We start from the raw sequence: 139,583 nt of genomic DNA, 5'->3' as shown, positions 1-139,583 counted from the left end.
TAGCAATTGTGAGTGGCAGTTCGTTCTTGATGTGGCTCTTTAAGTCTGTTATTGGTGTATAGGAATGCTTGTGATTTTTGCACATTGATTTTGTATCCTGAGACTTTGCTGAAGTTGCTTATCAGTTTCAGGAGATTTTGGGCTGAGACGATGGGGTCTTCTAGATAGACAATCATGTCATCTGCAAATAGAATTTGACTTTTTCCTTTCCTATTTGAATACCCTTTATTTCTTTTTCTTGCCTGATTGCTCTGGCTAGAATTTCCAATACTATATTGAATAGGAGTGGTGAGAGGGGGCATCCTTGTCTAGTGCCAGATTTCAAAGGGAATACTTCCAGAGAGGGCATCCTTGTCTAGTGCCAGATTTCAAAATGAATACTTCCATTCAGTGTGATATTGGCTGTTGGTTTGTTGTAAATAGCTTTTATTATTTTGAGATACATTCCGTCAATACCTGGTTTCATGAGGGTTTTTAGCATAAAGGACTGTTGAATTTTGTCAAAGGCCTTCTCTGCATCAATTGAGATAATCATGTGGTTTTTGTCTTTAGTTCTATTAATGTGGTGAATTACGTTTATAGACTTGTGTATGTTGAACCAGCCTTGCTTCCCTGGGATGAAGCCTACTTGATCATGGCGGATAAGCTTTTTGATGTGCTATTGCAATCTGTTTGCCAGTATTTTGTTGAAGATTTTTGCATCTATGTTTATCATGGATATTGTCCTGAAGTTTTCTTTTCTTGTTGAGTCTCTGCCAGGTTTTGGTATCAGGATGATGTTGGTCTGATAAAATGATTATGGTCTCATAAAATGATTTGGGAAGGATTCCGTCTTTTTGGATTGTTTGGAATAGTTTCAGAAGGAGTGGTACCAGCTCTTCTTTGTATGTCTAGTAGAATTTGGCTGTGAACCCCTCTGGGCCTGGGCTTTTTTTGCGTGGTAGGCTCTTAATTGCTGCCTCAACTTCAGACCTTGTTATTGGTCTATTCAGGGTTTCGGCTTCTTCCTGGTTTAGGCTTGGGAGGATGCAAGTGTCCAGGAATTTATCCATTTCTTCCACGTTTACTAATTTATGTGTATAGAGATGTTAGTAATAATCACTGATGATGGTTTTTATTTCTGTGGAATCTGTGGTGATATCCCCTTTATTGTTATTTATTACATCTATTTGATTATTCTCTCTTTTCTTTTTTATTAATCTGGCTAGTGGTCTGTCTATTTTGTTGATCTTTTCAAAAAACCAGCTCCTGAATTTATTGATTTTTTTTGAAGGGTCTTTTGTGTCTCTGTCTCCTTCAGTTCTGCTCTGATCTTAGTTATTTCTTGTCTTCTGCTAGGTTTTGAGTTTTTTTGGTCTTGCTCATCTAGCTCTTTCAATTTTGATGATAGGGTGTCGATTTTAGACTTTCCTTGCTTCTCCTGTGGGCATTTATTGCTATATATTTTCCTCTAGACACTGCTTTAAATGCGTCCCAGAGATTCTGGTACGTTGTGTCTTTGTTCTCATTGGTTTTGAAGAACACCTTTATTTCTGCCTTCATTTCATTGTTTATCCAGTCAACATTCAAGAGCGAGTTGTTCAGTTTTCATGAAGATGTGCAGATTTGAGTTAGTTTCTGAATTACGAGTCCTAACTTGATTGCACTGTGGTCTGAGAGCCTGTTTGGCTATGATTTCCATTCTTTTGCATTTGCTGAGGAGTATTTTACTTCCAATTATGTGTTCAATTTTAGAGTAGGTGCGTTGTGGTGCTGAGAAGAATGTATATTCTGTGGATTTGGGGTGGAGAGTTCTGGAAATGTCTATTAGGTTTGCCTGGTCCAGGTCTGAGTTCAAGTCCTGGATGTACATGTTAATTTTCTGTCTCGTTGATCTGTCTAATATTGACAATGGGGTGCTAAAGTCTCCCACTATTATTGTGTGGGAGTCTAAGTCTCTTTGTAAGTCATTAAGAACTTGCCTTATGTATCTGGTGCTCCTGTATTGGGTGCATATATATTTAGGATTGTTAGCTCTTCTTGTTGCATTGATCCTTTTACCATTATGTAATGTCCTTCTTTGTCTCTTTTGATCTTTGTTGTTTTAAAGTCTATTTTATCAGAGATGAGAATTGCAACTCCTGCTTTTTTTTTTTGTTCTCCATTTGCTTGGTAAATCTTTCACCATCCCTTTGTTTTGAGCCTTTGTGTATCCTTGCATGTGAGATGGGTTTCCTGGATACAGCACACCAATGGGTTTTGGCTTTTCATCCAATTTGCCAGTCTGTGTCTTTTGATTGGGGCATTTAGCCCATTTACATTTAGGGTTAATATTATTATTATTTTTTTTTTGAGACGGAGTTTCGCTCTTGTTACCCATGCTGGAGGGCAATGGCACGATCTCAGCTCACCGCAACCTCCACCTCCTGGGTTCAGGCAATTCTCCTGCCTCAGCCTTCTGAGTAGCTGGGATTATAGGCACGCAAGGCCATTACCAGCTAATTTTTTGTATTTCTAGTAGAGACGGGGTTTCACCATGTTGACCAGGATGGTCTCGATCTCTTGACCTCATGATCCACCCGCCTCGGCCTCCCAAAGTGCTGGGATTACAGGCTTGAGCCACCGCGCCCGGCCGGGTTAATATTATTATGTGTGAATTTGATCCTGCCATTTTGATATTAGCTGGCTGTTTTGCCCATTAGTTGATGCAGTTTCTTCATTGTGTTGATGCTCTTTACCATTTGGTATGTTTTTGGAGTGGCTGGTACTGGTTGTTCCTTTCTATGTTTAGTGCCTCTTTCAGGAGCTCTTGTAAAGCAGGCCTGGTGGTGATGAAATGTCTGAGTACTTGCTTGTTTGTAAAGGATTTTATTTTTCCTTCACTGATGAAGCTTAGTTTGGCTGGATATGAAATTCTGGGTTGAAAGGCTTTTTCTTTCTTTCTTTTTTTTTTTTTTTTTTTTTGAGACGGAGTTTCGCTCTTGTTACCCAGGCTGGAGTGCAATGGCGCGATCTCGGCTCACCGCAACCTCCGCCTCCTGGGTTCAGGCAATTCTCCTGCCTCAGCCTCCCTAGTAGCTGGGACTACAGGCACGTGCCACCATGCCCAGCTAACTTTTCTATTTTTAGTAGAGACGGGGTTTCACCATGTTGACTAGGATGGTCCTGATCTCTTGACCTCGTGATCCACCCGCCTCGGCCTCCCAAAGTGCTGGGATTACAGGCGTGAGCCACCGCGCCCGGCTGAAAGGCTTTTTCTTTAAGGATGTTGAATATTGGCCCCCACTGTCTTCTGGCTTGTAGGTTTTCTGCTGAGAGATCTGCTGTGAGTCTGATGGGCTTCCCTTTGTGGGTAACCCGACCTTTCTCTCTGGCTGCCCTTAGCATTTTCTCCTTCATTTCAACCCTGGTGAATCTGATGATGATGTGCCTTGCGGTTGCTCTTTTTGAGGAATATCTTTGTGGTGTTGTCTGTATTTCCTGTGCTTCAATATTGGCCTGTCTGTATTTCCTGTGCTTCAATATTGGCCTGCTAGGTTGGGGAAGTTTTCCTGGATAATATCCTGAAGAGTATTTTCCAGGTTGGATTGATCTCTCCATCACATTCAGGTACACCTATCAAACGTAGATTGTCTTTTCACATAGTCCCATATTTCTTGGAGACTGCTCATTCCTTTTTACCCTTTTTCCTCTAATTTTGCCTTCTCATTTTATTTCATTGAGTTGATCTTTGACCTCTGATATCCTTTCTTCTGTTTGATCAATTCAGCTGTTGAAACTTGTGTATGCTTTGCGAAGTTTTTGTGTTTTTTTTTTTTCAGCTTCATCAATTCACTTATATTCCTCTCCAAGTTGTTTATTCTTGTTAGCATTTCCTCAAATCTTTCTTCAGGGTTCTTAGTTTCTTTGCATTGGGTTAGAACATGTCCTTTTAGCTCAGAGAAGTTTCTTACTACCCACCTTCTGAAGCCTGATTCTGTCAATTCATCCAGCCTTGTTCCCTTGCTGATGAGGAGTTGTGATCCCTTGGAGGAGGAGAGTTGCTCTAATTTTGGGTGTTTTCATCCTTTTTGCACTGGTTTCTTCCCATCTTTGTGGATTTATCCACCTGTTGTCTTTGTAGTTGTTGACTTTCAGATTGGGTCTCTGAGTGGACGTCCAGTTTGTTGATGATGAAGTTATTTCTGTTTCTTAGTTTTCCTTCTACCAGTCAGGCCCCTCTGCTGTAGGACTGCTGAGGTCCACTCCAGGCCCTGCTTGCCTGGGGATCACCTGCAGCAGCTGCAGAACAGTAAGCATTGCTGCCAGTTTCTTCTGTTTCTTTGTCCCTGAAGGTTACCTGCCTGATGTTAGTCTGAGCTCTCCTTTATGAGGTGACTTTTTGGACATATGGGGGTCAGGGAGCTGCTTGAGGAGACAGTCTGTCCTTTATAGGAGCTCAAGTGCTGAGCTGTGAGCTCCATTGTTCATTCAGAGTTGCTGGGCAGGTACACTTAAGTCTGCTGCAGCTGAACTCATAACCCCCTCCCACTTTTTTTCCCCCGGGTGCTCTGTCCCAGGGATTTAGGGCTTTATTTATGAGTTGGCTTTTTTCAGGGTTGCCCTGCCCAGCAAGGAGGCAGCCTAGTCACTGTCTGCCTGCTGAGGTTTTGCTGAGCTGCTGTGGGTTCCAACCAGCTGCTGTGTGAACTTCCCTACAGTCCTGTTTATATGGATGTAGTTAGAACTGCCTCTGCAATGGCGGCCCACGTCTGTAATGGCGGACTCTCTTTAATGGCGGGTTGTCTCGGCAACAGCGTACTACCTCCATAGTGCTGGAGTGCCTCAGTAATGGCAGACACTCCTCCCCCACAGAGCTGGACTGTCCAGGGTTCAGCTGTGCTTGCTGTGAAACTCTCAATCCAGAGTGTTTTATATTGCTGTTTTTTGTGTGTTGGTGAAACCAGCCAAGCCTGATCACCTGGCTCCCTGCCTCAGAGCTTTTTTTTTTCTTTTGTCTCCCAGGTGTTCTAGTCACCTGTTGAAAAGGCACCGGGATCTGTGCGATTTCCCATGTGGGGACCCACTGTGCCAGCTAAAACAGCTGCGCTGAGATTCGTGGTGCTTTTTTGCCTGGGAATCTCTTGGTCTGGCTCCCTGTTTCAGTGCCCTTTTCTATCAGTTGAATGGGCGACTGTGTCTTCCCCGAGCTCCATTTGCCAGATAAAACAGTGCCTGTACTTATGTATTTTGTACTGAGAACCGCCGTGCCTGGGCGCTGGCCAAAACAGCTGCTCCAATCAAAACAGCCCCACTGGCGACCCTTGGGGCTCCTCCGCCTGGGACTCTCCTGGCAGTAAAAATCCATCTGGAAATGCAGTGTCCACTCACCGTCTGCACTTTGATGGGAGCTGCAATCCTGAGCTGCTCCTAATCGGCCATCTTGGATCTGTCCTTATATTTTTATTTTTATTTTTTGAGATGGAGTCTTGCTCACTTGCCCAGTCTGGAGTGCAGTGGTGTGATCTCGGCTCACTGCAACCTCCACCTCCTGGGTTCAACGATTCTCCTGCCTCAGACTCCTGAGTAGCTGGGATTACAGGTGCATACCGCCACCATGCCCAGCTAATTTTTATACTTTTAGTGGAGACTGGGTTTTGCTATGTTGTCCAGGCTGGTCTCAAACTCCTGACCTCAGGTGATCCACCTGCCTTGGCCTCCCAAAGTGCTTGGATTACAGGCATGAACCACGACACCTGGCCCTCAAAGATTAGATTTGATTTATACTGAAGACTTGCCAGGTAGAGCTCCAGAGTAATTGGATGCTATTATCTCTCTGCTTATAGTTGGCCTGAACTTCATAGAAAGGTAATTACATTTTTTAACCCTGAAACTATTGTCAGTACCACTTCTTCCCTACCTGTTCAGGTAATTTAAGTGTCAGAGATGAATTGCTCATCTGCCTGAGTTCTGTGTACAGACTATAAATGTTCTCTCCTCTCCTATAGGTATGGTCTCTCTGGCAGTGATGTCCTGGATAACGTAGCATATGCTCGAGCGTTCAACACAGACCACCAGACCCAGCTCCTTTATCAAGCATCAGCCATGATGGTAGAATCTAGGTATGTGGTCCATATAAGACACCAAATATGTTCTTAGAGTCCTTACCTGGATCCTGTAATGGCTATTTGGCCAGATTGATAGTAGCTTTAATCAGAAATGAGGTGGTTTAAGTTTAATTCCTGTTTTTACATTCTTGCTTTGTAGTTTAGGTCAAGTCACTATTAAAAATGAAACCATAATCTACCTCAATTTTGTAGAAATCTTGTTAAATCGTGCCTCAGTTGTTAGTGCTGTGCAAATATTTTAATAAAACATCTAGCCGGGCGCGGTGGCTCAAGCCTGTAATCCTAGCACTTTGGGAGGCTGAGGCGGGTGGATCACGAGGTCAAGAATTCGAGACCATCCTGGTCAACATGGCGAAACCCCGTCTCTACTAAAGATACAAAAAAGTAGCTAGGCATGGTGGTGCGTGCCTGTAATCCCAGCTACTCAGGAGGCTGAGGCACGAGAATTGCCTGAACCCAGGAGGCAGAAGTTGCAGTGAGCCGAGATCGCGCCATTGCACCCCAGCCTGGGTAACAACAGCAAAACTCCATCTCAAAAAAATAAAAAATAAAAAAAAATAAAACATCTATATGCAAGAAAAACTATGAATATGAGATTTTAGGGTAGTAAGGAAGGGGAGAGAATCTGCCTGACAGAGGCTAGAAAGAGGCTTCAGAGAATCCTCGTTTCCTGTAGGTATGCACTGCTTATTGTAGACAGTGCCACCGCCCTTTACAGAACAGACTACTCGGGTCGAGGTGAGCTTTCAGCCAGGCAGATGCACTTGGCCAGGTTTCTGCGGATGCTTCTGCGACTTGCTGATGAGGTAAGTTTTGGGATAGGGACAGAGAATGCCTACTTTCAGTGGCTGTGAATTCCAGGAGCCTTGCTAGGAGGCCAAGACATCAGTGTCTGAGATGATCAAGCTCTATTAGAAAAGGAGGAAGAGGACGGGCGTGGTGGCTCACGCCTGTAATCCAAGCACTTTGGAGGCCAAGGCGGGCGGATCACCTGAGGTCGGGAGTTCAAGACCAGCCTGACCATCATGGTGAAACCCTGTCTTTAAAAAAAAAAGAAAGAAAGAAACAAAAGGAGGAAGAGAGATGTTAGTCATTTGTTGCCTTGAGGGGAAAGTGGTGGCAGCATTAAGGCTCTTGGAATGTCTGTGGCCACAAAATTGACATTTATCCTTTCTCCATCAGTTTGGTGTAGCAGTGGTAATCACTAATCAGGTGGTAGCCCAGGTGGATGGAGCAGCCATGTTTGCAGCCGATCCCAAAAAACCTATTGGAGGAAATATCATTGCCCATGCATCAACAACCAGGTAAGGTGAGGGATTGATTCTTTTCAGAATGTCATGTTAACTGTGAAGTAGACATTAAGATAAAACATTGTCATTTAAGCCCTGTTAAAGCTACTGTTAATATATACACTTGGGAACTCTTGCTAATCTAATGGACATGCTTTTGTTGGTATAGATGTTTGCTCATATAAGAATTAAAAACCAGCCGGGCGCGGTGGCTCAAGCCTGTAATCCCAGCACTTTGGGAGGCCGAGGCGGGTGGATCACAAGGTCGAGAGATCGAGACCATCCTGGTCAACATGGTGAAACCCTGTCTCTACTAAAAGTGCAAAAAATTAGCTGGGCATGGTGGCACGTGCCTGTAATCCCAGCTACTCAGGAGGCTGAGGCAGGAGAATTGCCTGAGCCCAGGAGGCGGAGGTTGCGGTGAGCCAAGATCGCGCCATTGCACTCCAGCCTGGGTAACAAAAGCGAAACTCCGTCTCAAAAAAAAAAAAAAAAAAAAAGAATTAAAAACCCACAAGTGTGGAAGAATTTGAATAATTGATATACCTCTCCCTGGTTATTAAAAAAATGGGCTGGGCACAGTGGCTCACAGTGGTAATCCCAACACTTTGGGAGGCCAAGGTGAGAGGATAGCTTGAGGCCAGGAATTCCAGACTATTGAGGGCAATTTAGGGAGGCCAATATCTCTACAAAATAAACTAGCAGGTATAGTGGTGTGTGCCTGTAGTCTTAGCTACCCAGGAGAGTGAAGCAGGAGGATCAGTTGAGCACAGGAATTCAAGGCTGCATTGAGCTATGATCACATACCACTGCACTCCAGCCTGGGCCAAGGAATGGGACACTGTCCTGAAAAATTTTTTTTCTTTTTTTAATGATTGTTTCAGTATGGACAATCCACTTAAGAGGAGCCAGGGCAAAAATGGATTCTGCCAGGTTGGAAATGCATTTAAGGAAAATAGTACAGAAACATCCCCAGTGTTCTTCTAGGATGAATATATGTCTAAACAATTTTCAACTCTTTTATAGGAATGGAATTCTTTAATTATAATAACTTGATGCTTTGGTCTGTGTCTTTGGGTCAGATTGTATCTGAGGAAAGGAAGAGGGGAAACCAGAATCTGCAAAATCTACGACTCTCCCTGTCTTCCTGAAGCTGAAGCTATATTTGCCATCAATGCAGATGGAGTGGGAGATGCCAAAGACTAAATCATTGGGGTGTTTTGTTTTTTTTTGTTTTTTTTTTTTCTGTTAAAAACCTTAAGTGCTGTAGCCTAATGGGAGTGCACTGCACTGCTCCCTGGTGTTCTTCACAGGCCTCTTCCTGTTTTGACTACCAGGAAAAGGCTTCCGGGAAAACAGCTATTGTATCAGTTTTTTCTGATGTTGTAAACAGGAGACAGCTAAGTAGTCACAAACTAATCTAAACTGTGTATTCTTCTGGAGTGTATTAATCTCTGTGTTTTCTTTGGCTTTGGAGAAGGGGTACGAAGTATCTTTGACATGGTGCTTTGGGTCTTTATAAGCTGTCTACGGGACAATCTTATATTTCTAAGATAACTAAAGCTGGAGAGACTCGACCCTTCTGTCACTTCTGAATTAATGGTAAAATAAAATGCCTGAGCTATGTAGCAAAGGGAATGGATCTCTGCACAGATTCTTTTTTTCTGTCAGTAAAACTTTCCCCTCAAGCAGGTTTTTAAGTTGTATATCTGAATGATCTTGTGTAAGGTTTTGGTTATGGAGTCTTGTGCCAAGCACAGTGGGCCGTTAGCCCTTCACCGTCTATCTGCTTGGTCTTTTATTGCTAAGACTAACTCAAGATGATTCTGGAGTTTTAAGCATTTCACGCCAGGTATGGTGTCTTACGCCTGTAGTCCTAGCTACTTGAGACCCTGCGGTGGGAGGATCACTTAAGCCTAGAAGGTAGAGGTTGCAGTGAGCTGAGATTGTACCACCGTACTCCAGCCTGGGGTGACAGAGTGAGACTGTCACACACACACACACACACACACACACACACACACACAAAAGCATTTCAGAAGGTAAGTAATCAGACTGTGAGGCTTCTAATAAAGTAGTTAATAGTAGTGAATGTGCTGTTTATAGCAGATTGGGTCTCCATAATCGTTTTGGTTCTGCGTAGGGGTGATTAGTTTCTATTACTTTAAGATTTGAAACCAGAAAGGGAAGTCCTGTTTGAAGTTTATTTTGCTTGTTCTCTAACCTAATGGAAAATAAAAGAAAGATATACCATGGCTTGCCTTGTGGCCTTTGTTTTGGTTTTGTTGAGGCAAAGTTTTGTTCTTGTTGCCCAGGTTGGAGTGCAATGGTGCGATCTTGGCTCATGCAACCTCCACCTCCCGGGTTGAAGTGATTGTCCTGTCTCAGCCTCCTGAGTAGCTGGGATTACAGGCAGCTGCCACTAGGCCCAACTAATTTTTGGTATTTTTTTTTTAAGTAGAGACAGGGTTTCATCATGTTGGCCAGGCTGGTCTTGAGCTCCTAACCTCAGGTGATCCCCCTGTCTTGACCTCCCAAAGTGGTGGGATTACAGGGGTGAACCACCACACCTGGCTGTGGCCTTTGTTTCTATCTCATAAGTCTTTGGTTGTGCAGATCTGGTACTTGCCTGGATTATTTTACTTCAGAGTTTTGGGTTACTTCTTTTCCTCTCCTTCAGACTTCTACGTGGAATTTTAACTAGCTCTTCTAATTTCAAAGGGACTCTCAGCTAGTATTGAGAGAAGAGGCAGTTGAAATCTCTGCTGCTGTCTGTTGGTACCACTGCCTGCAGGGGCATAGAAAGACTCGACTCAAATTAATGTTGCATTGTTTCTGGGTTTTTTGTTTGTTTGTTTGTTTTTTTGAGGTGGAGCTTCGCGCTTGTCACCCAGGTTGGAGTGCAATGGCGTGATCTTGGCTTACCGCAACCTCTACCTCCTGGATCATGGAATTCTCCTGCCTCATCGCCCGGAGTATCTGGGATTACAGGCACCCACCACCACGCCCTCCCAATTTTTCTATTTTTAGTAGAGACAGGGTTTCACCATGTTGGCCAGACTGGTTTCCAACTCCTGATCTCAAGTGATCTGCCTGCCTTAGCTTCCCAACGTGCTGGAATTACAGGCATGAGCCACCATGCCCAGCCCCACAATGCTTTAAAAGCAGTTCTAGCCGGGCACGGTGGTCCATGCCTATAATCCCAGCACTTTGGAAAGCCGAGGTGGGTGAATTATGAGGTCAGGAGATTGAGACCTTCCTGGCCAATATGGTGAAACCCTGTCTCTACTAAAATACAAAATATTCGCTGGGCATGGGGGTGCACGCCTGTAGTCCCAGCTACTCAGGAGACAGAGGCAGGGGAGTCGCTTGAACTCTGGAAGCAGAGAGTGCTGTGAGCTGAGATGACGCCACTGGACTCCATCCTGGCGACAGAGCAAGACTCCATGTCAAATACAAAATAAAACAAAGCAGTTCTAGGCTATTTTTTTCTTTTTGTCCTGAGATGGAGTTTCCCTCTGTTGCCCAATGTGAAATGCAGTGGCACAACTCACTGGAACCACCACCTCCTGGATTCAAGCAATTCTGCTTTAGCTTCCTGAATAGCTGGGATTACAGGTGTGTAACATCACGCCCAACTACTTTTTGTATTTTTAGTAGAGACATTTCTCACTTTTTTGACCAGGCTGATCTCGAACTCCTAAGGTAATTTGCCTACCTTGACCTCCCAAAGTTCTGGGATCACAGGTGTAAGCCACCACACCCAGCTTCTCTTTAAAAGCGTAAGAAGAATCAGGGACTGGGCCAGGCATGGTGGCTCACATCTGTAATCCCAACACCTTGGGAAGCCAAAGTGGGTAGATCACTTGAGGCCAGCCTCTGCAACATGGTGAAACCCTGTCTGTACAAAAAATTGAAAAATGAAAGTTATTTGGGCATGGTGGCACATGCCTGTAGTCCCCAGCTACTCCGGTGGCTAAGGTGGGAAGGTCATTTCAGCCTGGGAGGTAGTGGTTGTAGTGAGCCCTGATCACACCATTGCACTGCAGCATGGGTGACAAAGCAAGACCCTGTCTCAAAGTCAAAGACTGAAAACTAGCAATGTGAATGTCCCTGGAAGCCACAGGCCAAATGGAGGTTATGGGACTCTTTTTTTTTCCCTTTACCTCATTTCACTAGTTAGGACTTCCAACCCAGATCCTACCCAGTGTGCTCAGTGACCATCCAAAATGTTTTCCTGTTTTTAAAATAACCTTAGTGTATGTTTAACATATACAACATGATGTTATGAGATATTAATACATATAAGGAGGCCGTGCATTTGATGGTTCATGCTTGTAACCCCACCACTTTGGGAGGCCAAGTTGGGTAGATCACCTGAGGTCAGGATGAGTCCAGCCTAGCCAACATGGTGAAACCCTATCTCTACTAAAAATACAAAAATTAGCTGGTTGTTGTGGCAGGTGCCTGTAATCCCAACTCTTTGGGAGGCTGAGGCAGGAGAATTGCTTGAACACTGGAGACAGAGGTTACAGTGAACTGAGATTCATGCCACTGTACTCCAGTCTGGGTGACAGTGAGACTCCATCTCAAAACATTGTATTATATATGTATGTATATATATACACATATATACACATGTATATACATATATATGTATATATGTGTGTATATATATACAATTTAAGATAGATTATATATGTGTGTGTATATATATAATCTATCTTAAGGGTCCTATGACACCAATTTCCTTGCCAGGAAGAGTCAGGTCCTCAGCCTGCTCTGGCTCAAGTACCTTTTCCTCTGAATGTGCATTATTGGTGCCTGGGCCAAACCCTGTTTGTTTTCCGTACAGAATAGTGTGTTCCTAAAAATAAAAAACATTTAAAACCTCGTATTCACACCTTAATATTTTGGTGGCAGGTCTCACCTGAGCTGACTAGAAATAAAAGCTACAGCCTTGCTGGAAAGCCCTCAGTGCCACCGTGCAAGATGTCATCCAGAGCTTCCTAAAGGTACTGAGGTGGACAGGGGGGTGTGGGTGACAGAAATAACAGGGTAACTTTGCTTTTCCCTATGAACATTATTGAGACCCTAATTAGGAAGGGTTTCTGGTAGGGGGCAATTTTGTGTTTGCTTGTTCCTTGGGAAAATCACTGGAGAAAGATGGATTCCCAGACCCACCGAATCTAGGTTTTAGACCAGAAAATATTACTAGAATTGAGTATATCTCAGGTCCTCTTTCATTACTATACCACAAAATAAATCTGAGGTGGTATAATAAAGACAGTGATATTCTGGAGTAGGAGTTTGGTTCTTAAATAAAAGCATCTTTTTTTTTTTTGAGACATAGCTTCGCTCTTGTTGCCCAGATTAGAGTGCAATGGTGCAATCTCGGTTCTCTGCAACCTCTGCCTCCCAGGTTCAAGCAATTCTGCCTCAGCCTCCTGAGTAGCTGGGATTACAGGCCTGCACCACCATACCCGGCCTTTTTTTTTTTTAAAGTAGAGATGGGGTTTCACTATGTTGGCCAGGCTGGTCTCAAACTCTTGGCCTCAAGTGATCCAACTACCTTGGCCTCCCAGAATTCTGGGATTACAAGCATGGGCTACCATACCCAGCCCAAGCATTTCAATCTTAAATACCTTATAAGTGAATTTGACCTAGAAAGTTGTCTTACTTTTTCTTCTAGGTCGAATTAGGGGTTTGTGCTGGTGGCTCTAAGAATGAACATGAGACTCGCAAGGGAGTGCCTGCTTAGTTGCAGTAGACCTTGTTTAGGCTAAAAATAAGCTCAATACCAGCTGGACAGTGGCTCATGCCTGTAATCCCAGCACTTTGGGAGGCCAAGGTGGGCAGATCACTTGAGGTCAGGAGTTTGAGAGTAGCCTGAGCAACATGGTGAAACTCTAACTCTACTAAAAATACAAAATTAGCTGGGTGTGGTGGTACATGCCTATAATCCCAGCTGCAGTCAGCTGAGATCATGTCATTGCACGCCAGCCTGGGCAAAAAGAGTGAAACTCCATCTCAAAAAAACAAAATAAGCTCAATACCTGTATTTTACATACTGGAAAGAGCATTAACTATAACCTGTCTGCAGTAGCCTCTGTAGTCAGAAACAATTATGGAGGTGTCAAGCAAGACTAAAGAGCTGATAACATCAAATTTGTTTTATTTCAAATTTGTAACAAAATATATTCTAGGCAACTTTTCTGACATTTGTAGCATCATCATAAACCCTGTACCACTGCTATCATTCCAAAAGCTGCTAGAACTCTGGAAGTCATCAAGTGGTCCAGCCCTTCAGCTCGGGAATACAGGTAGAATTCACATGATAGGTGATAAGAAAGCTATGTCTGTGGGCCATTCTGATCCCTCCTTTTTACCCTGGTAGGTAAGATACGATCTTAGATATATCTATCTATATCTAGATATAGATAGATATATCTGTATATCTATCTATATATACGTATATATATCTATATCTGTATATATAGATATATATACGTATATATAGATATGTATATATATATATTATACACACACACACACATATATATATATTTGTGTTGAATATTAGTCAGTGAAAAAGTTAAAGTGACAAGTTCTATGCTTTGTTCTTGTAGCTCTTTGAAGTTATCCACCTCACCAGCAATTGGAAGGTCTCAGGTCTAGCAGGCGCCACCCATGTGTAATCCTGGGGCAGGTGTGTATCTTGATTTTTTTCCCCCAAGAGATCACTCAAGGGAGAGAACAACAGAAACCCAGGCCACCAGTACTTCCCCAATTTTAGATTAGGTAAGAGGTTAGATTAAATTAACTGATGGGGAATGGTAGTGGGTGGCAGTCAGACCCAGGAGTCAGATTTGAGTAGTTGCCTGATCTCAGGAAGGTCTAAGGAAAAAAAGCTTTGACTTTTTTTTGCCCTCCTAAATAGTAGCATCCAGTCATGAAGGCCAGTGAAATGTGATTAGTCTCCTAAAATGACTTCTAATTCTTCCAGGTCCTTCTGGAGAGCCAAATCCTAGGGAAACAAAGAACAAATTTAGGACTCAAAATTTAAACCAGCATTTTCCCAAACCAGTGGAATCTGAGAACAGGGGCCCTCTGCTTCCTTCCTGAGCTCTGTTACATTCTTTTTCCTACTTCTCAGGATATCCTGGAGCCCATGAAATCTGTCTGATCCCCTAGAGGTAGAGTGTGTTTTGTTCCCTAGGGAACAAGATTTTTTTCTAAAAAATGTCACATGATGATTCAGTTAAGACAGGCAGTTTTTCCTTTTGAGATGGAGTTTTGCTCTTGTTGCCCTGGCTGGAGTGCAATCTTGGCTCACTGCAACCTCTGCCTCCCGGATTCAAGCGATTCTCTTGCCTCAGCCTCCCGACTAGCTGGGATTACAGGCATGTAACACTATTACCCATCTACTTTTGTATTTTTAATAGAGATGCTTTTCTCCATGTTGATCAGGCTGGTCTCAAACTCCCAACCTAAGGTGATCCACACAGACAGGGAGTATTTAAAAAGCCTTACCTCCAGCCGGGCGCAGTGGCTCAAGCCTGCAATCCCAGCACTTTGGGAGGCTGAGGTGGGCGGATCACAAGGTCAAGAGATCGAGACCATCCTGGTCAACATAGTGAAACCCCGCCTCTACTAAAAATACAAAAAATTAGCTGGGCATGGTGGCGTGTGCCTGTAATCCCAGCTACTCAGGAGGCTGAGGCAGGAGAATTGCCTGAACCCAGGGGGCGGAGGTCGCGGTGAGCCGAGATCGTGCCATTGCACTCCAGCCTGAGTAACAAGACTGAAACTCCGTCTCAAAAAAAAAAAAAAAAAAAAAAAAAAAAAGCCTTACCTCCTTAGTGACATCTGGGAGCTGCAGGGCCAACTTCATCCACCATCTAGCTTCAGAGTTTTTCCCAAGTTCTCTATAGCACTGAAAACAGACAACAGTGAAACCTGAGAGAAATAATATCAGGAGACTAGAAGGGGATGAGTATGTGTGCTTTCAGGAGTTTCCAGAACTATGTTGAAGTAGACAAGTGAGTTTACCTTGGAAATATATACCCTTCCTGCTTTGGAAAATCCTGGCTGTAGTTCTTCAGCCTGGGAAAAGGGACAAAGATATTTCAGTCAGAGGTTCCTATATTCTAATCAGGCTGAAGTTTATTAGAGATTTCTAGTCCCCAACCATGTGGCTGATTCAGTGGGTCTGAAGAAATCTGTATTTTTGATAAGGTGTGCAAGTGATTCTGATTTTCCCATAAAACAAGCAAACATAAAATTGCCCCCTACCAGGAAAACCCATCCCAGGAAAAAACAAGATCCCTGGTGTTTTTGCCTGCCACCCACCCCTCTCTGATACCTTTAGGAAGCTCTGGAGGGCATCTTCCACAGTGGCACTGAGAGGGCTTTCAAGCAAGGCTGTAGCAGTTTTTTTTTCTAGCCAGCTCAGGTGAGAGACCTGCCACCAAAAGATCAAGGTATGAATAAGAGGTTTTAAAGGTTTTTTTAATCTTTGAAAATGTACTTAAAACAGGGTCAAAAGGGGCTGGGTCCAACCACCAATAACACGAGCATTCAGAGGAAAGGGCATCTGAGCCAGAGTAGACCAAAAGATCTTGTTCTTTCTGGCAAAGAAATCAGTGCCAGAAGGCATTTAGGACCATTATGTTAAGCCCTGAAATGCAGCTTACCTGATAGCACCACCTGCCAAGAAGAAAATGAGCCATGGGATTTTCTGGCTGGAGAGCAATAGCTTTGTCCACATGCTCCTAAGGGGAAAATGTAAACTAACATCAGATACAAGAGTTGCTAAGAGCAGCAAGGGCCGGATGCAGTGGCTCATGCCTGTAATCCCTGTACTTTGGGAGGCTGATGCAGGTGATGCAGGTGGATCACCTAAGGTCAGGAGTTCGAAACCAGTCTTCGCAGTCCTAGCCAACCTGGTGAAACCCTGTCTCTACTAAAAATGCAAAAATTATCTGGGCATGGTGGTACATGCCTATAATCTCAGCCACTTGGGAGGGTGAGGCAAGAATTGCTTGAACCCAGGAGGAGGTTGCAGTGAGCCAAGATTACACCACTGCTCAAAAAAAAAAAAAAAAAAAAAAAGAGAGAGAGGCTGTAGAAAAGCCTTTGGCAGGGAGCCATAAAGGAGCAGGGAGTCTGGGATAGGCCAGTACAAGGAAGAAGCTTGTCCTCACCTTGAAGCTAAAGCCACTCTGGATGCGCCTCTGGATGTTCTCATGCTCAGCCAGCTGACCACAAAGCACTGCATACCTAGGGGGGAAGCAGCAAGCTCAGGGACAAGGACAAAGCATCACTGCAAGGAATGATGTCCCACCAAAAGCCTAGTGGCATTGTCCCCTGTCCCTCTACCCTCTTAGCTAGAGCTGAAAATGCCTAATTTTAATCTGTATGTAATAACCTCTCTTCACAGACCTCTGGCCCTAATTAGTAATCTTTAGTAGATATGGTAGGTTTAAAAGTCTCCAAGGTATTCTAGGTATAAAAAAGTTGGGACTACCACAGTATATCTCTTATACTTAAGAATATTTAGGCAAGTTCTCAGTCCAGATTTCCCCTCATAAAAAGTACTACCAAAGGCATTAATAAAAATTTAAAAAGCATCAAATAATAATCAGCATAAAAGTATAAGAGACCTGAGTATATTGCTTATCTTCTAAGCAGCCAAAAAAATGAGTCTCATTAGCCTTTAAGCATACAGATGTAGCACTGGGACTTAGGAAGCAATTTCTTAAGATAGTCACATTGGGAGGGTATGTTCTAGAAATTCCTAATATTAACCTGGGGACCAACAACCAGAGGAAGAAAGACTTATGTTTGCCCTCTCCCCCACATCCCCCCCTCCCAAGGAGAACCAACTAGCCAGCTTCCCATCTTCTATTCTCAGAAACAAACTCTTACTCCCCCATCCCCCAGCATTGTTCCCAGCAGCACAGCTGACATTACATGAGTAAACCAGCCAAAGTTGCTTTTTCACATATATGCTAAGTATCTGTGGGATATCGGACACTTCTAGAGGCTCATTTCCGTGTTTAATCCAAACAGCTGTTCATCAGGAATAGCTAAGAAAGCGTGGGGCCAATTTTCATCCTTGGAAGCCCAGGGAAGCAGTGACACCCAAGAAACAGTTACCTGGCCTCTGAGAAGAACCCCTGCAGAGACAAAAGTTTCAGCAACAGATGGAGAAAGACAGCCTCTCACTTAGCTCACAATCTGAGGGTGGAGATATAGAAAGCAAGGATGGCGGTGGGAAAGGAACATTTTCACTGAAACTCAGGTGCTGGAACCAGACCCCAGGACCTGAGTTTGCTCTGACACAAGTAAGATGACCAAACTTTCTATCACATGAGACCAGAAAAAGGGCTCATTTTTTTTAACCTAATAAATTGACCAATGAACTCCCAAGAGGTGAGCTCACATCTACTTTTCTTCATGCAAACCAAGCAAAGAAGCCAAAGTACCACCAGCCAGGGATCACACACAGGGGTAAGAAGAGCTTGTGCGGGAAAGGGCAGCTGCAGGTTGTCCCAGCCTCCCGAGAGCCAAGAACTTCAGGTTTGTAGCTAGGATGACTCTTACAAAGCTATTCATTTATCCAAGTTCCATCAGAAAAAAGCTTGCACTCCCCCACCTTGTCTCATTCCCAAGTCACCTCCCCGACCAGAAACTTCCCTTGTCTCTTACTAGGGGTAGACTGAGGTATGTGGAAATACAAGCCAGAGCTCCCTTTCCTGGATCTTTTGGAAAATGCCTCTGTGGCCCAGGCACAGAAAAGAGGGCTTTACTCTGCCATAGCCCTTGCTGGCTCTTCCCAAAACACTGCAGGATGTTATTACCACAGGTGGCAGTCAGCACTCTCCTCCCCCTTCTCTAGAGCAGCCTCTGCTTCTTCTTTTCCTGTAGGACAAAAGTAGACCCAGAGTTGACATGAGCTCTTACGCACATTTTCATGTGATGCCTTGTGGGAATAACTGCTTTAGCTCTCACCAGTCCCTACCCAACTTGGACTTGCTTGGAAATAGCTGTGAACTTAAGCAGAATGAAAGGCTGCATGGTGGCTGATGCGTGTAATCCGAGCACTTTGGGAGGCCAAGGTGGGTGGATCAACTGAGGTCAGGAGTTCAAGACCAGCCTGGTCAACATGATGAAACCCCCTTCTCTACTAAAAATACAAAAATGAGTTGGGCATGGTGTGGACGCCTGTAATCCCAGCTACTCTGGAGGTTGGGGCAGGAGAATCACTTGAACCCCAGAGGATGAGGCTGCAGTGAGCCAAGATCATGGTATTATGCTCCAGCCTGGGCAACAAGAGCAAAACTGACACACACACACACACACACACACACACACACACACAAATTGGGTGTGGTGGCACATGCCTGTAGTCCCAGCTACTCGGGAGGCTGAGGCAGGAGAATTGCCTGGACCCAGGAGGCAGAGGTTGCTGTGAGCAAAGATCGCGCCACTGCACTCCATGCTGGCAACAGAGTGAGACTCTGTCTCAAAAAAGAAAAGTATAAAAGGATCCAGACATGCATGGTGGTTTATGCCTGTAATCCTAGCACTTTGGGAGGCTGAGGCTGGTGGATCACCTGAGGTTAGGAGTTTTGAGACCAGACTGGGGAACATGGTGAAACCCTGTCTCCACTAAAAATACAAAAATTCGTTGAGCGCAGGGGCTCAAGCCTGTAATCCCAGCACTTTGGGAGGCCGAGGCGGGTTGATCACGAGGTCAAGAGATTGAGACCATCCTGGTCAACATGGTGAAACCCCGCCTCTACTAAAAATACAAAAAATTAGCTGGGCATGGAGGCACATGCCTGTAATCCCAGCTACTCAGGAGGCTGAGGCAGAATTGCCTGAACCCAGGGGGTGGAGGTTGCGGTGAGCCGAGATCGCGCCATTGCACTCCAGCCTGGGTAACAAGAGCAAAACTCCGTCTCATTAAAAAAAAAAAAAATTCCTGGTCCTGGTGGTGTGTGTCCACCATGATTCTGCTGCCTCAGCTACTCAGGAAGCTGAGGCAGGAGAATCAGTTGAACCTGGGAAGTAGCAGTTGACACGAGCCAAGATTGAACCACTGCACTCCAGCCTGGATGACAGAGTGAGACTCCGCCCCCTTCCCTCCAACCCCCACCCTCACCCCCGGCCAACTCAAAAAAGGGATCCAACACAATCAGAAACTGTCCCCAACAGACCTTACTCTGGAGGGGCAGTGTCTATGAATCTCAAGTTGTATAAAATTTTACTTAATTGAGGAGACGGTTCACAGCTTTGATAAAATTCTCTAAAGGGGACAGGTACATTGGCTCACAACTAGAGCTTTGAGAGGCCAAGGAGAGAGCATAGCTTGAGACCAACACCAATCTGGGAAACATAGCCAGACCCCTGTCTCTTAAAAAAATCCTCAAAAGGATCCATGATCCAAGAATATTAATTAGCTCTAGGCCAAACTCTCAAAAAGAGCTACGTGGACTGAGGTCTGACCAGAGATGACTTTCACTTAGTCTTACACACGTTTTCTAGGTTAGTGTTCTAACAAAGAAAGCCCAGACACATGAAGTTATGACAAGCATCATCAATATCGAGGCTTGAGCCTAGGACCTCCAGATAAGGACCATCATGCCTACGCACTGGAGAAGACGCTGCAAAATAGGATTTTTTTTTTTTTTTTTTTTTTTTTTTTAAAGAGTTAGGGTCTCACTTCATCACCCAGGCTGGAATGCAGTGCTGTGATCATGGCTCACTGCAGTTTTCAATTCCTAATTCAAGCAATCCTCTACCCTTAGCTTCCCAAGTAGTTAGGACTATAGATGTGCACCACCACACCCAGTTAATTTTTCTTACAAGGTGAGGTCTATCTTGCCCAGGCTGGCTTTGAACTCCTGGCTTGATGCCATCTTCCCAGCTCAGCCTCCCAAAGTGCTGGGGTTACAGGCATGAGCCACTGTACCTGGCCAAGACCTCTTTGAAGAAAACAGATGGCTTGGAAGGGAACATGGAGAAATAGAACAAATGTAAGTTGGCTAATCTGAAATGTTTTGTCTTTTTTTTGGGGGGTGGGGTGGGGGACAGTGTCTTGCTCTGTCACCCAAGTTGGAGTGCAGTGGGACAATCTAAGCTCACTGTAATCTCTGCTTCCTGGGCTGAAACAATCCTCCTGCTGGCATGTTCCACCATGCCTGGCAAATTTTTAAAGGTTTTTGTTTTGTTGTGTTGTGTTTGTAGAGACGAGGTCTCACTATGTTGCCCAGGTTGGTCTCCAACAACTGGGCTCAAGCAATCCTCTTGCCTTGGCTTCCCAAAGTGGTGAGATTACAAGGCATGAGCCACCACGCCTGGCCACAAATCCATTTTTAAAACAACTGGCTGGGCACGGTGGCTCACGCCTGTAATCCCAGCACTTTGGGAGGCCAAGGTGGGCAGATGATGAGGTCAGGAGTTCAAGACCAGTCTAGCTAACACGGTGAAACCCTGTCTCTACTAACAAAACAAAAATTAGCAGGGCATGGTGGCGCGTACCTGGCTACTAGCATTAATAAGAGATGATCAGTGATCAAGAGGGAAAGGAAAGGTGTTGACATGAAGAGTCCAAAAATCAGCCCAAAAGCTGATTGGGAATCCTCACCTGAAATTCAGGAGGGAAAACAGAAACTTGAGGAGAAACTAATTGTAATTAAGCATCTTTTGTTAAAACCTCCAAGAATTTTTCTGAGGAGCTTCAGAGACATCCTAATCAACTGGTCTGTTCTTTCTCCATCAACAGAATTCTACAAATGTTTAGAATGTTAACCTTGAGCTATTGTTAGAGTCTACACTATCAACAATTCGTATTTGTAAGTCCGTACTTCTAATAGAAAGGTGGACAAATCCGTTTTAGACAGTTAACTGAACCTGCCGGGCACAGTGGCTTATGCCTGTTATCCCAGCACTTTGGGAGGCCTAGGTGGGCGGATCACTTGAGGCCAGGAGTTTAAGACCAGCATGGCGAACATGGTGAAACTTTCTACTAAAAATACAAAAATTAGCTGGGCATGGTGGCACATGTTTGTAATCCCAGCTACTGGGTTGGCTGAGGCAAGAGAACTGCTTGAGCCTGGGAGGCGGAGGTTGCAGTGAGCTGAGATCACACGACTGAACTCCAGCCTGGGTGACAGAGTGAAACTGCTTTTTAAAAAAACAAGATATTAACTGAACCACACAGACCTAGAAACCCATTAATGGTGCCTCACTCAATTTGTGGAGTTCAGCAGGACACATCAGTCTCTTTCTAAAGTCCAAGGATTCTCTGAACTCATGATAGCCAAGGGTGAGCCATGAGCCTGGCACAGGTCAGATGCACCCTATTCTCCAAGGTGGAGCCTTTGCCAACAGACTTGCCAAGTGGATTCCAGAGTCTTCTAAGCTAGCTATATTCTTACAACACCTGCCCCACAGGCTCCATAACTGACACAAGATTCCTAGTAGCTGCAAAAAAACCTCATCAAGAAAGAAGATTTTGCCCTCTGTGGCTAGACAGTGAGAAAAACAAATAACACTGATAGGATACAACTACTCCTAAAAATATATGCACATGTGTTACTAATCAGCATGATGGATAAGCAAGGACTGCTCTCTTCCTCCAGAGGAGAAAGCAAGGGTCTTTGGGAGCCAGAGTTTGTCCCTAATGGGTAACCGAGCCACGACTGCTCTGACAGCATCTTGGTGCTTCCCTAGGGCCCCAGGCAGATGGGCCAGCCCCACCCCTGAATCAAGTCACCTTCCCACAGGAAGCTGTCAGCGCTTACCATCTAAGGCATATGACTTCTTCTCGCTGACCTCCTCAGTGAGCTCACACATGTCACTGTAGGCCCGGGCCAGGCGCCAGAGAAAGTCCTGCCGGCTTCCATACTGCAGACCAGACAGAAACAGGTAAGGCCCCTTTATCCTCAGCTGTGGAGAATGGAGGCCCTGGCCTTCCCCCACACCCTAGGTTTGAATTTGCAAGCTAATATGTTACAATCACCAGCATCACGCCAGCTCCTATGCACAGCCATCCCCCCAGTCATCCCTTCCCACGTGCAGTTAAAGTATGACACATTCTCTGTCTAGCCAGTGGGTTGCACAATCACAGGGTTAGGGCATTCTGGCCTCCTCAAACTGCCAGGAGGAAAGGTCAACTCTAAGAAGATGTCATAAGGGATGAGAGGTCTCTTGTTGACACATGAAGAAAGTGTGAAAGGAAAAGGGAGAGGCCGGGTGCGGTGGCTCAAGCCTGTAATCCCAGCACTTTGGGAGGCCGAGGCGGGTGGATCACGAGGTCAAGAGATCGAAACCATCCTGGTCAACATGGTGAAACCCGTCTCGACTAAAAATACAAAAAATTAGCTGGGCATGGTGGTGCGTGCCTGTAATCGCAGCTACTCAGGAGGCTAAGGCAGGAGAATTGCCTGAACCCAGGAGGCAGAGGTTGCGGTGAGCCGAGATCGGGCCATTGCACTCCAGCCTGGGCAACAAGAGAGAAACTCCGTCTCAAAAAAAAAAAAAAAAAAAAAAAAAAGAAAGGAAAAGGGAGACTTTTAACTTCCAGTGGGCGGAACGGGGGGATTGGTTATACCTGGGTGGGCCTAACTTTTGTCAGGGAACCTGAGAAGAGAATTGTGGTTGAGTGACCTACACAGTGGTCACTTGGGGCTGGCAGCTTGAACTCTGTATCAAGGGAAAAGAGGAGAAAAAAAATCCCATTTCTTTTCACATTTACCCCTAGAGGTAAGAGGTAGAGCTCTTTCTGCAGTAGCTCTACAGGAGGCAGAGGACTTTGCTCCCCCGACCTCAGCTGGGGAGTCCTCAGCTCTGGAGCAAACAGTACACTGGCCCTAGGGTCCACACTGGGCCTCATCGGAAGAGGATATGCTACCTGGGAACAGATGCAGAACCCGCTGTCTTACCCTTATTTCTTCCCCCATGTCACCTTGTTGGGGCAGTAACCACATGGGCGTTCATTTCCCAGGGTTCAGGAGCAGAGGGATGGAGGGAGGGAAGGAGTATCAGGCAGGCAGCTGGAGCCTCACCGCCAGCTTGTTGTTGAGCAGCAGCTGGAAGCCCTCCCGCTTGCCCTGCTCATCACCCTGGTGCATCTCATCCGCCTGCTGCAGGAGGGGCAGCACATCCTCCAAGCCTGAGGAAGCTCCAGGCTCCAGGGCACTGGGCACCAGACCCGAAGATGCCTCCACCTCCAGGTCCAGAGAATCCTTTCTCCCCATCTTCACAGTCTCACAGCTTGCTTCATCTTCCCCATCCTCACTCTCTTTGTCAGAGTCCCGCTCATTGTCAGACTCCGCATTGGCTGTTGTGTAACTGGAATAGAAATGTAAGGGACAATAAGGAAGATGGTTATTCAGCTCAGAGCCCTTAGGATCTATCCCTCACCTCCCTTACCCCCAAAGAAGTACTCTACATGGCATTGTCCAAAGCACCAAATCATAATCCAGACAGTCTTGCTCTGTTGCCAGTCGCCAGGCTGGAGTGCAGTGGCGCGATCTTGGCTCACTGCAACCTCCACCTCCTGGGTTCAGGCAATTCTCCTGCCTCAGCCACCTGAGTAGCTGGGACTACAGGCACGCACCACCATGCCCAGCTAATTTTTGTATTTTTGGTAGAAACGGAGTTTCACCATGTTGGCCACGATGGTCTCGATCTCTTGACCTCATGATCTGTCCACCTTGGCTTCCCAAAGTGCTGGGATTACAGGCATGAACCATTGCACCCGGACAATCATTCCTACCCCTTAAAGGCAGAATTTTTTTTAAAAATTTTGAGAGAGTCTCATTGTCACCCAGGTTGGAGTGCAGTGGCTCAATCTTGGCTCATTGCAACCTCCACCTCCTGGGCTCAAGCAATTCTCCCACGTAACTTTTTTTGTATTTTTAGTAGAGATGGGGTTTTGCCATGCTGCCCAGACTGGTCTCAAACCGTGGCTTCAAGTGATTCACCCACATCAGCCACTCAAAGTGCTGGAATTGCCAGGCGTGGTGGCTCAAGCCTGTAATCCCAGCACTTTGGGAGGCCGAGGCAGGTGGATCACGAGGTCAAGAGATTGAGACCATCCTGGTCAACATGGTGAAACCCCGTCTCTACTAAAAATACAAAAAATTAGCTGGGCATGGTGATGCGTGCCTGTAATCGCAGCTACTCAGGAGGCTGAGGCAGGAGAATCGCCTGAACCCAGGAGGCGGAGGTTGCAGTGAGCCGAGATCGCGCCATTGCACTCCAGCCTCGGTAACAAGAGCGAAACTCCATCTAAAAAAAAAAAAAAAAAGTGCTGGAATTACAGGTATGAGCCACCATGCTCAGCAGAAATCATTTGAGAGAAAGCTTCGTATGAGAACTAAGGGCTGGGAAAGTGAACTGGGTAGGAAAGAATAGCCAACCAACTGGGCCCTGTGACAGTCAAGGCAAATATCAAAAGCCCCTGCTCGTTTTGCCTTTTCAGTCAAAGACACTTGCCAGAACCAACGTGTGGGTGCAGCCTCAGGCCATGGGCAGCCACACACATCCACAGTCTCTTTCACAAATGCATAACCTCTGGCCCAAGTCAAAAACCAAACCTAAACTCCAACAGGAGTAGACCTTGGTAACCTTGGGAACTTAAGGTGTGGGGAGAAGTGAACAGGAACCACTTTGCAGCTGTAGGCAAGAAGGGGAAAACAGGCCAGGTGCGGTGACTCACGCCTATAATCCTAGCACTTTGGGAGGCCTAGGTGGGTAGATGATCTAAGGTCAGGAATTTGAGACCAGCCTGGCCAAAATGGTGAAACCCCATCTCTACTAAAAATATAAAAATTAGCCAGGTGTGGTGGCGAGCACCTGTAATCCTAGCTACTAGGGAGGCTGAGGCACAGGAATTGCTTGAACCTGAGAGGAGGAGGTTGTAGTAAGCCAAAATCATACCTCTGCACTCCAGCCTGGGCAGGAGTGAGACTCTGTTTCAAAAAAAAAAAAAAAAGGCAAAGGCTATGCAAGCCACCCCGTGAAAAGGTGTTTGGAGGGCTGCCAAATGCCAGGTGACTCCCAAGGAGCCCCAACCCTCATGCACCCACTAAAGAGGAAGCCAAGTTTCTCTTGGATCTCAGCCACCAGCAGCTGATTAGGGTGTTTTCCCTGAGTGCCTAAAATAAATCAGATAAGGACCGAGCAGGGAAAAAGGTAGGACTTCCAGAGGTCAGAAGCAGACAGAAAAAAAGCCCTCTAGACCAGGTGTCCCCAAACTTTTTACACAGGGGGCCAGTTCACTGTCCCTCAGACCGTTGGAGGGCCGCCACATACTGTGCTCCTCTCACTGACCACCAATGAAAGAGGTGCCCCTTCCTGAAGTGCGGTGGGGGGCCGCATGTGGCCCGTGGGCCGTAGTTTGGGGACGCCTGCTCTAGACTCAGGGAAAAATGCAAGGGCTGTTGGAGCTAGCAGCCCTGAAGCATAGGGGAGATTGTCACGTCATCTCAATGATAAGCCTTGCTCCATCTGGAAAAACGTTAAGAGTAGGCTCCCAGGCCTGGCGCGGTGGCTCAAGCCTGTAATCCCAGCACTTTGGGAGGCCGAGGCGGGTGGATCACGAGGTCGAGAGATCAAGACCATCCTGGTCAACATGGTGAAACCCCGTCTCTACTAAAAATACAAAAAATTAGCTGGGCATGGTAGCGTGTGCCTGTAATCCCAGCTACTCAGGAGGCTGAGGCAGGAGAATTGCTTGAACCCAGGAGGCGGAGGTTGCGGTGAGCCGAGATCGCGCCATTGCACTCCAGCCTGGGTAACAAGAGCAAAACTCCGTCTCAAAGAAAAAAAAAAAAAAGTAGGCTCCCTGAGGCTGGAGCAAAACAACTGAAGGAGAGATGAGACACACACCTACAAATAAAGTCAACACATGACAGCCTAACGCCAGGGCAGAAGTGCTGTCCTCCTTGTCCAGAAAACCAGAAACCATGGAGCAGCAGGCTGAAGACTCTAGAACTGAGCAGCCAGTCCTGGTGGCAATCTGTGCTGACTGCATCCTTACAGAGGAGCTTCTGCCTCAACTAAAAAAGAGGCCCCAGACACATCTACAAGGACTTGTAAGGTACTTAAAACCTTTCTTAGCTGCACCTTGTTTTTCAAAAGGTTATCCAAGTATCTTTCCCCGTTAGTTATTTGCAGGAAAAAAAAAAAAAACTTTAGAAATTAAAGGGACAAGGATAAGTGTCATCAAATTTCATAATCGACCTGGGTACTTATAAGCGAGACCACTCACAGGTAATCAAGAAAAACTGAAACTCCCAATGGCACCTGCCACAGACTGAAAAAAATCAAACCACAATTTCCTCTGCCCAGCCAGGCCCAAAGGCAAAATCGGTAAATGGTTTATCTGGAATGCAAAGCTGGAATCTCGTCATCTCCTTTTGCTAGAAAGAGGAGGAGACCCTATTTCCTGTTGGGTTGAGGGCTGCCTCAGCCAATCAGGAGCCCAAACAGGAGTCTCTCTGCCTCCAGTTCTCCCCCGGAGGGACCTAGTCCTGCTAGAGCCCAGGCATGAGTACAGAATCCCCTGGGACCAGAGCTGCAATACTGCCATCCCTCTGGATCCTAAAGGCCCAGCTCACAAAGCCAAGAAGAGAGGTCACAGGGCCTTGCTGCCACAAACAGAGTGAGAGCCAGCAGAGTCCCATGAGTCAGGGAGGCTCCAGGGAAGCTGACACACAGAGGGGACTTAAATTGCACCTCAGCCCCACTTTAAGGAGCTCTCCTCATCAATCTGAAACTCCACTGCCTGATATCAGCTTCTGGGGACTCAGAAAAGATGAATCACGTGCCAACAGCTACTACATTTATGCTATTATCTCTCACTTTTCACCTCAGACTAACCCAGCCAGCCTTTGGAGAAATCCACCAGAGGGGTGACCCTTTTTACATACCCTGAGGCTACTGAGATCTGCCAGGGATGAGCAGGGACCTTTGAAAAGACCCTTTAGTCCTGTCCACTCCAGAGGACAGGAGTTCCCACAGTGGGCCAGAGACCCAAGGCTCCCTCTAAGCAAGGAGACTGCCACTCTACTCTTAAGCAGAGGCCACAGTAAGTAATGATGGACTCAGTTACACACATCTCCCTTCCTGGCAATTAAGTTTCTCTTAACTTCACTTAAACCATATTAGAGGCTGAATATGAGACCTTCAAAAATGACCAAGCACATGGGCCTTGACCTTGAGATAGGACCCAACTTAATGAGGTCATAAATGCCAAGAAGGAGTCTTCAAAATGAGGCTGTAGGCCGGGCGCGGTGGCTCAGCCTGTAATCCCAGCACTTTGGGAGGCCGAGGCAGGTGGATCACGATGTCGAGAGATCGAGATCATCCTGGTCAACATAGTGAAACCCCGTCTCTACTAAAAATACAAAAAACTAGCTGGGCGTGGTGGCGCGTGCCTGTAATCCCAGCTACTTAGGAGGCTGAGGCAGGAGAATTGCCTGAGCCCAGGAGGCAGAGGTTGCGGTGAGCCGAGATCGCGCCATTGCACTCCAGCCTGGGTAATGAGAGCGAAACTCCGTCTCAAAAAAAAAAAAAAAAAAAAAATGAGGCTGTAGGCGGTCTCTCTTGGCTGAGATGCCTGGGAAGGCTGGAGGAGCTGGTGTTTTAAGGCAGTGGAGTTCTAACAGAGGTTGGAACTCAAGCTGTGTTTGGTACAATGCCTGGGGAACAAACTCACAGAGCTGCACAGTGATTCTGCCTCTGCCAGCCCTCAACATCCTGAGACCTCAAGGTTTTAATTTTATACAGAAGAAAGAAGGAATATAGCTTTCAGTGAAATCGAGCAGCCCATCAAATTTCTGCCCTTCATCCCTCAAAGCAGCTCTCCTTGCCCCAAGACCCACAAGTTCAAAGCCGTTTCAGAGTTCGTTGACTCCTAGAGCTCCCCCTTGACCTACATGACAGTGACGGTGGCATAAAGAATTAATCACCACAGCCACTACCCTAGATAGCAACTGGCTCAACCACAGAGTGTTGCACCATCACCTGCTCCCATGCCACGGGACTGGGCATGGGACAGAGCCTGATGGAACTATAATTAAGAAAGCTGACCTTTCCCTTGCCCCATCACAGATTGCTGGCAGCCCTGGCCTGCTCCTTGTGGCCTTGGGAGTCCCAGTGAGCACCCTAAGCAGTGAAGCACTCACAAGTGTCCCTGCTTAACTGCTCTGCCTCTCAATGACCCTAGAAGCTTGTACAACTTCCTTATTTTCTTGAGAGACAGTCTCTCTTTCGCCTAGACTGGAGTGCAGTGGTGCAATCTTGGCTCACTGCAACCTCTACCTCCCAGGTTCAAGTGATTCTCCTGCCTCAGCCTCCTGAACAGCTGGAATTACAAGAGCACACCACTATGTCCAGCTAATTTTTGTATTTTTAGTGGGACAGGGTTTCGCCATGTTGGCCAGGCTGGTCTCAAACTCCTGAACTCAAGTAATCCACCTGCCTTGGCCTCCCAAAGTGCTGGGATTATAGGCGTGAGCCACCATGCTTGGCCTCAAGTACAACTTTTTTTTTTTTTTTTTTTGAGACAGTCTGCTCTATTGCCCAGGCTGGCGCCCTCTCAGCTCACTGCAGCCTCCATCTCCTGGGTTTAAGTGATTCTTCTGCATCTGCCTCTTGAGTAGCAGGGATTACAGGTGTCTGCCACCATGCCTGGCTAATTTTCTTTTTTTTTTCTTTTTTCTTTTTTTTTTTTTTTTTGAGACAGAGTTTTGCTTTTGTTACCCAGACTGGAGTGCAATGGCGCGATCTCGGCTCACTGCAACCTCGGCCTCCTGGGTTCAGGCAATTCTCCTGCCTCAGCCTCCTGAGTAGCTGGGATTACAGGCATGCACCACCATGCCCAGCTAATTTTTTGTATTTTTAGTAGAGACGGGGTTTCACCATGTCATCCAGGATGGTCTTGATCTCTTGACCTCGTGATCCACCCGCCTCGGCCTCCCAAAGTGCTGGGATTACAGGCGTGAGCCACCGCGCCCGGCGCTAATTTTCATATTTTTAGTAGAGACGGGGTTTCACCATGTTGACCAGTTTGGTCTTGAACTCCTGACCTCAGGTAATCCATCCTCCTCGGCCTCCCAAAGTGCTGGAATTACAGGCACAAGCCACCACACCCAGCCTAGTACAACTTATTCAAATCATCACAAAGTGGATAAGCTGCAATGGGTCATGCCTGTAATCTCGGCATTTGGAGACCGATGTAGGAGAACTGCTTGAGGCCAGGAGTTCAAGACCAGCCTAGGCAACATAGGGAGACCCTATCTCGACAAAAAAATAAACAAAATTGGGAGGGCATGACGGTACATGCCTGAAGTCCCAGCTATTCAGCAAGAAGGCTGAGGCAGGAGGATCACTTGAGCCCAAGAGGTTGAGGCTGCTGTTCTGTGATCGCGCCACTCAACTCCAGCCTGGGCAACAGAGTGAGAGCCTGTCTTTTAAAAAGGCCGTGAAAAGCCTCAAGTTTTGTTTGATCTTGGGCAGAGCTGTGACCTCTCCTGTTCTTACCTCCTTACAGAGTTCAAACATCAATTCCCCACTCAAGAAGCCTGCTTCCTTAGGTTCTAGAGACATTCTTTACGTCTCAGTGGCCACTATCAATGACTTCCTCCGTCTCTCGCTTTGATTCAGATCTATCAAATATTAATTTCACTGTGCCCCCTCTTTAACACAACTTCTGGAAGCATCTCTTAGCCCAGAGCCATTTAGGTAAACGGAATTTTAAAAAGCCACTTCCGCTTGCCCTTGAGAATACAGGTAACAGGGATCTGACAACCCAAACAACAGCAGTCCCCCATGGAGGAGCAGTGCTCTTTACTACCACTCCACAGGTTTGGGGAGGCCCCTGAACAGTCATCAAATCCAGCGTTGGTGTTAACAATATTTCAGTCAACAATGGACTGTGCATACAACAGTGAGTGTATAAGGAATTTTTCAGCTCCATTATCATCTATCATCTAGTATTTACTTAACACCATTTTTCTCCTTTTTTTTTTTTGAGTCAGGTTCTCACTCTGTCACCCAGGCTGGAGTGCAGTGGCACAATTATGGTTCACGGCAGCCTCAAACTCCCAGCCTCCCAAGTAGGTGGGACTACAGGCATATGCTACCATGCCCGGCTAGCTTTTTTGTTATGTTTTTTAGTTGAAGTCTCACTCTGTCTCCCAGGCGGGAGTGCCATGGCTTGCTCTTGGCTCACTGCAACCTCTGCCTCCTGGGTTCAAGCAGTTCTCCTACCTCAACCTCTTGAGTAGCTTGGATGACATGTGCCACCATGCCTGGTGTAATTTTTTTTATTTTTAGTACAGACGGAGTTTAGACATGTTGGCCAGGCTGGTGTTGAACTCCTGACCTCAGGTGATCCGCCTGCCTCAGCCTCCCCCAGCTAGTTAATTTATGTAGAGACATGGTCTCCCTGCCTTGCCCGGGCTGGTCTCAGGCTCTTGGACTCAAGCAATCCTCCTGCCTTGGCCTCCCAAAGTGCTGGGATTACCCATGAGCCACCACTGCTCTTGGCCTGATTTTAACTTGTAGTTTCCATGTGCCCACTTATAGATAATTCCTCTGATCCACCATAAAACTTGGCTGTTCTTTGCACCAGTCTTTTCCTTGAAAAGAAGAAGGGCTGGATAAGGAGAAATCAGCCTTTAGGCTTCACACAGGCTACCCGAATGACTGGAGCTAGAAGCAGACAAGGGCAGTTGCTGCCACTGACAATATCAGACTCTGGCCTTGGGACCAAAGTTTCAAAGTGGTGCTAGTGGTTTAAACTCAAAAAGCCCTTAGCATGACCAGATTTGGAGGAAGCTGTCCACCAGAAACCTGCCAGCTGCCCTGCCTCACAGAAAGGTCTACTGTCATTCCTCCTGGGCCACTGAGAACTCAGAACAGCCACCTGCCACCTGTAAAGATTCAAGGGATCATAGGCAAGGCTCTTCTGTGGGAAGAAGGTGACTCCCAGGAAGAAGGAGCGTGCTTTGTGCTTAGAGATCTCTGTATACCAGCTCAGCCACCCAAGGAAAGGAACAAAGCCAAACCATGTTATAAAGTCTCTGTGATAACACAGAAAAATGCCCAAATAATGTATCATAATAACTGTAATAAACTGACTCAGAAAATAGCAGATGTAAGCAATAACTGCTATTAACATCTACAGTTGTCTGAATGACATAAACAGGATGGGTTTGTTTCAACTGTTCTGCACTTATCTGTTCCAAAAATTATTTACAGCAGCTTGGTTTGGATTTTACATTGATAATACTTTTACGAAACACAACCTGGCTGTAGCCACAACTGCCTCCAGGAAAGACAACTCACCCCCCTTCGCTCTCGGCATCTGTAAACGTAGCTCCCGAGGAGGCTGTGAAATAGACAGAGCTGGAGCCAGTGGAGTCACTCCTCTCCCGGACAAAAGGAAACCTTCGCCGCCGAGCCACTCTCTGGTTCTCTTCCATGTGGGATCTGAAAAGCAAGCCAGTCCCAGAGGGTACCATTAGGCCCCATCCAGCCTGTCTTTCCACTCACCATGGGGTGCCTCTTACTACCGCTTCTCATTAAAGGGCCAAGAACAGAGAAAACCCTAGGTCTCTACCCACAGGAGGGTAAGCAAGGGAGCTCCCTGGTCCCAGCCGACACAGACTAGGCTAGGCAGAACAGAGCGCTTCGGCTGCAGATGAACCATGAGAGTCCAGAAGCAGCAAGGAGCATGTGCAAGGCAAGGTACCAAATGTACAGCTTCTACCAGATTAGGCCAGAAGCTATAAAACTGGTTTCTTCCTTAGAGACAGAGAGCAAAGGCCAGAACACACCTCAGCTGAAAGCTACAGGGGAGGGATACAGCAGGAAAGGAAGCTGCATTACTCACCGGACCTCCCCAACAATCTCCCCTGCAAGCCCTCGCAGGCTGCTCCTCAACTCCTCCACCTCCTGCCGCAGCGCCACAAGGCTGGTCAGCACAAAGTCCAGGCGGTCCAGCACCTTCTCCTGACCTTCCCGTGGAAGAGTGGGCAGCACCGCGGCATCTCCAGCCCCACCAGGGACAGCCCGCAGCAGCATCACTGAAGAGCGAGAATGGGAAGCAGTAACACCCAGGAATATAGTGGGGGAAGAGATCTCACCCCTACCGTTCAAGAACACCTGCTTCTCATTGGAAGAGAAGGCCCAGTGAGGCTCAAATAGGACACACATTGACAGCCAAGACATGGTAACAAGTCCCAAGTAACTACCCAGGGATCTCTAAACAAGAGCCCTCTGCTCCAAGAACCTTCCATACCAGGGCCCTTCAGGAATGCTGCACACCATGACAGATAATGTAAAATGCTTGCCAGAGTGGAACCTGAACAAGGACAGTTGTCTTGCTAGAGTAAAAGAAAAACCTTCCCCTCACCATATAGTGCCCAATACCAGGGAGTCAATACTAACCACACAGCAAAACTAAAACTAAGCTCCCTCAAATTCTGATCTCTCACTTCACAAAGAATAGCAGGAAAAACCTGGAGCTTCTCCCAGAACTTAGTAACTGCCCCCCACTGAGAGAAGGGGGCCAGTTACTAAAAGAAAAGGTATACCAGAAAAAGCCCATCCAAACCATCTCAAAAAGACACCATTACTAAGCCCCACGGACCCAACCCTAAATCTCACTCTGAGTAAATTCCAGCAGTGAAATGCTAGCAAAGTGAGAGCCACCTATGGTAACTGGACTGGAAAATACAAAAACAAAAAAGAAACCAGAGAGGCAGGATCCACATACATCAAGCAAAATCCCTTATTAAAGGAAATCTGGTAAACCAGACCAGGCCACAACACACAGCCAATAATGTTCAAGAATGCAGAGCAAGAAAGAATCCTGGGAATGTGGCCACTTTCTTCTCATAGCAATTACAAACAAATGACAAGGAAATGGAAGGAAGCACAATTGCAATGCTAGATTATCACCAGGTTAGCAAATGCTGAGAGAGAGAGATCCAAGATGGCTGATCACTAGCAGCTCGGGATTGTAGCTCCCAGTGAAAGCACAAAGAACGAGAGAACGCCACACCTTCACATGAATTCTTGTTGCTCACGCACCAGGAGATTCCCAGTGGAGGAGCCTCACGGGTCGCCAGCACGACTCTTGTGACCGGCAAGGCGGTTTTGCTGGCGCCTCGGAGCGTCGGTTCTTGGTGCAGAGTCAGAAAAGCACCATCAATCTTAACGCCGCTGATTTAGTCAGCGCAGTGGGTTGCTCAGATTTTGGCGCTGAGAATCAATAAGTTGGACGTCCACTCGGAAACCCAATTACAAAGACGGTGATTATAAAGACCACAGATGGATAAATCTACAACGAAGGGAAGAAAACAGCCAAAAAAGGCTGAGAATACCCAAGATCAGAACGCCTCTCCCTCAGCAAGGGATCACAGTTCCTCATCAGCAACGGAACAAGGCTTGATGGAGAATGAGTGTGTTCCAATTACAGAAGCAGGCTTCAAAATGTGGCTAATAAGAAACTTCTGTGAATTAAAAGAACTTGTTCAAACCCAATCTAAAGAAACTAAGCACTTTGAAAAAAAGTTTGACAAATTTTAACAAGAATACACAATTTAGAGAGGAATATAAGTGAATTGATGGAGCTGAAAAACACAATACAAGAACTACGTGAAGTATGCACGAGTTTTAACAGCCGAATTGATCAAGCAGAAGAAAGGATATCAGAGGTCGAAGACCAACTCAATGAAATAAAACAAGACAAGATTAGAGAAAAAAGGATAAAAAACAACGAGCAAAGTCTCCAAGAAATATGGGACTATGTGAAAAGACCTAATCTACGCTTGATAGGTGTACCTGAATGTGACGAAAAGAATGAATCCAAGCTGGAAAATACGCGTCAGGATATTATTCAGGAAAATAATAGTAAGGCAGGATAATATACAACTCCAGGTAATACAGAGAACACCACAAAGATATTCCTGAAGAGCAACTCCAAGGCACATAATTGTCAGATTCACCAGGGTTGAAATGAAGGAGAGGCCGGGCACGGTGGCTCAAGCCTGTAATCCCAGCACTTTGGGAGGCCGAGGCGGGTGGATCAGGAGGTCAAGAGATCGAGACCATCCTGGTCAACATGTTGAAACCCCGTCTCTACTAAAAATACAAAAAATCAGCTGGGCATGGTGGCACGTGCCTGTAATCCCAGCTACTCAGGAGGCTGAGGCAGGAGAATTGTTTGAACCCAGGAGGAGGGAGATTGCAGTGAGCCGAGATCGCGCCATTGCACTCCAGCCTGGGTTACAAGGGCAAAACTCCGTCTTAAAAAAAAAAAAAAAAGAAATGAAGGAGAAAATACTAAGGGCAGCCAGAGAGAAAGGTCAGGTTACCCACAAAGGGAAGCTTATTAGACTTACAGCAGATCTCTCAGCAGAAACCCTACAAGCCAGAAGAGAGTGGGGACCAATATTCAACATCCTTAAAGAAAAGAACTTTCAACCAAGAATTTCACATCCAGCTAAACTAAGCTTCATAAGTGAAGGAAAAATAAAGTTTTTTGTGAACAAGCAAGCACTCACAGATTTCATCACCACCAGGCCTGCTTTACAAGAGCTTCTGAAAGAACTACTACACATAGAAAGGAACAAACAGTATCAGCCTTTCTAAAAAATACCAAAAAGAGCATCAATATAATGAAGAATTTACATCAACTAATGGGCAAAATAGCCAGCTAATATTAAATGGCAGTATTAAACTCACATATATCATTATTAATTCTAAATTTAAATTGATTAAATCCCCCAATCCAAAGACAGACAGGCAATTTGAATAAAAAACGAAAACCCATCAGTATGCTGCATCCAGACCCATCTCATATTCAGGGATACAGAAAGACTCAAAACAAGGGATGGAGAAAGATTTACCAACCAAACAGAGAGCTAAAATATATAAATAAAAAGTAGAAGTTACAATTTTTGCCTCTGATAAAATAGTCGTTAAAGCAACAAAGATCAAAAGAAGCAAAGAAGGACATTATATAATGATAAAAGGATCAATGCAACAACAAGAACAGCTAAAGATCCTAAATATATACGCACCCAATACAGGAATACGCAGACATACAAGACAATAAAGAGACTTAGACTCCCACACAATAATAGTGGGAGACTTCAACATTAATATTAGACAGATCAATGAGACAGAAAATTAACAACGATATCCAGGACTTGCTCAGATTTGGAACAAGTAAACGTAATTAACATTTATAGAACTCTCCACTTTAATACACAAAATATACACTCTTATCAGTACCACATCATATCAACTTAGAAGTTTAAACGAAATGTTGGTTGGCTCCTTGTTATTCTCTTCCCTCATTTTCTTTCATGACTCCATTATTAAGGACAATTATAGGCATACCCATATTTAGACTGCATTCTAGCCCGGGCAATAAAGCAATACCCCCATCCTCTCTCCCTCTTCCTCCTCTTTCTTCCTCTTCTTTATTCTTTAAAAAAAAAAAAAAAGAAAAAAAAAGAAAATGCTGACAATCAATTGCAATCTAAGGTGATAGCTCATTGAAGACTCTTCCAAACTATCTTTTCCAAACAAGCTAACATTGGTAATCAGAGAAAACACTCATTTCCAATTAGTATGGGGATGAGATAATCTAAACGCTCCCTCTGGCCAGGCCCAGTGGCTCACACCTGTCATCCCAGCACTTTGGGAGGCCGAGGCCAGTGCATCACTTGAGGTCAGGAGTTTGAGACAACCCTGGCCAATATGGTGAAATCCATCTTTACTAAAAATACAAAAATCAGCTGGGCATGGTGGTGCATGCCTGTGATCCCCGCTACTTGGGAGGCTGAGAAAGAAGAATCACTTGAACCTGGGAGATGGTGGCTGTAGTGAGCCAAGATCACGCCACTGCACTCCAGCCTGTGCAACAGAGCGAGACTCTGTCTCAAAAAAAAAGAAAAAGGCCGGGCATGGTGGCTCATGCCTGTAATCCCAGCACTTTGGGAGGCCAAGGCAGGTGGATCACAAGGTCAGGAGTTCGAAACCGGCCTGGCCAAAATGTTGAAACCCCGTCTCTATTAAAAATACAACAATTAGCTGGGCGCGGTGGCATGCGCGTCTGTAGTCCCAGCTACTCAGGAGGCTGAGGCAGGAGAATCACTTGAACCTGGGAGGTGGAGGCTGCAGTGAGCTGAGATCGTGCCATTGCACTCCAGCCTGGGTGACAGAGTGAGACTCTTGTCTCAAAAAAAAAAAAGAAAAGAAAAAGAAAACAGAAACACTCATCTCAAACAAAGATGGTAGTAGTTTGAACCAGCCCTAGATACTTTGCTCAAACAAGGAAAGTTCAGCAGATCTGAAAGAACTACTCATTTCAGCTGTGCAGGCTGCCAGCCACATTCAGCTTCAACTTCATGACGTGTGCTCCTAGCCTTATGCTGTACAAAGTCCACTGGACCAGGTGACCAAGCCCAACCTTTCCACTTAATCTGTGACCGCCTCAGGAAAGTTACACAATCTTTTTGAATCTCAGTTTCCTCATAGGACGAATTAAAAAAAAACTTGAATGAGATAGTTTCCAAGTTGCCTTCAAATTCTAATATATGATTTAATACATAAGCCTCAAGACTTTTAATCCCTACAAGACTCTTTTTGCCCTCTTTTGGACTCTTCCTCTACTTACTACACACCTCACACAACAGTAAGCAAGTGCCTTTAATATCCACATAGCATTATTGTGGCAAGAACTAAAAGTAAAAGCTAAGCAGACTTTTTGAAATATACTTTCTTGGTAACAGAGGGGAAAGAGTACAGAAAATGACGACTGCCTTTTCTTTTTTGAGATTGAGTCCGACTCTATCGCCCAGGCCGGAGTGCAGTGGTGCAATCTGGGCTCCCCGCAACCTCCGCCTACCGGGTTCAAGCAATTCTCGTGTCTAAGCCTCGCCAGTAGCTAGGACGACAGACCATGCCACCACGTCCGCTCATTTTTGTATTTTTAGTAAAGACGGGGTTTCACCACGTTGAAATCTGGTTGAATGTTAGCCAGGCTGATCTGGAACTCCTGACCTCAGGTGATCCGGCCGCCTCGACCTCCCAAAGTGATGGGATTACAGCCGTGAGCCATCGCACCCAGCCTGACGACTGATTTTTCAACAAGCTTCCAAAACAGTGAAACCGTAAGGCACTTCCCTCCGTTGCCCAGTCACACAGCCTCCACCAAAAGCAGCCCGGACCCCAGCCCATTAGTCTGCAGTGACTGCGGTCTCGGGACCGGCTCCTACCCTGGCGTCCAGGCTCTAAAGTCTGCGTGTAGTCCAGGGAGTTGGGCAGGCTCTGGTTGCGGCCATGGCGCGGGGTCCGTTTCCATCGCTTGCTGTAAAGGACGCACAGGAATCCAAGGCCGGCGGCGGTACCCAGCAACAGTCCCAGCCCGGCACGGACACCGCCCAGGGCCCCCAGTCTAGACATGCTGTACCTGCGGCCCGCAGAAGCCACCGGGAGCGAGCAGGCAGGCAGGCAGGCAGGCAGGCAGGCGCCGGTGGGCGGGCGGGGGTAGGAAGAGAGAGATTCGTGAGCCTGGTAAAGCTATCCCCAAGGCCGAACCCTAGCAGATATCCCCTTGCCCTAACCCTGAGCTCCCGACTCCCTGCACCCCAATGTGAACCCTAAAGCTTCCTCCAGCCCCCAAGGCCTCACTGCCGCTCCCCTCACCCAGCCTGGACGTAACAGCCCCTTCAGCACACCCCTCGACCCGGCTCAGAGTCCGGCTCCTGGGCCTTCAATCCCCACCTCAGCCTCACGACACTGCAGACCACAAACCCGCCGCCCTGGCTGCAAACTCCTGGTCTTCCCCCGCAGCCCCCGAAGGCGCTCTGGCCTGGCAAGAGAGCAATTCAGACCCTTACCCGGCAGCCAGCAACCATGGCAGCAGCCGCCGCGGGCTCACGCTATCAGTGACTGTGACGTCACGCAGACGACGCCAACGGCTCGGAGCGCCGCGGCGCGCCGCGGGAAGGCGCAGAGAGATGACAATGCCGACCCCGCCTCCTCTTCCCTCAGGGGCGGGGCGATGGGCGACGCCAGAGGGGCGGAGTCAGCACAGAGCGCGAAAGGGAAGAGGAAAGGGGCCGAAGGCTTGGGAAAGGCGGGAAAGCAGGGAGACATCTTGGGGAAGTCTCACGCAGTCACCCTCGCCGTCCGGCAGCCAGAGCTCCAGTTCCCTCCGGCCACACTGGTTTACTTGCTGCTCCCGGAATACGCTCAGCATATTCACACTTTCTACCTGCGCTTCTGCCTGGACCGCCCCTTCTGGAAAACGTCAGAAACCTAGAAAACGTCACCCTCTCCCCACATTTTATTTTTATTTTGTAGAGCCTGGGTCCCGCTCTCCTGGTCTCCAGCGATCCGCCCCGCCCGCCTTGGCCTCTCAAAGTGCTTGAGCCACCGCACCCGGCCGTAAATCTTAAACCTAGCGTGCCGTCTAATAATTCCATTTTACTCTTGTAATTGTATGCAACTTCTTAGCATGTTGGCAACTAAAAAGACCGATTTTATGAACAGTGATAATTTTATTGTGAACATTTCTTTCTTTTTTTTTTTTTTTTTTTTGAGACGGGGTTTCGCTCTTGTTACCCAGGCTGGAGTGCAATGGCACGATCTCGGCTCACCGCAACCTCCGCCTCCTGGGTTCAGACAATTCTCCTGCCTCAGCCTCCTGAGTAGCTGAGTAGATGGTCTTGATCTCTTGACCTCGTGATCCACCCGCCTCGGCCTCCCAAAGTGCTGGGATTACAGGCTTGAGCCACCGCGCCCGGCTTTTTTTTTTTTTTTTTGAGACGGAGTTTCGCTCTTGTTACCCAGGCTGGAGTGCAATGGCACGATCTCCGCTCACCGCAACCTCCGCCTCCTGGGTTCAAGCAATTCTCCTGCCTCAGCCTCCTGAGTAGGTGGGATTACAGGCATGCACCACCATGCCCAGCTAATGTTTTGTATTTTTAGTAGAGACGGGGTTTCACCATGTTGACCAGGATGGTCTTGATCTGTCAACCTCGTGATCCGCCCGCCTCGGCCTCCCAAAGTGCTGGGATTACAGGCTTGAGCCACCGCGCCCGGCGTGAACATTTGTTAAGAGTTAAAATTCAGTTTAGTGAAAGAAGAAATATCTAGGCTATGACCGGGCGTGGTGGCTCATGCCTGTAATCCAAGCACTTTGGAGGCCAAGGCAGGCGGATCACCTGAGGTGGGGAGTTCAAGACCAGCCTGACCAACAGGGTGAAATCCTGTCTTTTAAAAAAAAATTATATGTATACATATATATACGTATATATGTATATATATATATATGAAATATCTAGGCCAGGCCAGGCGCGGTGGCTCACTCCTGTAATCCCAGCACTTTGGGAGGCCGAGGTGGGTGGATCACGAGGTCAAGAGATCGAGACCATCCTGGTCAACATGGTGAAACCCCGTCTCTACTAAAAATACAAAAAATTAGCTGGGCATGGTGGTGCGTTCCTGTAATCCCAGCTACTCAAGAGGCTGAGGCAGGAGAATTGCTTGAACCCAGGAGGCAGAGGTTGCGGTGAGCCGAGATCGTGCCATTGCACTCCAGCCTGGGCAACAAGAGCGAAACTCCGTCTCGGAAAAAAAAAAGAAAAAGAAATATCTAGGCCAGTCCTCCCAATACCCTTGACTAGATCTTAAGTTTATTTACCCTTTAATTGTGAGATACTGTATGCATATAAGAATGCAGGAGGCCTGCAAGGGTGGCATGTGATTAGTCCCAGATAGTCTGGGGGCTGGGGTGGGAGGATCACTTGAGCCCAGCAGGTAGAGGCTGCAGTGAACCATGAACACCCTAGGCTCTGGGCAACAGAGTGAGACTCCTGTCTCTCTATCTTTCTTTTTTTTTTTTTTTAGACAGAGTCTTGCTTTGTCACCGGGGCTGGAATGCAGTGTGGCGCAATCTCAGCTCACTGCAACCTCTGCCCCCCGGGTTCAAACAATTCTCCTGCCTCAGCCTCCCAAGTCGCTGGGACTACAGGCGCCCGCCATTACACCCAGCTAATTTTATTTATTTTTATTTTTAGTAGAGACGAGGTTTCAACACGTTGGCCAAGCTGGTCTCTAACTCGACCTTGTGATTCGCCCATCTCGGTCTCCCAAAGTGTCAGGATTACAGGCATTAGCCACTGCACCTGGCTAGACCGTCTCTTAATTAATTTAAAAAATAATACATTTAATGTATACATACATTGTTAAGAAGCACTGTAAAACACTGAGATACCCACGTCATAGTTTAAGGAATAAAACTTCACCAAAAAAAAGAAAAACTTCACCAATACCTCCTACTCAACTTTTTTTTTTCTTTTTTTTTTTTTTTTCTTTTTCTTCCTACTCAACTTTTAAAATTCAGTTCAATTAGTGCCTTTTGAGATACATTAATGATTGCTTTGGTGGAGAGAAACATTTTATTATTATTATTATTATTATTGGTTATTTTTAATGACTCGGTTCCAATGAAACGAATGTTTTTAATATCCCTTTTCAGTATTCTCATTTTTCTGTAATTGCATGTATCACCTCCATAATAAAAAATATTTACTTGGCCACACGTGATGGCACACGTTGGTGATCCCAGCATTTTGGAATGAGGTGGGTGGATCACAATCTCAAGAGATCGAGACCATCCTGGCCAACATGGTGAAAACCCGTCTCTAGTAAAAATACAGAAATTAGCTGGGCGTGGTGGCCCATGCCTGTAGTCCTAACTACTCAGGAGACTGAGGCAGGAGAATCACTTGAACCTGGGAGGCACAGGGTGCAGTGAGCTGACATGGCCCCACTGTACTCTAGCCTGGGCAACAGAGCAAGATCCCCAAGACTCCCTCTCAAAATAAATAAATAAATAAATAACTTTAGAGGCCAGGCACAGTGGCTCATGCCTGTAATCCCAGAACTTTGGGAGACCGAAGTGGGTAGGTCAGTTGAAGTCAGCATTTCAAGGCCACCCTGGCCAACTTGGTGAAACCCATCTCTACTAAAAGTACAAAAATTAGCCAGGCATGGTGGTGTGCGCCTGTAATCCCAGCTACTTGGGAGGCTGAGGCAGGAGAACCCCTTGAACCTGGAAGGCAGAGGTTCCAGTGATCCGCGATCTCACCATTATACTCCAGCCTGGGCGACAGATATCAGATATATATTATAATTTATATATATATGTGTGTATATATATATGTATATATATAAAATATATATATAATTTATATATAATACACATGTAATTTATACACACACACACACACACACACACACACACACACACACTTTATTGTGGAGGAAATAAAAATTCATTTCCTCTGGAATTAAGCTTTTCACCCTGCTTTTCTCTTGTGGCTCCATTGTCTCCATTATACTCTTTTTTTTTTTTTTTTTTTCCAGAGACACTCTTGCTCTGTCACCCAGGCTGGAGTGCACTGACGCCATCTCAGTTCACTGCAACCTCCAACTCCCGGGTTCAAGCAACTCTTGTGTCTCAGTCTCCCAAATAGCTGGAATTCTGGAATTACAGGCATGCGCCATGACGGCTGGCTACTTTTTTTTTTTTTTTTGAGATGGAGTTTCACTCTTACTGCCCAGACTAGAGTTGCAATGGCTCCATCTTGGCTCACCACAATCTCCGCCTCCCGGATTCAAGCAATTCTCTGGCCTCACTCTCCAAGTAGCTGGGATCACAGGCATGCACCACCACGCCCAGCTAATTTTGTATTTTCAGTACAGATGGGGTTTCTCCATGTTGGTCAAGCTGGTGGTGAACTCGCGACCTCAGGTGATCCGCCTGCCTTGGCCTCCCAAAGTGCTGGAATTACAGGTGTGAGCCACCGTGCCCAGCCTACTTTTTGTATTTTTTGTAGAGATGGGAGGTCTCCATGTTGGCCACACTGTTTTTGAACTTCCAGCCTCAAGTAATCCGCCCACCTCAATCTCCCAAAGTGTTGGGATTACAGGCGTGAGCCACCACACCAGGCCCATTACACTGTGTTCTATGATTATTTGCTTTCTAGTCTGTCTACACCACTGGACTGCCCACTCTTTGAGAATGGGGTTCATTCCTGATTCATCCCAGGTTTTGTGGGCCCTGGCCCAGCTCTAATGCAAAAGCCATCCATAAAAGTGAATGGAGGAAGGATGAAAAGAAGGCATGACCAACATCACGCCCTGCCATTTTAGCAGTGTGTTCTTAACAGTGGCAGAAAAGAATAATTTCTCTTCTCTGCACCAGGGGAGGCAGCTATGCTAGATAAACTGATTGTGATGAGAGGCTAGGCCAAATGGGCGGACCAAGCGGGCGAATTCATTTCCCCCTGGATATTAAAGATGTTATCTGGCAGGCTGTGTCTGCCAGGGCAATCAGCAATGTGGCGGGTGGTTCTGGACAGAGCTCTTTATCATGTGCTGCATCTGCAGACCAGTTTTGCAAATGTAACAGAGGCCTGGCTGCCTAAGATATGCACTGCCCACCTTCCCACCCCCTCCACAACCCAGCGTGAAAAGGAAGCAGAGCAGACTCCAAACTCTTGTCCTGCCCTCCGCCCAGAACATCGGCCTCATCTACCCAGCTCTTTGAAAAGAGGTGACAAGTCAGATGCCTTGGGATGGTGGCCTCATTCTTGTGTATAATGTTTAAGGTTCTTGATGTCTTAAAAACATTTTTTAAATATTATTTTCATTACTTAGTGACCACAAAACAACATTAATACATGTGCAAAGATTAAGAATGCATTTATAAGCTCTTGCACCCAGCACCTAGTGTAAGAAAGAGAATATCACATGCCCTGCTTGTACCCCTCCTCATATCTCCTTCCCGCTTCTCTCAGAGGTAACTGATCCCTGAATATTACATTTATATTTATGATTCCCTTACTTTTCTTTATAATTTGACCACATTTTATTCACCCCCAAAATGTTTAATTTTGCATGTCTGTGAGCTCTATGTAAATAGTATTCTATACATTTTTTCAAGACTTGCTTTTTTGCTCAGCCTTTTCATTGTCATAGTTTCCATGTATGACTCTTCCAGAAACTTTTTTCTTCCTTTTTTTGTTTGAGACAGAGTCTGGCTCCTCTCCCAGGCTGGAGTGCAGTGACATGATCTCAGCTCACTGCAACCTCCACCTTCTAGGCTCAAACGATCCTCCCACCTCAATCTCCTGAGCAGCTGGGACTACAGGCACATTCTGCCATGCCTGGCTAATTTTTAAATTTTTTTGTAGAAAAGGTCTCACTGTATTGCCCAGGCTGGTCCTAAACTCCTGGGCTCAAGCAATCCTCCTGCCTCGGCCTCCCGAAACGCTGGGATTACAGGCATGAGCCACTGTGCCCTGCCCTTTTAGAAATAAATACTTTTTCTTTCCGATCGATGTGGTGATGTCAAAAAAAGAAAGGAAGGAAGGAAGACTTTTTCTTTTTTTTGAAACAGGGTCTTGCTCTGTCATCCAGGCTGGAGTGCTGTGGCACAGACACTATTCACCACTGCAGCTTCAAACTCCTGGCCTCAAACTATCTTCCTACCTCAGCCTCCCAAGGAGCTGAGACTACTGGTGTATGCCACCATGCACAGCTAATTTTTTAGTAGAGACAAAGTCTCACTATGTTGTCCAAACTGAGCTGAGACTACTGGTGTATGCCACCATGCACAGCTAATTTTTTAGTAGAGACAAAGTCTCACTATGTTGTCCAAACTGATCTCAAACTCCTGAGCTCAGATGATCCTTTTGCCTTGGCTTTCCAATACACTGGGATTATGGGCATAAGCCACCATGCTCAGCCAGAAACTTTTAATTTTTTTGTAGAAACGGGAATCTCACTGTGTTGCCCAGACTGGTCTCAAACTCCGGTGCCAAAGCAGTTTTCCTGCCTTGGTCTCCCAAATCATTGGGACTTACAGGTGTGAACCACCCAACCCTGCTAAAAAAGGTTTAGTCTAATTTTTATAGACATAAGGGCTGTTTCCAGGTTTTTACTGCTTACAGTGCTGCTGTGAACATTCTTATACCTGTATCCTGATGCCTGTGAGTTCTCCTAAGGTTTACTTAGGAGAGGTTTGGCTGTGGCACAGGGGTATGTATCATTCACACCAACTTGCAAGCCCAACAGTAGTGGGATTGTTGACATTTTCACCAACACTTGATATTTACAGATTTTAACATTTTTATTATATTTTTTTCTAATCTATGAAGCACCATCTCATTGCAGATTTAAAATATAGTCTGGGCATGGTGGCTTATGCCTGTAATCCCAGTACTTTGGGAGGCTAAGGCAGGAGGATTGAGGTTGAGAGTTGGAGACCAACCTGGGCAACATAGTAAGACTGTCTCTACAAAAAATTAAAAAAAAAAAAAATTGCCAGGCGCGGTGGCTCACGCCTGTAATCCCAGCACTTTGGGAGGCCGAGGTGGGCGGATCACGAGGTCAAGAGATCGAGACCATCCTGGTCAACATGGTGAAACCCTGTCTCTACTAAAAATACAAAAAATTAGCTGGGCATGGTGGCGCGTGCTTGTAATCCCAGCTACTCAGGAGGCTGAGGCAGGAGAATTGCCTGAACCCAGGAGGCGGAGGTTGCAGTGAGCCGAGATCGCACCATTGCACTCCAGCCTGGGTAACAAGAGCGACAATCCGTCTCAAAAAAAAAAAAAAAAAAAAAAAAAAAAAAAAAAATTGGGCATGGCAGCATGTGGGAGGCTGAGGTGGGGGATGCCTCAAGTCCAGGAGCTTATGGTTACAGTGGGCTTTGATTACACCACTGCACTCCAGCCTGGGTGACAGAGCAAGACACTGTCTCTATTAAAGAAAAAAGGCTGGTGACAGAGCAAGACACTGTCCCTATTAAAGAAAAAAAAAAAAGAAAGCCCTGGCGCAGTGGCTCACACCTGTAATCCCAGCACTTTGGGAGGCTGAGGCAGGTGGATCACCTGAGGTCAGGAGTTCGAGACCAGCCTGACGCCTGACCAACACGGTGAAACCCAGTCTCCACCAAAAATGAAAAATTAGCTGGGCATGGTGGTTCATGCCTGTAATCCCAGCTACTCGGGAGGCTGAGGCAGGAGAATTCCTTGAACCCAGGAGGCAGAGGTCGCAGTGAGCCAACATTGTGCCATTGTACTCCAGCCTGGGCAACAAGAGTGAAACTTTGTCTCAAAAAAAAAAAAAAAAAGGCTGGGCGCGATGGCTCAAGCCTGTAATCCCAGCACTTTGGGAGGCCGAGGCGGGTGGATCACGAGGTCGAGAGATCGAGACCATTCTGGTCAACATGGTGAAACTCCGTCTCTACTAAAAATACAAAAAACTAGCTGGGCATGGTGGTGCGTGCCTGTAATCCCAGCTACTTAGGAGGCTGAGGCAGGAGAATTGCCTGAGCTTAGGAGGCGGAGGTTGCGGTGAGCTGAGATCGCACCATTGCACTCCAGCCTGGGCAACAAGAGAGAAACTCCGTCTCAAAAAAAAAAAAAAAAGTAATTTAGTCTTCTGCCACTCCTGGTATTGCTTATTAGTTGTTTGATGTGGACCTAGTACTGTTACCGCAACATGACCTCAATTCTTTTTTATTTTCTTTTTTTTTTTTAAAGATGGGGTTTCACCATGATGGCCAGGCTGGTCTTGAACTCCTGACCTCAGGTGATCCACCCACCTCAACCTCCCAAAGTGCTAGGAATACAGGTGTGAGCCACCACGCCAAGCATTTTCTTTTTTTTTTTTTTCTTCTTGAGATGTAGTCTCGCTCTGTCACCCAGGCTGGAGTGCAGTGGTGTGATCTGTCACTGTAACCTCTGCCTCCTGGGTTCAACTGATTCTGTTAGTCTCCCAAGTAGCTAGGACTATAGACACGCATAACCATGCCTGGCTAATTTTTCTATTTTCATTTCATTTTATTTTTTTCAGATGGAGTCTTGCTCTGTCACCTCGGCTGGAGTGCAGTAGGGAGATATTGGCTCACTGCAATCTCCATCTCCCAGGTTCAAGTGATTCTCATGCCTTAGCCTCTCAAGTAGGTAAGATTACAGGTGTCTACCACCACGGGCAATTTTTTTTTTTTTTGAGAAGGAGTTTCACTCTTGCACTCCCAAGCTGGAGTGCAATGATGCAATCTTGGCTCACCACAACCTCTGCCTCCCAAGTTCAAGTGATTCTCCTGCCTTAGCCTCCCAAGTAGCTACAGGCATACACCACCACGCTCAGATGATTTTTGTATTTTTAGTAGAGAAAGAGTTTCTCCATGTTGGTCAGGCTGGTCTGGAACTTCTGACCTCAAGTGATCCACCTGCCTTGGCCTCCCAAAGTGCTGGGATTACAGGCGTGAGCCACTGTGCCCAGCCAAATTTTGTATTTTTAGTAGAGATGGGGCTTCACCATGTTTTCCAGGTGATCTCTTACCTCTCAGCCTCAGGTGATCTGCATGCCTTGGCTTCCCAAAGTGCTGGGATTACAGGTGTGGGCCACTGCTCTGGCCCTCAATTTTTTTTTTTTTTTTTTTTTTTTTTTTGAAACAGAGTCTCACTTTGTCACTCAGGCTGGAGTGCAGTGGTGTGATCTCGGCTCACTGCAATCTCCACCTTCCGGGTTCAAGTGATTCTTCTGCCTCAGCTTCCCAAGTAGCTGGGTTAACAGGCGCCCGTCACTACGCCTGGCTAATTTTTTGTATTTTTAGTAGAGACGGGGTTTTACCATTTTGGCCAGGCTAGTGTCAAACTCCTGGACCTCATGATTTACCCGCCTCAGCCTCCCAAAGTGCTGGGATTACAGGTGTGAGCCACTGTGCCCGGCAGCCGGCCCTCAATTTTTTCAGGAAGTCCCAAAACCTGCAAAATTAACCATCCTCCCAGCTGTGCTTGCTTACAGAAACAAAGGCCAGGTGCCAATAACCAGGAACCAACCACAAGTGAATTGAACTCAGCACTGCTGCCTTGCCCTGAATTCTTGCTTCACTGCTATACTAAAATCTCCACCCAGTGGGGAGAAACGTACCTTGCTCATCACAGAAAGTGCCATGTGCAAGAAGAATCTACACATTCCAGCTGCTCCTGAAAGAACCCACCTTTTTCCAGGAATCCCTATGCCAGTCTTCACCTACCTGCCCAAAAAGCCTTTAAGACCCTGCTTTATCTGATGTCCAGGGAGCAGATGCTTTGAGTAGAAGCTCCCCTTCTCCATTCCTTGACCAATGAACGTTTCTGCTCTGCTTTACTGAACCTGGTTTCATTCTATTGGCAAGAACTGCACTGGGCGGGTGGAGGGAGCCTCCCTTGAGGGCGGTAACAGTACCTCCTTTGGGGAGCAGCAGCTACAGAGACTCTGGTGCTTGCCATGACCAAGGAAGCTCAAGGAAGAAGTTAAGACTGAGAACAGGCCGGGCGCGGTGGCTCAAGCCTATAATCCCAGCACTTTGGGAGGCCGAGGTGGGCGAATCACAAAGTCAAGAGATCGAGACCATCCTGGTCAACATGGTGAAACCCTGTCTCTACTAAAAATACAAAAAAAAATTAGCTGGGCATGGTGGCACGTGCCTGTAATCCCAGCTACTCAGGAGGCTGAGGTAGGAGAATTGCCTGAACCCAGGAGGCGGAGGTTGCAGTGAGCCGAGATCGTGCCATTGCACTCCAGCCTGGGTAACAAGAGCGAAACTCTGTCTCAAAAAAAAAAAAAAAAAATACTGAGAACAACGATCATATTAATTTGAAGGTGGTGTAACAGGATAGTTATGTGGCACAGTTTAAAAGGCATATGTCACTTAGTAAACTGACGAGAGCCTATTGTAAATAATAGGGTTTGTCAATGGGGCAGATCAGATTTGGATTTGACAGGCAGCCAATCTATGAAACAGACATACCTGTACAGTTGGTAAGGGAGGATGAATACACACTTGACAGGTTCCTACAGGAGACCAGTGTCTACTAAAAAAGGAACCTGCTACCTTACTCCAGACCTCTGTTCTTGCAGACCAAGATTATATCCTCAATTAGAAAACTGCAATTTGGTTCCACAACATCCTGACCAATACAACATAGTTCTTTTTTTTCTTTTCTTTTCTTTTTTTTTTTTTTTTTTTGAGACGGAGTTTCGCTCTTGTTACCCAGGCTGGAGTGCAATGGCGCGATCTCAGCTCACCGCAACCTCCGCCTCCTGGGTTCAGGCAATTCTCCTGCCTCAGCCTCTCGAGTAGCTGGGATTACAGGCACGCACCACCATGCCCAGCTATTTTTTTTGTATTTTTAGTAGAGACGGGGTTTCACCATGTTGACCAGGATGGTCTCGATCTCTTGACCTTGTGATCCACCCACCTCGGCCTCCCAAAGTGCTGGGATTACAGGCTTGAGCCACCGCGCCCGGCCTCTTTTTTTTTTTTTTTTTTTTTTTTTTGAGATGGAGTTTCGCTCTTGTTACCCAGGCTGGAGTGCAATGGCGCAATCTCGGCTCACTGCAACCTCCACCTCCTGTGTTCAGGCAATTCTCCTGCCTCAGCCTCCTGAGTAGCTGGGACTACAGGCACGCGCCACCATGCCCAGCTAATTTTTGTATTTTTAGTAGAGACGGGGTTTCACCGTGTTGACCAGGATGGTCTCGACCTCTTGACCTCGTGATCCACCTGCCTCGGCCTCCCAAAGTGCTGGGATTATAGGCGTGAGCCACTGCGCCTGGCCAATGGCATGTTCTGATTGACATCAAGTGGAGATGGGATTGGGGAAAATACTAGTTCTGTGAAAATATCCGCTTTCTCCATTCGTGACATGCTCATTCAGCTCTTATCTATTTTTCATATATTTATTTGAGACGGAGTCTTGCTCTGTTGCCAGGCTGGAGTGCAGTGGTGCAATCTTGGCCCACTGCAGCCACCACCTGCCAGGTTCAAGTGGGACTGCAGCCATGTGCTACCACATCTGGTTATTTATTTATTTATTTATTTATTTATTTTTTGAGACAGAGTCTTGCTTGTTCACCCACACTGGAGTGCAGTGGCACAATCTTGGCTCACTGCAATCTCCACCTCCCAGGTTCAAGAGATTCTCCTGCCTCAGCCTCTGGAGTAGCTGGGACTACAGGTGCACACCACCATGCTGGCTAATTTTTGTATTTTTAGTAGAGACGGGGTTTCACTAGCTTGTTGGCCAGGCTGGTCTCGAACTCTGAACCTCAAGTGATCTGCCTGCCTTACTCTCCCAAAGTGCTGGGATTATAGCACTGAGCTGGGCGTGAGCCACCACGCTGTTATCTCTATATTCCAGTAATGCTTTAACTAAAAAATGACGACATAAAACTCCTTGCACACTTTGTTCAACTGAAGAATTTTAATGCTTTTCATTTATCATTGTAAAAATCAAGGACAGTTGCATAACTTTAAAAAAAAATCCTTCTACTCAATAGAGTATAACTTTTTCGTACATAGGTTTTACACGGAGGGTAATCTGTCTTTAAGCAAAGATGAATTACTCACAAAGAAACCTAGTGAATCACGGCTCATTGCAGCCTCAACCTTCTGGGCTCAAGCCATCCACCTGCCTTGGCCTCTTAAAGTGCTGAGATTACAGCGTGAGCCACTGTGTCTACAAAGTCTTGTGGTTTAAATAAATGTGGTTAAAATGAAAACAACTGCCTGGAGTGGTGGCTCATGCCTGTAATCCCAGCACTTTGGAGGCTGAGGTGGGCAGATCGCAAGGTCAGGAGATCGAGACCATCCTGGCCAACATGGTGAAACCCCGTCTCTACTAAAAACACAAAAATTAGCTGGGCATAGTGGTGTGCTTGTAATCCCAGATAATCAGGAGGCTGAGGCAGGAGAATTGCTTGAACCCGGGAGGCAGAGGTTGCAGTGAGCCAAGATCATGCCACTGCACTCCAGCCTGGTGACAGAGTAAGACTCCATCTAAAAAACAAAAAAAAAAAAGAAGAAAGAGAAAAGTGAAATTTAGTTTAATTTGCATTTTCTGGATTTCTAATGATATACTGGGCATCATGTTACATGTTTATTGGTCATTTCTTTTTCTTTTCTGTTTTTTTTTTTTTTTTTTTTTTTTTTTTTTTTTTTTTTTTTTTGAGACAGAGTCTGGCTCTGCTGCCAGGCGCCAGGCTGGAGTGCAGTGGTGCAATCACATCTCACTGCAACCTCCGCCTTCCAGGTTCAAGCAGTTCTCCTGCCTCAGCCTCCTGAGTAGCTGGGACTACAGGGCCATGCCACTACACCCAGCTAATTTTTGCATTTTTGAGTAGAGACAGGGTTTCACCATGTTGTCCAGGATGGTCTCGATCTCTTGACCTTGTGATGCACCTGCCTCAGCCTCCCAACTGCTCCCAGCCTGCTTTTTTTTTTTGACTCGGTTCCAATGAATTATTGGTCATTTCTATTTCCTCTTTTGTGAAGGGCCTATTCAAGTCAGTTACCCCTGCTTTTTCTGTTCATTTTTTTTTCCTCACTGAGTTGCAGGTGTTCCTGGACGTTAATCTTTTGTCACTTTTTTTTTTTTTTTTTTTTTTGTGGGACGGAGTTTCGCTCTTGTTACCCAGGCTGGAGTGCAATGGCACGATCTCGGCTCACCGCAACCTCCGCCTCCTGGGTTCAGGCAATTCTCCTGCCTCAGCCTCCTGAGTAGCTGGGATTACAGGCACGTGCCACCATGCCCAGCTAATTTTTTTGTATTTTTAGTAGAGACGGGGTTTCACCATGTTGACCAGGATGGTCTCGATCTCTCAACCTCGTGATCCACCCGCCTCAGCCTCCCAAAGTGCTGGGATTACAGGCTTGAGCCACCGCGCCCGGCTATTGTCACTTTTTTTTTTAACTGAGCACAAATTTCCCTGAATCTTTTGTCAGTTTTAACACATACTTTTGTTTTGTTTTGTTTTTTGTTTGTTTGTTTGTTTGTTTTTTTGAGATGGAGTCTTGTTCTTGTTGCTCAGGCTGGAGTGCAATGGCACGATCTCAGCTCACTGCAACCTCCACCTCCTGGGTTCAAGCAATTCTCCTGCCTCAGCCTCCCAAGTTGCTGGGATTACAGGTGCCCGCCACCACACCCAGCTAATTTTTGTAATTTTAGTAGACACGGGTTTTAGCCATGTTGGCCAGGCTGTTCTCAAACTCATGATCCACCCATCTCAGCCTCCCAAAGTGCTGGGATTACAGGTGTGAGCCACCCGGCCCAGCAACACCTCCTTTGTTAAGCATGAATGTGTTTTATCTCTCTGGCTAACCTGTTAGTCCAGTGGGTAACAGGGCAGGGGTAGGAACTACAGAATTAGACTAGTCAAGGGACCTTTAGGGTTACAACTTCCTACTTCCCTTATAGCTTTCTCCACGTCTTCAAAGTGTTCCAAGAGCAGTATCCCCTATAAATGCCCCCCTCCCTGTTAAAAAGTGAAGATTTTTATCATCCCACAGGAGGGAGGGCTACAGCTACATACAGGCTGTTTTTGTTTTGCTTTGTTTTCTAGAGAACCAATCACAACAAGGCAGATAAAGAATGAAGAGTTCACTTTGGGAGGCCGAGGAGGGTGGATCACGAGGTCAAGAGATCGAGACCATCCTGGTCAACATAGTGAAACCCTGTCTCTACTAAAAATAGAAAAAATTAGCTGGGCATGGTGGCGCGTGCCTGTAATCCCAGCTACTCAGGAGGCTGAGGCAGGAGAATTGCCTGAACCCAGGAGGCGGAGGTTGCTGAGCCGAGATCGCGCCATTGCACTCCAGCCTGGGTAACAAGAGCGAAACTCCGCCTCAAAAAAAAACTAAAAAACAAAAAACAACAAAAAAAGAATGATGAGTTGTCAGATTTTGATACCTGCGAATGAGGGCGTGGACACACGGTTGGAAACTCGCAGCCCGCTCACTGGTGGCTGGTACCAGGGAAGTTGTTTCATTTGCTTCAGGTGTTGCCCAGTGACCTCCTGCGCGTGCGCGGCGTCTGTCCAGCTGCGCGGGAAGCTCCGGGGAGGGAGGGCCAGGTTCCATCCATTCCGTCACTCCAGACCTGGCACCCAGCCAAGGGCGAAGTTCCTTGATAGATGTTCCTATCGGTCTACAGAAATGCAAGGATCTGCCGCTGTACTGGAATCAGAGTTTGGGAGGCGGGAATGCGCGGTGCGCCCGGTGGTATTTTAGTTGTAGCCTTCAGGGCAAGCCCCGAGCCTCCTGCCCCGGCCTCCTCAGCGCTTAAGGAATCTCTGCATTGCGCGTCTTGGCGAGGGGAAGTGGGGCCCCGCTGAAGGTGTTGAGGCGTCTCGGAGGGGTGGGCTGGGGCCTGGGGAGGCCTCCGCGAGGACGCCGTTTGCTCTGGGCTCTGCCTGGCAGGGACTTTGGAACCTGATCTGCAGTGTTGCAAGAAGGGGCGCAGGGGCAACACGCGCGCTGGGCGCAGCCAGTCGACTCTGCCGGGCCACCTCCGCCTCCAGGCCGTGGGACCGCCCCCTCCTCCCCACACCCTACCTTCCCGCGACTTGACCACTCGGCGGAAGCCTCAGGTGGGCCCCGGGGTCCAAGTCCGCCGCGGGGAGGGCGGGGGCGGGCCCCTAACCGGGGACTGCAGGGCGCGTCACGGCAGCCGCTCCTGATTGGCGGCCACGGCGGTCACGGGCCAGGCGCCCGGGGACTGACGCCGCCTGTGGCTAGAGCCAGAGTAACGGGACTCCCAGCGGCTCGTCGCAGTCCCGACGCGAGTAGGGCTGGAGTCGGTGCCCAGCCGAGAGCCACCTGGGGAGCCTGGCCGGGACGCGCGCACCATGCCTTACCTCCTCATCAGCACCCAGATCCGCATGGTGAGTACTGGCCACCCGGCAACTTGGAGCCGGGACCAGGCTCTAGGGGTCTGCCTCCCTCCTGGGCTGTGCCCACTGGGGGTGGACTGCGAACCCGCCCGGCCACGCCCCCTCGGCCCGGGAGAGGAAGTGGGGTAGCGGGCTCAGCCCGGCTCCCGGGACTCAGCGAGCTCTGGCCCGCCCGGAGCCTCTATGGCTGCGAAGGGGACCCGATACCTGCGCCCCGGCGAGAGGGTGACCTGCGGGCGCTTCTGGCTCCTGTCCTACCTGTCGGCGGGAGGGACCCAGGGAGCCCAGTGCCCTGCACGGAGCTGCTACATATGGGGAAAAAAGTGGAATAAACTGAGGGAAAGAGGTTTGGAAAAGATAAGGACGTGCCAAGGTGCTAAAACCCCTGTGCCAAGTCCTTGACCCATCCACAGCCACTAGCTGCACCCTTAGGCACGGCCAGGAAGGGCTGTCCCTGAAGCTTTAAGGAAGGCAGGTGAGAAGGGGTGGTGCAGTTAGAGGTGGGAACACCGTGAGTCAAAAGTCACATTCCTTTCTGTGGGTGCAGTTTCCTTACCTGTGAAAAGGTTCTGATTGCTCCCCAGGAGTCCCCTTTTAACTTCAAAAGACATTGGCTGGGCGCGGTGGCTCAAGCCTGTAATCCCAGCACTTTGGGAGGCCGAGATGGGTGGATCACAAGGTCAAGAGATCGAGACTATCCTGGTCAACATGGTGAAACCCTGTCTCTACTAAAAATACAAAAAATTAGCTGGGCATGGTGGCGCGTGCCTGTAATCCCAGCTACTCAGGAGGCTGAGGCAGGAGAATTGCCTGAACCCAGGAGGCGGAGGTTGCGGTGAGCCGAGATCGCGCCATTGCACTCCAGTCTGGGTAACGAGAGCGAAACTCAGTCTCAAAAAAAAAAACAACAACTTCAAAAGACATTACTCTGCCCCCCAGATGGGCTGCAAGGTGCTCCTCTGCCCCTGCCCACTGTCCAGTGCCATGGTGAGCCAGCAGAGGGCACACAGGCCCCCTGGTGGGTTCACCAGGGACAGGAGCGCTCCAGCAGAGCCCTGGGCAGAGGTTTGTGAAGCAGTCATCTGTGCAGTTATCAAAATATGGATTCCTGGGTCCCTTTTCAGACCTCCCAAATGCTATGTATGGGGCTTGGGAATTCATACTTGGAAATGTCCCCCCCAAGTGATTCTTATTTTTTAAAAGCTATGGCTTTATTGATATGTAATGTGCATACCATAAATTCACTGATTTAAAGTGTACAGCTCAGTGTTGTTTTTTAGAGTACTCAGAGTTGTGCAACCATCACCATGAGTTTTAGAACATTTCTAATACCCCAAAAGGAAAGCCTGTACCTCCTCACAGGCACTTGTGATTTTCTTCAAGTCCCTTAGCTCTAGACAACCACTAATCCCCTTTCTGTGGTAATGTGATCTGTGTCTGGCTTCTTTCATTTACATGATGTTTATTTTATTTTATTTTTATTTTTTTGAGACGGAATTTCGTTCTTGTTACCCAGGCTGGAGTGCAATGGCGCGATCTTGGCTCACCGCAACCTCCGCCTCCTGGGCTCAGGCAATTCTCCTGCCTCAGCCTCCTAAGTAGCTGGGATTACAGGCACGTACCACCACGCCCAGCTAGTTTTTTGTATTTTTAGTAGAGACGGGGTTTCACCATGTTGACCAGGATGGTCTTGATCTCTCGACCTCGTGATCCACCCGCCTCGGCCTCCCAAAGTGCTGGGATTACAGGCTTGAGCCACCGCGCCCGGCCATGATGTTTATTTGTTCTGTTTTGTTTTGAAATAGGCTCAGGCTGGAGTGCAGTGGCACGATCATGGCTCACTGCAACCTCAACCTCCGGGGCTCAAGCAATCCTCCCACCTCAGCCTCCTGAGTAGCTGGGACTATAGGCTCGAGCCACTTTGCCCAGCTAAAGCTGAGCTTTAAGGGTCTAGGGAGACCCCTGCATTGCTCCTCCTGATCACTGATGGGCCCCACCCCTTCACAATTTATGCCTGGCCCCTACGAATGCTCACTACTCTCTCCAGCCTTTATGTGAGGCTCTCAGGGCTAGCACGCAGAGGTGGAAGGAGAGGCAAGACCTTCCACCTCCTCCTGGCAGCCAGCCAAGCAACCTTGTGGCTTACCTTGCAGGAGGTGGGCCCCACTATGGTGGGTGATGAACAGTCGGATCCAGAGCTGATGCAGCATCTGGGGGCTTCAAAGAGAAGTGTCCTAGGAAACAACTTGTAAGTAGCAGCCTCCCTCAGTATCCTCTCCCTGCCAGCCCCTAGATCTGCTCCCTTTATGAAACCTCCAAGCCTACGGACAGGCCCTAGCATCAGAGCCCCGCTGCCTGCATCCTGGAGCTCTGTCCTCTGGAGGATCTGGTCCTACCTGTAGCATCTCCAACACCCCCTCTCCCTCATGAGGCTTGCTCTGAAAGCTTTCCACAACTGCAGAAACAGTCTGTTCCCTGGGTCTAGGACTCCACTGATGGACTGTTCCTTGCCCTGCCCTCTCCTCTCTAAGCTGGACCCCATCAAGCACAGACAGGCACAGCAAGGAAGGATTTCGTCGTGAGGATCTGGCTGAGTTACAAAGCTAAACCCTAGAAACGGGGAGCAGGGAGCCTGGGTCCTGTCTCCAGGGTGGCTGCTGCCTGGGGACCCGGCCACTTTCCTTGGCATCCTTTGTAACGTCTCCATTTCTAAACTGTGACCACTGCTTCCATTTGCCCTCTCACCCCTGGACGTAGGGAGAACCCAGGCTACACAGTTTCTCCGGGAAGAGTTGCCAGAGTGAATCCCAGTTCAAAATGGGGAAAGAGAAGGCCGGCTTATCCCAGCCCCTAGGTCAACACTCAGGGGCGGAAGGCAGCCCCCTCCCTTTGCCATGAGGCACTTGCCTCTCCATGCCCAGCTTAGGGCTTGAGTCCTCTGTCTGCTTCATGGTTCTTCAGCATCAATAAACCTGAAAGAAGGACTACCAGCATTCTCCACGCTAGGGAGTGGCACACAGAGCCAGGAGCAGCTGGGGCTCAGCCTCCTTACTCCAGAACTGCAGGACATCAGGGTAGTGAGGGGCCTGGAGGCCTGGGTGGGGAGCAAGTCCAGAAGGGCAGGCAGCACTCTGGACCCTCTGAGTTTGCAGGGCTGTGGTCAAGCTAACACGTGTCTACCATCTGGGACACTGGGGAACCTGCTTAACCCCTCTGTTTTCTCACATACCAATGGCCACAACAGTGGCACCTTCACTAGCTTGTTGTGAAGTATCTAGCAGCGGAGGAGGCCGGGCTGTGCACTTGCCCTGGCATCCAGCAAGCAGCCAGCTAGCAAGTCGCTGTCAGAGTGGCCAGGCCACCTGCAGCTGACACTAGCTTTGTACCAGGAGCTTGCTGTGTGCCCCCCTCACCCTGTCCACCTATCTCTTTGCAGTTACGAATACTATGTCAATGACCCTCCCCGCATAGTCCTGGACAAGCTGGAACGCCGGGGCTTCCGTGTGCTGAGCATGACAGGGGTAGGCCAGACGCTGGTGTGGTGCCTGCACAAGGAGTGACCCTCTCACGCTGATCTGCAGCCGGGGCGCCCCTGTGGATGGGGCTGCTGTTGGCCCTGACCTCCAAGCTCTGGCCTCACCGATTGCCTTGCCCCTGTCTCCCCAAATTGTCACTGACACCTGCCCAGCCTCAAGGGGTGGTGAATGGCCTTCTATGAAACCCTGCCTCAAACAGTGGGAGAGGGCAGGGCCCGTTGCCCTGGTGCTCCCAGCTGCCCTGCTGCTTCGGGCCTGAGCAGAGGGCACTGGGTAGGACATGTCCTCGGGCAGCTTCCCTGGCTGGACCTGGGCACCCCAGGGCCCCTGGCATGTGGCTCCTGCATAGCTAGCCCAAGCCAATAAAGGGCTGTGATGAGTGTTTGCGCCTGTGCTCTGCTTGTGCACAGACTCTGGGACTCTTACCGTGTGGAGTGTTTCCCTGGGGGGTCTGCCCACTTCCTGGGAGGGTTGTCAGGCCTGCCTGGGTGAAGCCCTCTGTGGCAGAGCCCAGCACCCTATACCTATGTATGGAATACAGGTAGAGTCTTTAAAAAAAAAAACAAAACAAAAAACTTTTATTGGTGACATTGAAGAAAAGGGCTGGGGGCCGGGTGGCAGGAGCCGGGGCTACGTGGGCGGCCCCTCCTGGTCTTCCCGCTCCATCCGTGCGATCAGCTGTTGCCGCTCAGCCGCCTGGCGCATGCGCATCATGACGAGGCTCTCGTAGTCCCTCTCCGACACCACGGAGCCCTGGCGGACAGAGCAGGGACAGGAGGGCTCAGGGACAGCAGGGCACAGCCCCAGACTCTAAACTCTGATGGTGCCGAGGCAAAGCTGTGGTCTAAGAGTCTCGGAGGGAGGAGAGCAGAGGAAGGGAAGGAACCCAGGGCATCCTTCTGGAATACTGGCTCACCTGTGTCCTCCAGAACAAGCCACCTTTGGCCCCCAGCTGGCTGCTCCCCAGCCAGCTCCCCTCCCTTTCCCCAGGCCTTGTCAGCTCCATCCACCTCCAGTCCAGCCTCAGGAATCGCCTGCGGACCCTCTAGCCAGGCCCTTGTCTCCCCTCATTTCCTCTGAGCCCTTTATCCTTCACTTCTTCCCTCTATCCCATGGCGTCTGCCTCTCTCAGGCTCCCAAGTAAGGGAAGCTGTCCGAGCTGCAGGGATGCACTTGGCTCTGCTGGGCACAGAGCCCGGCACTGTTCATGCCTGGTGCCCTGCCGTCCGGCTCCTGCTGAGGATGCAGAAGGGAGCCCTGTTGGAGACAGCCTGGAATACGCCACCCTACAAAGGGAGAGGCCAGCATGCCTCTAAAAATACACACCAGGGCTCCTGGAGGGCAGGGCCCATGGCTCAAAGCTTTTATGAACTTGCCAGCACAGTGCAGAGATTAAGGAATGCTGTATTTAAATAATCGAAAGAATAATAAACAAATGCCTCAATGGGCCGAGGCTGGAGGGTGGAGAAGCAGCTCTGCAGCGGGGCCTAAGCTGCCAACCCACGCCCTGACAAGGTCTGTGGTGGGAACTAAACCCCTGCCTCCCTCAGCGCCCTTTAGGCTATGTGATCATCTTGTGGTCCCAACAGTTTTGCAGAGTAGTGTGAAGCCCGCCTGACTTGGCACAGAAGTGAGGCAGGCCAGGGGTTGCAAGATGCGGTGGCCTGCCCGTAGCAGAGAGCTGTGGGGCCCCGATCCAAGCTATGCCGCACAGGGGCGCTCTTACGGAAGCAGGCAGGAGGAAACTCTGGTGGTCAGTGACCCGGGGAATAGGCAGGGAGCGGCTGGGACTGAGATGCCAGGCCCTGGCCAGCAGGTTTGGGGTAAGGGGTGTATAGAAACAGGAAGTATTACTCAGCCTGAGTTCCCCTGCTCCTCCCAGCAGCTGCACCTCTCCCCTCTCCCTGGCTGCAGCAGTCCCCTCCAGGTTGGACGGCTAAGCCTGGCCCGGAGCACAGCCGACAATTCACAGCAGCCTCTCTGACCCAGCCGTGCAAGAGAAGGAGGACCCCAGAGGAGGCCCGGTAGCCAGAGGGGAAGGGCTGGAGCACAGCCAGGTAGGAGGCAGTACAGCCCTCAGCTGTTGCTCTCCTGCCAGGAGGCCACTAGGGCAAAACAAGGGAGGACGAGGAAACAGCAGCCAAGCTGATGGCAGGCCAAGCGGAGGCCACGGCTCCCGTCCCCAGGTTAATGTTGCTCTGCCAAGAACACTCGGAGCCACCCTTGGCAGGCCCCCAGCCCAACCTTCTGCGGCAGAGCCCGTCATAGGCATGGGCTGCTCCCCATTAACACACCCTCTGCCTCCTTCCCTCATCGTGCAGGTTCTGCTCATGAGAGCCTGACAGTGGGGCTGAGTCACCCATACCAGCCACAGGTCTCTTCCTTCCCCACAGTCGTTCCACAAGCCTGCCTTTCAATTAACTACACCTCCCTCACCTCCCACCCAGACACTGTGGGCCGGGAGCCAGGCCCACCTGTTGGGGCCCGGGGTGGTGGGGACGTGATGAGAAAGGAAGCCGCAAGGTGGCACATAAAACAGGGCTGCCCCCACAGAGGAATCTTAAGTTCTCCATTGCCCTGGGGTGTTGGGCACAGCTGCCCCATCCCTGCACTCGGATGCTGCAATTACCCAGGAGCACGAAACCCGGCTTCCTACCTGACTGAGTCAGCTGAGAACAAAAACACATCTCCACCACCACACACTGCCACAAACAGCCAAGCCACTCATCAGAGTCCAGGAGCCGCCAACAGAGAGGGCACGGCCCCACACTGCCCGGGAGAGCTGAGGAGCCTGGCAAACGCCAGGCTCGGGCCATCTGCCGCCTGCCTGTGGAGGGAGCGCTCGCCAGCCTCGCCCAGCCCAAGAAGGTCCATCTCCCTCCACCGGGGATGCCCTCACCCAGGCTCCAGTAAGTGCTGCTTCTTCCTCCTGGGGATTTTTCTACCGCCCTATCCAGTAATCAGGCCACTCCTGTCCCTGTGGGAAACTCTTGCTGTCAGGAACTTCCAACTCTCTGCTCTCCTGGACAAAAAAGCTCCTTCTTCCTGAGCCCTCCTCTCACTAACCAAGATGCAACCAAAGGTCTGTGCTGAGCAGAAACCCCGAGGCCTCTGCTCCTAGGGGAGCCTCTCCGACTGCTGGCACTCACTGCCCCAGAAGGGACTGCATGCTATCCTGGGTGCTCCTGAATGCCTGTCTGCTGGCTCCCCTGGGCCCCATGGAGACCTGGCGGAAAGGCTCCTTCCGCAATACCTCCTTCTTCAAGCGGCTGAGCCTTGGGAGGCCACGGCGGCTCCGGCGACAGGGCAGTGTGCTTAGCCAGGCCAGCACGGCGGGTGGGGACCACGAGGAGTACAGCAACCGAGAAGTCATCCGGGAGCTCCAAGGGAGGCCAGATGGCCGGCGCCTGCCACTGTGGGGTGACGAGCAGCCCCGGGCCACGCTGCTGGCCCCACCCAAGCCCCCACGCCTCTACCGAGAGAGCTCAAGCTGTCCCAACATCCTGGAGCCCCCACCTGCCTACACAGCGGCCTATTCGGCCACCCTGCCATCGGCACTCTCCCTGGCGAGCGCCCTGCACCAGCACTCAGGCGACGGCCTTGTGGACACTCCATGCTTCCAGAGGACACCAGTCCCGGACCTCAGTGATCCCTTCCTCTCCTTCAAAGTGGACCTGGGGACTTCACTTCTTGAAGAAGTTCTACAGATGCTGAGGGAGCAGTTTCCCAGTGAGCCCAGTTTCTGAATGGGGCGAGGGTGGGCAAGGCTGGGGTGACTGGAAGAGCTGGCGCCTGGAGACCCAACTGTGGATTAAGGAAAGGGCAGAGACAGAACTCCAGGCCCATCGTTGGAGGGTTCAGGCAGGCAGAGCTCCTCCATCCTGGTGCAGGATTCCAGAATAGGAATCCAGGGCTCTGCCTGCCCTCTGGGTCCTGAACTCCCAGGCACCCCAGAGTGGAGGGACAGAGGCAAGCTGGAAATGATGGGAGGGGCACTTCCTGGCAGGACCCCTGAAGCTGGCTATGTCAGGAAAGGGAGGCCATGTGCAGCAACCACAGGAACCAGGTAGAGGCCGGCAGAGCCAGAAGGTGGCATGGGGTCAGGTCAGGGAGTAGGAGGACACAGATTAGGCAGAAGAGATGAGTGCCCTGCGTCAGCCTCTTTGGAAGCCACTGTCAACAGAGAGGTACAGGACAACCCAGGCCAAAGAGGATAGTGGGAAGAAAGGGGAGACAGGCCTGACCTTGTCCAATCTAGTAGCCACGCACTGCATGATAAGGAATTGAAATCAAATAAAATGAACAATTCAGTTCCTCAGTTGCACCAGCCACATTCCAAATGCCCAGTGGCCACACATGACTAATGGCTGCCACACGAGTTAGTGCAGAGTAGACATGACCATTGCCGCACAAAGTTCCACGGGACAGCGCTGGCTAGACCATGGCCTGGGACCACCAGCAAAGGGGAGATGCATACAGGGGCTGGCCGCATAGGAAGTGATAGGTAGAGACAGAGTATAACTCCAGAAAAAGACCAGGCAAATCCTTAGCAGAAATGAGGACATGGCTGTCTGCCAACACAGCTTCCTGGTGAATCCCTGGTGAAGGAAGGCAGATCCCGAGAATGCCAACCAAAGGCACGGGCACAGCTTGTAAAGGGGTGCTTTGCGGGGTTCCCAGAATTAATAGCGATGGGAGCCCTTGGGAAGTGCAACAAAACAGCGGCAGATTTCCTTCCTCGAAGAGAACTGGATCCAGGGATGGGCACTCGACGGCAGAGCGGCACAGCTGGTCTCCAGAACTGTCTCCCAGGAATGGAGAGTTCTGCCTGCCTGAACCCTCCAACGATGGGCCTGCCAAACAGGCCAAACCCACTGGGTCAAGGCCACAGGCTGTGCTGCGGCCCCACCCCGTGGCCTGACCAGACATGTGCAACCAGAGCCCAGCAGCACTCGCTGGGGCTCGCGCTGGTGGCCCCCAGGCCTCTCTAAGAGTAGGAGAGGGAAGCTTCAACACACCATTTCTACCACTGAAATCGGTGCCCCACCTCTTTCCTCCTCTCATGTGTAGTTACCGAGCTGTGGATGCAGGAGAGAATGAATAAAATTCTAACACAATCTGAGGAGTGTTATCTGGGGCTGTGAAATGCTGCGCCTTGAAGGTGGGAATGAGGTTTGTAAAGCAGGGTCCTGAGTCAGGCTGAGACCGATTTGTTTCCCTCCATCCAGGGTCTGGAACACGCTCGCAGAAAGCTTCTTTCCCACCGGGCACGGTGGTGCATGCCTGTAGTCCCAGCTACTCAGGAGGCTGAGGCTAGAGATCGCTTGAGCCCAGGAGTTCTGGGCTGTAGTGCATTATGCTGATTGCGTGTCCACATCAAGTTTGGCATCAATATGGTGACCTCCCGGGAGCAGGGGACCACCAGGTTGCCTAAGGAGGGGTGAACTGGCCCAGGCTGGAAACAGAGCAGGTCAAAACTCCCATGCTGATCAGTAGTGGGATCGCGCCTGTGAATAGCCACTGCACTCCAGCCTGGGCAACATAGCGAGACCCTGTCTCTAAAAAAAAAAAAAAAAAAAAAGAAAAGAAAAGAAAGAAAAAGAAAGCTCCTTTCCCATCACCCCAGTCAAGTGGAGGGGCAGGCCAGGCAGGGGAGCGGGCTGGCATGGGTAAGGCAATGAGAGCAGCCTCCTGCCAGCCTGCCAAGGGGCTGTGGACACACCTGATGGGCCCCAGGCCACTGCAGAGAAGGGGAGAACCAGATCTCGCCCCCACAGTAGTCTGTCCCACAAGGTGGGGGCAGGGGTGGCCAGGAGCCCCACAGCCCCAGCCTTTGCATCCAGGCCAAAAGACACCAGGGCCATGGTTGCAGGTTGGGGTTACACACAGACCTTCATGGAACCATGAGGGCATAGGGCCAGCACTGGTCTACAGCAGCTGGAAGGCCTACGCTTCACCACAGGCAGATACCCCGACTCTAAGCAGGCAGCACCCTGTGTCAGCAGGGTAGCCAGAGTGACTTTTTCTTTTGAGATGGAGTCTCGCTCTGTCATCCAGGCTGGAATGCAGTAGCTCAATCTTGGCACACTGCAACCTCCGTCTCCCGGGTTCAAGCAATTCTCCCACCTCAGTCTGCAGAGTAGCTAATATTATAGGCACACACCACCATGCCCCGGTAATTTTTGTGTTTTTGTACACATGGAATTTCACCATGTTGGTCAGGCTGATCTCGAACTCCTGACCTCAGGTGATCCCTGCCTTGGCCTCTCAAAGTGCTGGGATTACAGGTGTGAGCCACCGTGCCTGGCCTACCAGGGTTACTTCTAAAAGGAGATATTGCCTCTTGACAGTTGGTTCCTTGCTGGGGCAGCTGGAGACACATCTGGAAAACCAAAGTGCTGAGAAGGAAACGGCTGCCCTAGTCACCTGCCCCTTCTCTGCAGCACTGGGTCGTCTAAGCTCCAAATACTTCACACTGCACAACCAAGCAACCTGAGGACCAAGAAGATCCCTTTGGTGAAAAGGAGAGTCCCAGCGAGAGAGAAAGCAGGGTCTAATAGTCTAATAGTGGCACCTCTCTGGCCCTCAGACAGGAAAAGGGATCAACGTGAAATCACAGCTCCTCCTGCCTGGGTTGGTGGACCTGCCAACCTCACTCTAGGCCCCAAGACCTGGATTTGGAACGAAAGAGCCTTGAGAGGAGTCCAGTTAGGAAGAGCTCTGAGTCCTGAGCACCCAGCTGGGGGAGGCCTGGCTCCTTACCTTTGACAGTCCTTGGTGGCTGCGGCCCACGGTGTTCTGGGGCTGTCCCTCTAACCAGGAAATCTTCAGAGGGTTGTCCACCAGGCCAACTTCATTCTGGACAGCCAGCTCCTGCCAAACACAGCACCTAGTCCTGTCCCATCCATTGAGTCAGCTATAAAGAGGCTCTCTCTACTCCACAGTGAGAACAGAACCAGCGTTCTAGTCCTCTAGGCAGAGATGCCAACCCCAGCAGCCTTCAAGCGATGGGCATTAACACTCTGGCCCTTCCTGCAGGAGAGGGGTAGGGAGTACTTTCTGATGTGGGGAGGTGAGGAGCACAGAGGGTGGGAAGGCAGTACTGGGGCGCACCACCCCGAGGGGTGCAGGTGGAGGATGTGGAACCGCCAGCAGGGAGCAGAGTCAGACTGTGCTCTCCTTCCTCCCCAGAGCATCCCCCATCCATCCCTTCATACATGGTCCTCTATTTCTAGGAGTCCAGGACCCCTGGGAGGAGCCTTGGCTCTGAGCTGACCCGGAGATTCCCTGGGAGTGTGGACCAACTAACTCAGAGGGCCCATAGAATTGGATCCCTGCCCTAGAATGACAGGGCCACAAGGGGCCCCCAAGCCTCATGCAGCACTCACCGCAGCCCTGACAGTCGCGAACTCCACCACAGCAGTGCCTGCCTTCTTACTAGAAAGTACCAGGTTGAGAACCTCACCATACTGTGGGGACAAAGAGGTCCTAGTTAGCACGACTTGGCTTCAGGATGGCCCAGGTCATGCCAGAGACAAGCCTGGGCTACCTTGAGGTCCATGGGGCATTTTCAGCTGCAAGATAACTTCTTACCCCACCTACTTATCTCAGTGAAGTGAGATCAGAGATAGGAAAGACAGAATTTTTCTTCTAGGAACACAGAGCAGCAAAGGAGACATGGGCAAAGCCTTGGTGACTTAGACGGGCATATTTCATTGCACAGTCCTTGCTGATTGAAGGTGGTAAAGAGAATGGGGCTCTCATGCCAGATACCCACCTCCTGCCTCCCAACCCACTCAGCCAAGCTCTTTGCTGCTAAGGGTAAGGGCTAGACCGAGGTAGCAAAGGACAGCGGACTGGAAAGGGGCATATGGCCACACAAGTGAGAGAAGGGCCGTGGCCTGGGTCGTCCCAGGGTCTATGAAACAGGGGAAAAAAAAAAAAAAAAAAGCAGGTAGATATATTAAGGGAAGTTCAGGCATTGAGAGTAGAGACATAGGGTATGGGCTGAGATGAAAGGAAAGCGTGGACATCAGCCGGGCAGACCTTTTGCAAAAGCCGCAGAAGGACATCTTTGGAGTAGCCACCTTTTGACTCATCCTCCTTCTTGCACTTCCATTTTAGCTGAAAAGACAGCCTCATGAAACAGTGACCCTTGGCTGAACAGTACCTGACCCCAGGACTGAGCCTGAGAGTCTGAGCAGACATCCTCCCACCCTCCAAGTCTCCAAGGCTCCTGCAATCTTGGGAGCACCACCAGAAAGGTTTTCCCCTTGGGAGCTTGAAGGCAGGATTGCTTGCTCATCCCAGGAACGCTTCCCACCCAGGAAGACCCTCTCCTGAGAGGGCTTCTGGGGAATACTCTGCCCTGTGGTCAGGGCTAGGAGCAGACTTTCATGGCAAGCTCTGGTCTCCAGGCAGCTGGAGCATGAAGGAAGGTGTAATGGTGCCACCTCCATGCAGATCCAGCGGCCCCACCAGAAACCCTCGAGCCAGAGGAAGCATCCTGCTGAGAGGAGGCGGTGTGAGTGTGAGGTGGCCCCCAGATCCTGTCCAGGCTCACCTTTAGTTTGGGGGTTCCTTGGCCTTCAGTATTTTCTGTCTTTCCTAGAAATATTAGGAAAAGAAGAAAAATAGAATATGAGGGAGAGATTCTCCCAAAGGAGATGCAGCCCAGAGCCACGAGAGTCTGCAAAGGGTCACTCCTGACCAAGGGCAACACCTGCCCAGCTCTGGTGAGGGCCTGGTAGGGAAAGTAGATGCCCATCCCCAGAGAAGCTGCCACCCCAGGGGTCGTCTACCCAGCTGCCTCCCGAAGGCCACCTGTTAGCACTCTTTGAATAGAGAGCAAGGAACACCTTCTGAGGGCAGGAGGCAGAGAGACAAACCATGAGGGTCTACGGAAACGAAGTGTCCCACGGCCCCTCCCTGTGGTGATCTGGCCCAAAACAGAGCCACCTCTGCTTGGGACTAAGACAGATGTGGCCAGGAGATCTCAGGCAGAGTAAAAAACAAACAGGCCCCAGAGAACTGGAAGGAAGAAAGGATAAGTGGCAGGTGTCAGAGTAGGGTGCCATGGGTTGACCCCAGGGTTCCAGCAGGTGGAAGCCTCCACGGCTGCTCTAAGCAATCTGGAGCTGCCTTGGAGGGGAGACAGGTGGGGTGATGGACCTGCACCTCTCAACCTCTGGTCATGCTCCTGTCGTATTTGCTCCCGGATCAGCCTCTGCTGTTCCTCCAGCTGCCGGGAACCCTCTTCTCTCAGGCGTTCAATCTGCAGAGCAGGGGATGGGGGTGACAATTTTGTGCAAGTCCAATTCCAGGCTGGCTCACCTTGTAAAAAGTCCCTGGGAACTTCCACCTGCAAGCTAGGGCTCAGCAACCTGTAGGTGGGACAAATCACCCAGCTCCCACAGAAGGGGGAAGGAAAGAACACACCCGCCCCAGCCACGGTGACCACGCAGGTCCATCCTCCCCCTCCTCCTCCTCCTGCAGGTGACCGTTTAGCCAGTGTGCCTGGGGGCTCACCTCTTGCTCTAGTGTCCTGGTGCTCCGGCTCTCCTCCTCCTCTTCACTCTCCTGGGCCTGGGCCTGCCGTTCCCGGGCCTCCAGATCTAGGCACAAGGGTTGAATGACCAAATTGCTCATCTATTAAGTTTCCATGTGGCCTTGGTCCACCTCAGCTCTGGCTGTCTCCCCAAAGTCTCAATCAGGACGAGACCATACAGTAACTCTGCTCCTTCCCTCCATGGCCATACCCCCGAGTTAATTTCCATTGAGAAAAATCATAGCACAGAAGTATGGGCTCCAGCAGAGTGACCAGGGTCTGGAAGAGTTAAAAAGTTCCACACTGACCAAGCTGGTTCTCTCTAGTGAATAGGGTGTGGGTGGTGCTTATGTCAGCAGCCCAGGGCCATGTGTCAAGGGTGCCAATGGGCGGAGCTGCTGGGCTCGTTTTGGCACCACAGCTTGACCTCTGGCCTTGCTTTGGCTTTGATTCTTTTCATACACTGGGCTCAAATTCTCACTGTCTCCTTTACCTCTCACCTCAACTCACATTTACCAAGCCTGATTGTGGACCTGGCTACAGAGGCTACGCGGGATAAGCAGAGGGTTTAGGGCATCACCCTGCGTCTCAGATTGTACGAGGGTGTTACGTTCCAAAGGAAACCTGCTTGCAGCCATGTGCCAGGCCAGCTGCTGTGAGAAAACCTTCTCTTAGGCCAGGGAAGTTTGTGTACCTCACCTACTTAGAATCTCCTTTTCTCTCTCTCTCTCTCTTTTTTTGAGATGGAGTCCCCCAGCACTTTTTTTTTTTTTTTTTTTTTTGAGACGGAGTTTCACTCTTGTTACCCAGGCTGGAGTGCAATGGTGCGATCTCGGCTCACCGCAACCTCCACCTCCTGGGTTCAAGCAATTCTCCTGCCTCAGCCTCCTGAGTAGCTGGGATTACAGGCACGCGCCACCATGCCCAGCTACTTTTTTGTGTTTTTAGTAGAGACGGGGTTTCACCATGTTGACCAGGATGGTCTCGATCTCTCGACCTCGTGATCCACCCGCCTTGGCCTCCCAAAGTGCTGGGATTACAGGCTTGAGCCACCGCGCCCGGCCTCATCTCTCTTAAAAAAAAAAAAAAAAAAAAAAAAAAAAAGATTCAGCTGGACATGGTGAATACAAGCACCAATTTTACTCACACTGGGTCAGTTTAAATTCCAGCTCCAGTAAGCTCTTAAACTTTTGGTGCCTTAGCTGCTTTGCCTATAAAAAATGGCTTCAGAGGCCAGGTGTGGCGGCTCACGCCTATAATACCAGCACTTTGGGAGGCTGAGGTGAATAGTCTGAGGCCAGGAGTATAAGACCAGCCTGGGCCAGGAGCGGTGGCTCACACCTGTAATCCCAGCACTTTGGGAGGCCGAGGCAGGTGGATCCCGAGGTCAAGAGATCGAGACCATCCTGGTCAACATGGTGAAACCCCATCTCTACTAAAAATACAAAAAATTGCCGGGCGCAGTGGCTCAAGCCTGTAATCCCAGCACTTTGGGAGGCCGAGGCGGGTGGATCACGAGGTCGAGAGATCGAGACCATCCTGGTCAACATGGTGAAACCCCGTCTCTACTAAAAGTGCAAAAAATTAGCTGGGCATGGTGGCACGTGCCTGTAATCCCAGCTACTCAGGAGGCTGAGGCAGGAGAATCGCCTGAGCCCAGGAGGCGGAGGTTGCGGTGAGCCAAGATCGCGTCATTGCACTCCAGCCTGGGTAACAAGGGCGAAACTCCGTCTCAAAAAAAAAAATACAAAAAATTAGTTGGGCATGGTGGCGCGGGCCTGTAATCCCAGCTACTCAGGAGGCTGAGGCAGGAGAATTGCCTGAACCCGGGAGGCGGAGGTTGTGGTGAGCCGAGATCACGCCATTGCACTCCAGCCTGGGTATCAAAAGCAAAACTCCGTCTCAAAAAAAAAAAAAAAAAAAAAAAAAAAGACCAGCCTGGCCAACATGGTGAAACTCCATCTCTATAAAAGCTGAACAAAATTAGCTGGGAATGGTGGTACATGCCTGTAGTCCCACTACTTGGGAGGCTGAGGCACGACAATCGCTTGAATCCAGGGGGTGGAGGTTGCAGTAAGCCAAGATCGCACCACGCTCCAGCCTAGGCGACAAGGTGAGACCCTATCTCAAAAAAAAAAAAATGTATTTAAAAAAGGTTTAAGCCGGGCGCAGTGGCTCACGCCTGTAATCCCAGCACTTTGGGAGGCTGAGGTGGGTGGATCACGAGGTCAAGAGATCGAGACCATCCTGGTCAACATGGTGAAACCCCGTCTCTACTAAAAATACAAAAAATTAGCTGGGCATGGTGGCGTGTGCCTGTAATCCCAGCTACTCAGGAGGCTGAGGCAGGAGAATTGCCTGAACCCAGAAGGCGGAGGTTGCGGTGAGCCGAGATCGCGCCATTGCACTCCAGCCTGGGTAACGAGCGAAACTCCGTCCCAAAAAAAAAAAGGTTTAGTATCCACATTTCCTTGTACAGTTATGATAATTAAAGGATTGATAAAGCATTTGTCACAATGCTTAGCCAATATTAAACCTTATCATTGTTATTATTCCTAAGAGTGTCTTTAGGAACCAACCTCTAAGAACAGCATTTGGCCCAGATCCTGAGCCAGAAGGCTTTGAGGTGAGCTTCTGTGAATAAAGCTCCAGGTGAGGGAGATTACTGAAAATGCCTACAGGAAACCACAGGCCACCCAGCACTACGTGTCACCTACCGAGCTTCACTTTCTTCCTTTTCTCATCAAGTTTCTGGGTCCTCTCTGCTGCCTGCTTCTTGGCTTTCCTAACCTTGTCATAGGCAGCCTGGCAGGACAAAGGGGCACAGGGCAGAGGGTCAGCCAGAGAATAAAGACAAGAGCCCCAGCAATCTACTTGGCCCCTAGCCCAAGAACCATCAGAGTGACAGCCTAGTGACTGGTCTCCGGGGCTTAGACAGCAAGGACTATGCCACATGGCAGAGGGCAGAGGACTGAGGCTGAGGGGCAGCAGTGGTCTCTAAGCATGGGGAATGATTCAGATGAAGGAGGCTGTGCTTACCCTGGCTGCAGCATCGGTCAGCACCTCCAAGGCCTGAGAAAGCTGGTGGAAGAGTTCAGCTAAACATAAGGATCAAAAGGAGAGAGAGAAGAAAAGTAAGTTAACACTTTGTGATGGTGTGCTCCCTCAAACAAACAAAAAAAAACCACTTCGAAGAAGCCACAGGATGGCAAAAAAGTTGACATCAGTAGACAACAGACCAACAAGGAGGGGTGAGCACATCAGCAACTGACCAGACACCCCTGATATGAAGCGAAGCCATGGGTTCCACTGTCTGGAGCCAGGCTGTGTGTGCCTACCCACAAAGGACTCACATGTGGAGCTCTAGCAGGAAACCCAATGCATGGGTGAGTGGGCCTCCCCCCATACCCTTAGAAGAGTCTCACCTGCTCTGGGATTATCTGGATTTTTGTCTGGGTGGCAGGAGAGGGCCTTCTGCCTATATGCCTTCTTCACCTGGAAGAGTCAGACAGAAGACATGGTCGTTCACTCTCATCCCAGGGACAAACAGGAAAACCTTGCTAAAAGGGTAAGGGAAATCCCATGCACACCTAAAAGACAAGCTGCTGGCGCTCACTTCACTGCCACCAGGGAGACTTGCAATGGAGGAGGCCAAGGCCATGGAGGAAGCAAGCCACTGTCACCCAGCACAGGAGCTGGGCCCACTTCCTTCTAAGCACTCAGTGTCACCACTGCAGATATTCAGGGGGTCCCGGATCGGGCAGGAGCACAGTACTCTGCTTTCTCTATAGCCACGCGCAGACAGGTACTCTACACATTTTCGGTGGGCCTATAAACTAGGGTGACCTATTTGGAGGAAGATTCAACCATCAAAAATTTCAATGTTATTTCCCTTTGACCCAGTCCTAGGAATCTGGAATTGTAGAAGTATGGCAAAATAAATATATAAGGACGCTCAGTACGGCACTGTTTATACCAGCTAAACAAGATTCCCATCAACAGAGAGACTCATTTGAAGGATTATCATTAGCCGAGTGCAGTGGCTCATGCTTGTAATTCTAGCACTTTGGGAGGCTGAGGCGGGAAGATCACCTGAGGTCAGGAGTTTGAGACTAGCCTGACTAACATGGTGAAAGCCTGTCTCTAATAAAAATACAAAATTGGCCGGGCGCGGTGGCTCAAGCCTGTAATCCCAGCACTTTGGGAGGCCGAGGCAGGTGAATCATGAGGTCAAGAGATCAAGACCATCCTGGTCAACATGGCGAAACTAAAAATACAAAAAATTAGCTGGGCATGGTGGCGCGTGCCTGTTATCCCAGCTACTCAGGAGGCTGAGGCAGAAGGATTGCCTGAACCCAGGAGGGGGAGGTTGCGGTGAGCCGACATCGCGCCATTGCACTCCAGCCTGGGTAACAAGAGCAAAACTCCGTCTCAAAAACAAAAAAAAAAAAACAACAAAATTTAGCCAGGCATAGTGGCAGGCGCCTGTAATCCCAGAAACTTGGAGGCTGAGGCAGGAGAATCACTTGAGCGTGGGAGGCAGAGGTTGCAGTGAGCTGAGATCACGCTACTGCACTCAGGTCTGGGCAGCAGAGTGAAACTGTGTCTCAAACAAAATAAAATAAAAGATTATGATTGAGGCCGGGTGTGGTGGCTCACACCTGTAATCACAGCAGTTTGGGAGGCTGAGGCAGGCGGATCACTTGAGGTCAGGAGTTTGAGACCATCTTGGCCAATAGGGCGAAACCCCGTCTCTACTAAAAATACGAAAATTAGCTGGGTGTGGTGGCGCATTTGCCTGTAATCCCAGCTACTTGTGAGGCTGAGGCAGAAGAATTGCTTGAACCCAGAGGCAGAGGTGCAATGAGCCAAGATTGTGCCACTACACTCCAGCCTGGGTGACAGAGTGAGACTCCATCTTAAAAACAAAAAGACTATATTTTTTGGACAGACATGGTAGCTGGTGCCTATTACCCCAGCAATTTGGGAGGCCAAGGTAGGCAGATCACTTGAGGCCAGGAGTTCGAGACCAACTTGGACAACATGGCAAAACCCTGTCTCTACTAAAAATACAAAAATTCGCTGGGCATGGTGGTGTGCACCTATAGTGCCAGCTATTCGGGAGGCTGAGGCAGGAGAATCACTTGAGCCCTAGAGGCAGAGGTTGCAGTGAGCCGAGATCGTCCCACTGCACTCCAGCCTAAGTGACAAAGGGAGACCCTGTCTCAAAAACAGAATAAAAAATAAAATTTTTTAAAAAGTTTGGTCTTTAGGTTCTAGTTCTGACTAAAAAAAAAAAAAAAAGAAAGAAAAAAGAAAATAAATTTAAAAAGCTTGTGCTGGAATTTGCTATGCTTATTTTTAAAAATTTAAAAAATAGGCCGGGCGCGGTGGCTCAAGCCTGTAATCCCAGCACTTTGGGGGGCTGAGGCGGGTGGATCACGAGGTCAAGAGATCGAGACCAACGTGGTCAACATGGTGAAACCCCCTCTCTACTAAAAATACAAAAAATTAGCTGGGCATGGTGGCGTGTGTGCCTGTAATCCCAGCTACTCAGGAGGCTGAGGCAGGAGAATTGCCTGAACCCAGGAGGCGGAGGTTGCAGTGAGCCGAGATCGCGCCATTGCATTCCAGCCTGGGTAACAAGAGCGAAACTCCGTCTAAAAAAAAAAAAAATTAGCTGGGCACAGTGGCGCATGCCTGCAGTACCAGCTACTACAGAGGCTGAGGTGGGAGGATCAGCTGAGCCAAGGATTTCGAGGCTGCAGTGAGGTATGATGATGCCACTGCACTCCAGCCTGGGTGACAGAGCAAGACCCTGTATCTTAAATAAAGAGAAAGAAAGGAAGAAGCAATATTTTTTACATGAGTAAAATATTTCTTACATGAGTAAAACTAAACACAGCTACCAAGATTCTCTTTCGTGTGTTACCCAAAAGCGGTTGTAAGTGAAGACAGAGTACACAACCCCAGAATCCACCCTCTGTTTCCAAGACCTTTTCCTCCTCCCTGCTGTTTGGTGTGTGTTACCTGCTGCTCAAACCTCCTGGAGGGAGAGCTGAGCAGGTTGGCTTTCCAAGCTTCCAAGATGGAAGCAAGAAATGCTTCTATGCTCAAGTGTGCTAAAGAAGGAATTTCAGAGGTAAGCAGCCGGCTTCCACCAGGTGAGCACTTGCTGGGCAACTCCTACCTGCAAGAGGCAGCCACCGGGCCCAGGACCTCAGGGGCATGCTGCCACCTGCTGGGCCACAGCCAGCACCACCCCTCACCTTCCAGGGCAACCCAAGCTGTTTGGTTCTCCTGAATGAGCTGGAGGCAGCAGGAACCACCCAGGACAAGCCCCAGGGCTGCAGCAAGGGTGGAGACGGGCCACCTGCCTTCCCAGTCACCCACTGAAACACACCTGCCCTGCCTGCTCACCTCCCACTCTAACCTTCCCTCCCTAGCTCTGCTTTCACTATGAAGAGCAACAGTACTAAGGGGAAGGAGGTGCTAGCTTTATAGACAGTGTCATCGTTGCAATGTCATCTTATCATTTGTCTTTTCTCTTGTGCTCTCTTTGCCTCCTTTATTCTATCCCCAGCCTCATTCTTTCACTGAACATTGTTTATATTTTAAGGCCCTTTGTTTGCTTTTTTTTCCAATAAGTAAAACAATACTAAAAACACTATAAAGATGTTCTTTCTTGATTTCCCCAGCCCTCTGACATCAAGGTTCATTCCCACATAGATAAGCACCCAAACACACTGACAGGAGGCTGCTGGGTGTTTGTTCCTGGCCTCTGGGTCCCTCCTCTCTGATCCCATCTCCACCCTGTCTCTGGGATGGTGAGAGGAACGGACAAGGAGGCGGTCCATCTCCCAGTGTCTATGGCAGGCATCCCCAAACTACGGCCCCGCGGGCCGCATGCGGCCCCCTGAGGCTATTTATCCGGTCCCCCGACGCACTTCAGGAAGGGACACCTCTTTCATTGGTAGTCAGTGAGAGGAGCACAGTATGTGGCAGCCCTCCAACGGTCTGAGGGACAGTGAACTGGCCCCCTGTGTAAAAAGTTTGGGGACGCTTGGTCTATGGCATCACTTTGCAAGACTACCTTCAAGATGAACTTCCTCAGGATGAAGATTTGTAGCCTTGCCCTAGGGATGCAGCGGGGTTTTGAGGAAGACGTTTTCTTTTGTATCATAGGGCTCTCTTAAAGTGGTTTAGGCTGGACACGGTGGCTCACACCTGTAATCCCAGCACTTTGGGAAGCTGAGATGGGTGGATCCCTTGAGGTTAGGAGTTTGAAACCATCCTGGCCAACATGGTGAAACCCTGTATCTACTAAAAATATAAAAACTAGCTGGGCGTGGTGTTCCACTCGTAATCCCAGCTACTTGGGAGGCTGAGACAGAAGAATCACTTGAACCTGGGAGATGGAGGCTGAAGTGAGTTGAGATTGCATGCCAGGTGCAGTGCCTCAAGCCTGTAATCCCAGCACTTTGGGAGGCCGAGGCGGGTGGATCACGAGGTCAAGAGATCGAGACCATCCCGGTCAACATGGTGAAACCCCGTCTCTACTAAAAATACAAAAAATCAGCTGGGCATGGTGGCGCGTGCCTGTAATCCCAGCTACTCAGGAGGCTGAGACAGGAGAATTGCCTGAACCCAGGAGGCGGAGGTTGCGGTGAGCCGAGATCGCGCCATTGCACTCCAGCCTGGGTAACAAGAGCAAAAACTCCGTCTCAAAAAAAAAAAAAAAAAAAAGATAAAAGAGTTTCATCAGATTTGATGCAGCTAGTTACAACCATAACAAGGTTCTCTCCCAACCTGGGTGAACCCCATCCTACCCCTCACCCCTCCAGCCTCCCACACTCCCAACATTTACAACAAAACAGAACTGCCCTAACCAACTTGATGTATCCTAGACCCCCACTCCCTGACGGCCTGGCATGTGCCTCAGTTTCCAAACCACCTTTTAAAAGTGTAAGGAGGTGAGGCCAGGGTGGTGGCTGACACCTGTAATCTCAGCAGTTTGGGAGGCCGAGGCTGGCGGATCATGAGATCAGCAGTTCGAGACCAGCCTGACCAACATGGCAAAACCCCATCTCTACTAAAAATGCAAAAAAATTAGCTGGCATGGTGGCACCCGCCTATAATCCCAGCTACTTGGGAGGCTGAGCAGGGGAACTGCTTGCACCAGGGAGGTGGAGGTTGCAGTGAGCCGAGATCATGCCACTGCACTCCACCCTGGGTGACAGAGCAAGGCTCCATCTCAACAAAAAAACCGGCCGGGCGCGGTGCCTCAGCCTGTAATCCCAGCACTTTGGGAGGCCGAGGCAGGTGGATCACGAGGTCAAGAGATCGAGACCATCCCGGTCAACATGGTGAAACCCCGTCTCTACTAAAAATACAGAAAATTAGCTGGGCATGGTGGCACGTGCCTGTAATCCCAGCTACTCAGGAGGCTGAGGCAGGAGAATTGCCTGAACCCAGGAGGCGGAGGTTGCGGTGAGCCGAGATCGCGCCATTGCACTCCAGCCTGGGTAACAAGAGCGAAACTCCGTCTCAAAAAAAAAAAAAGAATTTAAAAAAAAAAATGGCTGGGCGTGGTGGCTCACTGCTGTAATCCCAGCACTTTGGGAGGCTACAGCAGTCAGATCACGAGATCAAAAGATAGAGACCATCCTGGCTAACACAGTGAAACCCCGTCTCTACTAAAAATATAAAAAATTAGGCCGGGCACGGTGGCTCAAGCTTGTAATCCCAGCACTTTGGGAGGCCGAGGCGGGTGGATCACGAGGTCGAGAGATCGAGACCATCCTGGTCAACATGGTGAAACCCCGTCTCTACTAAAAATGCAAAAAACTAGCTGGGCATGTGGCACGTGCCTGTAATCCCAGCTACTCAGGAGGCTGAGGCAGGAGAATAGCCTGAACCCAGGAGGCGGATGTTGCAGTGAGCCGAGATTGCGCCATTACACTCCAGCCTGGGTAACAAGAGCGAAACTCCATCTCAAAAAAAAAATATATATATATATATATATAAAATTAGCCAGGTGTCGTGGCAGGTGCCTGTAATGCCAGCTAATTGGGAGGCTGAGGCAGGAGAACTGCCTGATCCTGGAAGGCAGAGGGTGTAGTGAATTGAGATTGCACCACTGCACTCCAGCCTGGGTGACACACTGAGACTCTGCCTCAAAAAAAAAAAAAAAAAAAAAAGTATGAGGAGCTGAACATTCTGTATTTCAAGGTCGTTTAGGAAACAACTGCCAGTCTCATATACTGGCTAGATATTAGCAGAGAGAGAAGTAAGGTCCATACAGAGCTCTCCAAGAGCCCCTCAGTGCAGCATGCACTGACCTGCCAGGAGTGTTCACTGATAGGGATCTAGGATATGCAGGTGCTGATGGGAGACTGGGAACACAGGGGACAAACAGGCATAGTCTCTGGCTCTGAAGAATACTGTTGAGCAAAGAGGATGCCAGGGAAAACTGTCGGTTCCAATTACATGTGTGACATACCTAAGAGTGGTCCATAAAAATGGGAACACAGAGAAGGTAGCAACTAATTTAGCTCTGAAGGCTTCCTGGAGGAGGCACTATCTGAGCTGGGTCTAAGGTGTATAGTTCTCCAGGCAGAAAGCCTGAAATGGCCTTTAAAATGGGGTTTTTCAAAAAGGACCTTTAAAACTTTGCTATTTCTCCTCTAAGTTGATCTGGAGAAGTCTAGACTCAGAGGTAAGCAGCCGGCATCCACCAGGTGAGCACTTGTGGGACAGCTCCTACCTGCATGAGACAGCCACCCGGCCCAGGACCTCAGGGGAGTGCTGCCACCTGCTGGGCCATAGCCAGTACTACCCTTCACCTGCCAGGACAACCCAAGCTGTTTGGTTCAATTACTTGAGAGGGTGAAGTCTCCACTCTTCTCCAGATCAACTTAGAGGAGAAATAGAAAAGTTCTGCTTTAATCAGGAAAAGGTACTAAGAACAAAAAGGAACATGAAAACAGACCTGTTTGCAATAAACTTTTTCTGTCAAAGAACATCTGGTTAATTAAAAAACTTGGGCCGGGCACGGTGGCTCACACCTGTAATCCCAGCACTTTGGGAGGTCAAGGTGGGTGGACCACAAGGTCAGGAGTTCAAGACCAGCCTGGCCAAGACGGTGAAACCCTGTCTCTACTAAAAATACAAAAAAAATAGCTGGTGTGGTGGCAGGCACCTGTAGTCCCAGCTACTCTGGAGGCTGAGGCAGAACTGCTTGAACCCGGGAGGTGGAGGTTGCAGAAGCCGAGATTATGCCACTTCACTCCAGCCTGGGTGACACAGCAAGACTCCATCCAAAGAAAAAAACCCTTCAACCAAAAAATGTCATAGGTGCAGTGGCACACTCCTGTAGTACAGCAGTTTGGGAGGCCAAGGTGGGAGGACTGCTTGAGCCCAGAAGTTGAAGGCCGACCTGGGCAACATAGTGAGACCCCATCTCCAAAAAAATTTAAAAATTAGCTCTGTTGCCAGGCTCAGTGGCTCAAGCCTGTAATCCCAGCACTTTGGGAGGCCGAGGCGGGTGGATCACAAGGTCAAGAGATCGAGACCATCCTGGTCAACATGGTGAAACCCCGTCTCTACTAAAAATACAAAAAGTTAGCTGGGCATGGTGGCGCGTGCCTGTAATCCCAGCTACTGAGGAGGTTGAGGCAGGAGAATTGCCTGAACCCGGGAGGTGGAGGTTGCGGTGAGCCGAGATCCCGATATTGCACTCCAGCCTGGGTAACAAGAGCGAAACTCCGTCTTGAAAAAAAAAACAAAAAAAAACAGAAAACAAACAAAAAAAAACAAAACAAAACAAAAATTAGCTCTGTTTAGTAGCATGCAACTCAAGAAGCTGAAGTGGGAGGATCATTTGAGCCCAGGAGTTTGAAGCTGCAGTGAGCCATGATTTTACCAGTGCACTCCAGCCTGGCAGACAGAACAAGAACCTGTCTTAAAAAATAAAAATAGGCCGGGCGCAGTGGCTCACGCCTACAATCTCAGCACTTTGGGAGGCTGAGGCAGGTGGATCATGAGGTCAAGAGATCGAGACCATCATGGTCAACATGGTGAAACTCTGTCTCTACTGAAAATACAAAAATTAGCTGGGCATGGTGGCACGTGCCTGCAGTCCCAGTACTTGGGAGGCTGAGGCAGGAGAATTGCTTGAACCCAGGAGGCGGAGGTTGCAGTGAGTCAAGATCGTACCATTGCACTCCAGCCTGGGTAACAAGAGAGAAACTCCGTCTCAAAAAAATAAAAAATAAATAAAAATAAATATATTAAAAATAAAAATTATCCAGAATGGCTGTAACCAATTTGACATCATGTTATAGATCAATACACAATGAAAAACCAAAGAACCACAGTATATCTCAACTTTTTTTTTTTTTTTTTTTTTTGAGACGTAGTTTCGCTCTTGTTAACCAGGCTAGAGTGCAATGGCGCGATCTCGGCTCACCGCAACCTCCGCCTCCTGGGTTCAGGCAATTGTCCTGCCTCAGTCTCCCCAGTAGCTGGGACTACAGGCGCGCGCCCCCATGCCCAGCTAATTTTTTGTATTTTTAGTAGAGACGGGGTTTCACCATGTTGGCCAGGATGGTCTCGATCTCTTGACCTCGTGATCCACCCGCCTCGGCCTCCCAAAGTGCTGGGATTACAGGCGTGAGCCACCGCGCCCAGCATCTTAACTTTTATAAACCATGTCTTATGGGTAACTTTTTAGTTTTCCCAAAAGGCTGATAAATTTCAATATTTTGAATATGTCATTGTTAATTTTGAGTTGGCAGAAGTAAACTAACCAACTACCATTACATTTTAGTACTAAGGGATATACCTTTCAATAAAGTTACTGAAATGCAAAAAAATAAAAAATTAAAATTAAAATTAAAATTTAAAAAAGTAATAGAAAACTGTAGGGAAAGAATAATTTCGTATAAACAGATTTTGATGCACAGACCTGGGATGAAGAAATGCTCAGGAATGAGAGTCATATACATACAGGCGAAGAAATGTAAGCTGGGCCCAGAAAGAGGAGAAAACAAAGATTTTTAAATGATAAAGTAAACTTGGGTATGATACTGAAAATATACAGAAGTTTACATGTGATTCAAAAATGGAATGGAACAACTGGAAGGGAAAGCTCCAGGGTGCTCATTCTGAGCAGGTCAGATGGGGAGAACTTTCTGAGTTCAATCATAATAAACCAGGATGGATGAATAAGGAGGCTTATGGGGGGTCTCCAAGCCCAAAGAACTTGTACCTCAATGCTTTCAGACTGCTATGAAAACGTATCACAGGTGACATATGGTGGCTTACACCTCTAATTCTGGTATTTTGGGAAGCCAAGGTGGGAGGATCACTTGAGTCTAGGAGTTTGAGACCAGCCTGGGCAACACAGGCAGACCTCATTTCTAAAAAAAATTTAAATATTCACCAGGTATGGTAGTGCACACCTGTAGTCCCAACTACTTGAGAGGGTGAAGTCGGAGGATTGCTTGAGCCCAGTGGGGGTGCGAATTGAGGCTGTAGTGAGCCATGTTTGAGCCACTGCACTCTAGCCTGGGAGACACAGCAAGACTCTGTTCCCCACCATAAAAGAGAGAATGTATCATAAAGCACAAAAGCAGCAAGCAAGATAAATGGAACATAGTGGAGGCCAAAAAACAAAGTGTAGTAAGTATTTAAGTATGCGGCAAAAGATACTATTAAAATATATTACGCTAAATGAAAAAAATGATATCTTCATCTTAAATCACATACCAAAATAATTTCCAGGCTGGGTACAGTGGTTCACACCTATAATCCCAGCACCTTGGAAAGCTGAGATGGGAGGATCACTTGAGCCCAGGAGTTTAAGATCAGCCTGGGCAAAACCGTGAGATGTCTCTTTACAAAATTTTTTTTTTTTTTTTTTTTTAAAAAGACTGGGTTTCACCATATTGGTCAGGCTGGTCTTGAACTCCCAACCTCAGGTGATCCGCCCGCCTTGGCCTCCAAAGTGCTTGGATTACAGGTGTGAGCCACCACGCCCGGCCCAAAAAATTTTTTTAAATGAGCTGGACATGGTGGTGTACACCTGTCATCCCAGCTGCTCAGGAGGCTGAGGCAAAGGATCTCTTGAACCCAGGAGTTCAAGGCTGCAGTTGAGCTATGGTTACACCACTATAGTCCAGCCTGAGCAGCAGAGTGATACCTTGTCTCAAAAAAAAAATATAATAATAATAATAATTCCAGATAGAGCAAAATATGAATTTTATTATTTTTTATTTTTTGAGATGGAGTCTCACTCTGTCAGCCAGGCTGGAATGGAGTGGCGTGATCTCGGCTCACTGTAACCTCCGCCTCCCTAGTTCAAGCAATTCCCCTACCTCAGCCTCCAGAGTAGCTGGGATTACAGGCACATGCCACCATGCCCAGTAATTTTTTTTTTTTTTTTCATATTTAATAGAGACAGGGTTTCACCATGTTGGTCAGGCAGTCTCGAACTCCTGACCTAGTGATCCGCCCACCTCAGCCTCCCAAAGTGCTGGGATTACAGGCATGAGCCACTTCACCCAGCCAAAATCCTAATTAAAAAAAAAAAAAAAAAAAAAAAAAACTTAGAAAATGAAAAGAAAAGAAAGTACTAGTACTATTAAACTGCTTTCAGCCTTTCCCAGAAGAAATTCCTGAACATAAAAGGGAAGAAATCACACACATGTGCACGTGTGTGAGCACACACCCACACAATATGAGTGGATTTAACAATGAAAACTTTTTAAATTTCTCAAAGCCAAAAATCACAGACAGGCCTGGCGTGATGGCTCACACCTGCAATCCCAGCACTCTGGAAGGCCAAGGCGGGCAGATCCCCTGAGGTCAGGAGTTTGAGAGCAGCCTGCCCAATACGGTAAAATCCTGTCTCTACTAAAAACACAAAAATCAGCTGGGCGTGGTGGCGCATGCCTGTAGTTCCAGCTACTTGGAAGGATCAGGCAGGAGAATGGCTTGAACCCAGGAGGCAGAGGTTGCATTGAGCCGAGATTGAGCTATTGCACTCCAGCCTGGGCGACAGAGCAAGATTCTGTCTCAAAAAATAATAATAATTAAATAAAATCACAGAAAAAATTAGCAGACAAGGTATATGAAAACTGAGGGAAGTATCTGCATGAAATATGACAGACAACACAGTCTTAACTAATAAAGAACTCATATAGGGTCCTAAGAAAAAAACAAACAAAACGAGAAAACAGAGAAGGAACATGGAAAGAGAAGTCACAAATGAACATAAATGGTTAATAACATGAAAAATGTTCAGCCTTAAACACAAAAATTAAAAGCCATTTTTCACCTGCCAGTTAACAACTAAAAAGCTGGGATGTTAAGGGCGAGTGTGGTGGCTCACACCTGTAATCCCAGCTCTTTGGGAGGCTGAGGCAGGCGGATCACCTGAGGTCGGGAGTTCCAGAGCAACTCAGAGAACCTAACCAACATGGAGAAACCCCGTCTCTACTAAAAATGCAAAATTAGGGGGCTAGCTGTGGTGGCTCACACCTGTAATCCCAGCACTTTGGCAGGCCAGGGTAAGCAGATCACGAAGTCAGGAGTTTGAGACCAGTCTGGCCAACATGGTGAAGGCCCGTCTTTACTTAAAATACAAAAACTAGCCAGGCGTGGTGGAGGGTGCCTTTAGTCCAAGCTACTCAGGAGGCTGAGGCAGAAGAATTGCTTGAACCCAGGAGGCGGAGCTTGCTGTGAACAGAGATCACGCCACTGCATTCCAGTGACAAAGCGAGACTCCGACTCAAAAAAAAAAAAAAAAAATTAGCAGGGCATGGTGGCACACGCCTGTACTCCCAGCTACTAGGGAGGCTGAAGCAGGAGAATCACTTGAACCTGGGAGGCGGAGATTGTGGTGACCCAAGATCGAGGGAAAATTGCACTCCAGCCTGGGCAACAAAAGTGAAACTCTATCTCTAAAATAAAATAAAATAGCCGGGTGCGGTGGCTCAAGCCTATAATCCCAGCACTTTGGGAGGCCGAGGCGGGTGGATCACAAGGTCAAGAGATCGAGACCATCCTAGTCAACATGGTGAAACCCCGTTTCTACTAAAAATACAAAAAATTAGCTGGGCATGGTGGCAAGTGCCTGTAATCCCAGCTACTCAGGAAGCTGAGGCAGGAGAATTGCCCGAACCCAGGAGGCGGAGGTTGCGGTGAGCTGAGATCACGCCATTGCACTCCAGCCTGGGTAACAAGAGTGAAACTCCATCTCAAAAAAATAAATAAATAAATAAAGTAAAATAAAATGGCATGTTAGTGGTGCTGGTGAATGTGTAGACTGACACGAGGATTCTGGAACACAGTGTGGTGGTGTATATCAGGAAGCTTCGAAAAGCAGACCCTTTGACAGCAAGGCCCTTTAAGAGTTTATTCTAAAGAAATACTTAGAAATTCATACAATATTTATAAACACTACTGTTCATTTATATCATTAGTCATAATGGAGAAAAGTCAGGAATCATTTAAATTCCAAAACAACAACAAAAACAGCAGCTAGTACTTATACACTGCTTACCATATGGCAAGCTCTGTTTGACGTGCTTTATTAACTTACGTATGTATTAACTTATTTAACTCTTAAAACCCCTACGAGGTAGAAATTATTATCCTCCTCATTTTACAAATGAGGAAACTGTGACATAAGGGTTAATCATGATACTGAAGGGTTAATTATGATACCAAAAATCCATTCAATGAAAAGCCATACATACATTAGACAAAAACTATTCTACTCCAGCCAAATACCACAGAAAAAACAGTGACCGCCACCCCACCCATGCCATCAAAGGCCAGGTGGAGAGCACAGACTTCCATTCTATTCCTGCCACCCCAAACCTCTGCCAGAGTGATGACAGAGAAGGCCAAACAGGAAGGCTAGGACTTTCATTCCACCAGACAGAAATACAATGTATAAAAATACCTCTGGGCCGGGCGCGGTGGCTGTAAACCCAGCACTTTGGGAGGTCAAGGTGGGCAGATCACCTGAGGTCAAGGGTTCGAGACCAGCCTGGCAAACATTGTTAAACCCCGTCTCTATTAAAACTACAGGCCGGGCGCGGTGGCTCAAGCCTGTAATCCCAGCACTTTGGGAGGCCGAGGCGGGTGGATCACGAGGTCAAGAGATCGAGACCATCCTGGTCAACATGGTGAAACCCCGTCTCTATTAAAAATACAAAAAATTAGCTGGGCATGGTGGTGCGTGCCTGTAATCCCAGCTACTCAGGAGGCTGAGGCAGGAGAATTGCCTGAACCCAGGAGGCGGAGGTTGCAGTGAGCCGAGATCGCGCCATTGCACTCCAGCCTGGGTAACAAGAGCGAAACTCCGTCTCAAAAAACAAAACAAAACAAAAAAAAAAAAAAACTACAAAAATTAGCTGGGCATGGTGGCAGTTGCCTGTAATCCCAGCTACTCGGGAGGCTGAGTCAGGAGAATCTCTTGAACCCAGGAGGCGGAGGTCGTAGTAAGTCAAGATCCTGCCACTGGACTCCAGCCTGGGAGACAAGAGCAAAACTCTGTCTCAAAAAAAAAAAAAAAGGAATATCCCTGAAAAAATTTCTGGTCTCAATATTGATTATTATTAAATAATCCTATCTTATAAACAGCTGAAAGAAAGGGTTATAGCTGACATTTACTTTCTGTAATAAACTTGTATTACTTTCCAAGTGACACAAGAAAAAAACTGGTAAGAAACAAACACAAAAGCCGGGCGCGGTGGCTCAAGCCTGTAATCCCAGCACTTTGGGAGGCCGAGGCGGGTGGATCACGAGGTCGAGAGATCGAGACCAACCTGGTCAACATGGTGAAACCCCGTCTCTACTAAAAATACAAAAAAAATTAGCTGGGCATGGTGGCGCGTGCCTATAATCCCAGCTACTCAGGATGCTGAGGCAGGAGAATTGCCTGAACCCAGGAGGCGGAGGTTGCGGTGAGCCGAGATCGCACCATTGCACTCCAGCCTGGGTAACAGGAGCGAAACTCCGTCTCAAAAAACAAAAAAAAAAAAAAAAAAAAGAAACAAACACAAAATTGTTTGGCTTCTTTCCACAGTTCTAAGCTAGGAGGCAGCATGGTTCACCAAAAGGGGGCAAGTTCCAGGGTCTGACAGATTTATTTTCAAATCCGGAATATGCTACATACTATTAGCATAACCTTAGGCAAATTACTGAAGCTCACGCAGCTTAGGTGCTTCAACATCAAAGTGAGAAGAATAACCCCTACACACAGGGCTGCCGCAAGGATGAAAGAAAATGATCCATGTAAGCACCTGACAAAAGCTAGGTACTTCCTACAAATTCCCAAACCTTTCTCTCCTCTACTTCTCAAAGAGCATAAACTGTGACACCAGGCCAGCAGGATGTCAATGGGCAGGAATTCAGGAAAGGACCCTGTTCCACAGTGGAGCAGGTCAACTCCATTTGAATTCTCTAGGTGGACAGGGCTGGTTTTGAGTCTGCTGGGGGGCAGACCTAAAATTAAATCCTTGGTTAACTCCCAGGGTCTGTCCTACACTCATTCAAGGGGTAGAAGGGATGGGTAGGTAGCCTGAGATCTTCCAGAGTGGCCCTGAATCAAAACCCAGCTGGCCTAAGAATGTTGGTCAAGTATGTCTTTCTTGATTAACTAGTTATTACTATGTTCAGCTGCTAAACCTGCCCTGGGCAGGGCCCATCCCTTGGTTTTAGCTCGGAAGACCAGTTTTGAGTTTGAACCGGTTGGCCTAGAATTTGGTGCTCTGTGCTACAAACTAGATTCCCAGCTTTGTCCAGCCCTCCTGGAGCTGACTGCTGCATGAAGAATTTCTCACCATGTAAACACAACTCTCCTAAAGCACGCCTTTGAAAAAGCTTTCCGTCTCAGTATTATTTATTATTAAATAATCCTACCTTATGAATAGCTCAAAACACTCAATTCAGTGTAAAAATGTGCAACAATATTTTTTTAAACTATCATAAAGTTGGGAAGGAGAGGAACTTTCAGAACAAGAAATAGAGGGGACATCCTCTAAAATCTTACTCCTCAGGACGTAGGATAAACACGACTACCGAAACCCAGGAATCCCAGGTGGAAGCTCCTCCAGAAACTAAGTCCGGGCCAGGCCTGGTGGCTCACACCTGTTTTCTCACCATTTTGGGAGACTGAGGTGGGATGATCGCTTGAGCCCAGGAGTTTGAGACCACCCTAGGCAACATAGTAAGACCCCATCTCTAAAAAAAGAAACTGTCTGCAGGTGCTGGGATCACTTAGGCAGAGCTGAAGCAGCCACAGCAAGGTGCGGAAGGCTCCTGGATTGCCTGCAACACCGGCAGATTTCCTTCTTTACCTGTAGGTTTCCCCTAAATCCCCTGGGCTCCCTAGAACTTAGAAACAGTTGCATTTCTGAGACTTCACAAAGGATCCAGGTGCCAGTTCAAAGCTTTCCAACCCAAAGTTCCCTATCCAGATCCTGGCTTTTCAGAGGACAAGCTCTTTCCCAGGCCTAGCCCCAGAATGATGAAGATCGCAGATAAATGTAAGCTCCATGAGTATCTCAAACTCCAATTTGCAGAAACTCAGTCTCTCCCCTGATGTCTTTCTAAAAACTTCACTGTCAGGCTGGGCGCGGTGGCTCAAGCCTGTTAATCCCAGCACTTTGGGAGGCCGAGGCGGGTGGATCACGAGGTCGAGAGATCGAGACCATCCTGGTCAACACGGTGAAACCCCGTCTCTACTAAAAATACAAAAAATTAGCTGGGCATGGTGGCACATGCCTGTAATCCCAGCTACTCAGGAGGCTGAGGCAGGAGAATTGCTTGAACCCAGGAGGCGGAGGTTGCGGTGAGCCGAGATCGCGCCATTGCACTCCAGACTGGGTAACAAGAGTGAAACTCCGTCTCAAAAAAAAAAAAAAAAAAAAAAAAAACTTCACTGTCTACCACCCTTTTTCCATCCTAGGAGACTGGTCTTTCATGTCTCAGGATCATCATCCAGAATATAAACTACTGAACAGTACAGCATATTCTGCGGAGAGCACTGTCAGGCTTTTCATTTGCTTCCCTAGGTGATGAGAATTTTAAATTCTTTTTTTTTTTTTTTTTTTTTGAGATGGAGTTTCGCTCTTGTTACCCAGGCTGGAGTGCAATGGCACGATCTCGGCTCACCGCAACCTCTGCCTCCCGGGTTCAGGCAATTCTCCTGCCTCAGCCTCCTGAGTAGCTGGGATTACAGGCATGTGCCACCATGCCCAGCTAATTTTTTTTTGTATTTTTAGTAGAGACGGGGTTTCACCATGTTGACCAGGATAGTCTCGATCTCTTGACGTCGTGATCCACCAGCCTCGGCCTCCCAAAGTTCTGGGATTACAGGCTTGAGCCACCGAGCCCGGCGAGAATTTGAAATTCTACTCTTTTAATGGTTTTTCTATTACTTCCTTAGTTGGCCTCTACTAGACTGGCAGATGCCAGCATTTCCCCAGAAGTGCTGCTCATCTGCTGGAGAAACAGATAAGCTGGTCATGACTGTACTTTAAAAGAGCTTAAGGGTATAGGAAGGTATGGGGATTCTCCTTACAAATAAAGTGGATATACTTAGTGGGGAGGGAGTTCTGCTTCTTCCCAGGGTCCAGAACAGTGAATAACCCCACAATGAATAGCACCTGGCACTCAGCAGGCGCACAATAAATATCTGTTGCATGAATCGGCATTCATTCATTTTCAACCAAAACACAATCAGAAACCTCAACTATGTCAATTACTTCAGGCCCACTGACCAGCAGAAGTAGGTGCCGTCTAGATCCTACGAGATTTGACCACTATTTCACAATTTCTCCTCCTCCTGCTAACAGCTCCTCTTAAAAAACCAAGTCTGGGAAAGGGAAGGAATTACTAAAGCAGACTGCCAGATAACCACAGTGGGAACTAAATATTATGCCCCAACAGCCCACATCAGACAATGAATAATAAATTGGCAGCCACCCAGCCCTTTCCCAGAAGCTCCATAACCGGTTCTATTACTTTCAGCAACCTGAACCCATAGCAGGGGAGGGGGGGTTGGTCTCCGGCCACATCCACTGGACTTTGCCGCAGGCACACAGCAGGGCCTCTGACATCCACACACCTCCAGTTTCACCTCTTAAGGAGGGAAAGAACTCCTGACTCACCCAAAAAAGCAAAGTGCTCAGAGATCCAATAAATAGAAAATAACCATCATTAACTTAAAAGAAAGGTGCCCTACAAAGAAGGATCATTAATTTTTAAAAGGCTGCTGCCCTTTCTTATAATAAAACTTGGAGCCAGGTAAGTAAATGGTACAAGTAATGAGGGTCAGGCTGATCGGTTAGACTTAGATAAGGAGGACACAAAGGGAGGCCGCTCCATGTGACCACAAGCACTGAATGGACAAACCATCCCAGGTGAATCAACTGGAAATCGACTGCCAGGCCCAGTTCCAGTGACAGGGACAGTGAGTGATAACACCTGGGGCAGCCATATCTCCCCCAAGCCTGGAGAGGCAGATCCCTCCTCAACCCCTAGCTAGCAGGAACCTCAGAGGTATGAGACTGCCTGATGTCACACACAGGAAGCAAATCACAGAGCTCTGGGCACCTGTCTAAAAGTCCCCCCTGGCTAGGCATGGTGGCTGATGCTACATTTTGAGAAGCCAAAGCAAGAGGATCGCTTGAAGCCAGGAGTTCAAGACCAGCCCAGGCAACAAAGCGAACCCCAGCTCTACAAAAAACTTAAAAATGAGCCAAGCGCAGGGGCATGCACCTGTAGTCCCAGCTACTTGGGGGGCTAGGAAGGATTATTTGAGTCCAGGAGTTCAAAGCTGCAGTGAGCTGTTATCATGCCACTGCATGCCAGCCTGGGAAACAGAGTGAGAGCCATCTCTCTAAATAAATAAAAATCCCCATATTACATTGTCACTGTGTGAGAGTAAGAAAAAAATATTTTAAAAATAAAAATAAGGCCGGGCGCGGTGGCTAAAGCCTGTAATCCCAGCACTTTGGGAGGCCGAGGCGGGTGGATCACCAAGTCAAGAGATCGAGACCATCCTGGTCAACAAGGTGAAACCCCGTCTCTACTAAAAATACAAAAAATTAGCTGGGCATGGTGGTGCGTGCCTGTGATCCCAGCTACTCAGGAGGCTGAGGCAGGAGAATTTCCTGAACCCAGGAGGCGGAGGTTGCGGTGAGCCTAGATTGCGCCATTGCACTCCAGCCTGGGTAACAAGAGCGAAACTCCACCTCAAAAAATAAAATAAAATAAAATAAAATAAAAATAAAAGAGAGGTCCCCTCTGCCTGAAAGATTGATCCTTTCATTCCTTACAGCCTGTGGCCCCTATTGGGGCAGCACTACAGAGAAATCCCCAAATGCCTGGGCACTGTAGAACCTATGGGCTGCTCCCGGAACAAGCAGAGAGCCAGCCAACCCCAGACAGTCCCCTCAGCTCAATGCTCCCAAAACATGGGCCTGCTGGTGGTACCAAGATAATAACAGAGAGCCCAGGCCTCACACTGACATCCCTCTCAGGCTGACAACCACGGCTTATGGTTCAGTCTCAGGACAGGGACCCGTACCACCTAGAACACCTGGGGCCACACAGAGCCTGGCCTGCTTCTCCCCAGATGATGGCCCCTGTGCCCACTTTGGGCTCTGTTTCCTCAGTCCATCCTGAGGTCACTCTTTAGCTCCTCCCACCCCCCTGGCTGTCATCTCCAGGTCCCCCTTCCTTCACATCTCCACAGTACTCCCTCCTGTCCTGCCCTCCTCCATCCACTTCCCCAAACCAGCCTACTTGAAGCCTAGTCTACAGCCCTCTTTTTCCTCCTCAGATGCCGCCCTGCTCCCCAGCCCCACCTCCTCCTTTTTACCCTTATCCTAAGCACCCCTATACTAGGCTCAGACCCCAAACGCCTTTCCTATCTTCTCCCAGGTTGTAGATTTCCACTGCCCAGATATGCAAGATACCTCTCCCTACCGCCTGCTGTCACCCTTCACTCCTGGAGGCCTGGGTCTCTAGCCCCAGTGCCACTTTCTCTGCCTAGTCTCTGCCCTTTACCAGGGGGCAGAACTCCTTCCCTCTGGGTTCTGGTACTTCCTACATCTTATTCGTTTCTTTCTTCCCTTAATTCATTGTTTCCTTTATAAACAAATTTGCACTAGTAAAATAAAAGTTGATTTAGTAAAAATAACTAAATAACAATACTCAGGAACAGCAAAAATAGGGAAAGCACTATGCAAATGGAAAATATTTTGAATGCCACTAACTTAACTGAAACGGAAACTGTGCTATGGTAGTTTTAACACAAATCTTCTTTTTTTTTTTTTTTTTTTTTTTGTGAGACGGAGTTTCGCTCTTGTTACCCAGGCTGGAGTGCAATGGCGCGATCTTGGCTCACTGCAACCTCCGCCTCCTGGGTTCAGGCAATTCTCCTGCCTCTGCCTCCTGAGTAGCTGGGATTACAGGCACGTGCCACCATGCCCAGCTAATTTTTTGTATTTTTAGTAGAGATGGGGTTTCACCATGCTGACCAGGATGGTCTCGATCTCTTGACCTCATGATCCACCCGTCTCGGCCTCCCAAAGTGCTAGGATTACAGGCTTGAGCCACTGCGCCCGGCAACACAAATCTTAACACAAATTCCTCAAGTTGCTCAGAGCAGCTTATTAAACCTGCTGGGTTTACCCAAGTCCCAGGCAGGCAAAATCTCTTTCTGTGTCACAGATGGGTTGCGAGTCTCTCTGGGGCCCACAGACCCTCTCCTGTTGCTCTAATTGCTCCTGAAGTGTGGGTCATGGAAAAAGCTCTAAAACAGGAGTAGAAAATTCAGGTGTGGGCCGGGCGCAGTGGCTCATGCCTGTAATACCAGCACTTTGGAAGGTTGAGGTGAGTGGATCATTTGAGGTCAGGAGTTTGAGATCAGTCTGGCCAATATGGTGAAACCCTGCCTCTACTAAAAATACAAAAATCAGCCAGGCATGGTGACACATGCCTGTAATCCTAGCTACTTGGGAGGCTGAGGCACGAGAATCGCTTGAACCCAGGAGGCAGTTTGCAATGAGCCGAGATCGCGCTGCTGCACTCCACTCCAGCCTGGGTGACACAGTGAGACTCTCTTTCCAAAAAAAAAAAAAGAAAAAAGAAAATTCAGGTGTGGCTAGGGGGTCTGCAGTTACCAGCCAGCTTATGCTGGGTGAATCACTTAAAGTCTTGGAGTCTTTGTTTCCACATCTATAAATTGGTGCTAATAGTCCTTGCCTACCTCACAGACTTGTTTTGAAGATCACATCAAGTGAGGTAATTTATGTGAAAGCACTTTGGTGTCATATAAATGTGAGGTATTATCTTGAATGCTAATGAATAGCTTATAGCTTACAAACACAAATGAATCATTCCTTTTGACTTAACAGGCAGTCAAGGATCTTCAAAAATCCAGAGCTTCAGCCAGACAGCTTTGGTCAAAGGTGATACTGAGGGGACTTGGTGATACTGAGGGGACTTGGAGATACCAAGAGGACTTCGAGGCCTGCTGCTAAATCCACCCAGAGCTGGTCAGGCCTCTGGTGAAGAACTACTATCAAGTGAAACCAGGCTTGGAAAATAGAACTTAAAATAAATAGGCCAGGCGCAGTGACCCACATCTACAATCCCAGCACTTTTGGAGGCTGAGGTGGGAGGATCCCTTGAGCCAAGGAGTTTGAGACCAGCCTGGGCTATATAGGGAGAACCTGCCTTTAAAAAACCATAATAAATAAATAAATAAAAATGTGGCACTATATACAAAACATTTTTTTTTAAAGACCAGGCACGCTGACCCACGACTGTAATCCCAGCACTTTGGGAGGCTGAGGCAGGTGGATCACCTGAGTTCAGGAGTTTGAGACCAGCCTGGCCAACATGGTGAAACACCATCTCTACTAAAAAAATACAAATATTAGCTGGGTATGGTGGCGTGCGCCTGTAGACCCAGCTACTTGGGAGGCTGAGGCAGAAGAATCACTTGAATGCAGGTGGTGGAGATGGCAGTGAGCTGAGATCACACCATTGCACTCCAGCCAGGGCGACAGAGCAAGACTCTGTCTCAAAAAATTAAAAAAACAAAACAGGCTTAGTACCCAACTTCAGGGCTTCAGCGTCTGGCCTAGAGATAAGAAGCTCTGGGAAAGGGCCCCTTTGGAGACAGTGGACTGCATCAGGCACACTTCAGACCCAGAAATGGGCCCCAGATGCCCACAGAATCAGGTCTAACCACCCTAGGGCCTAAAGGCCCAAATACACATTTCTCAGATTCATCTCCTGCGACATCTCAGCAAACCCTAGGCCATGCCCAGTCCCTGTCACACTAGGCACTCCACATCTACATAGCCCTGTTGCTCCTTCAAGCCCTTGTCTGTCCTCTGTCCTCAAAACCAAGTCTTCTTAAATTGTAAGCAACAGTATTGATGCACCATATTCTAAAGTATAATAGAAATATATAGCTGGTGGTATTGAAATAATAGCCAGCTTACAGATAAAATAGCCTATTCCTTAAAGTAATTTATATGCTATAATAAATATAAGCCCCCTCCCTGAAAATGTCAACATTAAGGTAGTTTTCCTGATAAATAGACTTAAACTTTGAGTCTTGAAAAAGAATCAAAATGCATTTTAAAGCACCTGGCTTCCCCAAGCAACACCTGCCAAGATGAATGAGCTGTAGCTCATTCAGCCCCTCCTTCAAAGGGCTTCAAAAGCAAGGTAAGGCTGCTACAGACAGAAGAGAAAGACAGGCTGTAGTCCCAGCACTTTGGGAGGCCGAGGCAGGAGGATTGCTTGAGCCTAGGAGTTCAAGACCAGCCTGGGAAACAATGGGAGATCCCATGTCTACAAAGTGTTTTTCTAAAAATTAGCCAGACATGGTGGTTCACTCCTGTGGTCTCAGCCTGGAGGATCGAGTGAGATCCCCAGAAAGACACATGTGGGCTGCACAAGAGTGGAAAGGATCTTGACTGGGGTCAAGTCTCAGGCTGATGCGCGCTCACTGGATGGTTGTGGACAAATTTCATAACTTCTCTGAACCTCCATTTTCCGGTCTATAAAATAAGACAGTAAATGACCATGAAGATCCTTTCGAACTGCTGCAGTGTATTCTCTTCTCCTTCAAGATCTTGCATAAAAACACCTCAGGCCCTCCCTGATCCTGCCAGTCATATAAATTATGTCTTCCTCTTTATTCCTACATTTCTTGTATACTTTTACTGAATCTCATTCACTGTACCTCAGCATTCACTGAGTACATAACCGTGTGAGCTGTCAGAAGTTGGAAGTGATATCTTAGTCAGCTCCGTGTCCCACCATGCTCAAACACCCCTTGTCCATGATGATCAACTCCATTCATTTCCTGATGTGAACTAAACAGTGAACTCTGGTGATCCTCAATTTTGTTATACTTGATCCTCCACTGCCTTCCTACCCTGACCTCTGCCTCAATCCTGAATCACTGGAGTGCTGTTAGGTGACTCAGCACTGATCTGTAAGGAATGGAGTCAGTAAAGCAGAGGTCCAGGTGGAGGGCAACCTTGGACTCAAGCTGGGGGTGATTAACACTTGACTTTCAAGCTTACAGTGTAAGGAAGATGGACTAACGATGAAAACACCAAGAACCAACTCACAATGAGCGCTCACTCTGGGCCAGGCACTGCGCCAAGTGCTGACGTGGATCAAGCCTCGCAACAATGCTACCAAGGACAGACTATCATCCTCCTCGTTTTGCAGATGGGGAAACTGAGGTACAGAGAGGTTAAATATTTGCTCCAGGTCACAAACTAGCTCATAGGGCCAATATCCAGGCAGTCTGACTCCGAAGTCCACTTCCTTAACTATAACTGCTAAGAAGTACAAAGGTGATTACAAAGGCACATTTACAATTCCAGCATCATCTGTATCATGATTTCGATCTATTCTCAACACACGGTGGATGCAACAAGCAACTCAGTCTCAACAAGACAAAACAAAACAAAAATAAATAAAAACTGTTACTCTCCTTATTTATTTTTAAAATATATTTTTAGTTGACTCTTGCTCCTCTCTGGAAAACGGTTATTTTCTGCACCAAGTTCTCTAGGAAATCGTGAGCTGATTAGAAAACATGAACTTCTAGGCTGGGCACACTGGATCAGGCCTGTGATCCCAGCCCTTCAGGAGGCTGAGGTAGGAGGATTGCTTCCATGACCATGAGCCTGCACTCCAGCCCGGGCAACAGAGGGAGATGCTATCTCAAACAGAAAGGAAGGAAGGAAGGAGAGAAGGAAGGAAGTGTTGGGAACCAGCCCAACCCTGTAGGTGGGTGCTCCGTGTCCCAGCAGTGACGAGGGAGTAAGAAAAGATATAAAGACAAAATCAGAAGAACAAAATTTTACAGCATGGGTTCACGGGTCCAATGTACTCTCTCACTTTTGCGGGGTGATCCGAGTTGGCCTTGAGCACTGGGCTTCATGCACTTTTATTGGGTGCATTATCTTGTTAATCTTGCAGGCTGTGGGGTGGGGCATTGAGGAGGAAGTTGGCTGGAGGAAGAGCAGTTGTTTGCAGCACTCAGTAGCAAAGGTGGTTCTCCTAAGAAATGCTAACTAAGGGCACTGAGATTTTACCACCCATTGTCTATCCAGGTGTTGTGGCAAGGGAGGTGCGGCGGATAGGCGCCATAAGGTCTGACCACACACAATGCATTAAGGGGCTTTTGTCTCCCAAGCATTGTGGACACAGAGCAATTGGACTTGCTCCATATTCTGAGAACATAGGCAGAGCCTGTGGCATTCCGGGGTCTCTGCCCTGTAAGGCCTTCCAGCCTTACCAGCTCCCACCTGCAAAGACCCTCCTGAGTTTTGTGAGCACAGGTTGCATTACTTCCCAGTCTTTTGCATAAGCTCCCTTTATGAGATCCTCAGGCAAACTTTATGTTGGGAGGAGCTGTGGGACCAAAACAGTTTTTTCTGCTCTGCAACCACACTGCAGTGTTCCCCGGTTATAGGGTGCTCTCAGATGGTCTTCACCGTAAGCCTCCTGTTACCGCTTGATCTCTGCTTTTATTTTACTGCACCATAGTTTGGATATGATCCGTGGCACAAATCTCAGTGTACAAAAAGCAAAGCGAGCTTGTAATCATTTAACTATAAGTAACGCAGGTCTGCCCCTGACCATCTCTTCCCACAGGAAGGAAGGAGGGAAGGAAGAAAAGAGGGAGGAAGGAAAGGAGGGAGGGAGGGAGGGAAGAAGGAAGGAAGGAAAGAAGGGAGGGAGGGAGAGTACGAAGGAGGGAGGGAAAACATGAATTTCTAGAAGAACTGCCAATGTTAGCATCTGCATTTCAAAATGAAGGGCCCCAGGAGCAAGGAACAAAGAAGCTGGAACCAGACAAGATCTGGGAGCCCTAAGATCGCTTCTCTTCACATCTGTATCCTTAGCACCAGGCTCAGAGTTTGACACACAATAGGCACTTACTGCTGTTTATGGGAAATGTTTCAACCCTCCTCTGAAACACTCATGGAGAAAAGGAAGGGAAATGAAAAAGAACCGGGCAGGAAAAGAATCAAGTTTGATTTAATCAAGGTTCAGTGTAGGCCAGGTGCGGTGGTTCACACCTGTAATTCCAGCACTCTGGGAGGCCGAAGTGGGCAGATCACGGGGTCAGGAGTTTGAGACCAGCGTGGCCAACATGATGAAACCCTGTCTCTGCTAAAACTACAAAAATTAGCCCAGTGTGGTGGCAGGAGCCTGTAGTCCCAGCTACTTGGGAGGCTTAAGCAGGAGAATCACTTGAACCTGAGAGGCGGAGGTTGCAGTGAGCCGAGATCACACCACTGTACTCCAGCCTGGGCGACAGACCAAGAGTCTGTCTTAAACAAACAAACAAAAAAGATTCAGTGTGTGCCTGCTCTGGGCAAGGCACTAAACGCACAGCATGCTGCTTTCTAGAGTTAGGGCTGCAAGTGGAGAGACGGGCAACTTTCCTACCTACCAGGTGGGAGTATAAATCAGTGTGACCTTTCTGAAAAGCAATTCTGCATTACAAACCAAAAGGTTGTAAATATATTTATTCTCAGTCTAGTAACTTCACTTCGTCATAAAATATTACTGCCTAAGAAAATAAGAATGCATATTCATCAATCATTCAACAAGGATTTATTGAGCATATACCAAGGGCGAGGCATTGTTCTAGGTGCTGGAGACATAGTAATAAACAAAACAGAGGAAGTCCTTTCCTTCCTGGATTTTTTACATTCTAATGGGGGAGTGCAATGGTAAGCAAATGGGCATGTACTATCATGTGTAGTAGTGAGACCTACTTCGATATATACAGCAGATAAGTGTGTAGGGGTAGCTCATTTAGATAGGTGGTCAGTAAAAGCCTCTCTGAGGGGATGATATCTGAATGGAAATCTAATTAACTATGGGGGATAAACAACTGTCCAGAGAAAAAACATTCTAGCGGAAGATTAGCATTTGTAAAGACCCAAAAATCAGAAATGTGTGAGTTTGAAAAAAAAATCACAGAAGGCCCACTTCACACTTATAAGGATTGTTATTATCCAAAGAAACAGAAAATAACATGCGTTGAAAGGATGTGGGGCCAGGTGCAGTGGCTCACACCAGTAAGCACTTTGGGAGGCCGAGGTGGGCATATCACTTGAGGTCGGGAGCCAGAGACCAGCCTGACCAACATGGAGAAACCCCATCTCTACCAAAAAAACAAAAATTAGCCGGGTGTGGTGGCACGTACCTGGAATCCCAGCGACTTGGGAGGCTGAGGCAGGAGAATCGCTTGAACCCGGGAGGCGGAGGTTGTGGTGAGCCAAGATCGTGCTATTACACTCCCGCCTGGGCAACAAGAGCGAAACTCGTCTCAAAAAAAAAAAAGGATATGGAGAAAATGGAACTGGTTGGAGGGTTAAATGGCACAGCCACTGTGGAAGACAGCATGTCAGTTCCTCAAAACATTAAACATATAATTACTGTATTATCCAGCAGTTCTCCTTCTGGGTATAAACTCAAAAGAACTGTTGTTTTTGTGACCCAGTCTCACTCTGTCACTGAGGCTGGAGTAGAGTGGTTCTGTTTACTATAGCCTTGACCTCCCAGACTCAAGTGACCCTCCCACTTCAGCCTCCTGAGTATCTGGGACTACAGGCATGTGGCAGGCCCCACAATGAGCTAATTTCTTTTCTTTCTTTCTTTTTTTTTGTAGAGACAGGGTTTTGCCATGTTGCTCAGGCTGACCTCAAACTCCTAGGCTAAAGCAATCCTTCTGCCTCAGCCTCCCAAAGTGCTGGGATTACAGGCGTTAACCACTGCACCAGAACAACAAATTAGAGTAGGGACTCTGCCAGGTGTGGTAGTTCATGTCTCTAATCCCAGCACTTTGAGAAGCCAATGTGGAAGGAGAACTTCAGGCCAGGAGTTTGAGACCAGCCTGGACAATATAGCAAGACCTCATCTCTACAAAAAATTTAAAAATTAGCGGGGCATGGTAGCACACGCCTATAGTGCTAGCTACTCAGAAGACTGAAGTGGGAGGATTTCTTGGGCCCAGGAGGTCGAGGCTGCAGCGAGCTGTCATTGCACAACTTTACTCCAACCTGGGCAACAGAGCAAGACCCTGTTTCAACAACACAAAATTCATAAAGTAGGGACTCAGATTTCTCTATTTTTTTTTTTTTTTTTTTTGGAAACAGAGAGTCACTCTATCACTCAGGCTGGAGAGCAGTAGTGCAATCTCAGCCCACTGCAACCTCTACCTCCTGGGTTCAAGCAATTCTCTTGCCTTAGCCCCTGCCTCCCCACCACCCCAAGTAGCTGGGATTACAGGCATACACCCCCATGCCTGGCTAGTTTTTGAATGTTTAATATAGTCAGGGTTTTACCATGTTGGCCAGGCTGGTCTCAAACTCCTGACCTCAGGCGATCCACCTGCCTTGGCCTCCCAAAGTGCTGAGATTGCAGGCATGAGCCACCACGCCCGGTTCAAACTGATTTCTAACCCACATTCATACTAGCATTTTTCACAAGAGTCAAAAAAAGCCAGAAACAACCAAAATATTCATCAACAGATGAATGGATAAACAAAATGTGGTATATACATAAAATGGAGTATTATTCAACCTTAAAAAGGAAGAAAATTCTGACATATACTGCACCATGGCTGAACCTTGAAAGCATGAAGTTAATTAAGTGAAATAAGCCAGACGCAAAAGGACAAATATTGCATGATTCCAGTTATATGAGGTTCATAGAACAGTCAAATTCATATAGAAAAAGAAAGGAAAGTGGTTAACAGGAGCTGTAGGGGGAGGAGGGAATGGGGAGTCACTGCTTATTGAGCACAGAGTTTCAGTTTGAAATGACTGAAAAGTTCTAGAGATGGAGGGTGGTGATGGCTACACAGCCATGAAATGTACTTAATGCCAATGAATCCTATCATCAAAAAGGATGAAAAGGGTAAGTGGTAAATTTTGTTTTAAATACGTTATCACAATGTTGTAGGAAATATCAGGAAGACTAATGTGGCTGGAGCACAGTGAGTAAAGGGGAGGGTGGTGGCAGGGAATGTGCAGGACAGGCAATCAGGGCCTCAAGGGCCAGGGGAAGGACTTCAGATTTCATTCTCAGACTGATGGGAAGCCACTAGGAGTTGTGACCAGAGGTGACAAAATCTGATTAACATTCTAAAGGCTCACTCTGGCTGCTGTGTAAAGAGATCAAGAGGATCAAGAACAGAAATAGAAAAAGAATCCTAAAAAGAAGGCCACTGTAGTCACCCAGGTAATTCCTGAGATTACTTCAGAATCTCTCTGGAAGGTTTACAAACAGCATTAACTCACAACCTACCCTCATTCTGGCAGCCATGGTGCCCTGCCCTGTGAGTGTGTGTGTAAGAATTTGGGGCTCGTCAGGCTCTAGCAGGAGACTGATCCTCTCCCCAGCAGCACTTCCACCAGCTCCTCAATCTAAGGCTTTCCCACACACCAACCACACCATGCTCTGCCTGTCTCCTCTAGAGCTGGGTGGGGAACAGGGAGAATGGCTGGTTGTTAAATCCCCATGAAAGGTGGTGTTTAGCCCACTTCTGGCCTGCTAGGTTTGTTGTGATATGAGGGAAGAACATTTGCAGAAAGGCTAGTTCCGTGTACAGAAAGGCAGAGTTGAACTTGTCCCTAACTTGAACAGGGATGAGCGGATTTTTCTGTGAAGGGCCAGAGAGTAAAAATTTTAGGGGGCTACATGATCTTTGCCATATGTTGTCCTTCAGTGTTTTTGTGTTTGTTTCTGTTGCTGGATCATATTATTATTATTATTATTTTTTTTTTTTGAGACAGAGTCTCGCTCTCTCACCTAGTCTGGAGTGTGCAGTGGTACGATCTCAGCTCACTGCAATCTCTGCCTCCTGGGTTCAGGCGATTCTCCTGCCTCAGCCTCCTGAGTAGCTGGGATCACAGGTGCCCGCCACCATAGCTGGCTAATTTTTTGTGTCTTTAGTAGAGACAGGGTTTCACCATGTTGGCCAGACTGGTCTCGACTCCTGACCTTGTAATCTGCCTTCCTCGGCCTCCCAAAGAGCTGGGATTACAGGCGTGAGCCACTGTGCCTGGATCACATTACTTCTATATTTAAGTACCATATGAATCATATGGTAATGGTTGGGTCATATGGTAATTCTATGTTTAATTTTTTGAGGAATCACCATACCATCTTAACAGTAGCTGGACCACCAGCAATGCACAGGGCTGCAATTTCTCTACATCCCCACCAACATTTATTTCTCTCTCTCTCTCTTCACTTTTTATTTTTAGAGACAAGGTCTCGCTCTGTTACCCAGGGGCTGGAGTGCAGTGGCATGTTCATAGTGCACCGTAGCCTGGAACTCCTGGGCTCAAGCAATCCTCCTACCTTAGCCTCCCCGTGAGCTAGCCCACCAGCCTTTATTATTAACATTATTATTATTATTTTGGTCTTCATTATAGCTATCCTAATGGGTGTGAAGTGGTATTTCAACATTTTTTTTTTTTCTTGAGAAGGAGTCTGGCTCTGTCACCCAGGCTAGAGTGCAGTGCCTCGATCTTGGCTCACTGCAACCTCTAACTCCTGGGTTAAAGCAATTCTCCTGCCTCCTCGAGTAGCTGGGACTACAGGCATCTGCCACCATGCCCTACTAATTTTTGTATTTTTTTTTTTTGAGATGGAGTTTCGCTCTTGTTACCCAGGCTGGAGTGCAATGGCACCATCTCGGCTCACCGCAACCTCCGCCTCCTGGGTTCAAGCAATTCTCCTGCCTCAGCCTCCTGAGTAGCTAGGATTACAGGCACGTGCCACCATGCCCAGCTAATTTTTTGTACTTTTAGTAGACACGGGGTTTCACCTTGTTGACCAGGATGGCCTCGATTTCTTGACCTCATGATCCACCCGCCTCGGCCTCCCAAAGTGCTGGGATTACAGGCTTGAGCCACCGCGCCCGGCATTTTTGTATCTTTAGTAGAGATGGGGTTTCACCATATTGGCCAAGCTGGTCTTGAACTCCTGACCTCAGGTGATCCACCCGCCTCAGCCTCCCAAAGTGCTGGGATTACAGGCATAAGCCACTACACCCAGCCTCAGCATAGTTTAGATCTGCATTTACCTAATGACTAATGAAGTTGCACATCTTTCCATGTGCCTCCTGATCATCTGTTTATCTTTGGAGAAATGTCTATCGAGCGTCTTTGCCCTTGTTTTTTTTTTTTTTTTTTTTTTTTAACTGACCAAGTTTCACTCTGTCACCAAGGCTGGAGCATGGTGGTGTGATCAGAGCTCAATCTAACTTCAAACTCCTGGTTTGCTCATTTTTAACTGAGTTGTTTGTTTTTGGGTTATTGAGCTGTGTTTGTTTTCTACAATCATTTAAACATGTAAAAACCATTCTTAGCGTATAAGCCATTAAAAAAAAAAAGTCATGGGTCATTTGCCCCCTCAAACTTTAGTTTGCCCTACTCCTTCATTTTACATTTGGGGAAAGTCAGGCCCTGAGAGAGGCAGTGACTGCCCTTGGTCTCCTGATTCTCAAGTAAAGTTGTTGCAGTGGTCCCTTTAGCTACCACTTCATTCATTCAACAAATACTTATTGAGAACCTACTATGTGCCAGTCACCAGGTAAGGCTGCTACAGAAGAGCATGGATCGGGTTTGGTCCACAGGAGTAGAAATACAGAGGGGAGAAGGCATGAGACAAATAATCACAGAGACAAATAAATTCAGTACAGCAAACTGAAACGTGCCAGAAAAAAGAAAAACCAGCTGCTATGAAAGAGACTACAGGCAAGGCTTCTCTGAGAATGCCACTTCAACTGAGTTCTGAAGGACAAGTAAGAGCAATTCAGATTAACAGAAGAGGAGGCAGAGCATCTCTGGCAGAGAAAAATGTATGAATGGGGTAAGAAATTCTACTGAGTATTTTTTTTTTTTTTTTTTTAGAGATGGGGTCTTGATATGTTGCCCAGGCTGGAGCACAGTGGTTATTCACAGATGAGATCCCACTACTGATGAACACGGGAGTTTTGATCTGCTCTGTTTCCGACCTGGGCCGCTTCACCCCTCCTTAGGCAACCTGGTGGTCCCCCACTCCTGGGAGGTCACCATATTGATGCCAAACTTAGTGCGGACACCCAATCAGCACAGTGCACTACAGCCCAGAACTCCTGGATTCCAGCGATCCTCCATCCTCAGCCTCCTGAGTAGCTAGGACTACAGGCACGTGCCACCACGCCCGGCTTACTATTTTATGAAAAGTGCTAAATAGGATTTTGGGGGAGTAGGAAGATCATTCCATTTTCTGTGAGGAGAACTGGAGAGGCACAATAGATCAGAATGGAATAGGCTGCAAGCAGAGAGACAAGTTGGCAGGGTACTCAAAACATTCAGCTGAGTGGCTGAGGGCCTGGGCTGCAGTAATGTTGGTGGAGATGGAGACAGTCAACAGGTTTGAGGATTATTTGGGAGGCTGACTCATCAGGCCCTGGTGATGGTCTAGATCAGGCGTCCCCAAACTACGGCCCGTGGGCCACATGTGGCCCCCTGAGGCCATTTATCCGGCCCCCCGCCGCACTTCAGGAAGGGGCACCTCTTTCATTGGTGGTCAGTGAGAGGAGCACAGTATGTGGCGGCCCTCCAACGGTCTGAGGGACAGTGAACTGGCCCCCTGTGTAAAAAGTTTGGGGACGCCTGGTCTAGATGGCAGGGGTGAGAGGATAGGGAGGTACTGAGAATGACTCCAGATTCCTAGCTTGAATGGATGGATGGTGGTGCCATTTACCGAGATGGGGAAATCCAAGGAAAGAGCAGGTTTGGAAAAAGAATTACAAGAGTTCAACTTTTTTTTTTTTTTGAGACGGAGTCTCACTGTCACCCAGGCTGGAGTTCAGCGGCTTGATCTTGGCTCACTGCAACCCCTACCTTCTGGGTTTAAACAATTCATTCTCCTGCCTCAGCCTCCCAGTAGCTGCGACCACAGGCGCCCACTACCATGTCTGGCTAATTTTTGTTTTTTGTTTTTTTTTTTTTTTTTTGAGACGGCGTTGCACTCTTGTTACCTAGGCTGGAGTGCAATGGCACGATCTTGGCTCACCGCAACCTCCACCTCCTGGGTTCAGGCAATTCTCCTGCCTCAGCCTCCTGAGTAGCTCAGATTACAGGCACGCGCCACCATGCCCAGCTAATTTTTTGTATTTTTTTAGTAGAGACAGGGTTTCACCATGTTGACCAGGATGGTCTCGATCTCTTGACCTCGTGATCCACCCGCCTCGGCCTCCCAGAGTGCTGGGATTACAGGCTTGAGCCACCGCGCCCGGCCTTAATTTTTGTATTTTTAGTAGAGATGGGATTTTTACCCTGTTGGCCAGGCTGGTCTCAAACTCCTGACCTCGGGTGATCCACTTGCCTCAGCCTCCCAAAGTGCTGGGATTACAGACACGACCACTGCACCTAGGCAATTTTTGGTTGTAGTAAGATTTAGACCACTGTGAATCATCCAAATGGAGGGATCAAATAAGCAGATAGATATATGGATTTGGGATTCAGAGAAGCAGTCTGAACACAAGTTAAATTTGCTGGGGGACTACCATCACTACCACTGAACCGTGCTGGATAGGGCCAGGGAGACTTAGTAGGAGCACAGGCCTGATCTGAGCATCAGGGCATCAGAGTTCTAGTCCCAATTCTGAGGCCGGGCGCGGTGGCTCACGCCTATAATCCCAGCACTTTGGGAGGCCGAGGCGGGTGGATCACGAGGTCAAGAGATCGAGACCATCCTGGTCAACATGGTGAAACCCCGTCTCTACTAAAAACACAAAAAATTAGCTGGGCATGGTGGCACGTGCCTGTAATCCCAGCTACTCAGGACGCTGAGGCAGGAGAATTGACTGAGCCCAGGAGGCGGAGGTTGCGGTGAGCCGAGATCGCGCCATTGCACTCCAGCCTGGGTAACAAGAGCGAAACTCCGTCTCAAAAAAAAAAAAACACATACAAAAAAACAAACAAACAAACAAACAAAAAAACTAGTCCCAATTCTGTCACTAACCAACTTCTCTGAGCTTCAGTTTCACCATCAGTAATGCAGGGAGCTTGGGGTCGATCAGGGCTTAACTTTTTTTGGATTAAAATTTCCTCCTCAGCCGGGCACGGTGGCTCACGCCTGTAATCCCAGCACTTTGGGAGGCAGAGGGGGGTGGATCACGAGGTCAAGAGATCGAGACCATCCTGGTCAACATGGTGAAACCCCGTCTCTACTAAAAATACAAAAAATTAGCTGGGCATGGTGGCACGTGCCTGTAATCCCAGCTACTCAGGAGGCTGAGGCAGGAGAATTGCATGAACCCAGGAGGCGGAGGTTGCGGTGAGCCGAGATCACGCCATTGCACTCCAGCCTGGGTAACAAGAGCGAAACTCCGTCTTAAAAAAAGAAAAAAAAAAAAATTTCCTTCTCTGGGCGGGTGTGGTAGCTCATGCTTATAATCCCAACACTTTTTGGAGGCCAAAGCGGGAGGATTGCTTGAACCCAGGAGTTCAAGACCAACCTGGCCAACATGGTGAACCCCATCTCTACAGAAATACAAAAATTAGCAGGATGTGGTAGTACACACCTGTGGTCCCAGATACTTTCGAGGCTGAGGTGGGAGGATTGCTTGAGCCCAGGAGGCAGAGTTTGCAGTGAGCAGTAATGATGCCACTGCACTCCAGAATGGGTAACAGAGAGAGGCCCTGTCTCAAAAAGAAAAAAATAAATGCCCTCCTCTCCTCCAGAATAAATACACAAAAAATATTACACCTGATTTTCAGAGGTTCCTTCACCCACTTCCTGAAGCCTTTCTGTAGAGGCCAAACTGAGAATTCCTAGGCTATTTGGCCAGACAACCACTGTTTAGAAGTTCTTCCTTGTATACATTTTAAATAGTTTTTGGTCCTCTAGGTTGCCCATGACAGGTATTAAACCATGGTGAGGCGACACCAGGGCCTAGGTCTCCCTTGCTTTCTATCAAAAAGTGTCTATTGCCATGAAGCTAGCCAGTGTATCCAAAGTGCAAAGGGGAGTAAGTCCTAGAAATGAGAACCGGCTGCTACGAAAAAGAAAAACAGGTAAGGCCTCTTTGAGGATGCCACCTGATTATGCTCCAAAGTAGACTATATGTATTAATACATAGGTTTGCTTTCCTGGAATGCCCTACCTCTACCACATGTCCAAACTCTGCCCATTCTTCAAGGCCCCAACACCTTCTCTATTTCCTTTATTCCTTCTCTCAAACTAAAAGCAATCTCAGCCTACGGTAAACATCCACAGCACTTTGTACACCTCAAGGAATTTACCATGACTCCCTTATATTATAGGTTATGGATCTTTCCTCCCCTACTAAAAGGCAGGAGCAGCACCTGCTACCCTGTATAAACAGGCTTCACACATATCCCTTATCTCATCTCAGCAAGAACTAGATCCCAACCACCACTGCTCAGCTCAGACCCTGGTCTCTTGCCTAGATCCCAGCCCCACCTGATCCCCTAGCGGCAGCTCTTCCATTCCTCCCACCCCCACCCATTTTCATTATGCAGGCTAGTGTTGAATCTTTTTTTTTTTTTTTTTTTGAGACAGAGTTTCGCTCTTGTTACCCAGGCTGGAGTGTAATGGCGCGATCTCGGCTCACCGCAACCTCCGCCTCCTGGGCTCAGGCAATTCTCCTGCCTCAGCCTCCTGAGTAGCTGGGATTACAGGCACGCGCCACCATGCCCAGCTAGTTTTTTGTATTTTTAGTAGAGACGGGGTTTCACCATGTTGACCAGGATGGTCTCGATCTCTCGACCTCGTGATCCACCCGCCTCGGCCTCCCAAAGTGCTGGGATTACAGGCTTGAGCCACCGCGCCCGGCGAATCTTATCCTTTATTTTCTTTTTTAAGAGAGGCAGGGTCTCACTCTGCCATCCAGGCTGGAGTGCAGTGGCACAATCATAGCTCACTGCAACTTCCCAGGCTCAAGTGATCCTCCCACCTCAGCTCCCCATGTAGCTGAGACTACAGGCACATAACACCTCACCCAGCTTTTTTTTATGTAGAGAGAAACAGGGTCTCATTATGTTTCCCAGGCTGGTCTCAAACTCCTGGCCTCCTGGCCTCAACCAAACACTCAGCCTCCCTAAGTGCTGAGATTGCAGGTGTGAGCCATCACACTCAGCCAAATACTTTCTTTAAAATCTAGTTAAGGGCAGGGCACAGTGGCTAATGCCTGCAATCCCAGCACTCTGGGAGACCAAGGCAGGAGGACTGATTTGAGCCCAGGAGTTCAAGACGAGCCTGGGCAATATAGCTGAACCCCATCTCTGAAAAAAGAAAATTAGCTAGGCATCATGATGCACACCTGCAGTCCCAGGTAGGAGGCTGAGGTGGAATCACTGGAGCCCAGGAGGTCACGGCTACAGTGAGCTGTGATTGTGCCACTGCATTCCAGCCTGAGTGAGAGTGAGATCTTGTCTCAAAAAATAAACACAAAAATAAAAAATAATTAGATCTGATTATGTCACTTCTCTCATTAATAGAGAATGGATTCCAGCTGACTTCCTCAGTTCTCAACCTCAGGGTTAGAAACTCCAAATTTCCGCCAGGTGAGGTGGCTAACGCCTGTAATCTCAATACTTTGGGAGGCCTAGGCGAGCGGATCACTTGAGGTCAGGAGCTCGAGACCAGCCTGGCCAACCCCAGACATGGTGAAACCTTGTCTCTTTTTTTTTTTTTTTTTTTTTGAGACGGAGTTTCGCTCTTGTTGCCCAGGCTGGAGTGCAATGGCGCGATCTCGGCTCACCGCAACCTCTGCCTCCTGGGTTCAGGCAATTCTCCTGCCTCAGCCTCCTGAGTAGCTGGGATTACAGGCACCCGCCACCATGCCCAGCTAATTTTTTGTATTTTTAGTAGAGACGGGGTTTCACCATGTTGACCAGGAGGGTCTCGATCTCTTGACCTCATGATCCACCCGCCTCGGCCTCCCAAAGTGCTGGGATTACAGGCTTGAGCCACCGCGCCCGGCCGAAACCTTGTCTCTAATAAAAATACAAAAATTAGGTGGATGTGATGGTGCATGCCTGGAATCCCAATTGCTCCGAGGCTGAGGCAGGAGAATCTCCGGAACCCGGGAGGCGTAGGCTGCAGTGAGATTGCGCCTCTGCACTTCAGCCTGTGCAACAGAGCAAGACTTCATATCAAAAAAACAAAAATAGAGGCCAGGCACAGTGGCTCAAGCCTGTAATCCCAGCACTTTGGGAGGCCGAGGCGGGTGGATCACGAGGTCGAGAGATCGAGACCATCCTGGTCAACATGGTGAAACCCCGTTTCTACTAAAAATATAAAAAATTAGCTGGGCGTGGTGGCGCGTGCCTGTAATCCCAGCTACTCAGGAGGCTGAGGCAGGGGAATTGCCTTAACCCAGGAGGCGGAGGTTGCAGTGAGCCAAGATCACGCCATTGCACTCCAGCCTGGGTAACAAGAGCGAAACTCTGTCTCAAAAAAAAAAAAAAAAAAAAAAAAAAAAAACAGAAACAAAAAAGGCTGGGTAAGGTGGCTCATGCCTATAATCCCAGCACTTTGAGAGGCTGAAGTGGGTGGATCACAGGGTCAGGAGTTCAAGACCATCCTGGCCAACATGGTGAAACCCCGTCTCTACTAAAAACAGAAAAATTAGGTGGGCATGGTGGTGTGTACCTGAAATCCCAGCTACTCAAGAGGCTGAGGCAGAAGAATTGCTTGAACCAGGACTGGGGAGGTGGAGGTTGCAGTGAGCCGAGATGGCGCCACTTCACTCCAACCTAGGCTACAGAGCGAGACTGTCTCAAAACAAACACACACAAAAAACAAAGAAAACCTCTAGATTTCCCACTGAGATGTTGTGTGAAATGTCTCAAATAATTTCTCACTATTAATAAAGTACTAATTAAATAATCTGCAGGCTGGGCAAATTATTTAATTAGTACTTTATTAATACTCGTGCCTGTAATCCCACCACTTTGGGAAGCCGAAGTGGGTGGATCGCCTGAGTTCAGGAGTTCGATACCAGCCTGACCGCCATGGTGAAACCCTGTCTCTACTAAAAATACAAAAATTAGCCAGGTGTGGTGGTGCATGCCTGTAGTCCCGGCTACTCAGGAGGCTGAGGCAGGAGAATCGCTTGAACCTGGGAGACAGAAGTTGCAATTAGCTGAGATCACGCCACTGCACTGGAGCCTGGGTGACAGAGTGAGACTCCATCTCAAAAAATTATAATAAGAAATAAAAACATAATAATCATTTGCAAACATAGCGCACTTAGAATACGGTCCAGGAAAAAAAATACTGTCCAGGGCGCAGTAAACATTATATAGGTGTTAGGAATTACGAATCCTAAAATATTAAAACATGAGCGAGGTGAAGCAGATGCTCTTGATATTTCATAGACATCCCCATGGCCACTTCTGATTTCAGCCTTGGCTGAAGGTGACAGATTGTGCAGGTTGACAGCATCTCTCAAGGGCCCTCTGGGTCTCCCTGATTTTCTGCCCCAGAGCTTCCTCTTATCAAAATCTCACTCACCCCTTGAGCAGGGCAGCCCAGAAGTACAGGGACATTAGGGGGCCCTAATTTTCTTTTCTTTTTCTTTTGAGACAAGTTTTGCTCTGTTGCCCAGGCTGGAGAGCAGTGGTGCCATCTCGGCTCACTGTAACCTCCACATCCCAGGTTCAAGCGATTCTCCTGCCTCAGCTTCCCATGTATGGACTACAAGTGTCTGCCACCACGCCCGGCTAATTATTGTATTTTTCAGTAGAGACGGCGTTTCACCATATGGGCCAAGCTGCTCTCGAACGCCAGACCTTTCGATCTGCCCACCTCGGCCTCCCAAAGTGCTGGGATTACAGGTGTGAGCCACTGCACCTGGCCTAGTGGGCACTAATTTTCTCACTGCAACCTCCACCAGCCACTGCACCCAGCCAAAAGCAATTTTTTTTTTTTTTTTTTAAACAGAGTTTTGCTCTTGTTGCCCAGGCTGGAATGCAATGGCGTGATCTTGGCTTACCGCAACCTCTGCCTCCTGGGTTCAAGCAATTCTCCTGCCTCAGTCTCTAGAGTAGCTGGGATTACAGGCATGCGCCACTATGCCTGGCTAATTTTGTATTTTTAGTAGTGACAGGGTTTCTCCATGTTGGTCAGGATGGTCTCGAACTCCTGACCTCAGGTGATCCGCCCACCTCGGCCTCACGAAGCGCTGGGATTACAGGCGTGAGCCACCGCTCCTGGCTCACTAATTTTCTTTCTTTTCTTTTTTTTTTTTTTTTTTGTGACGGAGTCTTGCTCTGTCGCCCAGGATGGAGTGCAGTGGTGCGATCTCGGCTCAACTGGGCACCAATTTTCATATGATGAACACCTCTCCTTCCTATATTGTTAAAACTACCACTATGATCCAGGGGGAGGTAACAGAAATCTGAAGTCCATCTTGCTCAGTGTTTCACTCCCTGGCATATTTAACAACACCCAAGGTAACATGGAACTCTAGGCTATCTGCCTTAAACTTCGGATCCTCCTGCTTTTAGCCCACTAACTAGCACATGCTGAGAAGGGCATCAGCCACTGACTGGAAAAGAGGCAATGGGCTAGAGTAGAAAAGAAAAGACAGCAGGGCCGTCGGTCACACTGGAAGGGGGCATGTAAAGGGAGTTGAGAGGCCTTGAGATCTGACCTTTCTTTCGCCCTAGGATGTAAGTGGAGAAATTAAATCAGCCTGCAGAAGAGACCGAAACGAGGCACCTCTTGTCACAGTCAAGACACGCAAAACCGGAGGCCGAAACTGCGCAGGCGCAGAGGACGCTAGCGTTCTCTTGCAGCCTCACCCGAGCACACAGGGAGAGGATAGCCGCGCGGCGCGAGAGCTCTCTGGGCCCCAATTCCTCTTGAGGCCGTCGTACAGTCCAGGAAATGTCTAGGAGCCCGCCTGCGGAGGCCATAGGGCTGACCCTCGCTCCCCGCCCAGGACCCGACCGAACCTGGAGAGCGGATGTCAGCCGCGGGCGAGGCGCCAGGACAGGAAGGGCCACCGGGCCTCTCAGGATCAGCCTTCATCGCCACTGTTCTCACCTCTTTGTCCGCCGCCTTCTCCTCAATGCCTAGCAGCGCGTACAGGTCCATTTGTAAGAGCTCCTTGGTCACTGCCATGGTTCCCGCCTGACGCAATCGTACTACAACTCCCAGGAGTCAAAGCGCGCGTGGGGACTGCCGGCTCCGAGTGGCGCCTGGCCCTCTGGGAACTGTGTTCTGGGTCAGGATTGACTGACTCAGGAAGGCCGGCAGTCGTGAATGAACTACGATTCCCAGCAGCCCCCGCTCCCGCTGCTGCGGTACACTGGCTGCGGATGAGCGTCCGGATTCCCTGCTCCAGGCTGCGGCCGGACAGTGCTAGTGGGCGTGTGGGGAGGGGCAGGACAGGGAAGGGAAGGGAAGGGAAGGGCGGAGCTGGGGTGAGGGTCCAAGGGGCTCAGGACTTGGCCAGCGTGACCTCAACTCTTCAGACCCTGCACCGCTGGGAGCCATCATGGAGAGTAGGTGCTACGGCTGCGCTGTCAAGTTCACCCTCTTCAAGAAGGAGGCGAGTCTTCTCTCCCCGAGGGCTGCAGGGCTAGGGAGGAGTGGAGGGAAAAGCGCTGGACTTGACGTCCAAAGACGTGGTCTTACAGCCTCTTTCCAGCTGTGTGGTTTTGATGAAGTCATTGATCGTCTGTTTCAATTTCTGCAAAATGGGCTAACATTCCCTCGCTTTCGGGTTTATGTGAGGGTCCACTGAAGTGCTGGAGGTGAGAGTTCCCTATAAACTGTAAAGCGTGCTCCGTCGTTTTTTTGCAAAGCTACTCTTTTCTGTCGGATCAGTGTAGCATCTGGCAGTTTTCTTCTAGACACCTTGCTCCTTCGCTACTCGGTGTCCATCACACCAAGCCCTTTACTCTCTCTGCTCTGAAACTTTCCCCATTCCGCAGCCTGCCCTTCTCCAGGTCACTTGAGTTTGATTACCACACTTCCTCCTGCCTCCGGGGCACCATGGCGAAGGGTAGCCGTCCTGTCCTTATCACACACCTGCCAGATTTCTCCAGTAAACCGCAGGTTCCCTCTGCCTCGGTTGTGGCCAGGGATTCTGACCAGGAGATGTCGGAACCAGATGGAGTAAATTAATGTCAGGAAGGAAGGCAGGACCGTGTAGCGTTTACCAACCTGGATTTTGGAGTCAGGGTTCAAACCTGAGCTCTGCTGTCTTGTTGACGGGGTTACCTTGGTTTGGATAAGTTATATAACCTCTCTGGCCCCCTCTAAATAAGGATAATCACGGTAGGCATCAAGATTTAGTAAAATAATGTATGTAAATTGTGAGGAATAAATCACATGATGAATGCTAAGTACTGGATTTAGTGCCTGGCACACAGTAAGTGCTTAATAAATAGAGGCTATTGTTATCCCGTCCTAAGCCAAGCCTCCCTCCATCTCTGCAACAGCAGGGGAGGCATGGGCTCTGACCTGTCTCTGATTCTCCTTTGTGGAAGTGTCAATGGCCTGAAATACTGGGCTTTATCTATCTGTCTTCCACACCCCTGGGTCAGGGAATTGAAGACAGGGTAGAAGGCATGGGAATTTTGCATAAAGCTTTATTTGGCTTGAATAAGGCACTGGAAACCGAGGAATTGCTTTACCCTCCACTTTTGTCTCTCCCTAGGCCTTAGGGGCCCTACTCCTCTTCCTCCTCTTAGCAGCTGGTCATAACTTCAGTGCCTTCTCTCTGTGTGTGCTTGGAGATTCCCTGGGAGCAGCCTGCAGGGATGGGTGAGAGGTGGATCTTCCCACTTTATGTTTCTTGTAGTACGGCTGTAAGAATTGTGGCAGGGCCTTCTGTTCAGGCTGCCTAAGCTTCAGTGCAGCAGTGCCTCGGACTGGGAACACCCAACAGAAAGTCTGCAAGCAGTGCTATGAGGTCCTGACCAGGTGAGAGGCAGGCATGGGTGAATGTTCAGCCAAGTGTGGTAGTGGGCATCTGGCCAGCCTTTACAGCTTTGTACTCTGTGATGAGAGTCAGCCCAGGAAGTGTTTGGAGTGGGGGGCACTGCCTGGTGGGATGGCAGGACATCTAACACTAGATTTCTTCTCTGTAGAGGATCTTCTCCTGCCAATGCCTCCAAGTGGTCGCCACCTCAGAACTATAAGAAGTAAGTAGTAAAGAGAAAAAGACAAAGAGGGTTGGGGAAAGGTTAAGGGAGCCATAGGGAAAGATCTTCCCCTACATCTTTTAGATGAAATGAGCACAGAATCAGGAGAAGGCTCTCCTCTCTGGTTCCTGACTGCCCTCTTGGACTGGTAAAGTAGCTCATCAGCCCTCTCCCAAGGAGAGGAATTTGGTAGAGCTTGTTCTCAACTGGACCCTCTGTCTGGTCAGCCAAGTTGGGCTCCAGGGTGACATGAGTGAGGGCCACAGAAGATTGCCCATTGGAGGCCTCCCTAGGTTTCCAGAAATGGTTTGATTTGCGTGGGAACCAGGGAGTGGGTATCTTCACTCCTCCCCTCTGCCTTCTTCAAGAGCCTCTATCTCATATCCTGCCAGGCGTGTAGCAGCCTTGGAAGCCAAGCAGAAGTCCAGCACTTCCCAGAGCCAGGGACTGACACAACAAGACCAGATCATTGCTAAGCGCCTAGCACGACTCCGCCAAGAGAACAAGCCCAGTGAGTGGGGGCAGGTGGGGGTGCCTAGAGGACACGGTCTAGGACTTCTGGGACTGAGATGCCTCTGGCCCTTACAAGGCTCCTCCCATGCCACTTGCAGAGTTAATCCCCTCACAGGCAGAGATAGAGGCACGACTGGCTGCGCTAAAGGATGAACATCCAGGTTCCATCCCTTCCACCCAGGAAATGGAGGCTCGGCTTGCGGCATTGCAGGGCAGAGTTCCACCTTCTCAAACCCCCCAGCCGGTGAGTGTTACAGCTTCGGAGAGAAGTGGGGGAACTAGGGTGAGGACCCAGCAGAAGCCCAGATACAGGTATTGGGGTTGGTACAAAAGTAATTGCTTTGTCATTTCATTGCAAAAACCTCAATTACTTTTGCAGCAACCTTTGTGCTTTATGTACTTTGAAGGAGTTGACAAACCTCCCACCCCTACCTCCTGATCCTCATGTCTGTTACCAGACGAGGGGACCAGGGACAAACAGCAGGATTGGGTAGGGCAGGAAAGAGTGCCCCTCGGTCCTACTGGGGACTGCCAGACCTACTGATTATGTGGGCCCTGGATCTGTCTCCTTTCCCCGGGCTTTGAGAACTCCTTAGCATCCATCCCTGACCTAGACTGCTTCTGGGCTACCCCTACTCTCCACTGAGGTTCCCTCATCTGGGCAGGCACATCTCACACCAGACACCAGGACTCAAGCCCAGCAGACACAGGATCTGCTAACGCAGCTGGCAGCTGAGGTGGCTATCGATGAAAGCTGGAAAGGAGGAGGCCCAGGTAACCCTTCCACTTGGCTCCCCAGGAACCTGTCCCACCTCTTTCCCCAGATGGGAGAGGCTCTGCTATTCACACTCTGGGAGATTAATGTAAATCAGAGAGTGATCAACATTATAAGACCGTTCATTGAGTGCTTACTCTAAAGGGAGCCAGTGCAAGCCTAGAGTTTAAGTGCACGGGCTTTAGAATCAGTGATTCTCAGTTCTACCATGTTTAGCTGTGTGACACTGGACAAGTTACTCGACCTCAGTCTCATTTTCCTCATGTGTAAAATGAAAGTATGTATGGAAAAACCTGCCTCACGGGGAGGTCATGAGGAGTAAATGAGATAAACCGGTAAGTGCTTGAGACCATACCTGACTCATGGTGAGCACTCAGTGAATATTCTCTGCAGTCATGATGTTGATAAGGAAGTAGAAGCTATTTAGCAGCACCAGGCACATCTCAATGCTCAGCAGCCACGTAGGCTTCAGGTCTACCTTCTTGGACAGTGCAGATAAAGAACATGATATGGAACGTTCCCATCATCATGGAACATTTTATTGGACAGTGCTGTCTGAAGGCATCAGAGCAGTATTTTTTTAACGAAGGATGATTTTTGCCCCCCAGGTTACTTGTGGCAACGTTTAGAGACTTTTTGGTTGTCACAACTCAGAAAATGTTCCTGGCACCTAGAGGATAGAAGCCAGGGATGCTACTAAATCTGTGGTGGCACAGGACAGTGTATCACAGGGAAGAATTACTAAGATTGAGAAATCCTGCTTTAGAGGCACAATCTCATTGAATATCCTCAATAATCCCATGAGGCCAGGCTCACACCTGTAATCCTAAGCACTTAAGGAGGAAGAGGCTGGAGCGGGGGATAGCTGGAGCCCAGCAGTTTGAGACTTGCTTGGGCAACATAGTAAGACACTGTTATAAGAAAAACAAAATCTTGTAAGGTATATACTATTCTTTTTCATAAATGAGGAAACAGACCTGGTGAGCTTGAGGAACTTGACCAAGGTCACACAGATATTAAGCTGCAGAACCGAGACTTAAACCTAAACTGTGATTTTAAACCTCTTGCTCTGAAATGCTAAATTGAAGGTGACCGTGTCAGAACCACACCTAGTCTGGCAAAATTCTTCCTGCCCAGTGATATACAAGCTCTTAGCTTCCTCCATTACCCTGTCTGTGCTGATCTGTGTCAGCACAGAGAGGGCCTAGCACGCTGTCTGTGTTACCTCTTCATCCTGCCCTGAAAGGCAGAGACCTGCCTATCCTTTAGGGCATCGATTCTCAAACCACGGGACACCCACCCTGAGGGCAGAATGTTAAAACATCAGGTAGATGGGGATGGATATAGTGGGAAAAGACATGGCTAAGATTACTAGCTTCTTACATTTGGAAAAATGGAGGAATACTGGTTTTATTTGTAATAGAAACCATTAGGTGCTAGCGCTGATCAAAAAGCTGATGATCTGTGGTTAGAAAGGGTTGAGAAATGGGCTCAGTGGCTTCTGAGGAGAGATCTTGGAATGTCTCTGCCTCCCTGATGGCACTGCCCCTTCCAGCTGCCTCTCTCCAGAATGACCTCAACCAGGGTGGCCCAGGGAGCACTAATTCCAAGGGGCCAGCCAGCTGGTCCCTGGAGGAAGAGAAAAGCAGATTGCTGGCTGAGGCAGCACTTGAGTTGCGGGAGGAGAACACGAGGCGGGAACGGATCCTGGCCCTGGCCAAGCGACTGGCCGTGCTGCGGGGACAGGACCCCGAGAGAGGTGAAGGCTGGGGAGCAGCTGCTCACTGGTGTCCCTGGGTCAAGGCCTCCCTGGCAGGGCTGAGTGAGGTGCTGGGGGTACCTGTGCCCAGAGATCTGCTGAACCCAGCCCAGAGCCACAAGGAAGGTGGTGGAGCAAAGCAGTGGGTGAGGAGTCAGGGGCAGCCATGAGGGCAGGGGACTTTCAGTCCATTCAGGGGCTGAGGCTTCTGTTCCTGCCCCTAACGCAGCCCTGAGGCCTGCTTCAGTGATGGCCCGGCCCTGTCCTGCTGGGGCAGACAGAGACAGGTCTCCTCAAGGTGGCTGAAGAGCCTTCTCAGCTCTGGAATAAGTGCCCCTGGGAACGAAACCACTTCTGGGAGGCAGGAGGGCAGCCACTCAGGTGAAATCTCTCACCCTCACTCCCTCTTCCCCTGTTCCTGTCTCTCTCTCTTCAAGTCACCCTCCAGGACTATCGCCTCCCAGACAGTGATGACGACGAGGATGAGGAGACAGCCATCCAGAGAGTCCTTCAGCAGGTGGGCCTGGCTCATCCACCCGCCACCCCGTCCCATCTCTTCACCTCATTGCCCCACCTCCACTCTGGGGCTGGGTGGGCAGTAACAGTGCAGCCCTGCCCACTGGTTCCTTGAGATAGGGAATCAGCAGCCACAGGCCACAAATAAAGAAAAAGATGAGTTTGAGAAGCTAAGTCCACAGAGCACAGAAATACTGGGAGGTGGGGGGCCTGGGCTTGGAGCAGGGAGTGGTACCTCTTGATCTCGTCCACAGCTCACTGAAGAAGCTGCCCTGGACGAGGCAAGTGGCTTTAACATCCCTGTGGAGCCGGCTTCTCGACCCCGGACCCAACCCCGCAGGGTAGAGCCTGAGGTGAGAAAAGTCCCAGATGCAGACCCCCAGGCTGCCCACAGCCTTGTTTCCTGTCTGGCTGACTGCTCCCCGAGCAGCTCCCACACCCCACTGGGTACCTTACTTCCATTCCTCTCTGGTCCCTGAAGGCCCAGGATGCGGATCCCAGGCCTGAGGCTGAGGAAGAGGAGCTCCCCTGGTGCTGCATCTGCAATGAGGATGCCTCCCTGCGCTGTGCTGGCTGCGATGGCGACCTCTTCTGTGCCCGCTGCTTCCGGTGGGTGCAGGTGGAATGTCCTGTGGGAGGGTTCAAGGGCTGCCTGGATCCCTAACTTGTATCCCTTTGTTCCACAGGGAAGGCCATGATGCCTTTGAGCTTAAAGAGCACCAGACATCTGCCTATTGCCCTCCGCGTGCAGGCCGAGAGCACTGACGACACCCTGGTTCTCCTGGAAAGGCAGTCCCACAGCAGGCAGGACCGGTTTCTGGGCCCAGCCACAGGATGTCCAGTGGGAGAGCTCTGGCTCTGTTGATGATGGGTAGGCCCCTTCATGAGCCTTGGTTTCCCTGGAATGAAGAAAGATTCTCCATTCGAGAGGATGACTGGGAGGGCCAAGTGCAGAAGTAGAGGCCCTCCTACTAGAAGCCCAGACTAGAAGTGAGAGGCATGATGGGGAGAGACCAGACCGAATCTACAGGTGAGCCCTGTGACCTGACTCTAGGGCACAGGGCTCTCCCTTGACACTTAGTGGATCTAATAAAGTATATTGATTCATTGGATCCAGCATCTCATTTCTGTGAGCCTGGTCCTGCTGAGAGGTGGCAGGAACAGAGCAGGCTATAAGCACAGTTGTGGGGAATGAGAGAAATGGTTGAGCCACCCTATGAACTTCTCCATGCAGTAGCAGCCCTACCCATCCTGGTAGTCTCGTACGAAGTAAGCATGTACATTCATTAAACTGAACTGTGCTTCCAGTTCTGGGCAGCCCCACTTAGCCACCAGGCCCCACCTTGTTGGGTTTCTCAGCCTCTCTACAACTTACATAACACATGCAGTAACAATGCACACATGCCATGCTTCCAGTGTTACTGGCAAAGGACCCCACCTCCTAGGACTCCCGGATAACCCGCCTGCCATTCAGTCTCAGTATTTCTCTTCCAGTAACTCACCCTAACTGGACCCTTGGCCTCTTAGCACGTATCCTTTACATGCCTCTGCTGTTTCTCTTCTGTTCTGCCCCTGGCTGGAACCTACTCAAGAAAGAACCCTCAGGCTGAGGTCTACCTCCTGCTTCATTTGTGGTTGGAGGAAACTTTTCCTGAGACGCAGATTCAGCTAGGTTTTTCCTGTTACTTCCTCTCTAGGATTTGAAATTAGTCTTTGCCACTGGCATCCCTCTTGTTGGTTATGCCAGGAAGCTATGTACCTTAGGCAGATAATGTCTGCTTGGCCCCTTGGCCTTGCTAGACTGTGATTTCTCTGAAGTGGAGCTGTGACCTTGTCTGAATTCTTGAGTCCTTTGGATGGATGGATGGATGGATGGATGGATGGATGGATGGATGAGATATGTGGGTATAGCCTAGTGACTCAGGTTGTGGCCTTCCCAACTCAGGTTGTGTATCACTTCATCCTTTCCCTCCCCTGTCCCTCAACACAGATATGTTCCACACTCCATTGAACTGAGGCTCCTAAAGGTTTTATCCACTTGGCTGCCAAGGAAAGCACTGGACAACAGCCAGCTCTCTCCCAGAGAGCCCAGCTGACAGAAACTAGCTGTGACCACACAGACAGTAGGAGTGTGCAAATGTCCCTCCTTGTCCACATTTCTTGTTTGTGTCCCAAGGAGATGTTTCCCTCTTAGTCAGGATCTGGAGTGTCAGGTCAGGCCTGGTAATGCTGAGGCTGCTAAAGATGATCTCCCGGGCTCATTTCTGAGGTCGACTGAGTCTCCTGAGTTTCTTGAGTTGACTGAGCAGCTCAGAGATAAAAGACTGAGGGAGAAACAGGAGTGAGACCAAGGCTTGGGGTCATAATCCAACCCCCACCCTGCCCTCCCTAATCTTGCACTGACCCTGTCTCCGCAGAGAAGGGAGAAGGACCCACAGCCAAGTCTTCCCTTCAAATACTCCTCTTCATTAGTTGCCTCCCCCACTGGGCCTCCTCTTACCCCAGACCAGCAGAATGTCCCTTACCTCTGTGGGGCGGGGGCAGTTCCCAAGAATGGCCTAGATAGGAGAGAGCAAAGAGTGGCCCCCAAGTCACAGCACTTTCCCACAAGTTCCCATCAATCTCCCAAGAGTTTTCCCCTCTGGATTGGTTCTTTCCACTCCACCGAAGGAGGCAGAACCTGGGTTCCTGGGTTCCCCTTGACCCAAGGCCAGCTTCTAGCCCCCATCCTACCTCCAACTGAGTCTTCTGCTCCTCTGTGGATAGATCCATGAGAGTCTCCAGGTCAATCTCTGGCTCAGAAGGGTTTGCTTGATCCTATTCGGAAATCACATGGGTCTCAGGGGCCTGACCAGCTGGTGCTGGAATGAAGGTAACTGTCAGGGACTCAACCCACCTCTCTCCAAATTCCCATGGTTAGACTTTCTCCTCACTCAGAACACCCATTCAGTTTTCCGCTCAACAGTAATTTACTAAACTTTTACTATATTTTGGCCAGGTGAGGTGCCTGATGCCTGTTATCCCAGCACTTGGGAGGCCAAGGCAGGTGGATCACCTGAGGTCAGAAGTTCAAGACTAGCCAGGCCAACATGGTGAAACCCTGTCTCTACCAAAAATACAAAAATTAGCCAGGCATGGTGGTGGCTGCCTGTAATCCCAGCTACTTGGGAGGCTGAGGCAGGAGAATTGCTTGAACCTGCAACCTGGAAGGTGGAGGTTGCAGTGAGCCAAGAGAGCGTCACTGAACTCCATCCTGGGTGATAGAGGTAGTCCTCATCTCAAAAAAAAAATTGAAGACATCTGATAAGGGACTGTTTTCCATAATAAAGAATTCTTCACCCAGCACGATGGCTCACATCTGTAATCCCAGCACTTTGGGAAGTTAAGGCAGGTGGATCATTTGAGGTCAGGAGTTAGAGACCAGCCTGGCCAACATGGTGAAACCCTGTCTCTACTAAAAACGCAAAAATTAGCCAGGCGTGGTGGCACATGCCTGTAATCCTAGCTACTCGGGAGGCTGAGTCAGGAGAATGGCTTGAACCAGGAGGTTGCAGTGAGCCAAGATCATGCCACTGCACTCCAGCCTGCCGGGGTGAGACTTTCTCAAAAAACAAAAAAACAAAAAACAAAAAAGCCAGGCACAGTGGCTCATGCCTGTAATCCCAGCACTTTGGGAGTCCGGAGGCAGGTGGATCATTTGAGGTCAGGAGTTTGAGACCAGCCTGGCCAACATGGTGAAATGCCATCTCTACTGAAAATAAAAAATTAGCTGGGTGTGGTTGTGTATACCCATAATCCCGGCTACTCCAGCAGCTGAAGAAAGAGGGTTGATTGAATCCGGGAGGCAGAGGTGGTAAGGAAGGAGACCCAGGCATCTAGGATCACCTCCCGCTGGACTTCCACACTGCATTTCAATAGAAGAAAACGCTCACTGCCTGGTGCCTCCTAAATCACCTTCCTATAAATAGCAGGCATGGTGTGAAGGAATCCTTCTAGAGGACATTGTTTTTACTTAGACAAGATCAAACCCCCACCCCACTCCTCCATCGACCAAGACCCTTTCATATATGATTTCTAAAACTGTGAACCCAAGACCCTTTCACTTGTAATTTCTAAGGCTGTGAACCTAAGATTCTTTCATGTGTAATATTTAGAGTGTAAGCCTATAGAAAGGCAGAGCTTCTCTTTGTTGGAGGGGGTTGGTCATTTAGACAAATTGTTGCCTGGCTCCAAGCCGTAATAATAATAAACATCTTGGTGTTCCAGAGGTCTGTTTCTTGCGGCTGCTCCTGCTTCAGTTGCAGTGAGCAGATCGCACCACTGCACTAGCCTGGGTGAAAGATATGAACAGACACCCCACAGAAGATGTACAGATGGATAGTAAGTACTTGAAAAGATACTCAACATCATATGTCATTCAGGAATTGGAAATTGAAACATTCAAGTCATTCATTGCTGGTGGCAATGCAAAATGGTATGGCTACTTTGGAAGACAGTTTGGTGGTTTCTTACAAAACTAAAAATTTTTTTTTGAGACAAATTCTTGCTTTGTCACCCATGTTGCAGTGCAGAGGCATGATCAAGGCTCCCTGCAGCCTTGACCTACCAGACTCAAGGGATCCTCCCACTTCAACCTCCCAAGCAGCTGGGACAACAGGTGCATACCACACACCCAGCTAATTTTTTGTTTTTTGTAGAGACAGAAGTCTCAATATGTTGTCCAGGCTGGTCTCAAACTCCTGGTCTCAAGTGATCCTCCCACCTCCACCTCCCAAAGTGCTGGGATTACAAGCATTAGCCACCATGACTGGCCCTAAACACACTCTTACCTTGCAATCCATTAACCGTACTCTTTGCTATTTACCCAAATGAGATAAGAACACATTAACAGGTCAGGCACAGTGGCTCATGCCTGTAATCCCAGCACTTTGGGAGGCCGAGGCTGGTGGATTGCTTGAGGTCAGGAGTTTGAGATCAGCCCCACCAACCTGGTGAAACCCCGTCTCTACTCAAAATACAAAGTTAGCCAGGCATGGTGGTGGGCGCCTGTAATTCTAGCTACTTGGGAGGCTGAGGTAGGAGAATCGCTTGAGCCCGGGAGGCAGAGGTTGCAGTGAGCCGAGATGACACCATTGCACTCCAGCCTGGGCGACAGAGTGAGACTCTGTCTCAAAACAAGCAAGCAAGCAAACAAACAAAAACACACTCACAGCCGGGCGCAGTGGCTCAAGCCTGTAATCCCAGCACTTTGGGAGGCCGAGGCGGTTGGATCACAAGGTCAAGAGATCGAGACCATCCTGGTCAACATGGTGAAATCCTGTCTCTACTAAAAATACAAAAAATTAGCTGGGCATGGTGGCACGTGCCTGTAATCCCAGCTACTCAGGAGGCTGAGGCAGGAGAATTGCTTGAACCCGGGAGGCAGAGGTTGCGGTGAGCCGAGATCGTGCCATTACACTCCAGCCTGGGTAACAAGAGCGAAACTCCGTCTCAAAAAAAAAAAAAAAAAAAAAAAAAACAAACACATTCACACAAAAACCTGCATAAAGATGTTCTAAAGCAGCTTTATTCAGGATTGCCAAAACGTGGAAGCAACTAAGATGGCCTTCTATAGGTGAATGGATAAACCAACTGGTGTGTCCAGAGAATGGAATATTATTCAATGAAAAAATGAAATGAGCTATCAAGCCACGAAAAGCCATGGGGGAACCTAAAATGCATATGACAGTGAAAGAAGCCAGTTTGAAGCTAGTCAAACTGTAGCATGCACCTGTATAGTCCCAAGGGGGCTAGCCAGGACAAAAAAGTGAGAGAGCCTGTCTCTAAAAAAAAAAAAAAATGAAAAAGCCAACCTGAAAAGGCCAAATACTATATGATCCCAACAACAAGACTGTTGGGATAAGCCACATTACGGAGATGGTAAAAAGATCAGTGATTGCCACGGGGGTAAGAGGGAGGGCAGGACAAGACCACAGGGGATTCTCAGGACAGCGAAACTCCTCTCTACGACGCTATTACGGTGGATATGTGTCATGCACATTTGTCTAAAATGACAGAATGTACAACATTAAGAGTGAACCCTAAACCATGGACTTTGTATGATAATGATATGTCAGTCTAAGTTCATTGATTCTTTTTTTTTTTTTTTTTTTTTTTTTTTTTTGAGACGGAGTTTCGCTCTTGTTACCCAGGCTGGAGTGCAATGGCGCGATCTCGGCTCACCACAACCTCCGCCTCCTGGGTTCAGACAATTCTCCTGCCTCAGCCTCCTGAGTAGCTGGGATTACAGGCACGCGCCACCATGCCCAGCTGATTTTTTGTATCTTTAGTAGAGACGGGGTTTCACCATGTTGACCAGGATGGTCTCGATCTCTTGACCTCGTGATCCACCCGCCTCGGCCTCCCAAAGTGCTGGGATTACAGGCTTGAGCCACCGCGCCCGGCAAGTTCATTGATTCTAACAAATAATGTATAACCTTGCTGCTGGGTGGGGGATAGTGGGGTAAGCTAAACATACATGGGGACAGGGAGATATGGGAAATATCTGTACCTTATGCTTACTCTGTGATCCTAAAACTGCTCTAAAAAATAGGTCTGTTAAAAAAAAAGACATGAGCCTGGCGCGGTGGCTCACGCCTGTAATCCCAGCACTTTGGGAGGCCGAGGCGGGTGGATCACGAGGTCAAGAGATCGAGACCATCCTGGTCAACATGGTGAAACCCCGTCTGTACTAAAAATACAGAAAATAAGCTGGGCATGGTGGTGCGTGCCTGTAATCCCAGCTACTCAGGAGGCTGAGGCAGGAGAATTGCCTGAACCCAGGAGGCAGAGGTTGTGGTGAGCCGAGATCGCGCCATTGCACTCCAGCCTGGGTTACAAGAGTGAAACTCTGTCTAAAAAAAAAAAAAAAAGACATGAGCTCAAATATAATTAATAAAATTAATATTTTACTGCTTCAGCCGGGCGCGGTGGCTCAAGCCTGTAATCCCAGCACTTTGGGAGGCCGAGGCGGGTGGATCACGAGGTCGAGAGATCGAGACCATCCTGGTCAACATGGTGAAACCCCGTCTCTACTAAAAATACAAAAAAATCAGCTGGGCATGGTGGCACGTGCCTGTAATCCCAGCTACTCAGGAGGCTGAGGCAGGAGAATTGCCTGAACCCAGAAGGCGGAGGCTGCGGTGAGCCGAGATCGCGCCATCGCACTCCAGCCTGGGTAACGAGCGAAACTCCGTCTCAAAAAAAAAAAAAAAAAAAAAAAAAATATATATTTTACTGCTTCAACAAGAACATTCTATTATTATTATTATTTATTTATTTTTTGAGATGGAGTTTTGCTCTTGTTACCCAGGCTGGAGTGCAATGGCGTGGTCTCGGCTCACCACAACCTCTGCCTCCTGGGTTCAGGCAATTCTCCTGTCTAAGCCTCCTGAGTAGCTGGGATTACATGCACGCACCACCATGCCCAGCTTATTTTCTGTATTTTTAGTAGAGACGGGGTTTCACCTTGTTGACCAGGACAGTCTCGATCTCTTGACCTCGTGATCCACCCGCCTCGGCCTCCCCAAGTGCTGGGATTACAGGCTTGAGCCACCGCGCCCAGTGAAAAGGACTTTCTCAAGTGAAAACGAAGCGGCAGTAAAGAACACGACTACTAGTACAGTTTAGTGCCACTTTCTTTTTTTTTTTTTTTTTTTTTTTTGAGATGGAGTTTCGCTCTTGTTACCCAGGCTGGAGTGCAATGGCGCGATCTCGGCTCACCGCAACCTCCGCCTCCTGGGTTCAGGCAATTCTCCTGCCTCAGCCTCCTGAGTAGCTGGGATTACAGGCATTCGCCACAATGCCCGGCTAATTTTTTTTTTTTTTTTTTTTTTTTTTTTTTTGAGACGGAGTTTCGCTCTTGTTACCCAGGCTGGAGTGCAATGGCACAATCTCGGCTCACCGCAACCTCCGTCTCCTGGGTTCAGGCAATTCTCCTGCCTCAGCCTCCTGAGTAGCTCGGATTACAGGCATGTGCCACCATGCCCAGCTAATTTTTTGTATTTTTAGTAGAGACGGGGTTTCACCATGTTGACCAGGATGGTCTCGATCTCTCGACCTCGTGATCCACCCGCCTTGGCCTCCCAAAGTCCTGGGATTACAGGCTTGAGCCACCGCGCCCGGCCAATTTTTTGTATTTTTAGTAGAGACGGGGTTTCACCATGTTGACCAGGATGGTCTCGATCTCTTGACCTCGTGATCCACCCGCCTCAGCCTCCCAAAGTGCTGGGATTACAGGCTTGAGCCACCGCGCCCGGCCAGCTAGTGCCACTTTCTTGATTGATGCGAAGGCCCACAGTTGCTTTTGCATTAGCACAAATGTCAACACAGTGAAAAAGGCAAACAGAATCTTAGTGTTGGCCAGGTGTGCTGTAATCCCGGCACTTTGGGAAGCCGAGGCAGGTGGATCACTTGGGGTCAGGAGTTCAAGACCAGCCTGACCAAGTTGGTGAAACCCCCATCTTTACTAAAAATACAAAAATTAGCCAGGTGTGGTGCCATGTGCCTTTAATCTCAGCTCCTCAGGAGGCTGAGGCAGGAGAATTGCTTGAACTCGGGAGGTGGAGGTTGCAGTGAGCTGAGATTGCACACCACTGCACTCCAACCTGGGTGACAGAGCAAGACTCTGTCTCAAAAATAATAATAATCTTGCTGAACATGGAGGCTCATGGCCATAATCCCAGCACTTTGGGAGGCTGAGGCAGGTGGATCACTTGAGGTCAGGAGTTTGAGACTAGCCTGTCTAACACAGTGAAACCCCATTTCTACCAAAAATACAAAAAATTAGCCAGGCATGGTGGTCCATGCCTGTAATCCCAGCTACTCAGGAGACTGAGGCAGGAGAATTGCTTGAACCCAGGAAGCGGAGGTTGCAGTGAGCTGAGATCATGCCATTGCACTCCAGCTCAGCAAACAAGGACAAAACTCCATCTCAAAAAAAAAAAAAATGTTTATATATATATGTGTATGTGTATCTACATATACACACACACACATACATATATATATATATGTTTGTGTTATTATGAAAGTAATCACAGAACCTCTGAAAGAGTTCTTGGGAACCTCCATGGGTCACCAGATCACACTTCAAGAACTGATATGTTATCCATTTTTCTGTTAGAATTTTCAGTTTTTTCTTACTGATTTAAGAGCTCTTTTTAAATTATTAAATTCAGATTAACCCTAGATTGCACATATGATGAAACTATCTATTATGTTGGTGGGGTGCTGCTGGGGAAATAGGTGTATGTGTTTACATAGTTGAATCTAATGGTATTTTCCAGTGTGTACTGCTTTTTTAATTTTTAGACAGGTTCTTGCTCTGTAGCCCAGGCTGGAGTTGAGTAGTGCAATCACGGCTCACTGCAGCCTCAATTTCCCAGGCTCCAACAAGAGTAGCTGGGACCACAGGCGCGCACCACCACGCCCAGCTAATTTATATATTTGTGGTAGAGATGGGGTTTCGCCATGTTGCCCAGGCTGGTCTCTAACCCCTGGGCTCAAGCAATCCACCCACCTTGGCCTCCCAAAGTGTTGGGATTACAGGTGTGAGCCACCCTGCCCAGCCACTTCTTTTTTTTTTTTTTTTTTTTCCAAGACAGAGTCTCACTCTGTCGCCCAGGCTGGAATGCAGTGGCATGACCTCAGCTCATTGCAACCTTGCCTCTGGGTTCAAGAGATTTTCCTGCCTCAGCCTCCTGAGTAGCTGGGATTAGGGGCACCTGGCCTCAAGACCAGCTAATTTTTTTATTTTTAGTAGAGACAGGGTTTCACTGTATTGGCCAGGCTGGTCTTGAATTCCTGATCTTGTGATCCTCCTGCCTCTACCTCCCAAAATGCTGAGATTTCAAGCAAGAGCTACTGTGCCTAGCCATATTTTATTTATTATTATTATTATTATTATTATTATTATTTTGAGATAGATTCTTGCTCTATTGCCCAGGCTGGAGTGCAGTGGTGTGATCTCAGCTCACTGCAACCTCTGCCTCCTGGGTTCAAGCAATTCTCCTGACTCAACTTCCTGGAGTGCTAGGATTACAGGTGAAGGTTGCAGTTAGCCGAGCTCGTACCACTGTACTCCAGCCTAGGCAACAAGAGCAAAACTCCATCTCAAAAAAAAAAAAAAGGACTGCCACTGCAATCTGGTGTTGACAATATGGGCTCACATCACAGTCTAAATACTCTTGCCTCAAATAATTTTTGAGCTCTCAGAAAATAAACAGGTATTAAAACCCCTACTGAGATGAACAAGTGTGAAGCACGTGACTCTGTGTCAGGTAGGGTGGTTTCCTGGAAGCCGCTGCCTGACTTGCTCCCTTTCTTACCTCTTCTCCATACCCAGGCCCCTCACTCCTGACATCTCCACCGGGGAGACCAGCAATGAAATAAGGCTTAGGTGAACTGACAATTGTTTTCTTTTTTAAATAGAGACAATTGGGCCAGGCACGGTGGCTCACACCTATAATCCCAGCACTTTGGGAGGCCGAGGCGGGTGGATCACGAGGTCAAGAGATCGAGACCAACCTGTTCAACATGGTGAAACCCCGTCTCTACTAAAAATACAAAAAATTAGCTGGGCGTGGTGGCACACGCCTGTAGTCCCAGCTACTTAGGAGGCTGAGGCAGGCCTGGGTAACAAGAGCAAAACTCTGTCTCAAAAAAAAAAAAAAAAAATCAAGACAATTAAGTTAAACATAAATGTTTGTTTCACACATTCATTGACAATATCTTTTTTTTTTTTTTTTTGCTTTGTCACCCAGGCTGGAGTACAATGGCACAATCATGGTTCACTGCAGCCCTGACCTCCCAGGCTCAAGCAATCCTCCCACCTCAGTCTCCCAAGTAGCTGGGACTACAGGCACACACCACCACACCCTGCTAATTTTTTTTTTTGGACAAGCTTTCACCATGTTATCCATGCTAATCTCAAACTCCTGGGCTCAAGCAATTTGCCTACCTCAGCCTCCCAAAGTGCTGGCATTATAGGCGTCAGCCACTGTACCCAGCTGACAATACTTTTTTTTTTTTTTTTTTTTGAGATAGAGTTTTGCTCTTGTTACCCAGGCTGGAGTGCAATGGCACGATCTCGGCTCACCGCAACCTCTGCCTCCTGGGTTCAGGCAATTCTCCTGCCTCAGCCTCCCAAGTAGCTGGGATTACAGGCGCGCATCACCATTCCCAGCTAATTTTTTTGTATTTTTAGTAGAGACGGGGTTTCACCATGTTGACCAGGATGGTCTCGATCTCTTGACCTCGTGATCCACCCGCCTCGGCCTCCCAAAGTGCTGTACAGGCGTGAGCCACCGCGCCCGGCCCAACAATACTTTTTTTAAGTCAAAAGTTTAATAGAATAATTACTTAAAATGTTGCTACATTAAAAAGGAAACTACAGGAAAGGAATGTTTCAAAACTCTGAGGTGGTCAACTGTGTCCCCTGCTAATGTGATCATTAGATTTATCCCTAAGGCAGTGACTGGTGACCTTGGCTGGAGCTCTCAATGGAGTGGTGGAAGCAGAAGCCAGATTCCAGTGGATTGAGTGATGACAGGCAGGGAAGAAGTAAATAAAGGTGTGAGTGTGAACAAGTCCTTTAAGGAGTTTGGCTCTAAAGTGACAAGAAATAGGGGATGGTAGGCCAGGCGCGGTGGCTCACACCTATAATCTCAACACTTAGGGAGGCCGAGGTGGGTGGATCACCTGAAGTCAGTAGTTTGAGATCAGCCTGGCCAACATGGTGAAACCCCATCTCTACTGAAAATACACAAATTAGCCAGGCATGGTGGCAGGTGCCTGTAATGCCAGCTACTCATGAGGCTGAGGCAGAATTGCTTGAACCTGGGAGGCAGAAGTTGCAGTGAGCCAAGATTGTGCCATTGCACTCCAGTCTGGGTGACAAGAATGAAACTCCGTCTCACAAAAAGAAAAAAGAGGCCAGGCGCAGTGGTTCACACCTGTAATCCCAGCACTTTGGGAGGCTGAGGCAGGTGGATCACAAGGTCAAGTGATAGAGACTGGCTGGGCGCGGCGGCTCACGCCTATAATCCCAGCACTTTAAGAGGCCGAGGTGGGTGGATCACGAGGTCAAGAGATCGAGACCATCCTGGTCAACATGGTGAAACCCTGCCTCTACTAAAAACACAAAAAATTAGTTGGGCATGGTGGCGTGTGCCTGTAATCTCAGCTACTCAGGAGGCTGAGGCAGGAGAACTGCCTGAACCCAGGAGGCGGAGGTTGCGGTGAGCCGAGATCGCGCCATTGCACTCCAGCCTGGGTAACAACAGCGAAACTCCGCCTCAAAAAAAAAAAAAAAAGAGATCAAGACACCATCCTGGCCAACATGGTAACAAATCCCATCTCTACTAAAAATACAATATATATATGTATATATATGCCAGGCGTGGTGGTGCACGCCTATAGTCCAAGCTACTTGGGAGGCTGAGTCAGGAGAATTGCTGAACCTGGGACATGGAGGTTGCAGTGAGCCAAGATCGAGCCACAGCACTCCAGCCTGTGCAACAGAGTGAGACTCTGTCTCGAGAAAGAAAAAAAAAAAAGAAGAAGAAATAGAGGGGATGGTAACTAAAGGGGTGCATGTTGGGCAAGGGTCTTCATAAAATAGGAGAAACCCATGCATGTTTAAGTCCCTACTTAGAAGGCAAATCCATGCTCTGCCTCCAGGCAACAGGAGCTCCAGGACCCCAAGTCTGTTTGCATCCCCAGACTTAACCCCGCACTGGGCTGCACATCCAGGAAGAAGAGGTGGAGCCCTCCAACAAAGGAAGGTTTGTTCTCATGATACTAAACAAGTGCTGCATTCTGAGATGCTTTTCCACTGCTGCTGTCCAAGGTGGGTGTTTGAGGTAGAGCCCTGCTGGGTGGGCAGGGGCTCTGCATAGAACTGGAATGGAGCAGTGTAAGGCTGGAGATTGTGCTGCCTTGACCTCTACCCAAGATGACCAACCAACTGGGGCTTCCCCAGCCACTTAACTGCTTCCTGCTGAGAAGAGCAGGGATTGGGAGAGAAACCACCACCTGGCACCTTTGGACAATTGCCATGGCAACCATGGGCCAGGCATTTTATTTCACTCATTGCCTGGGAGCGGTCCTCCCACATGTCTTGTTTTCTGTGTTTCAAGTTTATTACTGTATGACCTCCAGCCCTCCACTTTCATCTTGCAAAACAAAGTTCTTTAGCTACCATCAGTCTTTCCCTGATGCCTGGAAGGATTTGCCCTGGAGTGTCTGAAATTGGAGACTTTATGCAAGTGCACAACAGTCTGAAATTGAAACTGATCCAGTAGAGGGTGCTGGAACTAGTGAGGGGCAGTGGATGTGTCCAGCAGATACAGGCCAAGACAGTTTGCCTCCCAGCTCCAAGGCATCTCCCCACCCTCTATGAGTGGGCTTGGGATGCTGCAAGGGACATGGTCAACACCTTGACCAAACTGACACACTACCCAGTTAGTTTCAAGATAGACTGGGCCACATCAATCATTCTTCCCCACCTCCAACCCTAGTGAGGATGGAGACCCAGGCATTTGGGATTCCCTCCCCCTCTGTCATCCACTGTGCATCTCAATAAAAGAGAGAGCAGGCCAGCTAGGGCCTCCTGAATCTCCTTCCTGAAAACAACAGGCTAGGCCTTGGGGAAACTCTCCAGAAGGCACTATTTTTACTTAAAACAAGATCAAACTAAAAACCTTTTCACATGTGAGTCCTAAAACTACGAACCTAAGATTCTTCCACGTGTAACATCTAAAGTATAAGCCCATATAAAAGGCTGAACCTCCCTTTGTTAGACGAGGTTGGCTGTTAGGCACCTATGTATGCCACCTGGCTCCCAGCTGAAATAAATTCCTTCCTCCTGTATTTGGTGTCTGAGAGATCCTTTCCAGCGGCCGCTCCTGCTACACTAAGACTGCTGATAACCCTTACCCACAGGGCCCTGCTGCCCCAAAAAGGAAGGATCCGAGTCAACAAGGAGGAGAAACAAGGACACATACTTTGAGATATTGGCTAGCTTGGTGTATGGTTCTCAGCCCAGCCACACATTAGAACCACCTGTGGAGCTTATAAAAAAGGCTCAGTATCTGGACTCCACTGTAGATTTAAATTCAGTTGAGGAGCTGGGGCATCTGGTTTTTTTCTTAAGTATTTTCAGGTGTGGAGAACCATTGGTTGCTCAAATAACTGGCCAGGCTCCACAGCTTGAAGCCAGGTCCCATGGCTTCAGCATGGACAGTGCAGGACTACTGGTGTGACCTTGGGCAAGTTATTCAACATCAGTAAACCTCCATTCCCTCGGCTGTAAAACAGTATCTGCTGGCCAGGCATGGTGGCTCACACGTATAATCCCAGCACTTTGGGAGGGCAAAGTTGGAGGATGGTTAGAGCCCAGGAGTTCAAGACCAATCTGGGCAACAGAGAGAGACTCCATCTCTTTTTTTTTTTTTTTTTTTTTTTTGAGACGGAGTTTCGCTCTTGTTACCCAGGCTGGAGTGCAATGGCGCGATCTCGGCTCACCGCAACCTCCGCCTCCTGGGCTCAGGCAATTCTCCTGCCTCAGCCTCCTGAGTAGCTGGGATTACAGGCACGTGCCACCATGCCCAGCTAATTTTTTGTATCTTTAGTAGAGACGGGGTTTCACCATGTTGACCAGGATGGTCTCGATCTCTTGACCTCGTGATCCACCCGCCTCAGCCTCCCAAAGTGCTGGGATTACAGGCTTGAGCCACCGCGCCCGGCTCTCCATCTCTTAAAAAAAAAAAAAAAAAAAAAAAAAAAAAAAAAAAAAAAAAAGGCCGGGCGCGGTGGCTCAAGCCTGTAATCCTGTAATCCCAGCACTTTGGGAGGCCGAGGCGGGTGGATCATGAGGTCAAGAGATCAAGACCATCCTGGTCAACATGGTGAAACCCCGTCTCTACCTAAAATACAAAAAATTAGGTGGGCATGGTGGTAAGTGCCTGTAATCCCAGCTACTCAGGAGGCTGAGGCAGGAGAATTGCCTGAACCCAGGAGGCGGAGGTTGCGGTGAGCCGAGATCGCACCATTGCACTCCAGCCTGGGTAACAAGAGCGAAACCCCATCTCAAAAAAAAAAAAAAAAAAAAAGGGCCAGGCACGGTGGCTCACACCTGTAATCCCAGCACTTTGGGAGGCTGAGGTGGGTGGGTCACAAGGTCAAGAGATCGAGATCATCCTGGCCAACATGGTGAAACCCCGTCTCTACTAAAAATACAAAAATTAGCTGGGCATGGTAGTCCCAGATACTTGAGAGGCTAAGGCAGGAGAATTGCTTGAACCTGGGAGGCGGAGGCTGCAGTGAGGCCAGATCAAGCTACTGCACTCCAGCCTGGCGCCTGGCAACGGAGCAAGACTGGAGGGAAAAAAAAAAAAAAAAAAAAAAAAAAAAAAAGCAGTACCTGCTTAATGGAGTTGTGGGGAGGATTAAATGAAAGAATGCGTGTTATTTTCGGCACCTGGCACTGTGGCTAGCCAATATTTAAGTGTTCAAAATGTTATTCTTTTTTTTTTTTTTTTTTGAGACGGAGTTTCGCTCTTGTTACCCAGGCTGGAGTGCAATGGCACGATCTCGGCTCACCGCAACCTCCGCCTCCTGGGTCCAGGCAATTCTCCTGCCTCAGCCTCCTGAGTGGCTGGGATTACAGGCACGTGCCACCATGCCCAGCTAATTTTTAGTATTTTTAGTCGAGACGGGGTTTCACCATGTTGACCAGGATGGTCTCGATCTCTTGACCTCGTGATCCACCCACCTCAGCCTCCCAAAGTGCTGGGATTACAGGCTTGAGCCACCGCGCCCGGCGCCAAAATGTTATTCTTATTGCTGGAGCAGCAGTTGTTACCTCTCTAGAATCCAGGTTTGAAGGTATATAAGAAAGTGCCATTTCCTGTCCTTTTCTCAGAGTGGCATTGAGGGGTGTCAATCAGAGCCAGGGTCAAGGATTGCTTTTGTCCTGGTATTGGCATTCAACTCTGGTTACTCTTGACATTCTAGTCCCATGCAGTCCATTCTGAAATAGTGAAAATGTTTCATATTCGTGCTAACAGCACAGTAGTCACTAGCCACATGGGGCTATTTAACACTTGCAATGTGGCCCATGTGACTGGGGAACTGAATAATTTTATTAAATTATAATTCATTTAAACTCAAACAGCTACACATGGCTGATCGCTACAGTATTGGAAAACGTAGCTCTAGGCCAGGCAGGGTGGCTCACGCCTGTAATACCAGCACTATGAGAGGCCGAGGCAGGCAGACTGTTTGAGCCCAGGAGTTCAAGACCAGACTGGACAACATGGCAAAAACCCATCTCTACAAGAAAATACAAAAAAAAAAAAAAAAAAAAATCTGCCAGGTGTGGTGGCACGCAGCCGGAATCCCAGCTACTCAGGAGGCTGAGGTGGGAGGATGACTTGAACCTGGCAGGAGGGGGTTGCAGTGAGCTGAGACTGCATTACTGCATTGCAGCCTGTGCAACAGAGCAAGACTTTGTCTCAAAAGAAGAATGCAAGAAAAAGAACACAAAAGAAAAGAAAATGTAGCTCTAGACATGTTTGTGTGTTGAGGATAGGACTAAACAGAGATATAAAAGTTGAAAAATATTCTAACCAAGCATTTTCCCTTCTACTATCTCATTTGAGCCTCACAAAGTCCTATAAAGGAGACATAACAGGCACTAACAGTCCTATTTTATAGATAAGGGATGTTAAAAGACCTTCCCCAGATAACGAAGACTGTTAGAGGCACAGCCAAGCCTAGAGGGAGGCAGACTTCTGGACTTCAGACCGATGCTTTTTCCTTTCATCAGTTACACTTTCGGTTCACGGAAGCACCTCACATCAGCCCTCCAGCTCCTGTGAAGTTCTCAGCCCCAGGCCCCCATCTCCTCCCGCTCTCTCCTGTTCTACCCACCTGGAAGAGCTCCTGCACCTGAGCATCTACCCATTGCTCCATCTCCAGCCAGCGCTGGAGCTGGCCCCGGTCATACTTCACCGTCAGGCGGCTGGGTCTCCGGGACCTGGGTAGCTTGGAGGGGTCCGGGTGGGACTTGGACTCCGAGTCTGTGGATGATGTTCTCCTCCTCCCAGAAGTCCAATGGACCTTCTTACATGGGTTCTCCCCGTCCGGACTGGGAGATGTGCAGGAAGCAGGGCTTGAAGACAGCATGGAAGGATTGGCCTGGGCAAGGAGCTGTGAAAAACCGCTGGTTCAGAGCAGGGCCACAGAGGGAAGTGAGGAGACAGAGTACAGGAGAGGCCAGCAGGGAAGAAAGAAAGGCAGGAGGAGGGCCAAGGCTCCCAGGGAGGGGCAAGGGCAAAGATCAGTAAGCCTTTTGTGCTGGGAACGCCAGTCTCCCGGCTCCTCACTACCAGCCAGTGAGCAGCACTCCAGAGCCGTGCCCCAGCTTCCTTTTCAGCAGCTTCTGGGGCCCAAAGTGGTATAAACTGCAGAAGAGCAAAGGTCAAGAGGCTGCCATGCCCAGGGAAGAGGCAGGGGCCTTGGGGTCCTAAAGGGTCCAGGGCTCTAATCACTGCTTTACGGCCAGCTCTGGAACAGGACCTGAGTTGTTCTCACCTGAGATCCCTCTGTATCTCACCTTCGTGGGGCTAGATCCACGCTGGGCTCCGAGAAGTTGTGGTCAAATTCCGGAGAAGCAGGGTCCCTGGCTGACAGGGATTTTTGCCCAGAGTGTGGCACTGCTGGGGGCAGAGTCCCAGCTGGTGGATGGAGTTGGAGGTCCGTTATCCATGGCTCCCATGGAACCAGTGCCCCCAGTGTCTGCGTGTGTCTGAATGCAAACTGCTGTCAGCCTGGCCTATAAAAGCAGTTTGCCTGCTTGTAAAGGCAAATTTATCAAGCCCAGTCTACCATGCCTGCTCCCCTGAGGCAACTGCTTAGGAAGCCATGTTTATTATCACGTGACCCTCCCCTGATTCCTGTACTTCCTGATACAGAGAAAACCTGCAGACCTCACTTACACGCAGGTGTCAAGGACTAATACTTCCAGAAATATACACGTGCACTCTAAAGGCAGGGTATTTTTGTTTAGTCTTTTGTTTGTTTGTTTGTTTTTTTGAGACAGAGTTTTGCTCTCGTTACCCAGGCTGGAGTGCAATGGCGCGATCTCGGCTCACCGCAACCTCCGCCTCCTGGGCTCAGGCAATTCTCCTGCCTCAGCCTCCTGAGTAGCTGGGATTACAGGCACGTGCCACCATGCCCAGCTGATTTTTTTTGTATTTTTAGTAGAGACGGGGTTTCACCATGTTGACCAGGATGGTCTCGATCTGTTGACCTCGTGATCCACCCGCCTCGGCCTCCCAAAGTGCTGGGATTACAGGCTTGAGCCACCGCGCCCGGCCTTGTTTAGTCTTTTGTAATTAAAATTTCTAAACTTTAAAAAATGTACCAGAACAGAAGAAAGCTGTAATTTTTTTAAACATGGGCCCGGGCGCGGTGGCTCATGTCTGTAATCCCAGCACTTTGGGAGGACTAGGCAGGTGGACTGCTTGAGCTTCAGAGTTCAAGACCAGCCTGGGTAACATGGTGAAATTCTGTCGCTACCAAACAAACAAAACAAAAAATTAGCTGGGCATGATGGTGTGCACCTGTGGTTCCAGCTACTTAGGAGGCTGAGGTGGAAAGATCACTTGAACCCAGGTGGAGTTTGTGAGGCAGGAGAATCGGGTCTGGAAGCAGGGAACCTAAGACTGATTCACTCTGACTTCCTAGAACTAAATTAAAATTTTTTTTTTTTTTTTTTTTTTTTTTTTTTTTGAGACGGAGTTTCGCTCCTTACCCAGGCTGGAGTGCAATGGCGCAATCTCGGCTCACCGCAACCTCCGCCTCCTGGGTTCAGGCAATTCTCCTGCCTCAGCCTCCTGAGTAGCTGGCATTACAGGCACACGCCACCATGCCCAGCTGATTTTTTTTGTATTTTTAGTAGAGACAGGGTTTCACCATGTCGACCAGGATGGTCTCGAACTCTCGACCTCGTGATCCACCTACCTCGGCCTCCCAAAGTGCTGGGATTACAGGCTTGAGCCACTGCGCCCGGCCTTTTTTTTTTTTTTTTTTTTTTTTGAGACGGAGTTTCACTCTTGTTACCCAGGCTGGAGTGCAATGGCGCGATCTTGGCTCACCGCAACCTCCGCCTCCTGGGTTCAAGCAATTCTCCTGCCTCAGCCTCCTGAGTAGCTGGGATTACAGGCACACACCACCATGCCCAGCTAATTTTTTGTATTTTTAGTAGAGACGGGGTTTCACCTTGTTGACCAGGATGGTCTCGATCTCTCGACCTCGTGATCCACCCACCTCGGCCTCCCAAAGTGCTGGGATTACAGGCTTGAGCCACCGCGCCCGGCTAAATTGAAATTTTTTAAAACACAACTTTCCATGCCTATCTAACAAAAGGACCAGAGGCTACTTCCTGTCTTTGCAAACCGTCCCCTGTTCTGGGGCACAGATCGGAAATTGAAAGTACTTCACGCGGTGGCTCAAGCCTGTAATCCCAGCACTTTGGGAGGCCGAGGCGGGTGGATCATGAGGTCAAGAGATCGAGACCATCCCGGTCAACATGGTGAAACCCCGTCTCTACTAAAAATACAAAAAAATTAGCTGGGCATGGTGGCGCGTGCCTGTAATCCCAGCTACTCAGGAGGCTGAGACAGGAGAATTGCTTGAACCCAGGAGGCGGAGGTTGCGGTGAGCCGAGATCGCGCCATTGCACTCCAGCCTGGGTAACAAGAGCGAAACTCCGTCTCAAAAAAAAAAGAAAAAAAAAAAAAAAAAAAAAAAAGAAAGTACTTCAGATTGATTGCTGTGCACAACCAATCAGACTGATTTCGGGCCACTACTTCATTTACATAGGGTGTACACCAAGTAACCAACGGGAAACATCTATAGAGTATTTAAACCCCCTAAAATTCTGTAAAGGGGCTTTTGAGCCCCTGTGCTCAGCCAGCTGCTACACTATGGAAAGTACTTTCATTTTTTCTTTTTTTTGACTGAGATGGAGTTTCACTCATTGCCCAAATTGGAGTGCAGTGGCACAATCTCAGCTCACTACAACCTCCACCTACCGGGTTCAAGCGATTCTCCTGCCTCAGCCTCCTGAGTAGCTGGGACTACAGGCGCCTGCTACCATGCCTGACTAATTTTTGTATTTTTAGTAGAAATGAGGTTTCACCATGTTAGCTTGGATGATCTGGATCTCTTAACCTTGTGATCCACCCAAGCTTGGCCTCCCAAAGTGCTGGGTTTACAGACATGAGCCACCACAGCCAGCCTGTACTTTCATTTTCAATAAATCTCTGCTTCATTCTTTTCTTGCTTTGTGCGTTTTGTCCAATTCCTTGTTCAAAACGCCAAGAACCTGGACACCCTCCACGGGCAAAGTCACAGTGAACCAACATGGCACAAGGGCACTCCAGCCTGGGTGACAGAGTGAGACCCCATCTCAAAAATAATAATAATAACAAAGTTCTGCTGTCACAGTCTTGGAATTTTTTTCATTTTAAAAAGGAAAAAAAGGCCGGGCGCGGTGGCTCAAGCCTGTAATCCCAGCACTTTGGGAGGCCAAAGTGGGAGGATCACTTGAGCTCAGGAGTTTGAGACTAGTCTGGGTAACATAGTAATCTGCGTCTCTACAGTTATTTTTTTTTTTTTTTTTTTAGAAGAGGAAGAAAGAGAAAGAGGAAGAGGGAGAGAGGATGGGGGTATTGCTTTATTGCCCAGGCTAGAATGCAGTCTAAATATAGGTATGCCTACAATTGTCCTCAATAATGGTGACATGAAAGAAAATGAGGGAAGAGAATAACAAACAAGGAGCCAACCAAGATTTCATTTAAACCTCTAAATTGATATGATGTGGTACTGATGAGAGTGTATATTTTGTATATTTAAAGTGGAGAGTTCTATAAATGTTAATTACATTTACTTGTTCCAGATCTGAGTTCAAGACCTGAATATCGTTGTTAATTTTCTGTCTCATTGATCTGTCTAATATTAATGTTGAAGTCTCCCACTATTATTATGTGGGAGTCTAAGTCTCTTTATAAGTCCTGTATGTCTAGGTATTCCTGTATTGGGTGCGTATATATTTAGGATCTTTAGCTCTTCTTGTTGTTGCATTGATCCTTTTATCATTATGTAATGTCCTTCTTTGCTTCTTTTGATCTTTGTTGCTTAATTGTAACTTCTATTTTTTATTTATTTATTTTAGCTCTCTGTTTGGTTGGTAAATCTTTCTCCATCCCTTGTTTAGAGTCTTTGTGTATCCTTGAATGTGAGATGGATCTGAATGCTGCATACTGATGGGTTTTAGTTTTTTATTCAAATTGCCTGTCTTTGGATTGGGGGATTTAGTCAATTTAAATTTGGAATTAATAATAATATATGTGAGTTTAATACTGTCATTAGCTGGCTATTTTGTCCATTAGTTGATATAAATTCTTCATTATATTGATGCTCTTTTTGATAATTTTTTTAGAAAGGCTGATACTGTTTGTTCCTTTCATATGTGTAGTGGTTCTTTCAGAAGCTCTTGCAAAGCAGGCCTGGTGGTGATGAAATCTCTGAGTGCTTGCTTATTCACAAAAAACTTTATTTTCCCTTCGCATGTGAAGCTTAGCTTGGCTGGATGTGATATTCTGGGTTGAAAGTTCTTTTCTTTAAGGATGTTGAATATTGGCCCCCACTCTCTTCTGGCTTGTAGGGTTTCCGCCGAGAGATCTGCTGTGAGTCTGATAGGCTTCCCTTTGTGGGTAACCTGACCTTTCTCTCTGGCTGCCCTTAGTATTTTCTCCTTCATTTCAACCCTGGTGAATCTGACGATTATGTGCCTTGGAGTTGCTCTTCTTAAGGAATATCTCTGTGGTGTTCTCTGTATTACCTGGAGTTGAATATTATCCTGCCTTACTAGGCTGGGAAAATTCTCCTGAATAATGTCCTGAAGCGTATTTTCAAGCTTGGATTCATTCTCTTCGTCACATTCAGGTACACCTATCAAACGTAGATTAGGTCTTTTCACATAGTCCCATATTTCTTGGAGACTTTGCTTGTTCCTTTTTATCCTTTTTTCTCTCGTCTTGTCTTCTTGTTTTATTTCAATGAGTTGATCTTCGACCTCTGATATCCTTTCTTCTGCTTGATCAATTCGGCTGTTAAAACTTGTGCATACTTCACGTAGTTCTCGTATTGTGTTTTTCAGCTCCATCAATTCACTTATTTTCCTCTCTAAATTTTGTATTCTTGTTGACATTTCGTCAAACCTTTTTTCAAAGTTCTTAGTTTCTTTAGATTGTGTTATAACAAGTTCTTTTAATTCACAGAAGTTTCTTATTATCCACGTTTTGAAGCCTGCTTCTGTAATTGGAACCCACTCGTTCTCCATCAAGCCTTGTTTCGTTGCTGATGAGGAATTGGGATCCCCTGCTGAGGAAGAGGCGTTCTGATCTTGGGTATTCTCAGCCTTTTTTGACCGTTTTCTTCCCTTCGTTGTAGATTCATCCATCTGTAGTCTTTATAATCACCGTCTTTGTAATTGGGTTTCTGAGTGGACGTCCGACTTACTGATTCTCAGTGCCGAAATCTGAGCAACCCACTGCACCGACTAAATCAGCGGCGTTAAGATTGAGGGTGCTTTTCCAACTCTGCACCGAGAACCGACGCTCCGAGGCGCCGGCAAAACCGCCTCGCCGGTCACAAGAGTCGCGCTGGCGACCCGTGGGGCTCCTCCGCTGGGAATCTCCTGGTGCGTAAGCAACAAGAATTCATGTGAAGGTGTGGCGTCCTCTCCTTCTTTGCGCTTCCAGTGGGAGCTACAATCCCGAGCTGCTAGTGATCAGCCATCTTGGATCTCTCTCCTCTACAGTTATTTTTTAAAAATTAGCTAGGCATGGTAGCTGGTGCCTGTGGTCCTGGCTACACAGGAGGCTAATGTGGAAGGATCACTGGAGCTCAGGAGTTCAAGACCAGCCTAGGCAACACGACAAGACCCCATCTCTACAAAATATAAAAAAATTAGCCAGACATGGTGGTACACACCTGCAGTCCCAGCAATCTGGGAGGCTGAGTTGGGAGGATTGTTTCAACCTGAGAGGTAGATGCTGCAGTGAGCTGTGATCAGGCCACTGCAGTCCAGCCTGGGCAACAGCTAGACCCTGTCTAAAAAAATAAAAGAAAATTAACAGCTCAGAAGGGCAAGCAAATGAAAAACAATGATTTCTCTCCTCTCCCAGAGGGAACCCTCACCCACACCTTCTGTTTTTTGTTCTCCTGTGGTCATCATTATCCCCTTATGTAATATCTTTATGAATCTGTCAATTAGACAGTATCTCTTATCTCCTCAATATGGTGAGAATTTAACTCACACTAACTTATGCCCCGTACTTTCCATGTTCCAATGTTTTTTATATATTTCTTTTTAGGTCTTGTAGTAGTTGCCTTTATGATGAGTTTCTGTTTCCATTATATTGACCTCAACCATAATACATTGACTCCTAAAAGAAAGCTTTAGAAAAAGCCCAATGATTAGCTGGGCATGGTGGCGTGTGCCTGTAATCCCAGCTACTCAGGAGGCTGAGGCAGGAGAATTGCCTGAACCCAGGAGGCAGAGGTTGCGGTGAGCCGAGATCGCGCCATTGCACTCCAGCCTGGGTAACAAGAGCGAAACTCCGCCTCAAAAAAAAAAAAAAAAAAGAAAAGAAAAAAAAAAAGAAAAAGCCCAATGGGCTGTGTGTGTGGTGGCTCACACCTGTAATCCCAGTGCTTTAGGAAGCCCAGGCAGGAAGACTGCTTGAGGCCAGTAGTTCAAGACCAGCCTGGGCAACATGGTGAGATCTTATCTCCATTTAAAAATGTAAAAAATGAAGACCAGGCGCAGTGGCTCACATCTGTAATCCCAGCACTTTGGAAGGCCGAAGATGGTGGATCGCCTTAGGTCAGGAGTTTGAGACCAGCCTGTCCAACGTGGTGAAACCCCATTTCTACTAAAAATACAAAAAATTAGCTGGGCGTTGTGGTGGGTGCCTGTAATCCCAGCTACTTGAGAGGCTGAGGCATGAGAATCACTTGAATGTGGAAGGCAGAGTGAGCCAAGAGCACGCCATTGCACTCCAGCCTAGGTGACAGTAATGAAACTGCATCTCAAAACAAACAAACAAGAACAAAAGAGATATGGAACTTATAATCTAGTGGGAAAATAAACAAACATTAATCAACTAAACAAATCAATATAAAATTGCAATCTAATTTAGTTATTTGAAGAAAAGCAGAAGGTGTTATTTGAATGTCTAACGAAGGTGTAACCTGGAGAGTGATAACATCTGTACTGAACTCTGACAGATGAGTAGGAGTTAACCTGGCCTAGGAGCCAGCAGGATGGGCCTGGCAGAATGCAGATCACATGCAAAGGCCCTGTGATAAAAGAGAGATGGAATGAGGGACTCAGAGGGTCAATGGGGCTGGAACACAGGGAGGAGAGAGGGAAAAGTGAGGCAGGAGAAAGGGTTGAGGTACCCATGCAGGGCCCCGTAAGCCCTCTTAAGGGCATTGGGCAGTCACTGCAGAGTCTTCAGCAATGGTGCTTAGGCAAGCTGACATGTTCAGATTTAAATTTCCAAACAAACACTGTGGCTGTTGCACAGAAAGACAATCTGAGGGCACAGAAGGGCTGGTGGAGACCAGTTAGAAGACCATTGTGGTAGGGCTTGTAGGGGAGGTGGTGCTGTCAATGGCAAGAAGCAGGCAGATTGGAGAATAATTTAGGAGGTAACAGTTAACAGATATTGACTGGTAATGGGCTGGGGACACACAACATGCAAACTTTATTAAAGCCTACACAGGGACAGACAGATTCATGTATGCAGCCTCCTTGAATTTGTTTCATCTGTAAACAGAGGGTTGGTAGGATTCTATATGAGCACACAACGTGGATACCATGAAGCTTGATGGCACATTAATGAGTGATGTCCATTATTTATAGCAAGAGGCTCCTTACTGATATCCTTTCAACTTAGCACTGACCCACATCTCCTCTCCAGCCTGTTGGTGCCACCATTCATCGGTAAGTTTGCCCAAAGATAAGGGAGCTCAAGATCCAAGACAAGATGAGAGAGAAAAGCCACCAGAACCACACAGCCACCTCAGGGCAGAAAAACAAAGAGGGCAGGGGCCTGAGCAGGGAGAAAGGTGTCTGCCTGCTCTCCTGGCCTGGGCCAGGTCTAGTGCTGAGATAAAATGGGCAGCAGGCAGACCCCAGCAGAACCACGCTGCTCTTAAATGCCTTTTCTTTTATTAAAAATTTTATTGTAGAAGAAATACATGTTTATTTTAGAAACTTTTCTACATTTTCTAAAACATGGTTGGGGCACAGTAGCTCACGCTTGTAATCCCAGCATGTTGGGAGGCTGAGGTGGGTGGATCACCTGAGGTCAGGAGTTCTGACCTGTTTCTACCAAAAATACAAAAAAATTAGCTGGGTGTGGTGGCACATACCTGTAATCCCAGCTACTCGGGAGGGTGAGGCTGAGGCAGAAGAATCTCTTGAGCCCGGGAGACAGAGGCTGCAGTGAACCGAGATTGCGCCATTGCACTCCAGCCTGGGTGACAGAGCAAGACTCCATACAAAAAAAAAGTTTGTTTTTAAACATTCAAAATTTCCCATAATCCCACCAGACAAAAACCACCACCTCTAACATTCTGACAGGTTTCTTTCTTGTCTATTTTTTTCTAGTCTTTTTTTTTTTTTTTTTTTTTTTTGAGACGGAGTTTCGCTCTTGTTACTCAGGCTGGAGTGCAATGGCGCGATCTCGGCTCATTGCAACCTCCGCCTCCTGGGTTCAGGCAATTCTCCTGCCTCAGCCTCCTGAGTAG

At 48.3% G+C, this 139,583-nt stretch overlaps 7 protein-coding genes across 13 annotated transcripts in view; 4 read left to right on the top strand and 3 right to left on the bottom strand.

Annotated features, from left to right (window-relative positions):
• Window positions 1-13,482, top strand: part of RAD51 (RAD51 recombinase) — a 44,206-nt gene extending 30,724 nt beyond the window's left edge. Inside the window, exons 7-10 of one of the 3 annotated variants that reach the window (XM_074394085.1) lie at window positions 5,967-6,080; window positions 6,763-6,892; window positions 7,269-7,390; window positions 12,299-13,482. In XM_074394085.1, the coding sequence (XP_074250186.1) occupies window positions 5,967-6,080; window positions 6,763-6,892; window positions 7,269-7,390; window positions 12,299-12,314 (382 nt within the window). In that variant the 3' untranslated portion in view covers window positions 12,315-13,482. Of the gene's footprint in view, window positions 1-5,966; window positions 6,081-6,762; window positions 6,893-7,268; window positions 7,396-8,457; window positions 9,631-12,298 lie in introns of those variants that run through there. The other 2 variants (XM_039462767.2, XM_074394086.1) reach the window with 2 other exon arrangements.
• A 51-nt stretch (window positions 13,483-13,533) lies between these two features.
• Window positions 13,534-38,414, bottom strand: RMDN3 (regulator of microtubule dynamics 3). The gene is made up of 13 exons (XM_010346217.3): window positions 38,323-38,414; window positions 37,699-37,892; window positions 32,298-32,490; window positions 31,751-31,894; window positions 23,455-23,740; window positions 22,192-22,294; window positions 18,241-18,301; window positions 16,582-16,657; window positions 16,072-16,149; window positions 15,741-15,839; window positions 15,428-15,481; window positions 15,231-15,311; window positions 13,534-14,402 (listed from the first exon to the last, which is right to left on the bottom strand). Exons 2-13 carry the CDS (start codon window positions 37,883-37,885, stop codon window positions 14,349-14,351), a joined length of 1,416 nt encoding a protein of 471 aa, XP_010344519.3. The 5' UTR covers window positions 37,886-37,892; window positions 38,323-38,414; the 3' UTR covers window positions 13,534-14,348.
• Window positions 38,415-52,702: 14,288 nt separating this feature from the next.
• Window positions 52,703-57,142, top strand: GCHFR (GTP cyclohydrolase I feedback regulator). The gene is made up of 3 exons (XM_003935707.3): window positions 52,703-53,215; window positions 55,378-55,472; window positions 56,661-57,142. Exons 1-3 carry the CDS (start codon window positions 53,180-53,182, stop codon window positions 56,782-56,784), a joined length of 255 nt encoding a protein of 84 aa, XP_003935756.1. The 5' UTR covers window positions 52,703-53,179; the 3' UTR covers window positions 56,785-57,142.
• A 167-nt stretch (window positions 57,143-57,309) lies between these two features.
• DNAJC17 (DnaJ heat shock protein family (Hsp40) member C17) lies at window positions 57,310-108,113 on the bottom strand. 2 transcript variants are annotated; one of them, XM_039462770.2, is made up of 11 exons: window positions 107,978-108,113; window positions 69,733-69,802; window positions 69,347-69,405; window positions 69,025-69,112; window positions 66,289-66,374; window positions 65,932-66,034; window positions 65,324-65,367; window positions 64,807-64,884; window positions 64,149-64,229; window positions 63,523-63,633; window positions 57,310-57,513 (listed from the first exon to the last, which is right to left on the bottom strand). In XM_039462770.2, exons 1-11 carry the CDS (start codon window positions 108,053-108,055, stop codon window positions 57,391-57,393), a joined length of 921 nt encoding a protein of 306 aa, XP_039318704.1. In that variant the 5' UTR covers window positions 108,056-108,113; the 3' UTR covers window positions 57,310-57,390. The 2 variants fall into 2 exon arrangements, with proteins under 2 accessions (XP_039318704.1, XP_039318705.1); XM_039462771.2 differs by having other exon boundaries at window positions 65,938-66,034.
• Window positions 57,512-61,899, top strand: C2H15orf62 (chromosome 2 C15orf62 homolog). The gene has a single exon (XM_003935706.4). It carries the CDS (start codon window positions 59,928-59,930, stop codon window positions 60,504-60,506), a length of 579 nt encoding a protein of 192 aa, XP_003935755.1. The 5' UTR covers window positions 57,512-59,927; the 3' UTR covers window positions 60,507-61,899.
• ZFYVE19 (zinc finger FYVE-type containing 19) lies at window positions 107,717-114,760 on the top strand. Of its 2 annotated transcripts, XM_074394083.1 has the most exons (12): window positions 107,717-108,022; window positions 108,871-108,994; window positions 109,743-109,864; window positions 110,032-110,085; window positions 110,478-110,596; window positions 110,697-110,842; window positions 111,264-111,372; window positions 112,929-113,132; window positions 113,570-113,649; window positions 113,903-114,001; window positions 114,130-114,257; window positions 114,335-114,760. In XM_074394083.1, the coding sequence occupies exons 1-12, from the start codon at window positions 107,898-107,900 to the stop codon at window positions 114,411-114,413; spliced, it is 1,389 nt and encodes a 462-aa protein (XP_074250184.1). In that variant the 5' UTR covers window positions 107,717-107,897; the 3' UTR covers window positions 114,414-114,760. The 2 variants fall into 2 exon arrangements, with proteins under 2 accessions (XP_074250184.1, XP_074250183.1); XM_074394082.1 differs by lacking the exons at window positions 107,717-108,022; window positions 108,871-108,994; window positions 109,743-109,864 and adding an exon at window positions 108,253-108,485 and having other exon boundaries at window positions 114,335-114,424.
• Window positions 114,754-139,346, bottom strand: PPP1R14D (protein phosphatase 1 regulatory inhibitor subunit 14D). Of its 3 annotated transcripts, none has more exons than XM_039462772.2 (6): window positions 139,206-139,346; window positions 136,755-136,874; window positions 130,623-130,901; window positions 116,382-116,465; window positions 116,174-116,206; window positions 114,754-115,972 (listed from the first exon to the last, which is right to left on the bottom strand). In XM_039462772.2, exons 3-6 carry the CDS (start codon window positions 130,875-130,877, stop codon window positions 115,907-115,909), a joined length of 438 nt encoding a protein of 145 aa, XP_039318706.1. In that variant the 5' UTR covers window positions 130,878-130,901; window positions 136,755-136,874; window positions 139,206-139,346; the 3' UTR covers window positions 114,754-115,906. The 3 variants fall into 3 exon arrangements, with proteins under 3 accessions (XP_039318706.1, XP_074250185.1, XP_010344518.1); XM_074394084.1 differs by lacking the exons at window positions 136,755-136,874; window positions 139,206-139,346 and adding exons at window positions 120,419-120,496; window positions 122,276-122,313 and having other exon boundaries at window positions 130,623-131,295; XM_010346216.2 differs by lacking the exons at window positions 136,755-136,874; window positions 139,206-139,346 and adding an exon at window positions 131,308-132,063.
• Between the last annotated feature and the right edge of the window lie 237 nt (window positions 139,347-139,583).

This window comes from Saimiri boliviensis, chromosome 2, assembly GCF_048565385.1.
Source record: "Saimiri boliviensis isolate mSaiBol1 chromosome 2, mSaiBol1.pri, whole genome shotgun sequence".
Classification (NCBI taxonomy): Eukaryota; Metazoa; Chordata; class Mammalia; order Primates; family Cebidae; genus Saimiri; species Saimiri boliviensis.
This window is presented reverse-complemented; position numbering and strand designations above follow the sequence as displayed.

Coding starts and splice junctions, on each gene's coding strand:
- RMDN3 (XM_010346217.3), bottom strand. CDS start 37,885: ATGTCTAGACTGGGGGCCCTGGGCGGTGTCCGTGCCGGGCTGGGACTG. Junction 16,658..18,240: donor AGTGCTGACTGCCACCTGTG/GTAATAACATCC, acceptor CTTCCCCCCTAG/GTATGCAGTGCTTTGTGGTC. Junction 15,312..15,427: donor GAAGGGTATATATTTCCAAG/GTAAACTCACTT, acceptor GTCTGTTTTCAG/TGCTATAGAGAACTTGGGAA.
- GCHFR (XM_003935707.3), top strand. CDS start 53,180: ATGCCTTACCTCCTCATCAGCACCCAGATCCGCATG. Junction 53,216..55,377: donor TCAGCACCCAGATCCGCATG/GTGAGTACTGGC, acceptor CTTACCTTGCAG/GAGGTGGGCCCCACTATGGT. Junction 55,473..56,660: donor AGTGTCCTAGGAAACAACTT/GTAAGTAGCAGC, acceptor ATCTCTTTGCAG/TTACGAATACTATGTCAATG.
- C2H15orf62 (XM_003935706.4), top strand. CDS start 59,928: ATGCTATCCTGGGTGCTCCTGAATGCCTGTCTGCTGGCTCCCCTGGGC.
- ZFYVE19 (XM_074394083.1), top strand. CDS start 107,898: ATGTCAGCCGCGGGCGAGGCGCCAGGACAGGAAGGGCCACCGGGCCTC. Junction 110,086..110,477: donor CCACCTCAGAACTATAAGAA/GTAAGTAGTAAA, acceptor ATATCCTGCCAG/GCGTGTAGCAGCCTTGGAAG. Junction 113,650..113,902: donor TCCAGAGAGTCCTTCAGCAG/GTGGGCCTGGCT, acceptor TCTCGTCCACAG/CTCACTGAAGAAGCTGCCCT.
- DNAJC17 (XM_039462770.2), bottom strand. CDS start 108,055: ATGGCAGTGACCAAGGAGCTCTTACAAATGGACCTGTACGCGCTGCTA. Junction 64,230..64,806: donor TTCTGCGGCTTTTGCAAAAG/GTCTGCCCGGCT, acceptor TTGTCCCCACAG/TATGGTGAGGTTCTCAACCT. Junction 63,634..64,148: donor TCGCGACTGTCAGGGCTGCG/GTGAGTGCTGCA, acceptor TGTGTTTGGCAG/GAGCTGGCTGTCCAGAATGA.
- PPP1R14D (XM_074394084.1), bottom strand. CDS start 130,877: ATGCTGTCTTCAAGCCCTGCTTCCTGCACATCTCCCAGTCCGGACGGG. Junction 122,314..130,622: donor AGGTGCAGGAGCTCTTCCAG/GTGGGTAGAACA, acceptor TTTTTGAGACAG/AGTCTTGCTCTGTCACCCAG. Junction 120,497..122,275: donor AGGTTGGAGTGCAGTGGTGT/GCAATCTCAGCT, acceptor GCAATGGCGCGA/TCTCGGCTCACCACAACCTC.